This window comes from Leptopilina heterotoma, unplaced genomic scaffold (genome assembly GCF_015476425.1).
Source record: "Leptopilina heterotoma isolate Lh14 unplaced genomic scaffold, ASM1547642v1 Lhet_191, whole genome shotgun sequence".
NCBI classification, from domain to species: Eukaryota; Metazoa; Arthropoda; class Insecta; order Hymenoptera; family Figitidae; genus Leptopilina; species Leptopilina heterotoma.
Genome location: NW_025110910.1, coordinates 283,344 through 427,522, shown reverse-complemented (window position 1 = coordinate 427,522; position 144,179 = coordinate 283,344). Strand labels below are relative to the sequence as shown.

Here is a 144,179-nt window from a genome sequence, read left to right as displayed (position 1 = left end):
CCAAGTGGATGTACTTGAAGATACGGATTCCTTTTCCACTGAGAGTGAAGGAACTGGCACAACTTACTAGGTTGATACCCTGAAGGGCGTTCATTTGGATCTTGTTGTATATTGTTCGGTTAGTGAGACCTACGTTTCGGTTCTTGATGCAACTCAACTTGTCCCAGTTTGTCTGATTCGAGAACTCGTAAATAAGGGAGAAATTCGTGATTTCCGAGAGGACTTCGATTGCCTTTATGTCTGGACCAGTGACTGAATGGATCTGGCCATTTGAATCGAGTTTGACATTCACGTAAGGGGGGTAATTAAAGATACCAACAATCAGAGGAAATTTGTTCAAATCTCCAAGTTTGCTGGGAAATAATTCGCAACTTTTCCTAGATTTGCAATCATTCTTCAAATTCTGATCGGTATCAACTTTGTTGGTCCGAAAATATTTTTTAGTAAAGGGATTGTAGTAGTGAATTACAATTTTCGTCATGGTTTTCGAGGATAGAAAGTACTCCACTCTTTTTGAAAATAGTTCCACGATTGTAACATCAAGGAATTGATCGGACCACAAATTTCTGAAGAATTGGAGATATTGTTCATCATTACTGTAATTTTTATCATCATCATCATCACTATCATTCAAACTAGAGCTTCTATTACTATTATTATTATTAGTTAATTTGTGCCGAAGAATCAGAATTTTTGAACGTGGATTCGATTGACAGAGATCGAGAATAAATTTTACTGTTCCAGATACTTGATCATCTAAATTTGAAACTGAATCTGCAAATAGGACGAATATGGTGGACCGAGTTTCGTACAAAGGTGGCATAAATTTCGGTTTCATTCCTTTTTTATCAATCAGAAAAGTGGGAAAGTTCTTTTCAACTTCTTTGGTGAATTTCAAAAAACTCTCAGTTTCCACATTCCCATCATCGACAATTTGGATGATTTGATAAGTTTCCCCACCATTTGTCACGTATCTTAGGAAATTTTTGGACAGTTCCTGAATCTTTGTGTTGTTCTCTCCACAAGGCGAATAAAGAAGGTAGAAGAAGCAAAATTTCCACGGAAACCAAAAGTGATTTAATTTTAGAACCATTTTTGTATTTTTGAATAACTATCTTATCAAAAACATGATATAGGGAAAAGTACAACACCAAAAAAAATAATTGTAAAGTTTGCGAGATGTTCGAAAAAAATAATTGTCGGAAATGCACTAAACGAACTGAAATATTTTTTATTCCTTGATCCATACTTAGGATATTGATATTATTTCGTGTACATGTGATTAGAGTGATTCAATAAGTAAACACAATTATCTTGATGTTATCAAACAGATTATTTACCTTTCCCTCAAAGTTTCAATAACTGACTATAATTTTTTTTAATTCTGCAAACAAACGTAATTTTTTTTTTTATCAAAAGCCGTTGTTGTTATTTAGGACTATAAAGTTTCGAAAGTATTTTTAGTTTTTTGGTTCAGATTTCAAAAATTCAAAATGAAGTCACTGATTATGAATTTGATGCCAGTTTTTCAAAATTCAAAATGGCGACAACAAAAAATTAAAAATTGAACGGATTGAATGGACTCAAATAAATTTTTCCTCTTTTATTTTCATATTTCCATATAATTATATTATTTCAAAACTTATTTTACCTGAACTCTTGCTTCAGTGAGTTGAATCCTGAGTGCAAGTTCTTCTCTGAAGAATACATCCGGATAATGAGTTTTATGAAAGGCACGTTCCAGTTCCTCGAGTTGAAAATTCGTAAAAGTCGTTCGATATCTTCGCTGCTTTCTTTTTCCAACAGCGCCAGGAGTTTGACGCTCTTCACTTATCGGACTTTGTGAAAAATCGTATGCTGCAAAGTTTTAATGCGTCGATTTTTAAAATTATCATATTTTAAATTTTATGCAATGAACTTTATAATGTCAGAAGTATTCTAAAAGTGGATTTTTAAAAAGTTAATAACTCAAGAGGTAGAGAATTTCTATATTTATTGAACTTTAAAAATTGAAGATATTAATTTAAAATTAAACTTTTGAAAAAAGAAAAAAAAGATGTTAAATTTTTATTTTTAGGGAAAGAAACGTCATTTTATATGCGCTAGACAAATATATTGAATATTGATTCTATAAGCGAAAGAATCACTATAAAGTCTAACTTTAGAAGCTCTAATACTTTCATCTGATTGATGTTCTTTTTCCAAATCTCGACACTCAAAATTATCATAAAAAATCATTGTATTCAAAATTGTTTATGGCCCGACTAAAAGCTCCTATTTCTGTTTTTTTTAATTTTTTAAATTTTCGCTAATACTAGAAATCAGAAAACTATTCTCAAAAATTATAATCAAATTCTTTAAAACTATTCAATTAATTTAAAAAAATATTCGAAATTCAATTATATATTCAATATCTAGTATTTTCATGAAATTTCACAATAAAAGAATTCAATTATAAAAAAAATTGATAAAATTTATCCAAAATTCAATTATTTTCATAAATAATAAAATTTCCACAGGAATTCAATTAACGTAGAATATCATTTTCAAAAAAAAAAAATCGAAAAAATGAAACTAATCAATCATTAAACAAAATTTTTATACAATTCTTCACAATAATTCAATTACTTTCACTAATAATAACATTTTTCATGGAAATTCAATTTCTTTGAAGAATTTCAATTATTTTTAATATACTATTTTAAATTAATCTGAAATTCAATTATTTTCACAAATAAAATCTTTCACAAGAATTCAATTATTTAAAATAACATTTTCATATTATATTTCGAAAAAATTAATTATTTAAAACAATGTTTATAAAATTATTATGAAGAATTCAATTATTTTTAGGCATTTTAATAAAATTCATTGCAAATTTCAATTATTTTCATAAATAACAATATTCATCACAAGAATTCAATTATTAATAAATAATAAATTAATAAATAAATAGTAATAAATTTCTTCTTGAAAATTCAATTATTTTTAAAAATTTTAATAAAATCTTTCGCGAAAATTCTATAATTTTAAGAAATATCAAAATTTTTCACAGAAATTCAATTCTTTTTAAACACTTTAATAAAATTTTTCGCAATAATTTAATAATTTTCATAAATAATAAAATTCTTCGCAGGATTTCAATTATTTTTAATACATTTTACAGGAATTGATCAAAAAATGTAATTATTCTTAAAAATTTAATTTCAATTCCTCGAAAAAATCAATTAAAAAAAAATGTTTTTTTTTAATTTTTTGAAAAAATTCAATTATTCACAAAAATATTAGAATTTTTTACAGGAATTCAATTATTTTCAAATATTTTAATAAAATTGTTAGAAAGAAATCAATTAATTTAAATACAATTTTAATTAATTTTTCTTGAAATAATTATAAACTATTCTTTTAGATTTTAATAAAATTCATCCCAAGAATTCAAATATTTACATAAATCATTCTTCGAAAGAATTCAATTATTTTTAAAAATAACAAAAATTATATACAGAAATTCAATTATTTTCATAAATTTTAATAAAATTCTTTGCAAAATTCGATTATTTTCTAAAATATATAACAATATTCATTACAAGAATTAAACAATTTTTAAAAATAATAAATTTCTTCTTGGAAATTCAATTATTTTAAACAATTCTAATAAAATCGTTCGCAAGAATTCAATTATTTTTAACAGTAATAAATTTCTTCTTTAAATTCAATATTATTGTAAAAAATTCTAATAAAATCGTTCGCAAGAATTTAATTCTTTTCATAAATAATAAAATACTTTTTAGGAATTCAATTATTTTCAAAAAAAAAATTATTCCCGAAAAAGTCAATTATTTTGATGTATTTTAATAAAATTTTTTGCAAAATTCAATTATTTTCATGAATAACATTATTCATTACAAGAATTCAATTATTTTTAAATGTAATAAAGTTCTTCTTGGAAATTCAATTATTTTTAAAAATTCTAATAAAATCGTTTGTAATAGAATTCATAATTCTTTTCATAAATAATAAAATGCTTTTTAGAAATTCAATGATTTTCTAAAAAAAAATGTAATAAAATGCCACACAGACATTCAATTATTGGCAACAATTTTAATAGAATTCTTTGTAAAATTTAATTATTTTAAAAAAATTTTAAAAATTTCTCAGGAATTCGATTGTTTAAATTAGAAAAATTACTTTCTTACTACTTTCTTTGGTTTGAAAGCTACTTTTTGACATTTTTTTAAAAATTAATTATCGAGTGCGAAGTCTAAACGGTTTTTTACTTTTTAAAAAAATATTTCTTCCCGAATGCGAATGGTGGTCAGGGTGGTCCAAAAATTGTTTCCAGATTAAAATATGAAATTAAGCAAAAAAAATAAGTACATTTTGGATAAAATCAAGATTTTTGATTGAAGAAAGAAGAAGAAGAAGAAGAAGAAGAAGAAATAAGAACGGAAGTAGAAATAAGAAAGTTTGGGAAAATGAGAAGATGATGAAGATTGGAAAAGTGAGGATTGAGAGTGGGAAATTGAGGATTGAAAGTAGTGATTGATGAACGATGATTGCAATTGAAATTGATATTCCAGTTTGGGGTATGTAAAAGAGAAGGTGTAAAGAGGTTCATAACTCCTGAGCTGATTAGCGCTAACTTTGTTTAAAAAGGGACGGACTCGGAGCTTAATGCATTTAGCAATAATTTAATTGAGCTCAACCCCAAGTTAGAGGAGAGCCTCGAGAAAGAGAGCTTCTCTCTAATTAAATCAGAACCCTGGGTGCACTTACTGAATTTCGCTGGGAAGCAAACGGAGGAAGATTGCGCTCCCATTAGACCGGCGAGAGCGCTCGACTGGAGATCACCAGGACTGATTTCTTCGGCACCGGTTGCAACAATTGCCCCCGTCGACACCAATGGATCACGAGGACTTCCAACCAGGAACATTTGCCTCTCAGTACCATTCTCATCCTCCACCTTCAGCTCCATAATTATAAACAAGAACAAAATTTTTCTTATTTCTTCAACCCCCTTTATTGTCGCGCTTCTTTTCTTCACTGGGACATTTGGAGCTTTTTTTTCTCCACACCTCGGATGGAGCTTTAAGTAAATCCACGGACTTTTCTAATGCCAATCGAAAGCGGCTTGACAACTACCTTGGACTCAACAACTCGGCCGTTTCTTTCCTCTCTTTTCTTTTTTTTTCTTACACCTGCGAGAGACCCGAGAGTAGGGGATCGCGTATTCAAGAGGGGTTGCGGAAGCCGCAAAAATGTATTGCTTCTGCACCACGAATCAATAACACAAGAAACTACGATTGCAAAAAAAAAACAGGGGTATATAAATATCTTATTATTTTTCCTTATTTATGATTTTGTAATAGAGGGGATAATTTTTGAAAAATCCTTCGGGAGAGGCGTTGAGGAGTGGCGATTGGCGACGATTCATTCCCTTTCCCTTTGGGCTTCGTTTCCGCGCTAACTACGCGATTTTCAGTCTTCTTTGATGGCACTAAATTGTATCATTGCTCTTTTTCTAATTTTCAAAATATTAATTTAACATAAAAAGCATTTCACATTAATTTCATTTGACAAAAAATTCATTTGCAATTAATAATATTTTATGTAAAATTTATTTGATAACATAAAATTTATATGGTATAAATGTTATTTAACATAAATGTTATTTAACATAAATGTTATTTAACATAAATTTTATTTAACATAAATGTTATTTAACATAAATTTTATTTAACATAAAATTCATTTAACATAAAATTTATCTAACATAATTTTCATTTTACATAATTTTAACATAATTTTATTTTAAAAAACTCGTTTACTAATTTACTATGTATAACTTCCATTTGACGTAAAATTCACTTTATACAAAAAAAGACGTAGAATTCGTTTAACTTAAATTTCAATTAACATAAGTTTAATTTTTTACGTTTCATTTGACGTAGAATTTGTTTAACATAAATTTGAATTAACATAAGTTTCATTTGACATAAAATTAATTTAATAAAAAATAACATTTAACATCCAATTCATTTAACATATAAAATTTATTTGACATAAAACTTGTTTAACATAAACTTTATTTTACATAAAGAAAGATATTTTTAAACAAAAAAAAATTATTATCTTAACTTTTTTTAAATTTTGAATAACATTTTTTTTTACTTACCTTTCGTAGAGCATAAAACATTCTTATAAAGCTCTAATAAAAAAAATCCGTCAATTAAAAAAAGAGTTTTAAAAATTTAAATAAATTTTTATTTGCAGTATTTTTTTTTAATTATGTTAATTTTTCTAAATTTTGACTTTTTTACTCGTCTTTGGTAGGGAAATATTTTTACATTAATTTCCAATAAATTATTATTATATAAAAAATTTTCGAATTTTCAAATACAGTAATAATTGTTTAAAATTCATAAAAAAAAATTTGATCTTTTTTTAAAGAAACTAAGACACAATTTACTGTAATATTAATTTATTACCTTTATTTCTGTAACGAAAAAACATTTTTATAATTATTATTATTTATTAAACATTAAATTATTATTATTATTTAAAATTATCACGAATTAACGTGACAAAAAATAAATCGTTATTTTCAGTAAAGAAGTTTATTTAACCAGATTAAAAATCGTAAACGATTCACGAAAGTTAGACAAAAATAATAAAGTCAAACATATTTTTTAAATATAATCGAATTTAAATGATGAAGAAAACATTTAATATTACAAATTTGATTGTAAAGTGTGTATGTATATATAATGTACTTTCAAAAGTTTATTAAATTCAAGTCTTCAACGCTTAAAAATTCAGCGAAAAATTGATAATTTGAAAAGTGTTTTTTTTTCAAACTTTCGCTTTTTCTGTCATTTGAAGTCAAAATATTATTTCCTTTTTCATTTCAAAATTCGTTGTCGACTGTTTTTTTTATATATATATACAAAATAAATAATCTCATAAATCTAAATTCCTAACTTAAATTTACATGGATAATTAAAACTAACCGTAAATTAATCATTGATTTCTAAAATTAATTTTTGTAATTACAAAACTTAATTTATTTCTTCTATCTAAGTAAATTCAAACCTTCAATATTCTAAAAATAATTTTTATAACGTTTTCATTAAATAAATTAAATTTCAATTTAGTTTTTCAGTATTATTAATTTTTAATAAAAAAAAGAAATTTTAGAAATCAATGGATAATTTTTTTGGTAAAGGAATCACATTCTTATTATATAGTAACTTTTGCATTATTTTTGCACTTTTTTCATAAACAAATGCAATTCTTTTATAAATATATGTGTGTGTGCGATTCATTTTCCATAACAATTATCTCGTTCGATACATTTATTATTAAATGCTTAATTGAAATTTGGTGCTGTTGTGAAGAAACTAGAATTTTAAAAAAAAATCCATTATTTCAGTGCGTTTTTGTTTTAGTTTACTATAAATTTGGTCCCAGGATTCGTTTTTCTGGATTCCAGCGATTTTAGGACCAATTTTTATTATACATAAAAAAGTCGAACTTTACTCGTTGATACTAAAAGTTCGTCGTCAAAGAATTTCGTTTCAATTACTACATTGCCACTGTAAAAGAAAAATAAAATTAATATTTAAAGAATAAATTTTTGTTTTTTAATTTTTGTTTAAGCCAAAAAAAGTTTTTTTTTTACAGCAAAAAAATTGTGAAAAAGAAAGATTATTATTTTTAAAGTACTTTAGAACGTTTGCTGGCATCATTTGACTTTCCGGTGCGGCTTGTATTAAACTTTGCCATGTATTTGTGCTGTTTGGAATGACAAATCCAAATTCAAAAAACCATTCCTCTAAACATCGTCCTTTAAAGAGAACTTTTTGCTCCAAACGAAACCTCTCCATTGGCTCCACTGAACTGAAATTTATTTCCCTCGAAACTGCTCGACATCGGAGAATTTTTTTCGGTACTCGAGCCTCATGCTCCATTTCCGGTACGGATCTTCAATAAAAAACAAACAAAAGTTATTAAGAGTTTTTCATATTTTTAAAAAACTAAAAAAGCCTATTTGTCCTTTTTTTAATTTTTTAATTTCTTATTTTAGAAAATTAAATTTTTCTGAATATTAAAAACTTAAAAAAGCCATTATTTTTAATTTATACTTACAAATCATCATTTCCCTGCCAGAGAATTTTTCCCGTATCAGCATCTCGTAAATTCATCCAATTTCTATAGAAAAATTTTTTTAAGGAAAAAGCAAATGTTATTCTATAATAAAATAATAAATCAATCCCTTTGTCTTTATTGTCAATAATTCATAGAATTTTTCAACCCCCCTTAATTTAATTATTAACTCTCAAAATGCACTTTTGGTAATATTTTCTTTTTTAAATTTTAAAATATATTTGTAATATTTTCTATACATAAAAATTATCATAAAGTATTAAATAGTTTATCATAAAGTATTAAAAAATAAAAACCAAAATTTTAAAAAAGATTAATTATGAAATTTAAAAGGAGAAAAGAATATTTGTTTACAACACATAACCTACAAACTGAGAACTTTTCATCTACTTTGAATGGAATTAAAATTTTTTATTAAAGGATACACTTGAAATCCTTTGAGGATTTCATCCCCGCGTGGTGGCATTTTATTAATTTCCTATTATTTCACTGTTTTTCACGAAAATATTAGGCACTCGATATCACAAACATGACAATATTGGATTCTATTGATGCTATTGATTGTTTTGAGTGGCCATTCATCAAATGAATTGTGCGCATGCGTCAACCAATTGTTGCGATTTACTGAGCGGGAAATTAAAAATTTTTAACTTCTTTTTCTTTTTCCCTAAAATTTTTTCTTTTTCACTTTGCTAAGAATGTGTAATTTCTTTCAAAAAAATTTAATGTATTAAAAATTTTTAATGTAACAATTGAATATTTAAGGCGGAAAAAATTGCTTTAGACGTTTAAAAATTCAAAAAAAAGGCCTAAAAGTCGTTTATTTTATTCAGTATTGACAACAATTTCATTTTGTACTTCCCTGACTTTTTTCGCAGGATGTTAAATTTTTTTGAATTTCAAATTATTCAAACGATCTGAAATTTAATAGTTTTCAACAATTAAAACTGCAATGCTTTCAAAATTATTCCAAAATTCAATTACTTTTAAGAAATTTAAAAAAAGGCTTCGATAATATAATTAAATTTAAAAAATATAAAAATAAATATTCTTGAAATTAGTTTTTAAAAAATATTTCTAAATCATTTTTGAATAATAATGTATTTTTTATCTATATATCTATATGCAAATATAACATTAAAAGATTTCCAAATACTTGAAATTTAGTAAAAAAAATTTGACAATAATAATTGATTTTTTTAAAAGAATTTTTGGAAAATATTAAAAAATAAAAAAAATTTTCAGAAATTTTAATAAAAAATATGAAAATGCATGATTTTTAAAAAATTTTAATGATAAATAATATAATAAAGTACATTTATTATTTGAATTGTAATTAACTTTTATTATTTAACATTTTTATATATTTATTTTATATATTTATTTAACATTTTTTGATATTATTTTTTGATAACATTTTTTGAATTTTTATTTTAATTATAATAATTAATAATTTTTATCAAATAATATTTAACGCCTACAATAATATAGTAGTTATATACAAAAATTAAACTTTTAAAGCTTATGTAATATTATCGACAAGTAAAAAATTTTTTCTCTAAAAGAAATAAAACGAAGAGAAATAACTGAAAAGAATTCCGAGGCAAAAATATGCATTAAAAGAAAAGGCAACTCTTTGTATTTCAGCCAACCAAATATAAAATAGAATACGAGGGCTGAGAGAAGGTGACAAAATATTTCCCTAGAGTCCGTATTGTATGATTCTATTTATGTTTATATTATAATATTTTATATTATTTATTTTATTTATTTTATTTATTTAAATCTTATAAATATTTAAATATAATAAATATATAAATAAACTTCATTTAAATATTTTTTGTGGATTAATTTTTTTTTTTCTTGAAAGCACTTTTAATGAATATTCATGTCTGTTGTCGAACCCCTTGATGTGAATCTAGGTCATTACCCTTTGTATAATGAATATTAGTGATTATTTTTATTATTATTTTACTTTTAATAGAAAGTTTATTTTATAGAATATTATATTTTTTATATTATTATATTTATTATATTTATTATATTTTATTATAATTATTTTTCCTTCTGGCGAAGTCACTATTTGTTCGCATTTATACATGTTTTCCACGTCGTATTTATAAATATTTACGAATAAGTAGTAAAATTATATTTATAAATAAATAGTAAAATTATATTTGTAAATAAATAGAAAAAATAATATTAAACAATTGATAATTAATTTAAAAATATAAATAACTATTACCATACAGAACATTTATTTTTAGGATTCATTTTCGTGCCTGATGGACATTGAAAATCTTTTGCAAATTCTGGCTGGTTGGTAATAGAACCAACAACTCTAAATTCTTTAGGACTATGAAAACTAGATAAAATCGCATGATTTAGTCCCTTTTCTGTAGTTTTAAAGCAATACGTTTGGGCAAAACTAATCCAAAAAAGCTGACGCTGCGAAAAATCCAAACCAGGTAACAATAACTCAGGAGAATGGGTTTTCATATACTCTTCATAAGCCATATATGCAAGTTTAATTCCTCCATTATCGGCAATATTTTCACTTTGCGTTCTCTCACCTTTAATCTTTAAAAAATTCCACTTTCAATATTTATCAATTGCATTGAAATAAATTTCAGCTACTGTAAAAAATTACAAAAAATTAAAATTACAAAATTTTTAGAACTTACATTCTGGTTAACTTCTTTAACTGTATAGTTTCCATACTGATGACTTATGCATTCAGTTCTTAAAAGAAATTCTTTATCGCTCTCTGGCTCCCACCAATTAATCAGATTTCCTGATTTATCAAAATTTCTACCATTATTATAAAAAGAATGAGTCAATTCGTGTCCAATTATAGAACCCAGAGATCCGAAGTTCATATACTGAGGTCTGCTTTCATTGAGAAAAATTCCTTGAAGAATTGCTGGTGACAGGACTAAAATTATTACGGAAACAGTTAATTAGTCGAAACTTCGTTAATCCATTAAAAATAAAACTATTTTTAAAAGAAGGTTTGAGTAAAATCAAAAAATATACTCATGCTATTATTGTAGACCAAATTCTTAGCATTCACTGTTATAGGATTCAATTGTTGTGTCCAACTGGAAAAGTTCAGAGGTTTTTTGAACTCGTATTTTTCTTGATATTTATTAAACTTCGTAATGTTTAGAAATGATTGTAAAAAATCTCCCGGCGTTATTTCCAAATTTGCAAAGTATTCGTCAATCTCGTCATCAGTATAAGATTCGAATATACTTGGATGTACAATGGACATTGATCTCAGTTTTTCGAACGCCTTACCCTTCGTCTTTGAGTCCATCCAATCAGCCTGAAATAAATGAAGTGAATAAAAATAATAAATAAATTGAATCTAATTCTTGGTTCTTGTTCTTACTTGTCCTAGAATTTTATTAAACTGTTCAAGAATATTTGACATCATTTCATCCGTAACGTTGGCGATAGATTTTGCATTGAAGTGTTTTCTTATATACAACATACCAAAACTATTACCGAACATATCATATACATGATCGTAACACTTTTTCGATTTTTCTTTTTTATTTTCGATGGATCCAACATAATTATTGAGGAAACCTTCGACTACTTTCCAAATAAGATAGTTAGCCTGATCTCTTTTTGAAAATTGTTTAATAAGATTGTTTAATTGTTTAAAATAGCTGGCATCCGCAATCAATACAATATCATCATCTTTAATTGTATTAAATGGCTTTAAAAATGTATTAAAGTATTCCTTCCACAAAATATTAGAATAATTTTCAATTAGCTCTTTCACCGTGAACCTGATACGAGACTTACTTTTTTCTTCCTTAGGCACAGATATCTGTAAAATTTTAAATGTTAAACATCATTATTGTTTCGTTCTAAAAGGTGCGACTTACATTTAAATATACTTACGTTAAAAAGCCGTTTTTCTATGTCCACAATTCGTTTTATGTCCTTTTTATATTTAAACTTATCAGCTCCAAAAAGTTTGACAGTGGATTCTATTAAATTAACGTAGTTAGAAGAGGTATTAAAGCTCTTAGGTTGTTTAATCTAAAATACAATTGTTATTTAATATTTAATAAATTGTTGCAAGGTTCACTATGGTCCTATATACTCTACTAAACTTACCAGTAAGACTAAGTTTGAATTATTTTTCGTGTCTTGTCGAAAGGTTGTAAAAATAAACCCATTTTTCAAAAAGACGACGTTTTTCAGTTCAGATCCAAATTTTTCCCACTGGAAATTTTCATAACTGGAAGAATTAGTTTCTTCTAAAAGAGGCCAACCACCGATTGTATTCAATAAATCCGATATTAATTTTATATTTTCTTTACCAGCTGTAATGTAAAAGAAAATTAGTCAATTAAAAATGATTAATTTTATGAATTGTTAACTAATGTTAAATAATGAAAAGTAGAAAGAATAAAAAACTATGTAGTACATTAGACTTACTTGTTTGCATGCACGTTTGATAAAAAGTTTTTATTAATTTTGCATATCTTGGTTCAGTGGATGTACATTCCTCCTCTAGAATCATCGTCATTTCTTTTTGAACTTTATTCCTAATTATTGTAAATTGATCTACTTTATTGGATTCATTACTTGGAAATTCCACAAACTGTGGAAACTGACCACAAGCAAATTTGTAAAAATCATCGCATGGATCAATACTTCGGTCCATATACTTCAGTACTCTCATTGCTGGAAAAGAAAAATTTGATTCATACTTCACATAATTAAAAAAATAGTTGAATTAATAATTATAAAAATTATATACATATACCTGTATCAATGCATTCAGATGTGAGACAATCATCATTTTTATAGTTTAAATCTGCGAGTGCAATTTCGCTACGTCGATCTCGATTCCGTAGAATAAAATCTAAATGAATGAATAAAAGTTATAAACGAATTTAATTTCAATAACAAATTTTGATTATAAAAATTAGTTTCTATTGATGTGAATATTCTTTAATCTGATTGTGTATAAAAAAACGAAAATGATTTTACATTTTGCATTCTAAATGTTGATAAAATAAAAAGAATCAGACTAATATCAATTGGTAAAAAAATTTCCAAAATGTTAAAAGACAAATTAGCAATGATAACAGATTTTTTGTACTTCAATCATTAACGAAGAGTCAAATTCTTAGTAAGAAAAAATTGTCCTATAAAGTACTTACCATTATCAGAAATGAAATGTCCTTCTGATAGAGTCACAAATATTGCAAAAAATAGCATTGTTAGTCCACATTTCAAATCTAATCTTCTACTCAATATTTTACGAAATTGAAAATGTATACACATTGTTAGGTCTTTTCTTGACGAACTCTGAGGACTAAATGTAGTTTTCTTCTTCTATATTTAATTTATATGTACATAAAATAGAAGAGCCTACCTAGTTAGAACTATTCATAAAGTAAACTTCACTACTTTCATTCGCATTCATTGCGTGACCTTTCTATTTATTTTATTGAGATCTTGCTCTGAATTTTATCAATGAATGATTTAAAGAAGGTTTAAGATTTAAGAAGGTGTTAAATATTACGGTAAAATTTATCTAAGTTAAATATTGTCTTATCATGTCTAAAAATGTTCAAACAAAGTTTCTACAAAAAATGATTGAAAGAACTTGTGAATTGTCACACAGTTTTTTTTACAATTATTACGAAGAGGATAATAAAATAAATCTAGGAAGTCAGCCTACTTCTTGATGTATTAAATTTTCTTTTTAATAAATATTACTTTAAAATGATTATTTATTAATTTCATAGTTCTATTAATAAAAAATATTATCAAAATTATTCAGTATCGTTACTTTTCTTAGTGTTATAACTATAGTCTCAGGAATTATGGAATAAAGTTATTCACTATAAATATTTGCCGAATGAAAAATCATATTATACTTATTAATTCCATTGTTTATTTTAAATACTTTTACCATACAGTGCATTTATTTTCAGGATTCATTTTCGTGTCTGATATATCACCTACAACACTGATTTTACAGAATTGTAAAAAAAATTGAAAAATAAAATAGAAAAGAAATAATTAATTAAATTAATAAATTTAAATCAATTTATGTAATCAATGACAAAAAGTATTTTTTTATGCTTTAAATGTTTATTTAAAATACTTTTACCATACAGAGCATTTATTTTTAGGATTCATATTCGTACCTTTTGCACATTGAAAATCTCTTGAAAATTCTGGTCGATTGACAATAGAACCAATTACTCTAAATTCATTAGGACTGTGAAAATCATTTAAAATCGTATTATTCAGTCCCTTTTCAGTAGTTTTCACGCAATATGTTTGAGCAAAACTAATCCAAAAAAGTTGACGTTGCGATAAATCCACACCAGGTAACAGTAAGTCGGGATCGTGAGTTTTCATATACTCTTCATAAGCTAAATATGCAAGTTTAACTCCTCCATTATCTGCAATATTTTCGCCTTGTGTACTCTCACCATTAACCTGGAAAAAAATTCCTTTAAATATTTTACAACTTCATTAAAAAAAAATTTCAGCTACTGCAGTTAGATTAAACAATTAATTAATTAACAATTAATTAAACAATTAGGTTACATTTTAGAACTTACATTCTGGTTTACTTCTTTGACTGTGTAGTTTCCATATTGATGAATTATGCACTTTGTTTTTGAAAAAAATTCTTTATCGCTCTCTGGCTCCCACCAATTGACCAGATTTCCGAATTTATCATAATTTTTACCATTGTTGTCAAAAGTATGAGTATATTCATGTCCAATTATAATTCCCATAGATCCGTAGTTCATGTATCGAGGTCTGTTTTCATTGACAAAAATTCCTTGAAGAATAGCTGGTGACAGGACTAAAATTATTGTATAAAAAGTTTATTAGTAAAAGCGGCAAAGAATTTTGAATTATTAGATTCAAAAAAAATTTGAAAGTTAAGTAGTAGATGAAAAATTAAAAAATGAAACCAATTGAATTGAAATACATACTCAGGCTATTATTGAACATATAGTTCATTGCATTCACAGTTATAGGATTCAATTGACTTCTCCAACTGGAAAAGTTCACAGGCTTTCTGAACTCATGTTTATTGTGATATTTTTCAAATTTCGTAATTTTTATAAATGATTGAAGAAAATCTCCCGGCGTTATTTCCAAATTCGCAAAGTATTCGTCAATCTCGTCATCAGTATAAGATTCGAATATACTTGGATGTACAATGGACATTGATCTCAGCTTTTCGAACGCCTTTCCCTTCGTCTTTGAGTCCATCCAATCAGTCTGAAATAAAGAAATAAATAAAGTGAATAAAAATAAGATAAAAATTGAATCTATTACAAAGTGGTTCTTGTTCTTACTTGTCCTAGAATTTTATTAAACTGTTCAAAAATATTTGACTCCATTTCATCCGTAACGCTGGTGATGGATTTTGCATCGAAGTGTTTTCTTATGTACAGCATACCAAAACTATTACCGAACAGATCATATACATGATTGTAACACATTTTCGATTTTTCTTTTTTATTTTCGATGGATCCAACGTAATTATTGAGGAAACCTTCGACTACTTTCCAAATAAGATAGTTAGCCTGGTCTCTTTTTGAAAAATGTTTAATAAGTTTGTTAAAATGTTTGAAATAGTTGGCATGGTTAATCAATATAATATCATCATCTTTAATTGTATTAAATGGCTTTAAAAATGTATTAAAGTAATCCTTCCACAAAATATTAGAATAATTTCCGATTAGCTCTTTAACAGTCATTCTATCACGAAAATCAGTTCTTTCTGCATAAGGCACAGATATCTGTAAAGAATGAAATGTTTAATAAATAATTTTAAATATTCCTCCAATTTTAATTAACTTAATAGAACTATTTTTCGGTACTGTAAAAGTGATTGCAACTAAAAATTGTAACAATGCCTATTTTTTGTGGTTTGCCCAAAGATTTTTAATACTTACATTAAAAAGACGTTTTTCTATGTCTACAATTTGGGTTATGTCCTTAATTTTTACTTCATCAGCTCCAAAAAGTTTTACAGTGGCTTCTACTAAATTCAAATAACCAGAAGATGTATCAAACGATTCGGGCTGTTCAATCTGAAATAATTATTTAATATTAAATAAATTGTATTTAAGGAAAAATTCTTATTTTATATCACTTAACATACTTGTATGACTGTGTTTGAATTATTCATTGTGTCTTGTCGAAAGGTTGAAATGATAAAACTATTTTTCAAAAAGACAACTTTTTTCATTTTGGATCCAAATTTTTCCCACTGGAAATTTTTATAACTGGAAGAAGTTTTTTCTAAAAGGGGCCATCCACCGATTGTATTCAATAAATCCGATATTAACTTTATATTTTCTTTATTTATATCAGCTGGAAAAACAGTAATCAATTAAAAATAAATTTTATGAATTTTCAACTTATGTGAAATAATGAAAAGTAAGAAAGAATAAAAAACTATGTAGTACATTAGACTTACTTGTTTTCATGCACGTTTGATAAAAAGTTTTTATTAATTTTGCATATCTTGATTCAGTGGATGTATATTCCTCCTCTAGAATACTTGTCATTTCTTTTTTAACTTTATCCTCAATTATTGAAAATTCATCGAGTTTATTGGATTCACTATTTGGAAATTCCACAAAGTATGGATATTGACCACAAGCAAATTTATAAAAATCATCGCATGGGTCAACATTTTTGTCCATATACATCAGTACTCTTATTGCTAAAAAAGAATAATTTAATTCATGTTTAATATAATTTTGCATCTCAAAAAATATTTTTACTTCATCTAAATAAAAATTTATCCATACACAGAAATTCTTTAATTTTCAAACGTATACCAAATAGTGTGTTTGTTTAAGTGGTTTTGTTTGATTAGCATAGAAATGTTCAGATTTAGTAGTAATCGAGGTAGTAACTAAATATTTTCTATACGACAATAATTGCATAATATTATTTCTGTATTATTTATCATAATTCACCTTTACAGTATTTGCAAAAGTTGAATTAATAATAAATTATACAGAAGTTAAGTAAAAATTATTTATTTTTTAGAAAATCATATACCTGTATCAATGCATTCAGGTGTGAAACAATCATCATTTCTATTGTTTGTTTCCAGTGAATCCGTGAATAAAATTTCCCTACGATGATTTCGATCTCGATTCCGTAGAAGAATAAAATCTAAAGGCAGTAATGAAAAGTTGTGAATTAATTTAAAGTTTATCAATCAATTTAATTTAAATATCATGCTTCGATAGTGTAAAAATCAGTTTCTGGTTGTTATTGATGCAAATATAGTTTTTTAATCTGATTGTATAAAAAAACAAAAATGGTTTTACATTTTTCGTCCTATGTTTGATAAATAAAAAGAATAAGACTAATGAATCAATTGGTGAAAAAGTTTCCAAAATGTTAAAAGACAAATTATCAAAGAAAAACAAATTTTTTGTACTTCAATCATTAACGAAGAGTCAAATTTTTAGTAAGAAAAAATTGTCTTATAAAGTACTTACCATTATCAGGAATGAAATGCCCTTCTGACAGAGTCACAAATATTGCAAGACACAACATTGTTAGTCCACATTTTAAATTTAATCTCCTTCTCCTAGAGCATCTTTTTAAAAAATGTTTTCTTATTAATTATTCCTGTATTTGTTTCAAATAAAAATTTTGTTCATTTTAATAATTAAAATCCATTTCCAAATATTTGAGGATAAGATAGATATTTTGAAATCCATACGTAATTTTGTAGAAAATATGTTTTTGTATCCATAGAAAAATTGCCGAATGAAAAATTAATATTTACAAAAATATTTAAATTTAAAAAAAATAGTATTTAAAAAAATAGCATTTAAAAAAAATAGTTTTCATGTTTTTCATATAATGTTCTAACCGTTAATTACTTTCATATATTAATAAATTCAATTAAAATAATTAACTTACCTATTAATAAATTCTTCCTTCATATTAAACGTGTTGATAGGTCCAAAAAAAGTTCTGATACACTTTACCAAAAAACTACAATATTTCTCGAAATTTGAAAATAAATAGATATTCTATAGGTCTTAACTTGACAAAATCTGAGGACTTAATGAAATTTTCTTATTCTATGTTAAATTTTTATACGTAAAATAAAAGGGCCCACCTCGTTAAAATCTCATAACGTAAAACGTCACCACCTTCATTAGTGCGTTCATTGTTGTGTGGCATGACTAATTATTTTATTGGGCTCTTACTTTGAATTTTAACAGTGAATAAGTTTAAAGTTTGAAAAGGTGTTAAATATTATGGTAACATTTATCTAAGATAAATAATGTCTTGTGTATAAATTTTCTTCGTATAATCTCAATTTATATCTTTATTATTACAAATTTTAAACTAAGCATCATTCATATTATTATTTTGAATGAATCATATATAATAAAATATCTAATACGAATAGTAATAATAATACGAATCTAAAATTCGTAGAAACAAATATTGTTTATACTTGATTATTAACACAGTAAAAAATGAAAAAAAGAATTGAATTTTTTTTCTGGAAATTCATTATATAATCAATTTCGAAAATTAAGGAAAAAATAATCATTTCCATAATTTTTGTTATATTTCGTAAAAATTAGTTAAAATTTCCATCAATATTTATTTATTTATTATATAATTAATTTAATTAGGTAATTTATTTGTATTACACCGAAAAAAAATGCCTAGGACCCGTATACCAGGAATATTGACTTGGTTTCCTAGTTACGAGAGGAGCCAACTATAGAATCCTGGTCAAAGTAATAAAATTCAAGCATAGTTAAAGTGACCAGGAAAATTAGTCGATGTAATCAGGAAAAAATAGTCAAATTGACTAGGAGAATAATATTAGATTTACACTGTGTATCATAATTATTTGAAATTGCTAATCAAATTCTTATTATCAAATAAAAGAAAAAAACTATTTAAAAGAAAAAAATTAATTATTGTATTTGAACATATTTTTATTTGACTTTGTATTTATATACCTTAGAATTAATTTAAACTTATGAAATAAATATTTGACGCAGGGGGGACGCGAACACCTGAACCTAAAGAATACGCACTTTGAAACCTGGAACGATAACCACTATATACACTAAACACGACTTGGTATTTTAATTTTTTAATAGACACTAGATTTTTGAGTCAAAATCAGATGATGTTTTATATGTTTTATGTACACAATTTTATCTACTTGCTAAAAATTATTAATTTTTAATTATTTATGCCATTTAAATGAAAATAAATTTAAATACACAAATTATTACAAAGGTAAATTTTCAAACACACTGCGCTATTGAAATAGTAAAAATGTTGTCACCACGTGCGTAAAAATTTCGACGATTTATATTGAAACCAAACCAAAAAAGTCTGATATGATAAACAATCGTTTTACTAAATCACGATAAATGACGCGATTGATATAGAGGTAAACACTCAAAACAGAAGCAGACACACGTGCGCATTATGGAAATAGGCAAAATAACTAAAATCCTAGTCAATTTGACTAGGATTTGCAGGGTTGTTTTTGCCAGGCTTTGATTTGTTGAATCAACCTAGCGATCCTAATCGTAATGATTAGGAATCCTTATTACTTTTACTAGGTTAAGATTAACTATATAGGGTCATAGTTAATAATACCATCGAGATTTTTTTCGGTGTACATATGTCATTACTTTCGATAAGATTGACAATTTACCAAACAGAACATTTATTTTCAGGATTCATTTCAGTGCCTAGTGCACATTGAAAATCCCTTGCAAATTCTGGTCGATTAGAAAGAGAACCCAAAACTCGAAATTCTTGAGGACTGTGCACGTCGTATTGCATTAAGAACGACAGTACATTAGAACTTATTCTCTCGCAATAAGTTTGAGCAAAACTGATCCAAAAAAGTTGACGTTGTGTATAATTCACACCTGGCAACACTAACTCAGGTCCATGGGTTTTCACATACCTTTCATAAGCTAAATATGCAACTTTAATTCCTCCATTATCAGCAATATTTTCATTTTGTGTTTTGTTTCCTCTAATCTGTAAGAAATAATTTAATTTTAATTATTTTTTTTCGAACCAATTGATTACCATTCGCGACAATTAGTTTCTAATACAATTTCTTCTGTTTACAACTTACCTTTGAGTCAACTTCTGGTACTGTGTAGTCTTCGTATTGGTGATTAAAACATTCCGCTTTGGAAAGAAAGTTTTCGCTACTTTCTGCTTCCCACCAATCGACAAGATTTCCGAGTTTATCATAATTTCTTCCGTTGTTGTCAAAAGCGTGAGTTATTTCATGTCCAATTATATAACCCAGAGATCCGTAGTTCATGTAACGAGGTCTGTTTTCATTGAAAAAAATCCCTCGAAGTAATGCCGGGGATATCGCTAAAAGTATATTTTAATAATTATTTGAAATTCCTATTACATTCCTGAAAGCAAAAAAAATACGAACCAATACTGTTATTTGTGAAAATGTGCTTTGCATTCACATTTGATGGATTGAGTTGATTTCTCCAACTTGTCTTATTTTTAGCTTTTCCGAATAAATTATTTTCATTATATTTATTGAACAATTTTACGTTTATCATCGATTGGAGATAATCATCATTATAAGTTTCTTCCAAGTTTGAATAAAATTCATCAAGTTCCTCATCAGTGTAAAAATTGTAAATATTTGGATTTACGACAAACATTGATGCCAGTTTTTCAAGAGCTCTTTCCTTTGTTTTATCGTCCAGCCAATCGGTCTAAACAATTGAATTAATTATTAATTTATAATTTATTATGATTTATAAAAAAAAATTTATTAGCTTTTTTATTTAAGACTTTTCTTACATTTGTCAGAGTTGCATTGAATTCCTCCAGAATATTACTGATCATTTCGATGAGTCCATCGGTCCTGATAAAACCATCATCAAAAATGTTTCTGAAATACAAAAATCCAAAAGCATGAAAATTATCTCCCACGTTATTATAACACTTTTTCCATTCATTATTTTCCACTTCTTTTGGGTCTAAATAATTCGTGATATAATCGTAGACTGCTTTCCATGTAAGATAGTTTGCCTGATCTCTTTTTGAAATCTGATTAATAAGTAAATTGAGTCCCTTGAAGTAGTTACTATCGCCAACTAATATGATATCATCGTCTTTAATTGTAGCCACTGGCATTAAAAATGTATTAAAATAATCCTTCCACAAAATATTGGAATAATTTCCCTCAAGCTCTTTTAGAGTCATTCTATCGAAAGAATCATTTCTTTCTGAATTTGGTACAGTTATCTGTGAGAAAATTAATATATTTATTAAGATCCAAATAATTGATGTCATTCGTTAACTTTTTTTTTACTAAAAAAGTAGCATTTTTGAAAACTGTTTTCTTACATTAAAAATCTTTTTCTCTACTTTGAGGATTTGTTGTATGTCATGTTCCTTATTATATTCTTCAGCTCTAAAAAGTTTTGTAGTAATTGCGATTAAATTGTAATAGTCCGGCGATTTGTAAAAATTCGACGGTTGCTTAATCTGGAGTAAAAAAAATGTTAAACTTAAATTTAAATAAAATGAAATAAATCGAAGAATTTAATTATAGAATAGAATAATTTTACCTCCAGAACCATATTGGAACTGTTTTTCACATCCTCTCGAATTTTCGAAAAAATAAAATGATTTTCTAAACTAATCTCATTTATCAATTGGGTGCCAAACTTTTCCCATTGAAAATTGTCATCTTTCCAGGAATTTCCGATCAAAAGGGGCCAACCACCAATTTTGTTTAACAAATACGAAAGAGAATAAAAATTACGGTACTGCATATCGGCTACGCGGTTTTTAAAATGAAGACATTTAAAAATCAACAAGTATTTAAAAACAAATTTCTAATTTATTTTTACAACAGAATTTATACTTGAAAAGTGTATAACTTTCCAAGGTGTCAAAAGTGTCAACTTCGGAAGTGCTTACTTGCTTTCATGCAGTTTTGATAAAATGTTTTCATCAATCTCGAATATTTTGGTTCAGTATAGTCCACCTCCCTTTCTAGAATAGACTTAATAAATAACTGAATATTCTCATTAGCCTTAATAAAATGATCTTTCTTAAATGCAATTTTGTCTGAAGTCCATTGTTCTTTTATAAATCCACCACAAGCAAATTTATAAAAATTGTCACAAGGATTAATACTTGTTTCTATATATTTCAAAACTCTTGATGCTGTATGAAATAAATATTTTCAATTAAGTAAAATAAATATAATTCTATTGCTCATTTTTTATTTACTAACCTGTATGAACACACTCAGGGGTTAGACAAAAATCAATCTCATCTGAATCTGAAACTTAAATTTTTTTTGTTAATGTTAATTAAGAATTAATTTTTTGTTACGTATCAGATAAATCTGAAAACAAAAATATTAAATGTTACAATGTGGCTTAAAGATAAATTAAAAATTAATTATATGAAATAATGACTTAATTATGAGTAACCCATAAAAGTCAGAGAGAAGAGCCTACAGTTTAAGCTAAGCTACTATACATCTATAAAATAAAATTTTCAAAAGGTCACATTATTTTCTACACGTGCAAAAATCGTAAATTTGTTTCAGTGGTGAATAAACTAAACTTTGGTATTAAAAAAATCATAATAGTAAATGAACGATAAAAAATAGACTTCAAAGTATACTTACGAATATTTGGAGTTATATTTTCCCCTCTTGCTAATGTTCGAAAAGCTAAAAGACAGACACTGAAAAAAAGTTTAAATTTTATATTCTTAATAAGATTATAATATTAATTAGACCCATATTTAGATTTTACTTATTTTATTTGTTATATTTAAATAATTACAGAAGAAATGCCTTTTTTTGTCTTATGTAGATATTTACTCACAGTATGTCGAAATGGATGAAGAATAACCATTTTGCCATTTTGAATACAACCTTTTTTGATTTAATATATTTCTTATATTACATTCGTCCAATATTATACTCGACGATCTTGAACAGTTAAAAATTGAAAAATGCACGACTTAAAATATATTTTTTATTTTAAGAACATCAAACTTATACAAACTGTTTTACACGTTTTTCGAAAACTATTTAACCAGTTGTTTTTGGTCGTATTTTATTTGACTGCTTCTAATCTACAATTTTTTTTATTAAATTATTACAAAACATATTTATCTAAGTCAATATAGAATTTCAAAAGAAAAAAAAAAAATTTTATTAAAAAATAAAACATCCGTGATGGGCCCCAGAATAATTATAAATTTCCTTTGTACCATAAATAACCTTGACAAATTGATCAGACCATGACGTTTTAGGTACCTTACTTTAAAACATATTTTTCAGGAAAAAATGCAACTGATTTTTTAAAAAAGGAGGGACTTCTTAAAAAAAATGAGGAACATTATTACTAAACGTTATCAATTTTTTATTTCTTATTGTTGATAATGTCAATAATGTCTTAATAATATAAAATTAGCACAATTACATCATTATATTAATTTTAGTGAGTTCTAAATAAAATTGTCAATTAGTGCAGCATTTATATGCGAAAAATTACCAGACGGTACATTTATTTTCAGGATTCATTTTAGTGCCCAGTGCACATTGAAAGTCACTTGCAAATTCTGGACTGTTAGCAAGAGAACCTAAAACTCGAAATTTACTTGGACTATGAGTACCGGATTGATATATTTTTAAATGATTATTATAACTTGCTTCCTCGCAAAATGCTTGAGCATAACTGATCCAAAAAAGTTGACGTTGAGAAAAATTCACTCCAGGTAATAATAAATCAGGTTCGTGAGTTCTCATATACTTTTCATAAGTCGAATATGCAACTTTAACCCCTACATTGTCTGCAACATTTTCTTCACTCGATATAACACTTCTAACCTGAAAAATATTTTCTATTTAAAATTTAATTTTTCTATATTATTAGTTTTCGATAAAACGTATATTATTTCAAAATATAACATCTTATCCAACTGAACATAGTTCTGAATATTCAAATAATGATTTCTTATTCTTTTATAAAAAGAATTAAGAATTATTACCTTTAAGTCAAGTTCTGTAATTCTAAAGTTGCCATATTGATGAACCATGCATCTTCTTCTTGAGTGATATTGATAAGAAGTCTCAAATTTCCACCAATTGACGTAATTTTTTAATTTATCGAAATATCTTCCTTTTTGGTCGAAAGCATGAACAAATTCATGTGCAATTATAAAACCCATTGTTCCATAATTCATGTACTGAGGTCTATTTTCATTGAAGAAAACTCCTCGTAGAATGGAGGGTGTTATGGCTATAAATGTACTCAAAGTTATACTTTAAAAATTTTTATTGTCCGACAAAAAATGGAGAAAATTGAAAAAAATTAAAATACATACCAATAGTATTATTTCTTAAAATATACTTTGCAGTCACTGACATTGGATTAAGTTGATTTATCCAACTTGTCTTATCTTCAGAAGATTCATTATGATTCTTTTTAAAATTTGTAATATTCATCATCGTCTGAGAATAATTCCCCGGCGTTATTTCCAAGTCAGCATAAAATTTATCAATTTCATCGTCTTGATATTTGAAAAAATTTTGATCTACAAAGAAAATTGAAGCAAGCTTTTCAAGTGCTTTATCCTTTGTCACTTGGTCCATCCAATCAGCCTTTATAAAAATAAATAATTATTTGGTGAAAATATGAAGAAGAAGAAGAAGAAATCTTATTGATGTTTCTTAATGAAATTATTTTTAAGAGTCCTTCTTACACTTTCAAGCGTTATTTTGAATTGTTGGGAAATATTAGCAACCATTTGATTGAAAAGCTCTTTTTGGGTAAATCCATCCTTATAATATTTTTGAAAGTAAAGGGCCCCAAAACTATTTTTGAAATTTGCTTGTACGTATAAATAACATGTTTGCCATTTGTATGATTGCATTTTATTGAATAGAAAATCGTTGATTGCCCTCCATATAAGATAGTTTGTTTGTTCGCTTTTTGAAATCTGATTAATAAGCAAATTAAATTCCTCGAGGTAATTGCTATCACCAATTAATGACAAATAATCGTTAACCAGAGATTCAAAATCTTCCCAATGCGAACTGACATCTTCCCAAGAATCACCTTTCAAAGAAGCCCAGTCACCAATTTGGTTCAAAAAATCCGAATTTAAAGTCAAATTTTCCTCCTGTTTATTAACTATATAATTTATAAAATTCACAAAATTTGTAATTTTTAAAATTAATTTCGTTTTTAGAACAATAACTTGAAAATTTATATCAGTATCTAGATACTTTGTCTTACTTGCATTAATACAGTTTTGATAAGTAATTTTTATTAATCGTGCATATCTTGGTTCGGTAGGAAGAGTTTTTTCCTCTAAAATATCCTTCATGCTATGCAAAATTTTAGTGCGAATACTTTGAATATTATTAACAATAAAATTATTTATGTCTAAAGCTACTGGTTTTTTAAAATATCGACCACAGGAAAATTCGTAAAAATCCTCACATGGATCAACATTTGTATCAATGTTTCTCAGAATATTTGAGGCTAGGAAAAAATTTGATTAAAATCGAGATTAAAATTAATAACATACAAATATTTTCTGTTGATATAGCATTAAAAGGAATTCCTTCATAATTGCCAAACAAAAACATTGTCAACATTGTATAGATTAAAAAATACCAACCTGTATGAATACATTCTGGTGTGAGGCAATAATCACTTTTCTTCTTCGGCGCCACCGATTCTGTAACTATCATCATCATTATCTTTATTATCTTGTGAATATTAACAATGTGATTGTGAATAAAATAAAATTTCAAGTTCATCATTAAAAAAAAAAAAAAAAAAAAAAAATGTAATATATGCGGCAAAATTCTCTAACTTTCCAGGTCAAATACATTATTTTAAATAAAGAAAATGTGCTAATTAATTATTCCATTGTTCAAGTCAATAACTTTTACGTTACAATTTTTAAAAATTGTCGGTACTTACTAAAACTCGAAAATGTATCTTGTGCCTTCGATAATGTTAAAACACTTGAAAGACATACACTGAAAAAAATTTCTATGTATGAATGGGATGTTTGAGATGATATAAAAATTTAAAAAGTACCTGTATACTTACAGTGTCTTGAAAATCATTATGTAACACTTAATTTTTTCCATTATCACCAGAACGACGAAATTTTTTTTTAAAACTTTTGGTTAAATTTTTGTTAAAATGTTCTTAAAGAATTTTTCTTAAAATTTTGTTAAAAATTTTTGTTAAATATTTTTGTTAAATATTTTTGTTAAAAATGTTTGTTAAAATTTTGTTAAAAATTTTTGTTAAAATTTTGTTAAAAATTTTTGTTAAATATTTTTGTTAAAAATTTTTGTTAAAAATTTTTGTTAAAAATTTTTGTTAAAATTTTGTTAAAAATTTTTGTTTAATATTTTTGTTAAAAAATTTTGTTAAACATTTTTGTTAAACATTTGTGTTAAACATTTTTGTTGAAATGTTGCTAAAAATTTTTTAAAATTATAAGTAAAGAACATGTGGATATTTAACAATCTTCTTCTTTATTGAAGAAAACTGTGTGAGTTTTTTCGTATTCTTATCGAAAATGAATTGATAACATTTAAAAAAAAAAATAATTTATTCCAATAAAATTTAGAATAAGTTTTGAAATAGTTGTAAAATAAATTCAATGAAATATTTAAGTCACCTTGAAATAATAATAGAAAAAAATGACAAATTTCGTTACAGTTTTGTTTTTTTGGAAAAATATTTATTCAGCTGTTATCTTATTGCGCCTATTCGCTCTTGTATCATAATTATTTTAAATAAATAGTGTCACATTAAGAATAGTTTTTCATAAATTTATTAATTTTATTAAGTAATGCAAATAATTTCCACGAAAAAAAATATCACCAAAAGTAATATTTCTTTTTAGGATTCATTCTTGTATATTTTAAATAAATAGTATCACAATAAGAATAGTTTGTCATGAATATTTATTATTTTATTTGTTAATACAAACAATTTTTTCCAAAATAATGGAAATTGTTACCAAAAGTGACATTTCTTTTTAGGATTCATTCTTGTGCCTGGGGCACATTGGAAATCTCTTGCGAATCTCCGACTATTAATAAGGGAACCGATAATTCGAAATTTGTGAAGAGCATGCTCATCGTTTTCAATTAAATCCTTTAGTTCATCAGGTGTCTTTTTTGCACACCATAATTGAGCAAAACTGATCCAAAAAAGTTGACGTTGTGTATAATTGACACCAGGCAACAATGGCTCGAGACCATGGGTTTTCATATACTTTTCATAAGCTAAATATGCAACTTTAATTCCTTCATTATCTGCAATATTTTCATTTTGTGTTTTGTTTCCTTTTATCTGTAATATTCAAAATTTATGTAGTTTGGGTTTTTCTTAATATAGATTTCTGCTACTGGTCAAAAAGATTTTTTACTCTAGAGATTACGAAAAGTAGTATTTATTTGTTTGAATAGTCATTGTAAATTCATATTTTAGAAAACTTACATTTAAGCTAATTTCTTCGACTGTAAAGTTGTTATACTGATCAATTATGCATTGAGCTTTGTCAAGAAATTTTCCATCACTTTTTGGCTCCCACCAATTAATCAGATTTCCTGCTTCATCATATTTTCTACCTTGATTGTCAAAAGCATGAGTAAATTCATGTCCAATTACAGATCCTATTGCTCCATAATTCATGTACTGGGGTCTATTTGCATTAAAAATGTCTCCTTGCAAATAGGCCGGTGATACGACTGTTATAAACGTATTTTCATTAATTTTGACTATAGAATAAAAATTCAAAGGAGCAAAGATTTTTTTTAATAATAATAAAATTTTAATATCAGCCAAGCATATACAAACCAATTTTATTTTGTGGATGCACATTATTTGCATTCACTGTTTTTGCGCTAAGTATCTCTGTCCAACTGCCCTTATTCACTGGTCTTCTGAATACCTCTACATTTTGTTTGTATACTTGAAATTTTGTAATGTTTATCAACGACTGAAGATAATCGCCTGGTGTAATTTCCAAGTCTTTGTAATATTCATCAATTTCATTGTCATCACGAAGAAGATATTGAGTTGGACGTACAATAAACATCGATCTCAGCTTTTCTAACGCTCTAAGCTTCGTTCCATTTTCCATCCATTGACTCTGAAAAAATTAAAAATTGATAGCAAAGCCTTCGTCTATCCTTTCTAATACATAAAAAAATAATCATCTGACCTTTCTTAGAATAGAATTAAACTGATCATAAATATTATCAACCATTTCATCCACATTTTTCAGACTCGAGGATCTATTGAAAACATTTCTAAAATACAAAGCACCAAGACTTTCATGAAAAATATTATCTATAGATTCATAACAAATTCCTTCTTTGTCTTCAACATCAGTTGATATAATGAAATCTTCTAAAATTGTGTAAATTGCTCTGTATATAAGATAGTTTGCCTGATCACTTTTTGAAATATTTTTAATAAGTTCGTTAAATTTATTAAAGTAGCCGATATCGTCAACAAGTATAACATCATCATCAGAAATAGTATTTGGCTTTAAAAACGTATTAAACAATTCCTTCCACAAAATATTTGAATATTTTTCCATTAGTTGCTTTACAGTCATTCTTTCATACGGATTAATATTTATATCTTTCTTTTCAACGGTTATCTGTAAATAATTTTATGAATATGATGGTTTTCATAATTCTATAAATTTTCATGAATTTTCATCAATTTTCATCAATTTCATCAATACTTACATTAAACAGTTTTTTGTCCACTTCGAGGAATTGTATCAAATCCTTTTCAATATCTTCATCTATGTTTACTTTAAACCATTCAACAGTTTTAAATATTTTAGGGTAGTCGTCAGGAAATGTAAAAAATTTTGACGGTTGCTCTATCTGTGTATTTAATATCAAATTACTAATTCAAAAAATAGGTTTTTTTTATCTCTAAAATTTATTTATCATTTTATAATTACCACCAATACTTTGTATTGACTATTTATAGTGTCTTCTCGAAAATTAATTGATATGAAATAATTTTCCAAAATGGTAATATTTTCGTCTTGGGAACCAAATTTTTCCCATTGGAAATTTTCATCTGTCCAAGATTCACCATTTATAAAAGGCCATCCACCGATTTTATTTACTAAATCCCCAACTCGATTTAAATTTATCTTTTCTAAGTTATAAACTGCAAAAAAAGTGATTAATTAAAAAATTGTTATATATAAAAGTTTGTTATTGTTTTATATTGCGAAATTCTACATGCATAGTCTCTCACATCCATCAATGCAGCTGTTATAAAATGTTTTGATTAATTTGGCATATCTTGGTTCAGTGGGTGAAATTTCTTTCTGTAGATAATTTTGCATCTCTTTAAAAATTTCCTTTTCAATCATTGAAATCTGATCTATTGTCTTGTATGCACGAGTTGTTCTCGAGTTGTCATATTGACCACAAGCGAATTTGTAAAAATTCTCGCATGGATCATAAGTTATGTCCATATATTCCAGTATTCTTGATGCTATAAGAGGAATATCATATGTTTTTTAATCTGCTTTTTCTAAAAAAATTTTTTAAAAAAAAATTTTTTTTTTTTAAAAATAGCTAATTTTTTAGAGCAATCGACATTTTAATTATTTCTTTGAATCTTAATTTCCAACCTGTATGAATACATTCTGGTTTAATGCAATAAAATTTTTCGTCTTTTGATGACATTAAATCTGTAACTATAATTTTTTATATATGTAAATTTATAATCCTTGGGTTAAAAAAGAGTACCAAATATATATTTACTTGTTTTGGATCATTTAATTTTAACATTACATTTCTTACCTTTCAAGCAATATTTAAACTTTAAAACAAAAATTTTTTAAAAAGAAAATATATTATTATTAATAAAACATATTTTTCTTGTCCCTTTTATATACTTACGAACGTTCGACCCAATAATTCGTGCTATTGATAAGATTGGAAATGTTGAAAGACATAAACTAAAGAAAAATTTTTCAAGTGTAAATAAAAATTATAACCACCCAGGTGCATTTTTATGGCAGAATTTAATTTTTTTTTTTAAATTCAATTTATAAATTTATAAAGTTTTTCTATTTTTCTTGTTTTAAATTAACTTGAAATGAACAAATGAACTTGCGCATTGATTATTATTTTAATGCGTTATGAAGAAAACATAAAAATCAAAATTACCTCTATTTTTGAATAAGTAAAATTTCATTTCAATATTAGAGAAAAATAAATTATTTTTAAATATTAATATTATTTTCTACTTACAGTATTTCCAAAAAAAAGAAGGTATAACAAATTGTCTTCATTTTTTATTTTAACTTTCTGTTAAAGCGCATACACTTTGATAAACACAATGTTCTACAAATTTAAAGGGTTAACAAATTTGTGAGTTGGCACGATTTGAAAATTTATTTATCTTTGTCGAAAGTCGTGGTTCAGGTGGGATTTTATATTTCTTATGAACCAATGACTTAGAATTACAAGAAGGGGTTACTAATTATTTTACTCTTAATACATAATATTCAGTTTATCACAATAGCAGGAAACATTTTTGATAGAGTAAAATTGTCTTTGGACAGAAAGTAGAAATTTTTACTGTTTTAAAATTCAAAACAATTTTTTTTTAAAATCATATAACATTCAAATGGGTCAGAATTATTGAATTTTATGAAATTTAAAAAATTTTTAAATCCAATGGTCTAGGAAAACTGGAAAGGATTAATAACAAATTAGCAAAATTTTGTCTCACTCTAAAACATTTATTGTTTAAATATAATTATAAAACATGATTTAAATTACTACAGTATTTACTATATTTAGTTCAAATATTAGGTAAAAATTTGCCATTTTTGACATAATAATTAAAAATAATTGAAAATTAACGAGATTATAATTTTTTTTTTTAAATTACCATACAGAACATTTATTTTCAGGATTCATTTTTGTGCCCAGTGCACATTGAAAATCACTTGCAAATTCTGGACGATTAGAAAGAGAACCCAAAACTCGAAATTCATTAGGACTATGGGTGTCATCATTCAGAAATTCAAACATTTCATCATGAGTGTGTGTTTCGCAATACATTTGTGCAAAACTGATCCAAAAAAGCTGACGTTGTGTATAATTGACACCAGGCAACAATGGCTCAACACCATGGGTTCTCATATACTTTTCATAAGCTAAATATGCAATTTTAATTCCTTCATTATCTGCAATATTTTCTTGTTGCGTTTGCTCACCATTTATCTGTGAAATATATCAGAATGGGTTTAAAAAATGTTTGTAAAGATTTCTGCTACTGCATCTGGTTATTTTTTTTTCATGTACACTAAAAGGGAAGGTCAATGATTTATATTTTTAGAAACTTACATTTAAACCAACTTCTTCGACTGTATAGTTATTATACTGATTAATTATACATTGAGCTTTGGAAAGAAATTCTTGAAAACTTTCTGGATTCCACCAATTTTCTTTAAATCCTTCTTTATCATATTTTCTTCCGTTGTTGTCAAAATTATGTAACATTTCATGTCCAATTCCAGAACCCACAGCTCCGTAATTCATGTACTGAGGTCGTTTTTCATTGAAGAAAATTCCTTGAAAAATGGCCGGTGGTGTAACTGAAAATATTTTCTTTAGTTTCGAGTAGGATAACGTAAACTTACAGCAAAAGTAACATTTAAGTTTGTCCATCGAACAATTTTAATATTTAATACATACCAAAACGATTTAGTTCCATAATAGCTTGTCCATTCACTATTGTCGCGCTTGGTAATTCTAACCAACTCCTTATTTTTAATGGTTTTCTAAAAATATCCACATTCATTGTGTATTTAACAGATTTTTTAATGTTTATCAACGACTGAAAATAATCGCCTGGTGTAATTTCCAAATTTTTGTAAAATTCATCAATTTCACTGTCATTATGAGAGAAATAATCAGTTGGACGTACAATAAACATTGATTCAAGCTTTTCTAACGCTTTAAGCTTCGTTACATTGTCCATCCAATTATTCTAGAAAAATTAAAAATAGATAAACCTCTTCATTTTATATAAGCAATTTTCATATACATTGAGAATAATTTCTTAAAGAGAAAATCATTCTTACATTATATAGAGTATTATTAAACTGCTCATAAATATTATCAAACATTTCATCAACATTTTCCAGATTCGAGTTTACTTTGAAAAATTTTTTAAAATACAAAGCACCAAAACTTTTTTCGAAAATAGTTTTCACAGAATCATAACATATTTCTGATGGGTTTGATGATGAAAGTGATTTAGCATAATTTTCTAAAATTATGTAAGTTGCTCTCCACATTAGATAGTTGGCCTGATCTTTTTTTGTAATATTTTTAATAAGTTCATTAAACTCATTAAAGAAGGCGATATCCCTAACAAGTATAACATCATCATCAGAAATAGTATTTGGCTTTAAAAACGTATTGAAAAATTCCTTCCACAAAATATTTGAATATTTCTCCATTAGTTGCTTTACAGTCATTTTTTCAAACGTAGAACTTCTATCTTTTTTCTTCACTGATATCTGTATATATAAATAATTTTATGAAGAAAAAAATTTTTAGTTTTTAATACTTAATTACTTACGTTAAATAATTTTTGATCAACTTTGTTGATTTCTTTAAAAATATTCTTAGCAACATCTTCTTGTACCCCCAACAGTTGAGCAGTCTGGATTATTCTATAGTAGGCCTCATATGATGTATAAAATAATGTCGGTTGTTGAATCTGTGTTTATAAATTTTTAAGTATTTAAGGTTTTGCTTCTTCAAAGAAGTACACTAAAAAATTTTGTGGTGAAAATTCCCCAAAATATTATATTTATAATATAAATTGACAATTTACTTTTAAAATTCTGTTCGAACTGTATTTTGGATCATCAAAAAGTATTGTCGTTAAAAATGTATTTTCCAAAATGGTAATGTTGTCCATTTGGGAGCCAAATTTTTCCCACTGGAAATTCTCATCTTCCAAAGAATTATTTTTTAAAAGAGGCCATCCACCGGCTTTATTTATTAATTCCAGAATTGAATTGAAATCAGTTTCGTTTTCGCTATTTACTGCAAAAATTATTAGAAGATTAAAAATTGACGTATTTATCACTAATTCATAATTAGTTATATAAACAAGTAGAGAATATTAGAATTAAAATCAGAAATTTTCTATTTGGTCAAGTAAAAAAATTCGACATTGCGACAATAATTTGATATCTGAAATTACAGATTTTGGACTCACATTCATTAATGCAATTGTTATAAAATGTTTTAATTAATCTGGCATATCTTGGTTCGTCTGGTAAAGTTTCTTTCCGTAGATAATTTTTCATTATATTGTCAATATTTTGTTGAATTATTATAGAATGATCGTGTGAGTATCCATGTTTATTATTTTCGTTTATGAATTGACCACAAGAAAATTTGTAAAAATCATCACAAGGATTAATACTTGTGTCCATATCTCTCAACACTCTTGATGCTATAAAAGGAATATAATATATTTTATTTATATTTATTCTGAAATTTTTTTTTTTTTTTTTTTTTTTTTTTTTTAATAGAAAAAGTGTCAAACTTCTCAATTCTCCTTTAGCCTTAAGTAAACTGTATGTAATTACTCAACCTGTATGTATACATTCTGGTGTGAAGCAATAATCTTTCATGTCCCATGATGATGGCATTAAATCTGAATCTATAATTATATATAATTTTATCGTATGAATATAGATTTTCTATTTTTTTCATTGAATATATATTTTTTTTAAACAAACAGTTTGAAAATTATCTTGTTCTCTAATACTTACGAATTGTGGTATCACTAATTTCTGCTCTTGTTAAGATTGGAAACGTAGCGAGCCATAAACTAAAAGAAAATTTCAAATAAAGTCAACTTTGAAACAATTTGGTTGCCATATTGGATCCGCCATTTTGAATTTTGAAAATCTGACATGAGATTCGTAGTCAGCTATCCCGAAAACCCCCGAGAAATGAATTTTGCTCGAAAACGCATCAATTTAAAAAAAATTATCCACCATATTGGATCCGCCATTTTTAATTTTGAAAAACTGACCCCAAATTCGAATTCAGCGATCCCAAAAACCTTACATATGATGAAATTACATTTTTTTGTGGAAACTTTTTTTTCGGACCGTTTTAGGCCCCACAAGCGATTTTTAATTGGACTGCAAAGGGGTTAATATTATTTTATACTCTACTTACAAGATTTCAAAAAGCGGTAATATACAATGAATTTTCTTCATTTTTGATAGTTAAACACTACCAATCCAAATGTTAAAAAGTTGTGAGTCGTAACGATTTGAAAATTTATTTACAGTCTCGGAAGTATAGGTTTAAAATTTTTCTTGTTCCTTTTATACTTGCGAGTACTAGAGTCAATAATTCGTGCTATTGATAAGATAAAAATTTAGAAAGACATAAAATAATAAAATATGAATAATATAATAATTATACAGTTGTGTAAATAAAAATGGTAAGTACCCAGAATTATTTTTTTTCTACTCTTTAAATATTCTAGAATTAATAATCATTACTTATTTTTTTTAATGTTTATTTAAATAACTTTACCATACAGAGCATTTATTTTAAGGATTCATTTTGGTGCCTAATGCACATTGAAAATCTCTTGCAAATTCTGCTCGGTTGGCAACAGAACCAATTACTCTAAATTCACTAGGACTATGTAAATCTTTGGAAATTTGATATTCCAGTCCAGCTTCATCAATTTGGGTACAAAACTTTTGAGCAAAACTAATCCAAAAAAGTTGACGTTGCGTAAAATTTTGCACCAGGTAACAGTAAGTCAGGTGAATGGGTTTTCATATACTCTTCATAAGCTAAATATGCAACTTTAACTTCTCCATTATCTGCAATATTTTCACTTAGCGTTTTCTCTCCTTTTATCTGTAAGGTGAAAATTTATTTAAAATTAATGCTGCACTGTGTAAGTACACAACAGCATCGTGTTCAGCAACTTTTCCACGAGTTTTTGGATTTGGTACTTACATTTTTTTTGACTTCTTCAACTGTGTAGTTCCCATATTGATGTACTAGACATTCTGATTTTGAAAGAAATTCTTTATCTGCTTCTGGTTCCCACCAATCCATCAAGTATCCTTCTCCATCATATTTTCTACTGTCGTTGTCAAAAGCGTGAGTTAATTCATGTCCAATTATAAATCCAAATGATCCGTAGTTCATGTACTGAGGTCTAGTTTGATTGACAAAAATACCTTGCATAATGGTTATGGTGTCAACCAACCTCCCTGTCCATACACTTCAGTACTCTTGTTGCTGAAAAGAAATAATTTGTTGTTATTAAATCTACGACACACCAAAACAATATTGACTGCATTAATAACTAATTACAAAAGTATTAGAAAATCATACAGACCTGTATCATTACATTCTGATGTGAGACAATAATTATTTTCATAGTTTGGTTCTACTGAATTCATGGGTGCAATTTCCATCGGTTGGTCTTCATTCTGCAGACTAATAGAATCTAAAAATCGTAGTATGAAGTTATTTTAATATTCATCATTCTATAATTCATAAAAAGTACCTACCATTATATGGAATGCAATATCCTTTTGATGATGTCACACATATTGTAAGACATAATATTGTCAGTCCACATTTTAAATCAAATCTCCTATTCCATCTGGTACACCTTTTTAAAAGTTACTTTTCGATTAATAAATCAAGTACAAGACTAGTAGCATTTTGTTTGATTAATTAATAATTAATTAATTTCAATTATAATAATTAAAACTATTACTCATTGACGTATTCCTTCTTCTTGTTTAACATTTTAATATTCTTGAAAAATTCTGTTCGACTTCCTTAAAAAACACTTCAGTATCTTATAAAATTGATGATATATTTTTATTCCCTCATTCACAGGTCTTTACTTAACGAAATCTGAGGACTTAATGTAATTTTATTCTTCTTTTCTAAATTTATGTACATAATATAGAAGAGCTTAAAATTTTTTTTGTGAAAATTTTAAAACGCAAAAGAATCATATTTAAGGACAATAGGTTATTCTCCATATTTTTTACTATGATATAGTAATGAATCACAGATGACCTTAAACTTGATGAATAGGGTTCACGGACTACTGATTTTTTGTCCCCCAAATAATAATCAGAATGTAATATTTAAAATAGTTTAATGAGCAACAGGGGAACAAAGGTTTTATTTCACTTGACGTAAGTTCTATGTTTACATAAACATTTCTAAGTAGTCAACTTGTAATTTAGAGTTTAGATCGACGCATTCACCTTATAAACCAGAAGAGTAAAATTTCTTTCTCTGATGCTATTATTGATTGTACTAAATTTGTATTTAACAACACATATTTTTCTCTTGATGGAAAATTCTATATAGACATATTTATGGTACACCAATTTCGACTATTCGTCTCAGATATTGTCATGGATGATCTCGAAACTGATTGTTTAAAAAAATTAAAAGAAAAATACAATTGTGTTCCTCTGTTCTACTTTATATATTATGTGGATGACAGAATGTTAGCTGTAAAAAAAGAACATGTCAATCTTGTTATTAATACATTTAACTTTTATAATAAAAAAATTTACCATAGATAGGAAAGATACTGAAACTCAATTAATTTTCTGGATTTAACGCTTTGAATCACGCAATTTATAAAATGTCGAAATATTAAAAAAAGTAGGGTATACTACGTTTTCGGGGTCGCTGATTACGAATCTGATGTCAGATTTTCAAAATTCAAAATGGCGGATCCAATATGGCAGATGACTTTTTCAAATATTGGTCCAATTTCTTTGGAAATTTGTACTCGGGGGTTTTCGAGGTCGCTGATTACGAATCCGATGTCAGATTTTCAAAATTCAAAATGGCGGATCCAATATGGCGGACGACTTTTTCAAATATTGGTCCAATTTCTTTGGAAATTTGTACTCGGGGGTTTTCGAGGTCGCTGATTACGAATCTGGTGTTAGTTTTTCAAAATTCAAAATGGTGGATCAGATTTCTTTTTTCTTACTTGCTAATCTACTGTGAAAATATATTTTTTTCCTTGTTATATTTTCTCCTAAAAAATCGATCATGAATTTCAATCCGCAGTAATTGGTGCATTTCCGCTCTTTATTAGAAAGTTTAAATGTAATTTTGGCCAAGAATTGGCCAAAAGAATACAAACACCGTGTGTGTGATGTAAATGAACTCAAGGAAAAGGGTGCGGAAATGAATGAGAGAGAGAGAGAGAGAGAGAGAGAGAGTTCGCGCGCAATGTGCTCACCGCGGAGAAGTGTGTGGAGGAGAGGATTGTAAACTTATTGTATACCGAGCAACGCTTTTGGGGGTTGAAGGGAATTGAGGGGTGGTTCATGGGAGGGCAGCGTCCCAGTCGTGGTCGTTATCGCAACGTCAGAATGACGACGAGCCGTTAAGAGAGCGCTGGAGGTTTTCTGCGCGCGAGGAGTCAGTGGACCGTCAGTGGCGGGGTTCGAAACTTCCTTATCTCAGTGGTGCAGTTGTTCGACGCCCCTCGCTAGGGTTGTCAGAAAATTTTTTTTTTATTTTTCGGTAATTGATCTTTGACGACAATTATTTGATTAAGTGACCGTATTTATAGAGAGTAGGTCGTCGTTTTTTTTTGGTGCTTTTATTTCTTGTTTTGATACGCGGACAATTATTCTGTCTCGCATTCGACAGAAAGAGAGAAAAAAAAAAACGATGGCCAATTCCGGTTCGGTCGCCACCGACGGGGTTATCGGCGAGAATGACGCTCCCTCCACTGGGATATCGAGCCCGAGGAATCCCCTTATTTGCGGCATATGCCACGACTACTACAGGGAACCATGTCTACTATCTTGCTTCCACACCTTCTGCGCCCGTTGTCTACGCGGACAGAATATGGACAGCAAAATTTCCTGTCCGATATGCGCGTGAGTTCCTAGGAATTGACCGTTATTATCGTCCCAGAGTACACGCCTCTTCTTTTTCAAAAAAACGCATGTTTGTTTACAATGGATCCCACAATTTCATGCATTTTGTCAATTTTTCAGAAATTTATACTATATTTTTAAACTTTCTTAAAAAAAGAACAAAATTTAAAAACTGAATTACAAAAAAAAAATAATTGCAGATAAAATAAATTCTCGATTGATTAGTCGAAGGACTCAATCGAAAGATAAAATAGAAAATATTAAAATCGTCACCAATTGCAGACGAAATAAATTACTGACTAATTTAAGAACAGAAATTGAAAACTAAAATGTCGAAGTAGGTATTTCAATCAATTGCAGGCAAAATAAATTCATTATTTAAAGAAAAGAATTTAAAAAGTAAAATAAAAAAAAAATTCAGTCAATTGCGGACGAAATCAATTTTTAAGTTAACAGCAGAGAAAACAATAATTCTCTGCACAGCATCTAAATTTTAGCAATTTTTTTTTTTTTTAATAATAATCTTTAATAGACTTTAACTGGATATTGAAAAATAAATTTTAACTTATATCAACAAATAACATCTAGATATTTTAATATTTAGTCTCAAATTCCATATCTAGCTATGTTTTTCTGTTAAAAGAAAAATACTTTAAAACATCGAAATATTTTCGACATTCAGTTATCTTAAGCTTAACAGTAATCGAGGGATGCACCTATAAACGTCGCGCGCAGCTACAACAGCTGATTTTGACAGAATGAAAAATACTTAACAAATCAAAAATATCTTTAATCTAGAAGAGGTATATTTATTAAAACTAGCACAAATAACGCGCGCGTGAAGTTTCTTATTTCACTTTTAACATATATAACAATAATGTAATTTTTACATTACATGTCACATGAGAATAAGACTTAAATTTTTATTCCGTTAAGCATGTTATATTTTAAGGTTGACTATTGTTCATAGAAAAGCGTGATTGCCAATGAGACGATAATGGAAGATATATGTTTATTACAGTATTTTTGACTTATTAATTATAAAAAAAAAAGTTACATTTAATTACAATTAATTACTTATTATTTTGTTTCTAATAGTTTTCTAGTCAAAATTAAATAATATTATTTTCATGTCATTAACATTAAAAAATTCCATTATTCAGAAGAATTCTACACAAAATCACTACTTATTTTTCTAAATTTATTCAGGAAAATTAGAAAAAAGCCAGAGAATTTTGTCAAAAGTGCTGGAATAATATTCAATTTCAAGAATTCATAAGAAAATTCTGAATGTTATTCTTCAGCGTTGAAAAGATTTTATTTATTTCAAACTTTTCCTATTTTTAACAATAATTAGACTTTACAGATTTAAAATTGATTTTTTTAAAATAATTTAATTATTGAAAAACTGTCGAGAAAAAATTATTTTTTATGAATTATTTTGGAATAATTTTTTATTTAAAAATTAAAGAAATAATTGAATTTTATGAAATTTGTATTTAAAATTTTTTTACTAAGTAATATAAATAAGTAGCAACTGTCACGCCCGCCAAATGAAGTATTTAATTTATTATTATTATTACTCAAAAGAAATAAAATTATCTTTACAAAATTTCAATAAAAAATTCTTCGAAAAATTTATGAAAAATAACAAAAATGTTGTCTTTTTAAATTATTGTAGGTGTAACAGCTAAACAAACGCGCAGTTTCTCTTAGTGTCAATAGATAATTTATAATAATGCGTATAAAAAATAAAAACAGGATTACACATGTGTTGTTGACTCGGGGTGAAGAAATGAATTAGTTAAAGTTTTTTAAAATGTTACTTCAGTAATTTACGACAAATTCCTGTTACAAATAACAAAAAAACTTAAAGAAATTGTGAGCAAAAATTTTGAATGCTTTACTAACTTTGCACAAAATTCATTTTTATTTTTTAAGCCTCCCAAAAATAAATTGAATTTTTGAAAATTGATCACTGATTGCATAAATGCAATTATTTTCAAAAGTAATAAAATTTTTCGCAGAAATTCAATTATGTTCAAGAATTTTTTAATATTCTCGTCAAAATGTCAATTATTTTTAAAAAATTTAATAAGAAATCTATTATTTACAATATTTTTATGAATTTCTTCGCAATAATTTAATTATTTTTATAAATAATAAAATTTCTTTTAGGAATTCAATTATTTTCATAAATAAAACTCATGGCAGAGTTTAAATTATTTTTAATACAATTTTAATCAAATTTATCGAAAAATGTAATTGTTCTTAAAAATTTTATGAAAAATCGTTAAAAGAAATCAATGATTTAAAAATGTTTTGATAAAATTCTTTATGAGACTTCAATTTTAAGAAATTTTAAATATTAAATAAATTATTTATTTTTGTATTTAAATTATTGAATTATCTAATAAAAATTTAGCATGAATTTTAAGAAATAATTAAATTTTAAAATGGTTTCAAATCAAATTCTTTAAAAATTTGTATTTTTCATACTTATAACTAACAATTCTGTAGAATTAATTATATTAAAAAAGTTTAATTGAATTTTATCCTGAAATTATTTGAAGTGTTTATTTTTTAATTCGTATTTAATTGAAGAATTTCTGTATAATTTAAATTTCGTAAAATTGATTTGTAAACAAATGGATTTTAAAATTCTCAAAGAACTTTTTTCAAAAATTATTAAGAATAATTTATTCCTGTGAGAAAATAATAATGATTAAAATTTATTTAGAGAAGAAGTTATTGATGTTTTGAAATAATTTCAGAAATTGGTAAATAAATGTAATAGAACATTTTTTGAGTGTCTAATCATTTTTAGAGTGTATATCAGAATTTTCTTTAGGGTTAGGGAAGAAGTCAAAATTTTGTCAAGTAATTAAGTTTTTCATATAAAAAAAAAGAAAATATTTTGCAGGATTTATTTTTTAGAAACAAAGGAAATAATGAATAATTATTATAATAACAATTATAATTTTTTTAAATTAATAAAAATATTTTTGAATTATTTGAGAAATAAAAATAATATTATTAAATTAAATAATTAGTGAAAAAATAATGACGTATAATATTATCTATCAGAATATATCAAAAAAACAAAAGCATGCACAATAGTCTAACTTCAAGTGTTGACAGACTGGACAGAATGGACAGAATACGACGATTATTATAGTTAATTAATAATACCTGCTTTTCTGATTTCTTACTAAAAAAAAATGAAAATTAAGTTCTGAACTAAAAAAATCAAATTATTTCCAGATCTCGAATAATATGACTATTATTATGTAATTTAATTTTTACTTTGACTTTTAATTTTCACTTTCATTTTGAATTTCATGTTGATAATTTATTTTTCATTTTTACTTTTACTTTTCTTTTCACTTTTACTTTCACAGAAAGTGAAAATAAAAATCTATCAAATTGAAAATAAAGAAGAAAATAAAAATGTGTCAAAGTAAAAGTAAAAATAAACATAAACTTTTTTAAAATTTCAATTCCGGTAATATTTATTAATAATATTTAAATACTTATTTAAAAAAATTATAAAAATTTTCTAATATATTTAGTTAAAAATTCTAGAAAAAAAATTCTTATCTAGAAATATTTTTGTGATTGTTAGAAACAATAATATTTTTATTATAGACATAAATTTTATGTTCTAAAAAGTTTTATCACAGTTTGTTAAAAAAGAATCGTGTTTTTTAGAGACACATGTTAAAAAATATGAAATATTTAAAAATTATTTAAAAATAATCAAATTTTACAAAAACATAGAATTGATGGAATTAATAAAAATATGTAGATTTATTTAAAACTCCTATATTGGATAAGACAGAAAGTTAGGAACTTTTCTGAAAATCAGGAAAAAGTCAGAGAAATAGAAAATCAAATTTCTGTGACAATTTTAAATAAAATAAATTTCTTTTACAAAAAGTTACTGTAAAAATCAATTCTACTTAAATAATTATAAAAAATTGTTAAGGGGATTTGAACCATTGTGACGTCACAGTTAGTGCAAAGCATGTATTTCAAAGCTGTGACGTCATAATGGTTCAAATACCCTTAACACAAATTAATTTTTTAAATTACTAAAATAAATCTTGTAATTAAATGTGGTCAATAAATTAAGAATGGAATCTGTTCTACAAAAAAGATAAGATCTTATCTTTTTTTATTATGTCAGTTGCTAATTGATGTAATTTCATTAATGCTTCTTTTTCGAATTATCTAAAGATTTATATATTTTGTTACATTTTCTGATTTTCTACTCATGAATAACAAAGAAAGTAATATGTATAAAAAAATTAGATGCTTTTAATCCAAAATGTATTTCCGAAGATTTTTAAGTATAAACTTTAAAAAAAATTAAAAACCAAAAGTATCTACAGTATGCTCAAGAATAAACCATTACTCTGTAATTTTTATTTTAAATTAATTCTCCATCTCCCTTCAAGTAATAGTCATTTTGAATTAAGCTTGTGGTCTGAACTATGAATATCGACATTACAATTATACATATTCTGTTGGTACGGGAAATGGAGAATCTATTTTTTGCGGTTACACTACTTAAGTATTATTACATTGACCTTGTTGTTGAACTGGTAATAATTGTTACGTAATTATTATAAATAATTATGAATAGCCTATTTCGAAATTTACTTTTCAGATTATGTTTGCTTTTTAAAAAATCAATTTTTTCCCTAAAAATTTTGTTCCACATAAATTAGGGAAAAAATTTGTGGAGAAGTTGAAAATCGGTTTAGAATGTCTAAAAAGTAGTTTAAAATATTTTGTGAAATAAAATTCCTTTCGCTTTAAATCGCAGGCAAGTAACGATGCTGAAGGAAGGAACTCAGCTTCCACCTGCGGACCAGCTAATGCGGCATTTGGTGGAGCTAGCAAATTCGGAGAATCCTCCTTGTGCCAACTGCGATAAGAGAGACAAGTCTACCATGTTCTTCTGCACGACTTGCGGTGCGTCCTGAATTTCTTATTCGATAATCGATAAAAAAATGTCTACATAAATATAAAGTTCGAATTCTGACTCAATGAATTATTAAACGCGACTAGACAAGAAGAACCTTCCATTTTTTTCTGTTCTACTTTATTAATTTTCTATTTCCCGGTTCAAACATTTCGATATGTTTTTAAGGAATTACATCCAGTTAGACAGTCAAAGATAGTCGATACTTTAGGAATTTTTCTGAGAAAGCTATTTAGTATTTCAATTTTGTAAATGTAGTTTGAATTTTATTTTGATGTATTTTATTTATGAAAATAATTTTTTTTAAACTTCTATAAAGCATTTGCGAGAGTTCCGGCGAATATTGGTTTAGATTTACTCATCAAGACAACTATTTCGGAAAATTGGTTTAGATTTACTCATCAAGACAACTATTTGTGGTCTGCTCTGTCGATAGGCATCTTGGGGTGAGCAGGACATTTCTGGACTGGATCATCTGAAATGAAAAAAACAAAAAATTTGCGTTAATATAATAGATTTACAAAACCCTGGATGTAATCCCTTAATTCTGATTTCAATTGTGAGAATACTGTTATTAAATAAAAAACAAGTTATAATGAATTAAACAAACTATTTGAATAAAGATACTTAGGTACAGTGTAAAAGAACAAGAGGTTTCTGGATTGAATTTTCTTGAAAAGAAATTACAATTCCTAATGACGTTTAATTTGATGAAGAAATAAAATTCCAGGTCAAGCCCTATGCAACCACTGTCGAGAACACACTCACCGTGCAAAGATGTTTTCAACTCACGAAGTGGTGCACATGAGTAAGTGTGCAAAGGACACCCAACGCCGGTGTCCCACCCACGGGGAGCAGTACATAATGTATAGTCAAAGTGCGAAGTGCATGCTTTGTGCCACTTGCATCCGAGAAACACCACCAGACTCCCGCCTCCACTGTGTTGATATCGACCTAGCCTGGCAACAAGCTTCCAAAAAGATAGAACGAGCCGCCAACTCCATTTGCGAGATTCAAGTTGGAGTGAAGGACGGGCTTTTAGCTTTGAAGTCTCAATTGGACGAGTTGCGCCACAGTCTCGAGTCAGAGAAACGAAGTCTCAACGCCTACTGTCAAGGAATGCAGGACGTTATTAACAAGAGTCACAATTCCGTTTTAGCCGATTTACAACGTCAATACGAGTCGAAGGAGCGAATGGTTAGGGCACAACTACTTTCACTTGGTAGTGCACTTCCGGTTCTTCAGATGCACTTGATGCTGTGTACGGCATTCACCACCGGAGCGACGCGTTATCAGTTTCTCGAGTTGGCTCATCATATGCTCGAGAGGCTCGGGAAGGTGGCACAATTAGGTCATCCGAATAAACCCCCAATGTTGAGTGCGCATTTGAAGATTAATTACAGAAGCGAGATCATTAGGGCGCTACAGCCCTACATGAGTCAGACCCAGCCGCTGAAGGACTCCGTTTATGATCTGACGCACACCATTGCTCACGAGTCGCAGTTCATTCAGGTATTTATCAAAACCCTAAACTTTATTAGGTTTTCGCTATCAAAACTTAGAGTTTAGAATACTTTATTGAATGTGGATTCCAAATTGTTGATGTGCATCCAGGAGTACTCGCATTTGCCTGGATCATCAGTCTATACTTGATGAACTATGTTTTCCCTCAAACCCTAAATTCTACTTTTCAGAATATCAAACCTTCGAAACTGCAACAGCCGACGAAGCCGCCTTCAGATTCCGGGCCCTTTTCGAATCACTGCCGAACATTCGACTCCCAATTAAAGGAACTGAGCCAACAGTTAATAACAGTGAAGGAACGATTGGGAGAGCTGCATCGGGACGTGGCTCTTCTTCGTCGGGCTAACACACCACCAGTGGGGTCTAGATACGAACATATCGCTAGGGATTGTCGCTTCCTGGAGCAACAACTAGATCATCATCAAACGGAATTGGAGCGTTTGCGGGGCATCTTCGATACACTTTGGGAGGAGCAGCTTTGTAGGATTCACTTCGAAAAGGAGATCTTCCATTCACAGGTGAAGGATTTATTGAATATCTAATCTACTTGCTATCAAAAGTCGTTACTTAATCCGTTACCTCTATGGATTTTTTTTCAGATGAACGATATCCTCTCGCTGAGAAGTGAAGTGAAACAAATTCTAACAATGGCACAACAGCTGGAACCGTTTGTCAAGTCCTTCTCGTCGGGAATGACTGCAGGTGAGATATCAGCAGCCGCTTCAGACGCCGCAGGTCACCAACATCTTCAGGTCCTTCTGGACCATTTGGCTCGACTCCAAATGCAAGAACCACCACAGCCTCAGGGTCCAGCTCCCACAAAAGAGTGTCGACATCCTAGAGGTTCTGCTCCCACAGCTGATAATGCCCTTTACATGAAAGGTTTCTTTCTTGAGTCCCCTACCATCGTAAGCATTCCACATGATCCAGTCTTCAAGTGTTTCCAATTTTCCAGAATCGAAGGAAGCTACACCACGATGTCGAACTCCGTCTGGTGGAATGGGAGCGATTCTGGACTCAAGTGGAAATATTGTCGTCTATGGATCCGCGCCTGCAAAACCAGACGGCAAACGGGGTGTGCTGAGTCAGTTGATCGACAAGGCGAGAACGAAGGAGGATAGAAAAAAATCCCCAGGCAGGGAGGAGGGTAGAGATCGAAGTCAGACTCGCCACTCGAGGAAGTCGCCGGAAAATCAAAAACCGAAGACACCGCCAGGTCACTCGAAGGTTCGGTCTTTTTATCGATCCCTGAAAGGAAGTACCGGGGATAATTCAGCCGAAGGACTTGATCAACCGGAACGTGGTGACAAAGGGGGTGACCAACAGCAAAATCAGCAATGCGGTAATTATTTCGATAAATCTCTTTCGATTTCAACAAGAACCGAAAACTAAATATCTTTTCACAGACGACTGTGAATATCAAAGAATTTCCGAGGCCTCAACTCTAGGCGAGGCTAAAAAGCGAGTCCAAGCTCAAGTACATCCAGTGCCTCCAGACGAAAAGAAAAGTTCCCGAAAGAGTCCGAAAGTATATCCAGTGAGCGATTCCGAGGAGCTTTTCTACTCCAGGGAAGACTGTAATTCAAGAAGAAGACGACGCGCTAGTTGCGATAGTCTCAGTATCACAGGGTCCGAAACAAGTATCGTCGAGGCTTCGGTAAGTTTACAAAATCAATTCCTTACGGTGAAATTCTTCATCCACACGAAAACTGTTAACACTTGATACAAAATACACAATGTTGCTTGCTGAGATAAATTTTCCTTTGCGGTCAAAATTTTTGATTTCAAAATACAATGGAAAACAAATTTTTCCTTCGGATGAAGAGTTTCGCTAAAAGTTCTGCGCTCTGACCTCTTCAGGTGGGTCGAGCGGCGCAGGACCCGAGGAAAACTCTGGTACTCTTGGTTGGACGGAGATCAACTCCATCTCTGGTGCAGAAGCAGCGTTCGTGGGAGACATTTCCTGGGCCGAAGAAAAGAAGCGGCAGTGAGGGCAGCGCTTTGGGTCAATTGAAGAAGGCTGATAGTTTCGAGGGTCATGAGGAGGCTGTTCGTACATTGGTCGCTGCGGTCCAAGAGACGCGGTCCCAACTGCGACAGCATCATCTCCATCATCACCGTCATCACCGCAAGAGCAAAACTAATTAACGAAAAAGGAATCTTTTTTTAAAGTAATTTTTCCTTCTTTCATTCCAGGAAATCCCCATCTCGATCCCTATTCATGATAGTCCGACAAAAAAAATTGCTTCTCTTTTTTTGTCTCTTTTTCAATTAGTTGTCTCAGGAATAATGCAACTAATTTCACATGCTTAAAGAGGACAATAATGCTAAACTTTTTTTGAAAAGTGATATTTACGTTAAACCTCGACCTCATTTATTCCAACGATATTTGAGATACTGCCGATTAATAAATTTCTTAAAAGTAGAATAGAAGTTGAGTAAAGTCTAAAGGAAACGAGTTATCGTGAGACAATTATCTTCAAAGGAAAAACATTTCCAAAATGAAAGTCGTAGGTAAAATAGAAAATTAAATTATCAAATCAGTTGCGATGCAAAATTAAAATTTGAATTTGACAAGAAGAAACTTTTGTCGGTCTGTATAATGAAAACACTTTTTAGGAAAGGACATTTTTACATGCCATTTTTACATGATGTCAATTTTTACTTTTTATTTTGAGAAAAACTTTTAAGAAGCTTTTTAAGAGAGTTGGATAATCCTGCGAGAAGCATTAATAAGTGAAACTTTATTAGCATTGAATAAAAAAAAGTCAAGTTCAAGAAGACAGGCAGGGCTATTTTTAGATACAAATTCCTGCACCGACATTTATCGACTCTTTTTAGCCCAGACTCAAACCGGCTTGTTAACTGAATTTCTTAGAATTTTTTTTTGAAATTCGTAAAACAACACATCGGTAAATGTCTAATTTTTCGTCACCAATCAATTTGTAGTTGCGAAAGAAAAACATGTTTTTTTATGTTCAACATTTTTGAAAAAATTCATTATCATTTTTGCGCAATTTCTTTTTTTATGAAAAATATTCCCTCCTTATCCAAAAATGTGCCTTTTTTACGAAAAACCTTCCTACAATCAAAACTTTTAAACTTTTTTTTGGACCTCTTTTGTAAAAATTTTCTTTTTCTTATCTTTAACGTAAAATGTGAAAAGGTCCATTTAATTAAAAAACGCACAAAATATTTTTCAGTTCATTTAATAAAAAAATGATTAAAAATCACACGTCACGTTATTTGTTTTAAAAATAGGGTATACGATTCTTTTTTAGAGAAATTTTTTATCCTAAAAGGTGAAAAATAAATTTTAAATCTCGTGGGAGAGAAAAAAAAATTTGTAATCCAATTTTTCATTTGATAAAATGTATTTAATACAAGATTCATTTTTTTTAAAAATGAATTTAATCCACATTACTGACGCTAGTTGGTAATTTTTTGATGATGATATTAAATTGGAGTTTTAACATCCACGGCTTCTATTAAAAATAGAGATAAGAGTAAATACGCTTAATTTAAAGCACCAATTCGTTTTCAACGCGATAGGAAAATAATCGTTGACTAAAAGTTTACACCAAAAAGAGGGAGAGGGGAAAACTAATTTTCTACTTTGAAAAATTCGATCATTTTCGAATTTGAAAATTTAAAAAAGACTAGAAAGGTTTTTTTATTTAAATATTTTCAATTAAATTTTTATCGCACTTATAGAAATTTAATATTTTTTTATACTCTCCCTCTTTTGTAAATCTAGTCATTTAGAATAAATACCGTAAAGTAAGGAAACAAAAACTGGATAGTTACTTATCAATTTTTGATAACATTTTTTTTAAACACGCTTTCATAATAAAATTTTGTAAAAATTGTGTTTAAAAAAAAATATTTCGAAATTGATTTGAAAACAAATTTTGTTTCCTTATTTCACAAAAAAATAATAAAATAAACTCGAATTATAATAGTTAGAAAACTTAATTAGTCCTAAAGACAGGGATTTAAAAATTTATAATATAGATAGATAAATAAAACACTGCCAGCCACCTGGTAAATTATACGAATTTAAACGCGGTTATCAAATTATTATTCTATTTGAAATCCGTATCCGTATTTAAAATACGAAAATGTGGGAGATTAAAGTATTAAAATTAATAAAGTTTAATCGTAGATTTTGTAAAATAGTTAGAATTACTTTTTCAGGTAGAAAAATTTTAGAAATTGGACAATTTTAAATCCATCGAAATTGAAAGAATGATTAAGTGTAGTTTGATGTTCATTAACAACAGATTCAATTTTTTAAAATATTAAACTCGTTTATTTAAATTATATGCGGTGGATAATAATTAATTTAACGTAAATTAGAAGAAAAGTGGAAGAAATTTAATTATTTATATTTAGAGACGTCTATTTAGTTTAAATAAATTATTTTTGGTCTTTCTAACAATTTTACAAGTCTACTTTTGAAGAAATTAAAAAGTATTAATAAATATTGTACTAGAAATAAAAAGGAAGATTTAATCTCATTAAACGACGCAGATACGTAAGCGCAATCGAGTTCTAGCCGCAGAACTGAAATAAATTTGAATTAGGAAATATACTATGTATGAAAAAATATGTGAAAATATGAAGAATTATAAAAATATATACACGAATTAAAATACCCGTAAATTTGTTTTCTTTAATTTTCAGATTCTCAATATTTACTACAGTCTTAGAGACTTCGCACCAAATAATTAAATCCAATTAATACCTGTGTCACCAAAAAAAAAAAATTTAATTCACAATATAATAAAAATTAACCACAGCTGATAATCAGCAGAAGATAAAAATTATTTTTTAGCGAATTTATCTTTTGCTTACCGACAATTGTTTGTCAAATTATTCTTATTATCTTATTAGAATATTTTTTAATTCGTTCCAAATATATGCAAATAGACGACAAAGTTCTTTAGGAAATTTCATACTTGCAGCTTCAGCAAGCAATTATCCAATTCGTTTTTTCATCTACTTTCAAATTTTTAGTTACGTTATGTAAAGTACGCTTTATATCCTCATGATTCTCTTCAATAGTGAATGAAATACTTACTTCAAAAATCGATTTTTCCTTCTATAATTCAGGAAAAATAAAAAAGAATCAGTTAAGAAAAAAAACTTGTATATATTATACAAACACATCACGTTCAATAAACATTTCAACAGCAATTCACTGAACATTCGAAACGTTCATAACTCTCCTTTCTTTTTAGTCTCATAATAAAAAAAAACTCTTCACGAATTTCTTCTCAACAGACACACGAAGGTATTCATTAAATCTGTGAACACATTTTTCTTTGTTAAAAAAAATGTTCATTAATCAAATATTTATATATGTACATTTTCTACAACGATCGTCCTGACAATCAGTGAAAAAAATTCACCTCATCAATTGGCGGCAAATTGAAAATTTGTATCATTCGTTGATCCACTGATTTTCATAATTTCCAATACATTCGGAGGACCTTTTCTAGATTTCTTTGTTTTTTTAGTTGTAGTCTTATCCTGTTGATTAGTTTTAAGAAGTCCTATAATTCCCCAGTGTTCACTGTTTGATGAATTTTCTGTCTCATTTTCCAATAACCACAATGCCTCTCGGCAGTAATAACGAATTCTATCGATTTGTTTGAAGGAAACGTTTCGACTTACGTTCAAAGTTGGTTCCAAGGGATTCTTTATAAATAATGCAATGTAAATATCTTTTCCCGTTAACATTCCACTTTGCAGACAAATTCCATGTGTCTTGTAATTAAACGTGGAGTAAAATTCAAAAAATCCTTTGAGAAGAGTGAAACAATCGACATTTGGGGTCTTTGGAATTTTTATACTGTATAAGTTTCGAGCAAATGTACAATCTACGCCTGTTTCCGTTACCCTCTTATCATCCTTCGCTGAAAATAAATACAGTGTTATTTTTGTTTTTATTTTATTTTAATTTTATTAATTATTATTTATTTTTAATTTTATTTAATTTATTCAAACTTACTAGCTGCTTTTCTTAATTCCTGCAAAGAGGGGAGTATTTTTTTATTTTGTAAGTAGAAAAGAATGAGAAGAGTGAGGGAAAAATTGGTGATATGATCCCCAGGAGATTCGCATGTAATTTCTTTCACTTGCGCCCATTTTCTAAGGGTGAATATTATGGGCCTTACTCTTCGGTCAATTTCACCGTAAAGATACAAAAGTTCCGACATATACAAAGCTGACCTGAAAGTATAATTATTTTTTAAAAATTCGTAATAATTTTGAAAATTTACTTCAAATAAAAATATATTTTATACTTGAAAAATAAAATTACAAAAAAAATATGTTACTTTTTTCATTTTTAATTTAGAAAACAAATCTCACATATTCGATAGACTGAGATCACATTGAATTCCAGTGTAGCTATTGTTAAATTTAATAATTGGAACTCGGGCGTGTAATATTTTGACAACATTCGTAACTCCAGGAACAAAATTTTTCATAATCTCACCAATTGTTTCCAATAGTTTTATATTCTGATGATATTTTCCATTAAGTTCCGAAGGTTTTGTTTGAAAAACTAATCTCTGCACACTGTCTTCCTAATAAATAGAAAAAATTTAAATTTAAAAATTAAAAAATTTCCATTAAAGTAACCTCGCAGAAAATACATTAGTTTTGGGTGCCAATCGAATTTTAACTTTGAATTCAGTTAAAAAAATTTATAGAAAAATCTGGAAAATTTATTTTCTGCGAGATCTTCTAAAAGGAGGGAAATAATTTCTATACAGACTTTTTTTACTCTGTCTAAAGTGACGAACATATCTAAGTCACAGCCCATTCTACCAAAACCATTAACCGTAGAACCAAAAGGCAGAACTTCAACATTTGGAAATAATCCAAGAAAACAACGTTCAATTTCCTGTGACATTTGAAATCTTAATCTTAATTCAATGTCGTCTAATTTTAAAATCGAGTAACAATTTTCTATTTGCTCTGAAACCTGTAAAGAAAAATTCTCTTTATTAACCGCATTTAAATTTTAAGAAATTAAAGTTTTATTTTTATTTTAATTAAGTAAAATTAAGTGTTTTATTACCGTCTTTGCTTCTGATAATTGTTTAAATAATTGCGACATCTTGAGAATTGGTTTACCAAGAATTAATGGAAGTTTCTCACCAGAAGTTGATTTAAATGTGGCTTTAGTTCGTCGGAAATAGAAATTTGTTGACCTTACCGGAATTACTGAATTGTAATCTCTGTGTACTGCAGATTCCAGGGCTAATTTTACAGAAATTTCCGAATTAAATTCTATTAAACAGTGATGCTGCAAACAAAAAGTCAGATGAATGAAAAAAAGGTAATTTTTTATTACAAAAAAATGTGTATCACTTTTCGAAGAATATTATAAGTTTATACTCATAATATTCTTCTAAAAGTGATATTTTTGATGTCTTGATTAATTTTTAAAAAATCCATACGTACAATTATATAAAATTATAATTTTGTAATTTTTGTCGAACTTCAGTAAAATTTTAAATTATTAAGTACATTATTATGTAATAATTTTGATACCTACCGTATCATCGGCAAGAGAATAATAAAAAATAGATTTTATTTTGCCAAATGACGAACAATAGTTATGTAAAAAAGGAATTGAACGATCATTCTGTATTTCAACCAAAATACTCCGTTTCGCTTGATTTTTCTTCTCGTTTATAAAATCATCGAAATTTACAAATTCCCTTAAAGTCGTAATCCTCTTTTTATCTGAAAAAAGAACAAGAAAAATTAATAATTTCCAAAATTTTTGAAATCAAATAAATTTAAAATATATATTTATTTTAAAAAAATCCCTTCTCAAAATAAATATTTTCTTTTTTTTGAATTTAACGCCGAAGAAACATAAAATCAAATAAACATTTTTTCTTAACGATTTTACATTTTTTAAACTACGAAAAAATAGTAAAAATTTAATTAAACTTTATTTTAGTCGTTTATTAAAATTTTGTCTCTAATTTTTAATATACGAAAAAATACATATTATAGGTTATGTTATTTTTTGTCCCCTACTTTATTTTTTATATACAATGACAAATTAAGATAAAAATACTTTTTACCGTAAATAATAGAAATAAAGGGAAAACAAATAATTTTTGTTAAGAAATGAACTTTAAAGGAAGGACAAAATATTTATGAAATTTAAAAAATTTTTTGAGGTTAGTTTAAAATAAATACCTGGCTCAGTTGAATATCGTCGAAAAATAAAATATCCACAAAAGGTAAATTGTGAGGGTGGATTCGAACATTTTAATGATGTTCTAAATGTTGAAATCAACTTTGAACAATGTCTATTACTAATAATAAAAATGCTCGTTGCACGACCGAACAGAGCCATTTTTAAAGAAACAGAAACATTAAAGAACATGCGGTATTTAGCAGGACACACGTTTGCTCTTTGCTAGTAGAAAAAAGAAAGAAATGATTTTAGTTTTAATGCTACGAACATGGTGAAGAAATTATCAATTAGAGAAAAAATAGTAACGGAATTTAAACGATTAAAAAAAAGATATGATATTAAAAATATTTATTTACTTTTAATAAATTGAAATTTTAGTTGATAGAGTAGAGAATCTTTTTAGTAATTACTACAATCAAGTAAAGTGGGAATTTTTTTATAGTCGGAAGGAAACTTTTCATAGGTTGATAAAACAGAGAAGTTGGTTACAGAGGTTATTGGCAGAGGGTGCAGTGATCTTTTTCTTAGTGTATGTTTAAAAATATTTCTTTTTCCTTTAACAGTTTTTTCTGGTTTTGGCAATAAATTATATAGCTCGTAATATTACAGCAACGTTACAGTAATGTTACAAATTTTTTTTTACAAAATTTTGTGTTGGAAGAATTTTATAAACTTTATTTTGTGTAACATTATTGTTACATTACTGTAACATTATTGCAATATTATTGTAACGTTAGACGTAATATTACGAGTTAATATTAGGTAATATTAAGTAATATTACAGTAACTACATTCTGAATAATATTGCCATCAAGATTTCGGCTTTTTTCAGGCAAAACTGTATATTTTAAACATTAAGATCATGTTATTCAGTGTGACGTTTTTCCATAGTAAAGTATATAAGGCACGTGACCATTGAACCTTTTTAAGATCATATTATTCAGTGTGACGTTTTTCCATAGTAAAGTATATAAGGCACGTGACCATTGAAATGTGACGTTTTTCCATAGTAAAGTATATGAGGCACGTGACTATATTTCCGGGGTAAATTTTACTACACATTCGAAGTATATTTTGTTAATTTATCCAAAAATTTATTTCGATAAAGTAAAATTTACCCCGGAAATAATTGATTGACCATCAAGACGCCAAAATAATTACTGTCAGCTTAGGCTCTACTATAATAAAACTAACAAAAGTTGTAAAGAGCACAGCGATCGACACCCACTATTAAAAAATAATAAATATAAACAATAAAACAATTAAAATATAGTCAGAAAAATTAGTAAATTACAAAATGCAATATCTGGAAGTTAAAATAGCAGCAATATTTTCTTTCTATTTTCGATAACATTTTAGTTCGTATGAAAAGAACACAAAAATTATATTTTTTGACGTTATCTTTCTCCGTAAAATAAAATGTTATGTATATCGAAAATGTAAACAAATTAAATATTGCAGCTACTTCAATAGCTTCCAAATATTGTATTTTATTATAATACTAATATTGACAAATACTTTCTACACTTTTTTATAATGAAAAGTCACTCGACTACGCTCACTATATACGATTGTTCATCATAAACTATGCAAAATATGGAGGGGCTCGTTAATAAAAGGAGAGCGGTTTTAGGGTGCGATCACACCAAAAGCAGGGTTAATTAACTAAATACCGTAAATACAAACTCACACTGGTTTAATTATTATAAACAATTTCAGAGGCTATTAAACAAAACAGATATTTTTTTAACAAATAATAATAATAATAATAGAATAGTAAAATAAATAACAATAATAGTAATAATAACTAAATAATAATAATATTAATAATATCATTAATTTAAAAAATATTATGAGGTTTTCTGGGTAAATAAGAATTTTTCAATTATAGAATTAAAAGAAAAATAATCATTAACTCGCGCATATAAACCACTTTTAATTGGCTGATAAAGATAAACTACCAAGTTGAAAATATTTTTGTGTCTGTAAAATAAAAAAAGATTTCTGAGCTTGTTGATTCTAAATCATCCTTTTCACGGACATATAACACCTTATCCTTGAAACTGACAACGATAGAGTGTTGCCAATTGAGTCGATGACGTTACCATCCACTCCCTTTCATTCTCATGTTCTTTATCTCTTTTCTCCTCAACATTTTCAATCCTTTTCTCCTCCTCTCCTTTCATCTTATTATTATTATTATTATTATTACTCTATATTTACATATGCCTATAGATTACGATAAATTTTTTTTTTTGAAAATATAGCTTTAACCTCCCAATGCTTTTTTTAAAAATTTTAATATTCTATTAGGGGGCTATTCAATAATGAAACAAAATACGTTACGCAAGCCCACAGATTAAAAATTATTTTTTAATTTTTTATTAAAAATTTTTTTCATCTAATATTCTAACGTAGGATGTAATAAGTTAAACGAAATTAACATAATAAGTTTGCAAGATGAATAAACTTTAACTGAATTAAGAAATTACTTAATCTACTATTAAAGTGTCTTTCGAAAAGTCGAATTTACAAGAGCGAATAAAAATAATTCCTATTTCGGTTTTCAAAAAAGTTGAGAATAATTTTGACATCGAAAAAATGAGTTGGACTTGGAGTCTTTTATAATATACATAATGTGAAGGTGAATTTATACTAGACGCCTAAATATGCAAATAAATGACAAAGGTCATTTATTAGAATTTTTCGGTGGTATCTCTAAATCTGAATTGATTAAAAATAACTAATTGTTATAGTAAAACCTATTGTTTGACTCTTTGTTTCAGCATTGCAGTAATGATAATTATATAAATACTAATTAGGAAAAAAATAACTAATTAGTGTAGTTGCAAATAATTAATTTGTATCGGAAGGAGTCTAATTTATTTATTTATTTACAGTTTTACTGATTAACAGTCAGCAGGGTTGGGCAGCTGGCATTCGAAAATTTCTGCATGCAAATGTTTCTATTTTTCGGGGGTTCCCCCATTTGTTTGCAAAATGTTTATGGTACCTTTTAACATTTGACACTTTTAGCAAAGAGTTACTTACAAATTTTTTTTATTCTTTTTAATTATTTTATTGTTATTGAAAAGGAAATTTTAACTATTACTTTACTGATTTATTAAATTTCTACTAATTAGAAAAAAATAACTAATTAGTGTAGTAGAAAATAATTAATTTGTAGCGAAAAAATTTTATAGTTTTCTGCCTGCTTATCAGCTAGCAGGGTTGGGCAGCTAGAGTTCGAAAATCCCTGCATGCAATTATTTCTAATTTTTGGTGGTTCCCCTAGTTTTTTTGCAACAATATGTTTCATCACTAATATATAATAATCTATAATAAATTTTACAAATTCTGTCAATAATAAAATTCTTCTTCGAAATTCAATTATTTTCAAAAAATTATTTTTAATTTTTTAATGAAGTTTCTGGAAAGAATTCAAATATATTCAGAGAATTGAAAAAAATAGTTCTAAGAAATTCAATTATTTCAAAAAATTGTAATAAAATCGTTCCCAAGAATTCAATTATTTTCATAAATAATAAAAGTCATCGAAGAATTTCAATTATTATCAGCAAATTAATTAATAGAAAAATTCAATTATTTTTACAAATAAAATTTCCACAAGAATTCAATTATTTAAAAAAAAATGTTAATAGCATTCTTTATCAAGAATTCAATTATTTTCATAAATAACCAAATTTATCATAGAATTTAAATTATTTTTTATACAATTTTAAATAAAATGATAAAAAATTGCACTGATTCTTAATATTTTTTTGGAAAAATTCGCCAAAAGAATTCAATTATATTTAAAAATTTTGATAAAATTCTTCAAAAAATTCAAATTTTAAGAAATATTTAATTATTTAATGAATTATTTATTTTTGTATTTAAATAATTGAATTCTCGTTAAATTTTCTAATAAAAATTGATTTAAAAATGAATTTCAGTTAAAATTTCAGATAATTGAATATTAAAAGCATTATAGCGTGAATTTTTAGAAATAATAAAATTGAATTTTGAAGAGGGTTCAAATTAAAATCTTTGAAAATTTGAATTTATAGTTACAAGATTCTTATGATCCTATAAAATAATGATTTAGTTCATATAACCCAAATTGTTTCTTATTGACTAAAAATTTCAATATTAAAATATTCAATAAAAAAAATAATATTAAAAATAAAAATTCTTTTTAAAAATTCTATTAAAAAATTCTGTTTAAAAATTCTATTCAAAAATTCTTTTTAAAAATTCTATTCAAAAATTCTTTTTAAAATTTCTATTTAAAAATTCTATCTTTAAAAATTCCAGCAATAAGTTTGTTGAATAAAAATTCTACTGAATTAAAATTCGGCTAAATAAAAAATTTGTTTTTATTTTTTTTTTTAAATTTGTTTTTTTTTTGTTTTGTTTTTTTTGTTTTATAATTTGTTTTTAAATTTGTTTAAATTTGTTTTGTTTTATTTTGAAATAAAAATTTTCGTAAACTAAAATTTAATGCTTTAAATGTTCAATAGAATAAAAATATAAAATTTTTCGATTTGAAAATGAAAAAAAAAAGTAAATAAAAAATACAAAATAAAATAAAATTATAATAAAAATAAAAAAATAAATAAAATAACTAAGAAAGTGATTTATAATAAAAAAAAAAGGTATAAAGTAATGTACAATAATTACAATAATTTATAATAAAAATTAATTTAAATATTTATCAGAAAAAAATTGATAAATTTCAAAGATGAATGAAAGCTGATTAGAAAACAGACAGGAATCAAATATATATTTTGACATAATATATACAACTGGGTGTCGTCCCAATGTGTGTGTTTTTTTCAAATCCACAGGTGTCTTTACTCGTTCCTGTCATGTCTCTCTCAACGCAATGTTCTTTCTCCCTCTGTTTCCTTTGCAGGTAAATTCTCAAACTGCTGAGTCTCTCCTTGTGCTGTGTCAGTCTCGAGCTTCGCGCCGTCTCGAATGGACTCGGTAAACGAGTCTTTGCTCGATTTTTAAACTTCGCTTATCGCCAGTGAGTGTAGTGTGCAGTGCCAATTAAAAACAAACCCCACCCACCGATCCCCAAAAAATTTTTAATTCAAATTTCCCGCCAAAAAAAATTATTTTCCCCTCACATTAAAAAAAAAAAATTCCCTGCAAATTTTTTGCCAAAAAAAAAATTCAAAAAAGGATTTATTTCAACCACTAAGTTAAGATTTGAAAAAAGTTTATTATCAACAATAAATATTTCTCAAAATTAAATTTTTTTTTTGAAAATTGACGCAAATTTTTTGGGGAAAAAGAACCAAAATTTGCGGAAAGAAAGTTGAAGAAAAGTGACCAGAAGTAAAAAAAACCGGGGAATTCCCTTCAAAAATGAAGGGATGAAGATTGGATTTTTCAACGAGGGATTTTCATGTGTCAGGAAAAATTTCAAGGTCGCGCGATGATGTTTCGCGACTTCCGGCACAGCAAAGGCGACGGAAATCGTCAAAATTGTCACCGATGAGAAGAATTTTCAAATCCAAAAAGAAAAGATAAATTTCACTTGAAAAGAAAATCGAAAGATCGAAATTTAGGGGAATACCCAAAAATCATGTGATTACCGGACAAAATTTTGTTTTCATTCTCCAGAAGGGAAAGTTTTCTATAAATAAAAGGGGAAATAAATAAATAAAATATAGGAAGGGAAAATTCGATTTACAGAGTCACTCTCGAGAGTATTGTATATGTAATTTGATATAATAGAGTTATGTGTATGAGGGTGCAATAAGAAAATAAGAGAAAAGTGTTGCGGAATTCTACTTTAATAAAGCGCGAAAATAACGCCTGCCCCCACTTTTGAGATTGAAGAATATAATCGAAAATTGCTTATAAGATTTGAAATCACAGTTATTGGAGAGGTCCGTCGATCAAAGTTTTGAATCCGTAAATATACTCACCATCGACCACGTGGAGTTGCAGATGCGTGACGAGTACTTGCACTTCTCATAATTTCTATTTTGTGTCTTCACAATTTATTTTCCTTCGTTTTAAAAAAAAGTGAAATTTTGTTTGCAATTATTTTTTGACAGTGCCTTTTGTTTTGCAAAAAAAAAAAAATGGAGTGGATACGTTATTGTTTTCAATTTCCCAACGGAAAAATCACTCGAAAATCCACAGGTGAGTTTAAGTTTTTAATTTTTAAATTTTCCTCATAGAAATTTAAAAAAAATTTATGATTTTCCATTAATATTTCTTAATTTAAAAAATTAAGTAACTTAATTAAAAACTAAACTTAATTTAACGTTAAAAAATTTTCCTCGTGGGAACCCAAAAAAATTTATGATTTTCCATTAACATTTCTTAATAGAATTTTCACATATGGGAAAATTATTAAATTTATGTGATTCATAATTATTAATTTATGCTTATTTTTTTACTATTACATATACTACAATTATAATAGTAGTAATAGTAAAAAAAACTTCAACTTGAAATAATAAAAATTATCGTTAAAGTAACAATAATAAGGAAAATAACGAAAACAAGATTGAAAATAGCTCTTTGCTAAAAATGACAAATGTGTAAAAGTACCATAAACACTATGCGAAAAAAACTGGGGGAGTCACAGAAAACTAAAAATATTTGCACGCAGATTTCCAAAATTTAGCTGCCCAACCCTGTGACTCCTAGTAATCAGCAGAATCACTTGAGAACTATTTTTTAGAATAAATATATTTTAGCATGAGAAACGAAAAGTTTGTTTAGATTATATTATTCATTGAAACTTAGAAAGAAAATAGAATTAGGGAACATTAGAAATTTAAAAAAAAACTATATTTGTAAGTTAAAAATTGGGAGCTATTCATTTTTTGTTGTGAACTATTTGTCAAATAATAAAATTGTAATTAGTGTATATAAATTTTAGGTTATGTACTTTATAACAAAGAAATAACTTCATAAACATAAAATTGGAATTATAAGGAATGAAAAAACCTGAAAATATTTAAAAATAATATAAAAAAATTAAATAAGAATATTTTTTAAATAATTGAATACTGTTTGAAATTGTTATAAAAATAGTAGGTATTGAAAATCATTCAATTGCGAAAAGTTTTCAAAAATAATTGAATTTTACGAAGAATGCAATTAAAATTTTTGAGAATAATTGAATGTCTGTGTGACATTTTATTAAATTTTTTTGAAAATATAATTTAATTTCTAAGAAGCATTTTATTATTTATCAAAATAATTGAATTCTTGCGAACGATTATATTCAAATTTTTTTAAATCATTGAATTTCCAAGAAAAAATTTATTAATTTTAAAAATAATTGAATTCTTGTCATGAATATTGTTATTTATGAAAATAATTGAATTTTGCAAATAATTTTATTAAAATTGTATTAACAATAATGGAAATTCTGCAATGAGTTTTATTTATGAAAATAATTGAATAGTTTTTAAGAATTTTATTAAAATTTTCAAAAATAATTGAATTCCTGAGAAGAATTTTATTATTTATAAAAATAATTGAATTTTTGATGAATTTTATCAATTTTTTGCTTTAAATAATTGAATTCTTTTGCCAAATTTGATGAAAATACTAGATATTGAAATAATTGAATTTCGAATATTTTTTGAAAGTCATTTAATCGTTTTAAAGAATTGAATTATAATTTTTGAGAATAGTTTTTTTATTTCTAGTATTAGTATGAATGTAAAGTAGTGGAAATTCTCAAAAAAAAAAAAACAAAAATAGTATAGCTTGTAGTGGGAAAATAGCTTTTCTTAAAAAAAATAATCAAAAAATTTCCTTTTATTAGTAACAAAAACAAAGTAAAAAGTAAAAAAATAATAAAAATTGTAATAATTCTTAATTAAGGAACAATTAAGGTTCACTTGAAAAAAGAGAGTTCAATGGACTTCCCCACAGTATCAATTCATTATAAAATTTATTTTGTATCCAACAAATTAAATTCAAACGTTTCAAATCACTGAATCATCGAGAAAATGTATTATTCAGTGTATATACATATATATGATTATTATTACAGGAAATTAGTGCTCCGTAGTTTGCTTTTAAAAGGCTAATTTAATCGCGCACACAAACTTACTCAACAACGTGATAGGCGCATAAGATGTTTATATTTATGTATTTGTGTTTATATGTATACGTATGACGCCCAGCAAAACAAAGTCAACTTCACCGAGAGAATATATATATATATATATATAGGTGTAACAGGTGAAGTTCTTTTAAACGAGTCTAGAAGACAAGATTCATGAGCGCATTTTAAGTTTTCTTTTTATTTTCGCATTTTATTTTTTTCATTAACTCCCGTTGCCTTTTTATTAACCATTTTTCTCGAAACTATAGAGTCAGTGTGGTTCTGCGAAATCAATTAAAATTTCATTATTGCCGTGATTCAAAAGTGCGCACTTGAAGCGAGGAAATTGAAGTCTTCAAATAATCTCCTCAAGGAGTTTAATTAAAATTAGAAAAAAATCTCTACTGTTTGCTATTATCTTATTTTTTTCCTCCTTTGTATATTGTATAGTTATTGTTGTGATTGTTATGATTATTTGAAATTGAAGTTCATTGTTGATTATTTATTATTCTTTATTCGATACTTTTTACATTTTTCTGTACTTTTCTTTACTTTTCTGTATTTTTATGCATTTTTCTTTATTTTTCTGCATTTTCTGTATTTTTCTGCACTTTTTTGTATATTTCTGCACTTTTCTGTACTTTTCTGTATTTTTTTGCACTTTTATTTACTTTTCTGCATTTTCTGTACTTTTCTGTATTTTTCTACACTTTCATGTATATTTCTGCATTTTTCTTTACTTTTCTGCACTTTTCTGTACTTTTTTGTATTTTTTTTGCACTTTTCTGCATTTTTTTGTACTTTTCTGCATTTTTTGTACTTTTCTGTATTTTTCTGTACTTTTTTGTACTTAACTGTATTTTTTTGGACTTTTCTGCATTTTTCTTTACTTTTCTGCACTTTTATGTATATTTCTGTACTTTTTTGTATTTTTTTTGCACTTTTCTGCATTTTTCTGTACTTTTCTGCATTTTTTGTATTTTTCTGTACTTTTTTGTATTTAACTGTATTTTTTTGGACTTTTCTGCATTTTTCTTTACTTTTCTGCACTTTTATGTATATTTCTGCACTTTTCTGTACTTTTTTGTATTTTTTTTGCACTTTTCTGCATTTTTCTGTACTTTTCTGCATTTTTTGTACTTTTCTGTACTTTTTTGTACTTAACTGTATTTTTTTTGGACTTTTCTGTATTTTTCTTTACTTTTCTGCACTTTTATGTATATTTCTGCACTTTTCTGTACTTTTTTGTATTTTTTTTTGCACTTTTCTGTATTTTTCTGTACTTTTCAGTACTTTCCTGTACTTTTCTGCATTTTTTGTACTTTTCTGTATTTTTCTGTATTTTTCTGTACTTTTTTGTACTTTTCTGTACTTTTCTGTACTTTTTGGTATTTTTTGGTATTTTTTGTACTTTTCTGAATTTTTCTGTAATTTTCTGTATTTTTCTGTGTCTTCTGAATGTTTCCGTATTTTTAAGTATTTTTCTATATTTTCTGTTTTTTTATTTCTATCATAAAAAAATCTTATCGTTTTCTTGAGGAAAATATTTATTTTCTCCGTCTAATGGTTTTCTCGTCTTTTGAAGATATCTCCTCGTATGTTTGATTACTCAATCTGTTTTTGTTGTTTGTTTTGGTTCTTTTTTTCATTCTAGTTTTTTTTTGCGGCATTTTCAATACCCTTGGGATCTTTTTTTCCAGGGTTTCTCCAGTTACTAATGACTCTTCACTACATTTCCTCAACATTTCTATTTCGTTCTTCCCTTCTAATCTGTATCGAATTTTTTCTCTACGTTTTTTCTTCTAATTTTTTATATTTTACCTTTTTTTGTGTTTCCTTGTTTTTTCTGTGGAATTTTTATTCATCCTTTCAAATTGATTTCCGCTAATCAGCTTTAAACTTAAAACTTAAAATTAAATTGAAAGATGAAGGAAAAGAAACTTAGAATAATATTATAAACAAAAAATATTTAATAATTTAAATTTAAGTTATTTTTAAGATAATAAGTTTTATTTTTTTAAGTTATTCTTAAATTTTTGAAGTTTTTATACTTAAAAAACTTAAGAATTGCTTAAAACACTTGAAACTAAAAAATTAGAAATAACACTTAAAATGAAAAAGAAAGAATAGCAAACACGCAGAGCAGTACAATATAGAAACGAGTTTAATTTCTTTTTAACATTCTCATTTTATTTCACGTTCCTCTTGAGTGCAGTTTAAAAAAGAAGAAGAAGCTACTAAGCCATATATTGCAAAGAAAAAAAATATATCATGAAATTTAGTAATAGAGAGATTCTTGAAATCCTTGTTTAACGTTGCATTAAACAAAAACATCTTGAGACACTCCTCTTTGATCCTTGAGAGAATATATATTTGGTCAGGTTATTATCCCACACGTATTTTTCGTCCCTCCCTCATCCTCCTCCTAAGTGCCTTCTGGATGAAGCGCAGCTACCGATTATTATTTAAAAAACGTCATCTTTCTCTCTCTCACTCGAGGGAGGAGGTGGGACCTTGGGCCCATTTTCATTGCATAATCCTAACGCTATTAGACTCACTATTAAATCGACATTAACCATCCGGCTCTTGTTCCCTATTCAATGCGCAATGTGCCGCCTTGTCGTTAATTCTACTCCTACGCTTAACCGCACAATGCCTACGCCCTGGTTCGCCGCACAAGTCCATCTCCATTTGACAATTATCCAGTCATTCATCACGATTCAAAATCTAAACTCTGACGGACGTTGAGGTTCCTCTTGAAAATAATATCCTCAAACACTCGAGAAAATCTCATATATCATACACTTTATATACGATGAATTATTCAAAATCTCTTTTAATTAGCTCCATTTTTTCGAGAGGATCAATTTTTTTTTTTAAATTTATGTATACGTTTACACCCAGGGGAACTATTTTTGTTGACTGAAAATAAAATATCATCTTCATAACCACGTGTAGGTGTTTAAAATACTTTAAAATACTTCAAACTACTTTAAGATATTTTAAAATACTTTAAAAAATTGTTTATAGTGATGCCTATGATTCCATAAAAATCGTATTTTTAGAAAATTTTGCAAGTCTTACAATCTTACAAAATTGTTTCGAATTATTACTTAACAGAAAAGATTCATTTCGAATTATGATTTATACTCGAATTTATTTTTTGTGAATTCACTAATTGTCGACTTTTTCGCAAAATTAATATATTGCGTTCGTTTTTAACTTTTGCTTAACGTTTAAAAATCGTTTTTATAGAAAAAAAATATTGCAAACAATATTTTACTAACAATGAGAAAAGTGTAGAAGGACCATAAACACTATGCGAAAAAAACCGGGGGGAATCACCGAAAATTAGAAATATTTGCAATGCGGACTTTCGAAATTCAGCTGCCCAACCCTGATAGCTAGTAATCAACTCTTGTCAGAATATAACCGAAATCTGAAAACTATTTTTTAGAATTATATTTCAAATTCTATAAATAATATTTAGACCGAAGAGAAATAGAAAACATTTAAGTAAACAAATTCTAAAAAAATTGTACACTTGTAATAATTAAGAATTATTTTTCAAAAATTTTTTAATGTTCGGAAAAAAGTACAAAACTTTCGCTGATGATTTTTATTAAAAATCATCTTATTTAAATATTAATATATAAATTAATCGATGGAATTTAATTTAATGTTTGATTTCAACAAGGAACTGAATTCGGAGATTGTGTTAAAATTAAAACCACCTTTCGATTTCAAGTATATATAGATATTCTTGTGAAAGTTAATGCGGAGCAAAAACGAGTTTGTGACAAACATTTGCGTGTGATTTAATAGAAACGAGATTTTGCGCAAGCCTGATATTGAAATTTAATTTTGATGCCATTTATTGCATAGCTTATTAAAAGTAAATAAAATTATATATGTACACGTTTGTCTAGTGCGCGAGACATTTTGTATATATGTATATGTATTGAAAAAGAAACTAAAATTCTAGAATTACAAGTTGCGTATGAAATTTTACATATGAATATAATTATATTTATTAATTCAAATCATTTTTTAGTTATTTTAATATTTTTTTTTGTTATTTTAAATTGTTTTCAGTTATTTAAAATTGTTTTCAGTATTTTTTTGTTATTTCGAAGTATGTTTAGTTGCTTTTAGTTATTTAAGTATATTTGCATTTTATTTTAAATATTGTTGGTTATTTTGAACTATTTTTACTTATTTTTACAAATTTCATGCGTTAATATTTTTCTTTTTAGTATTTTTTAGTTATTTTTAGTTATTATCAGTTATTTTAAGAATTTTTTTTTGTAATTTTAATTTATATTTAGTTTTCTTTTTAGTATTTTTTAGTTATTTTTAGTTATTATCAGTTATTTTAAGAATTTTTTTTTGTAATTTTAATTTATATTTAGTTTTTTTTAGTAATTTTTAGTTATTTTAAATTATTTTTCAGTTATTTCTAGTTATTTGGAATTATTTTCAGCTTTTTTGAAATATTTTTTAGTTATTTTAACATTTTTGTCAATTATTTTGAATTATTTATTTAATCATCAATTATTTTGAGATATTTTGATATTTTTTAATCTATTTTGATTTATTTGATTTATTTTCAGTTATTTTAACAATTTTTTGGTAATTTTGATTTATATGTTTTTTTAGTAATTTTTAGTTATTTAATTTCTAGTTATTTGGAATTATGTTCAGTTATTTTTAATTACTTTTAGATACTTTCAATTATTGTTATTTATTTTAAATTAATTATAGTTAATTATTTTTAAATTAATTATAGTTAATTATTTTTAATTAATTATAGTTAATTGATTTTAATTAATTACATAAAGATTTCTTTCTTTCTTTTTTTTTAATTAATTACAGTTAATTATTTTAAAATAATTATACCTATAGTTAATTATTTAATAATTATAATTTGTTCTAATATTAATATATTCCATTTATAAATGATTAAATGAAGAAAAACTATATTTACAAATATTTAAAAATGTACAGATTAAATTATTATCAATTCATTATAATCAATGTATTCATTAATATTAACGATTACGATAAGTAGAAATGCTAATTAGTCTATGTTAAATAATTATTATTGTGTGTCATTATTAGTTCAATGCACTAAAGTATCTATACAGTGTCTACAGGTTTAAAAATAATTTTTGTTATTTTTAAAAATAATTTTTGTTATTTTAAAAATTAGTACATTATTTGTTTTTTTTTGAGTTGACTTTCAAGGCGTTAGAAAACTCATCGAAACACCGAATATTTACGTTTTAGTGAACACCATTAAATATTGACCTTGAATTTTCATTATGACGATTTTATTTTCCGCTTGGGTTGATTTTCGTTGGGCCCCCCCTTAAACTTAACGAAACACCTGCTTCCGGTGTCGAAAAATTTGTTATCCACTGAATAACTGTATGTATTTGCGTGCAAATGCTCTTTTCTTTTAATCAATTTTGCATTTTTTTTTATTTTGTCTTTTTACATTCATACATGTGTGACGTGATTGCTCGCATATTTATTAAATTTCAATTTAGAAAGATTAATTTTATTTTAATGAACTTTCACTCTTTCATAAGTTGCATTTGGTGAGCAATATTTCCCGCCAATTTAAAAAAAAACCGGTTTTTGACTAAATGCTGTCGATTCCGATTGGAAAAATAAATAATTTTTAGTTAACGTTTTATTTCCGGTCATTTTTACTTCCTTTAAATATCATTTTAGAAATTCTTTCGATTGGTTTGGTAATTTTTTTTTAGGTTAAGTGTATAAGCAGAACGAAAGCAATATTGTAATTTTTACGTGAGAGAGAAAAGGATAGGAATGTCTTTTGTCCTTTTCGAGAAAAAGGCAAACGATATTGTTGTCCTTTTCTCTCTCAGGTAAGATCTACGATAAAGGTTTGTTCACACCGCCTCGTTCATTAACGAGAACTAGAAAAAGGCAAACGATATTTTTGTCCTTTTCTCTCTCACGTGAAAATTACAATAAAGGCTGGTTTACACTGCCTCGTTCATTAACGTGAATAATGAGATAGAAAAGGACAACCAAAACAAAAAAGGAAATTTGAGTCAGACTACTGGAGTTTAAAAAAATTTATTGATTCTATTTTGATTAAATTCTTCTTGGGGAAAAATAAAAAAAAAGAAACGTAATGAATAAGAAATTTAGAAATGCGAAAAATTTATTGAAAGCATTTTTGCGAGGAGAGAAAGGGTTTAGGATCTGGAAAGTAGACAGCCGTCCCTGAACAATCCCGGTCATTTCCTTTGCTCCTTTCTCGTGCCTAGAAGGCAGAACCTCGTGAGATGTCGGTCCCGGTGCAGTTGGTCTCGGATCATGCGCCTTAAACTTCTCATAAAATCGCGTCGTCGCGTTCATTAATAGAAAAAAACCGATTTTTTTCTTTATTTAAAAAAAAAGTTGGTGGAAAAAAAACAGGAAATGCCGGTAATACGTCGTGGCGATCTCGTTCCGGTCCAGAGGTCAACACACCATCAACTGTCTCATCAAAGAAGTGAACGTGAATGCGTATCCTCATTCTTTTATGTGCAATCGCTTTCCCAACTTATTGTCTCAATTGAAAACTTATTCTTGGGCCGGAAGTGGACATCAAAAATCATCAGTTGACCACATATTTTTCTTCAACTTCCGGCCCCCTAAGGTTTTTTTCTTCCCCATTCCCTGGCACACAACGAAATTTTGTATCAAACAAATTCCCACGTTCCTGCGTCTCCGGCCGCCATCTTGGAGAACTATTCTTTATACTGAGGCACGAGTTTGATAAAGTGACTTTCGGGACTCTTTCAATTATTTTTTCTATGAGGAAAAATTCGTAAAATTATCATGATTTTCGTGACTTTTTTTATTTTGTAATAATTTTCATTGTTGTTGTTTTTTTTAAGTGAAATGTTGCAATGAAATGAAAGAATTTACCGGAACAATATAATGTGCGGTTGATAATAAAAATTGTCATTTGAAGCAGTAAAAGGACAATAATTGAAATCGTTATAATTGAAGCAATGAAAGTTGTTTTCAGTGAAGGAATTGTAGAACTGAGATTATTGCTGAAGGTATGACGAGAAAATTTAATATTTACTTAGACTCGTGATTTATTAAATTATAGTAGTTTAAATAAAACATACGAAATAAAAAAAAACACGAGTAGTAAACATAAAAAGGTGATTTAAATTCTTAAAAGTCAATTTTTTCACAAAATTAATAAATTGTATTCATTGTTTAACTTTTGTTGATGTTTACAAACTGTTTTTGTAGAAAAAAAAAATTGCAACCAACTTTTTGATAAACATGTGAAAAGTGTAAACGGACCTTAAACACTATGCGAAAAAACCGGGGGGAATCACCGAAAATTAGAAATATTTGCAAATACGGACTTTCGAAATTCGGCTACCCAACCCTGAAAGCTAGTAATCATCTGTTGTCAGAATATGTTTTCTGTTTTTATATTTTTTCGAATTATATTTTAGAATTAAGCTTAGATTGTATTATTAAATCATATTTCGAAAAAAGAGAAATAGAAAAAATTAGCTATAAACAAATTCTAAAAAATTATACACTTGTAAATAAGGAACTCTTTTTAGCAGTTTTTAGGTTATATTTACGATCGAGCTTTTTTTGTATTTTATGAAAACATTGAAAACCAAAAGTATTGGATTAAATTATTGAAATATTTAAATTAAAAATTACTGATTATTTTCGATCTAAAAAAATTTAAATATTAGTTCGAATATTGAATAAAAACGATAGAAATTATTATGTCATAAAAGCATTTACTGTAAATAAATTTGATGGACAAGAATAATAAAATGGCAAATAGTATTTAGCGTCATAATAAATTTAAGGTTATATTGGACTTTCGGATTAATAAAAATTATTAGCAACTCTGATAAAATAAGAGAAAAATGTAAACGGACCATAAACATTATGCGAATAATCCCGGGGGAATCACCAAAAATTAGAAATATTTGCATGCAGACTCTCGAAATTCGGCTGCCCAACCCTGATGGCTAGTAATTAACTGGTCCATGTCAGAATCATATTAAATGAAAGGAGGTTAAAAAAGGGTCGCTTTTTGCCCTAGAAGTAAAAAGTAAATAAGAAGCCAGGCCTAAAAAATTTCTCTCTCAAAATACCCGAATTTTGATGTAATTATAAAACAATTTCCAGCATAACATAATCTATAATTATACAAAATTGTTATAAGGATCACAATTTAATCCAAATTACGTATTTTTAAACAATAGAAAGTAAAAAAAAAACAATTACACATGAGAAAGAAATTAGAAATTAGAAAAAATTACCATTTCCTGATATACTTGAAACGATTTAAGAAAGAAAAAAAAAGAAACATCATTTTATGGGAAGAGATCAAGTGAAAGGGATATTTCGGCAGTTTCATGTGTTGTGTATTTGTTTTTTTTAACGAGGGGGGAAGAACCTTCACAACTAGTGTGAAATGATGTATGTGCAGACTATCTTACCGCGGGCATTTCGACCCAGTTATTAATAAGGACTTTCTCTTTTATTTTAGCCATGGACTGGCGGGGGGCCACGCTGACGATTCTCTTGGTAAGTGATTCCTCTTTTTTTCTTAACTTTAATTTCACTTTTTGACACTTTCATAAATATTTCCATTTTACTAAAAGCGCTATTCAATTATTGAATTCTTAATTTTCTTCTACATTTTTGTTTTATTTTATTTTCCTTTTTCTCAAATTTCTCTCTGTCTCTCTCTTTTTTGTAAAAAAATTGGGAATTGAAATAAAAAATCGACTGTAAAAAAAACTGAAAAATTTGGCAAAGATATTTAATAGTGAGAACAAAATGATATCTTCAAGAAAAATATGTTAATTTTGGGAAAATAATACCCTCGCAGTTTGAATGTTAAAATAACCGTAAAATATTTGATTATATATATTATTTTTCCATTTTCCTCCACATGAAAGAAACACTATCCATTTCATATATATCTATTTCATACATTATTTCAATTACCATAAAAACTATTTCTAGAGAGAATTTTAATTTTCTTAAATGCGATTAAATATTTTTTTGCTATAATTAAAAAAAAGTAAGAAATTCATGTATAAATGTTGTTGAACTATTAATTTCCGGGCAATGAAATAACAAGTCTCCCGATGTCTAACAGTCTAATGAAGGAAATAATCATTTATAAAGAGGGGAAATAGAAAGGAAACTAATTGTAATGAAACCAGCTGTTTCTCTCGCGTTTATTATTATAAAGTTAAGGTTATAAGGAACGTTCTCGAGACCACGTGATCACGTAATTTTATCTCCTGGCTTTTATATATTTACTATTAAAAGGCTCATTGTGCATCATGATATTTATATGTGTACTATAATGGAAATTCTACATTCAATTCTATTTTTTTTCAACTTGAACAAAAGAGATAAAATTTGAGGTTAGGATTAAGCGTTTTTTTTAAATTCAAGAGTTGATGGAGGAAAATTTATTATTGTCGATCACGAAATAAGACGTGTGGGTGTGTCTCTCTCTCTGAAAATAAAGTGTTCCATTTCTTGAGATTGCGGCATGTTTTGCACTTTCTCTATTCGCGATAGGGCTCATGTGATAAAACGTACGTGCGTGTCCTGGGGTATACAATGCATAAAAGTGTTAGTGATATTTAATGTGTGCTTTTTAATGTGAATGTTGTTTCAGGAATGTCATGGTTATGCAAGTATCTTTTGTTGGTATAATATGGATGAATCCGCACCTTTTATGTATAGTGGCGAGACCATATTATTCGAAACTGGTCGCGTGCCGTGTGTCAATCGCTGGGTCACGATGACCGAATGTCGAGCTGCTTCTCTAACTCAAAAACAAGTTTTTATCTCCTGAAACCTTTCTACCTGTTAGTGTGAACTAATTAGAATAAATGATGGACAAACAGTGACTTTCCATATTATAGTGAAAAAAGTGGTTTTTTAATAAAGATAAATCGTAAAAATTCAACATCTGGTTACCATTTGAAGGCGAAAACAAAGTTTTTGACAATAATAGGCCTACAAGTAATAAATAATGTTTGTCAGTTGGCAAAAATATTTGAACTCGCAATTGAGATGTTACCCTAATCTTGGTTTGAAACCGAACGACCCATCCCTGGTGGTTAGGTATTTAATTACCAAACCTCACTTTTCGGAGTATTCCGCAGTGCTCGCAAAAACGAAAAATTGCCAAGTGAATCCGGTGTCCATCTGTTATCAATTGGAATAAATGATAAACAGTGACATTCCACCTTAGTTATTATAAAAAATTGTTTTTTAATAAAGATAAATCGTAAAAAATTCAACATCTTTTTGAGCAGTTTTCTAGTGTCCAATGAAAACAAAAACCCATCTTCCAATCATTACTTAAAAGTACTTTTTGTACAAAAGAGCTTGTCCCGTTAATTATAAATAAATTATTTTAAGAAAATTTAAATTTATTAACAAGAAAAATTTACTCTAAAAATCATTTTGGTATGTAAAACCTATAAAAAAAATCCCATGTGTTTTTTTGATTCAAATTTTCTCTATTTATCACTTCCTATTTGAATAAATAATAATTAATGACAATTTAAAACTAAATGATTATTAAAAACTGAAAAATCAATTTTGTAAAATGTAAATTTTGTAAAATTGAGTTATTATCATTAAACACTTGTTAAAGGCACAGGATCATTTTCATATTCAACATGAGCCAATCAAGATTCAAATTGTCCTCTGCATGAATGTCAACTAATTTAACGACGCTATAATAGCTAATTGCTAAACGTGTCCGTGACGTAATTTCCAGTATACAGCAGAAACTTGAAAGTTTACACGAGAAAATGAAAACTAATTTTAATTACTTTCCCTTGAAAATTAACGGCTCTGCTGTGATTAAAGATATCTGTTCACTAATTGTTTAATTTGAAATTTAAATTTTTAATTTGAAAATTGAATTTAAAAATAAAGGAAATAAATTTTTTTGTAGTGTATTTATTTATCTTGTGGTTTTTATCGAATTTTCTCTTTTTGGTATATGGTAGTTTTTTTTTTTTTGCGACTCATGGTGACTTGTCGAATCTATGTTTATATCACTATAAGAGTTCGGGTTAGCACAACTTGGTAGCCACGCCCACTTTTACTTTGTATTCTTTTAAATAATCGCCCGGATCTGTACCACGCTCATTTCACAAACATTCAACACTCGCCAATCCCTTCATATTCTATTGCTGTAAATTTAGAGACAATGTAACTAAAAATTTAGAGCAAATTTTTTTTCTTGATTTTTTTGTTACTTTTGGGTTCAAAAATTGCTTTTTAGCCATTTTTGAACCAAAAGCAACAGAAAAAAACATTTTTGGTTGCTTTTAGTTCAAAAATTTCTTTTTAGTAATTTTTCGGTTTTTTTGGTTCAAAAATATAACTTTTTGTGACATCTTGGTTACTTTAGGTTCGAAAATTACTTTTTAGTGGCTTCTTAATTGCTTTTGGTTCAAAAATTACTTTTTAGTGGTTTTTTGGTTACTTTTGGTTCAAAAATATACCTTTTAATATTTTTATTGGTTCAAAAATTACTTTTTTGTGTCTTTTGGTTCAAAAAATTACTTTTTAGTGTTTTTTTAAAAATCCTTTTATCAAAAGGAAGCGTAGCGAAAAAGCAGCAAATATTTGAAACAAAAGTAACGGCGCGCATCTCACCAAAAAAGGTGGAAATATAAAACGGGTGTTTGTCGGCATAGCGGCTCTTGTATAAGGTGTGAGAGAGGTTCCTTAAACATACAAAGTCACATAAAAGCGCTATGCTATTTTCCTTTCAAAAGACAATTTATTCTCAAAGTCAACGCACTCTACTTTGTCTGATTCTTATATAGAAATGGTGACTCATTATTTCACAGAAAAAAAAGGAGAAAAAAAACTCGAAATATAATTTACAAAAAAAAGAGAAATAAAAAATAAAGTATGTTAATATTTTCATAATGATAGTAATATTTTTCTAGAATGCTTGTTAAATAATTGATTTTACTTGTTACCTTCCTCGGGTTATATACTTTGTAACAAAAATTTTTACCTCATTTTTCTATTATCTTTAAGTCTTTCTCGTCTTTAATGTATTCTCAAACCAGTTCCACAGATTAAAGTGTCGATGGCTAATCTAAATTATACTCGTCGGTAATATAATTCTATTACGAAATTGAATAAATTTGTCTCTCGGATAAAAATTTATTTCTTGTGAACAAAATTTGTGTTGAACAAAGAAATTTTTCATCAAAATTTATAGAAAAACCACCAAGAGAAAAAACTATTTCTCCAGAAATGATAGAACATTCAAATTGTAGAGATCTTAAAAATTTGATTTTGTATTTTCCCGATTTCCGTAATTTTTCCCTATTTCGTGATTTCTGTGTAAAATTTATTGTAGCGGACCAAAAATCAAAGTTAAGGGCTCGAATTGTTTTTTAATTTGTAGAAATAAAATTCAATTGTAAGAGACACTTTCTCGATGGTTTGACATACTATGATATGACGTCAGGAGAATAAATTTTCTCTCTGATTTTGCAATAAATTGACCATATCGAAAGAGATTCACGCTAGTGTTTCATAACAATCGATCGACAATCAATCTTATTAAACAACCTGTCGCTATTAAAAGAGGAAAATAATGGGAATATTATTGACCATTCGTCGATTATTCGCTCGAGTTAATTTCGCTACCTAATGATTGCTTTACAGATTAAATTACTCGTAAATTAAAATTGTAATTTTTGATTCTTTCCTTTTTGGCAATTCACTTAACTTTCATGTTGCGACAAATGGTATAAGTATTTAGATTAGCTAATCTTTTAAAAAAAACTTAAAGATCAGCAAAATTTACCTCAGTCTCATGTTGAGATAAATTCGACTATTTAGATCATTAAATCTGTTGAGAAGCATAAAGATCTGCTGAAAAAATTAGAGATGTTTAAAATTTACTCGCAAAGCAATTTGGAATTTGACTTTTGATTAATGTAGAATGTAGAGCGCAGCAGCAGCAGTGGTAATAGTAGTAGAAGCAGTAGTTATTGTTGTAGTAGTTGTAGCAGCAACAAAAGTACAGCAATGATTAACATTCTCGTCAAATACAGCTGTAATGATGTTCACATATTTAGAAAACAAATAGAACTCAAACTTTTCCACCTAAAGACTTTTCACTAGGTTACGTAATTATTTACTCGACTTCTGTCTACCAGAGGACGCAAACTAGGTCAGACCACTGGTGGAGTAGACCGCAAAAGCGACATTTGTAATTCTATTAAACATTAATAATATTCTTTTGGTAACCAAGTTGTGTGTGAGTAAAGTCGTTTATCACCTCTTTTCTGCCCACGTCTAACTAGGTCGGTTTTATTGATGTCTGTTCCATTGTTGACGCACACCCAGCGCATACCTGGAATGACTCTGATACTCTTCTCAATGTTACTGAAGTGTGTCCCTCTCACAAGGTCCTCTAATTTATTATTTTTTTCCTTTCGACAAATTATTAAGCTTATTAGCCACAGGTGATGTCAGTTTAGAAAAATTGTATTCAATTTCCAATATGATAAATTGGTTCATTCAAAAAAAAAAAAAAAAAAAAATCCAAGTCTTCTATTTCACTTTTCCTTTTTAGCATCTTTTTTTTATACAATTGTAATAATCGTGTGGGGTTTTTTTTTCTTCTTTGCCTTTTGAAGGAAAATGAGTCATTGGTCACCGAAGAAACCAAATGTGAACTGACGAGTATAAAACATGTTGTGGATTACGTCAAATATGTCGCGCCTACGCACCTTATATGGTTTGATTCAACCTCTTTCTCGACACAACTCTTCAATGATGTCTTGCAGTTTGTTTATAAATTCACTTTAGAAAAATTAAATACACCAGAATTTTACTATAACAAAAACCTAAAAATTTCGACCCGTTTGAGATTCGAATGCCTTCGAGACTCGAGTGCCCTCGAGTGCCCTAATTATTATTTTTCAGAGAACTTAAAAAGTTCTTTAGAGAAACAATTACTCCCCTCATGCGGGATTTTCAATCGAAACCCCGTTTCTAAAAAAAAAACCCATCATATAATTAATTCCCAATGATGATCTACTCATCCATAAAGTTTGTTTTATGAATTAACGGATTGATTGACAATCCGTTATAGATATTACGTTCGGCTTCCCATTTTACCATCAAGCATTTATCGGAAAATCATATATGAAGATATTATCAATGACCTCCAACTTGGGAATCCAATTTAAAATACAAATCGATCTCGGGAGTTGTATTCTTATTTGTAATGCCTCTCTTGGACCCCTGGGTCCTTTCACGGGCAAGATCACCACCAGTAGGATGGCTGCTGCCACTGCTGCCGTCCAAGACTTGTTAGACCACTTTCAACTCACACACACACACACATACGATTATACCTACTGTGTTGTGGAAAGTAATAATATATGTGTATTTACACTCCCACTATTGAAAACAAGTTTGCCAATTATAAGCAACTTAGAAAGAGACTTGATTCCTAAATCGGAGACGATTGAAGATAAAAGTGGGATTCATCGACGAGTAGGATGTTGTCCTTGCCTTGAGCATCGCTATAAAGAATCTCGTTGCATTTGCAATCGCGGCCCAGTTTCTGAGAATAAGATTCTGGGACAGGAATTTTTTTTTTTCAAGGGGAGTTTTTATTTTGAAAGGAAGGGGTAATTATTATTTGAAGGTGAATGTTATTCAGGGGGGAGGGAGATAAGGTCTTTCTTAGCCATAGGCTGATCTAAACCTTGGATGCTTTGGATGCTTGGAGACCCTCACTTGTCATAGTTGAGAGTATATTATTTTTCTAACTACTGATTTTTTTCTTTTTCTTCTGACCCAGGTGGAAAAGTTAATGTTAGCCTAAGGTTAGCCTAACATTAGGCTAATGTTAACTAACCTTAAGCTAAAGTTAGACTAACGTTAGGTTAACTTTACTAACCTTAGGCTAACCTTAACTAACCTTAGGCTAACGTTAGGCTAACGTTAACTAACCTTAGAATAAAGTTAGGCTAACGTTATAATCTGACATTAGTGACCAAAAAATGTCGTTGGACTAACGTTAACTTTTCCACATGGGTATGGGTTCGATTTCGAAAATGTTAAAAATTCCAGTTTTCAGAAATTGGTAAAGGAAGAGATTTCTCCTGCCATCTTTTTATATTATAATATAAAGTTTGTCAGTTTACCGCATAAATTACTATCTCCAGTTTACAACTTCATTACTTGCATACCGAGTTACTTCGGACAGTATCTTACTACTTGTATACTATTATCCATTATTACTAACCTGCGACATCTCATTTTGTCGGTAACTTGAAATTATCAGTAAAGAAGGTCAAGAGAATTAAATGCCAAGAGTCTTTCTACATTTTATATTTATGCAGTAAATCCGAGATGGAATAACTGCCTCCAATCAATCATACTTTTAACTTTATCTCGTCATATTATTCTTTTCATTAATCCTGTAGCATTAGAAGGGTTTCTTAATGTCAAGAGGTATAAAAAGAAGTGTTTTCAAAACAAAAAAGGCAAATATAGAGTTGTTGGGTATTAATGGGTACTTTATTGCCCTAGGGTATTAATGGGTACTTTATTGCCCTAGGGTATTAATAGGTACTTTATTGCCCTAGGGTAATAATGGGTACTTTATTGACCTGTAAACGGTCAAAAAACTGCACTTTATTGCCCTAGGGAAATAATGAGCACTTTATTACTCAATTAACATAATATCGCCCTTTTTTGTAATATTATTCAGAATTTTTATAAACTAAGTGCCTTATTTTTTTAAAGAATCGATTATATTTTGCAAAACTTGTCGTATACATATACGATACTTGAAAATCGTTCTCACAGGTTTCTTTCCACATGATTAAGTCATACGCGAACGACTGGTTCGTTGCGTTGGCGAAGTGGTTCTCTTGAGTTGTTGATTGACGTGTTGAAGTTGCTTTTATTTTGCTCAATTTTTTTTTTTTTTTTTGCTCTCTTTCGGAATCGATTCGGGTTTCTCATAAATGATTCGTTATCTTTCTGTTTTAGATCACAATGGCGAGGCACAGCACTACACAAGCAGCACAAATACCTTCGCTACCTCCGACGTGTAAGTATCCACTTTCTAATCTCCCCGTCATTTCAGTTAGCAAATCTTCAACAAGACCGAACTTATTTTTTTTTCTTAAATACAACTATTCATTAAAATATCGGAACAAATTTTTTTTTTCATTTTCATTTACATTCATAAATGTCAAATCTATTTTTATTGTTGACAATATCGTGGACAATTTTCGAAAATTACAAAATTTTATTAAACATTTTAAAACTTTTTTTTTTTTTAAACATTTCAAAATTTAATTAAAAATTTTGCAGCAACAAAAATTTTAATAAAAAAAAACTGAAAATTTATGAAGAAAACTTATTAATTTTTTTAAAAATGCGATAAGTTTTTTACTATGAAAGCGGTTAATAAATTATAAAAGCATTGATTTTATAAAAAAAAAAAAAAAATTTTTTTTAAAGTAAACAATCACCCAAATATTGTTGAGTAATTAATTAATGAAAATTAATTGAATTTTTCAATTTTACAGTATTATACAGTTATTATATTGGAGAGAATGAAATATATTTATAATGACTATTCGTATATCAAAGTTTCTGACAAGTTGCTTTCGCCCCAGAGCAAGGTTCTCGATTACGTTTGGTTTTACTCTTCCTTTCCACTTATCATGAGTGCAGGTGCCTGTGTCTCGGGTATCACATTCACGGAGGAGTGATAAAAAAAAAAAAAAAAAAAAAATTTCGACCACACGCGTTACACTCCCTGAGCTCTGCGATCCAGACACTCGTGCCTAGTAATCTTAACGACTTGCGCAATTCTGAAATTATATACCCATACACCCTTTAAATTGTCAAGCTAGTGTCTCCAATTCTTGAAATTAATAAACATCTTAATTTAATTAACAACCTAATAATTAGCCCTGACTAATTAATTTCCTTTTTTACCGTTTGTTCTTTCTTAATAAACTCCGATCTTTAATAATTTCTATTTTTAGTATTCTCGTCTTTAATTTTTTTAATTTTTAAATTTTTTTAAATTTTTAAATTAAAAATTTTTTTTTAATTTTTAATATTCCCATTTTTAATAATTTCTCCTTAACATTTTTAAATTCATACAAAATAAGAAGAAATATTATAATAATTTCCATTTTTAATACCCCCCCTTTAAAATTTTTTTTTTTTTTTTTTTTTTTTTTTTTTAATTTGCAAAACAATTTTTAATTCTTTTCTGAAATATTTTTCGGTTTCGACTATAATAACAATAATGGAGAAAAGATAAAAAAAAATTACCCCCGGGTGGTTTCGAACGTGCAACGCGAACTGCAATAGCAAGCGCCTTAACGACTGTGACCAATTTGGCAATAATTTTTTCAAATTACTCCCATTACGTTGCGAATGAAATTTCTAAAGGTCAGTAGTGTATGAAATGCGGTTTTTTTTATTATTTCCTATTTCGGAATAAATGTGGAATTATGAAAAGTGAACTTCTGAGGTAAAAGGGAGTTGGTAGTAGAAAAAAATAAAAAAAAAAATTTCTCGTTGGTGCGGACGACCTTCCAAGTGAAGACATTGCAGCTCGATAGAAGGTGAACGCAGTCGTGCGACCCAGATTTTCATATATATATATATATGCATGCAATAAGAGGAAAAGAGAGCGTCAGAATTGAAGGAGGAAATGAATTGAACTGAGATGATACAAAGTGAGATGGAGTAATGATTCTTTAACGATCTCAGCGCGTTTGCAGACCCACAAAAAAGAAAGTCTTTTATAAAACCACCCAAGCACTCTCCGCACTTCATTATTTCGCGCATACAATTTGCATCGTCCCAAAAATTTCACTTTTCGCTGAACTTATTATTTTTTACTCTCGCTGAATAAAACACTTTTTTTTTTTGAAAAAAATTTATCGACATGAAAATTAATGGGTAGGAATTAATGATGAAAAAAAAATTTATTTAAATATTCAATTACTTGTTTATTATTAAATAAATATTTACTTGAGGCAAATAAATATTTACTTGAATCAAATAAATATTTACTTGAATCAAATAAACATTTCCTTGAATCAAAAAATTATTTACTTGAATCAAATAAACATTTACTTAAAGTAAATAAACATTTCCTTGAATCAAATAAATTTTTTTCAGGGTCAGGAACTTAAAATTACAAAATTTAAGTTTTAACGTTAAATCCATCATTTTCTCTGTGTGAATTTTTATTTAAATTTTACATTCATTTATTCTGAATAAAAAATAATTTGAAACGAAATGACACTTTTTAAAAAGAAGTGAAAAATAATTAATAATTAAATTAATTACTAAAAATTAAAAAATAATAAAAAAATAATTATTTAATTGCATAATAGTAGAGTAATAATTAATAATTAATATTCCTTTTTAAAGAAAATGATGCACGATTATCGTTCGACTTAAGAGTCACTTTACACGTAATTATTATTTATAGTAAATAATTATTGTTATTGAACAATTCTGCAAATGAATAATAATTGTTGTCAATTAACTTAAATTGAGTGTCTTTTCTTTCTAAAACGGTTTTTCACTCAGAAATGAATTTAGAATGTAAAAAATTTATTTAATTTTTCATTTGATAATGAAAAACATTTTTTTTAAAACTTTTTCATTGTTTTTAAAATTTAAAATTCTTAAAATTAAAAATTTTGTTTAAAGTTTATAATTGTTTTTAAAATTGTAAAATTTCAAATTTGGTTTTAAAATGTAAAATTCCGTTTAAAATTTAAAAATTCTATTTAAAGTTTTAACTAGATCCTCAAAAATGGTTTTGCAATTAATTTTCATTTTATTCTCCGCATGATGTTAAAAAATTTTTTCCTTTTGTTTCGAGGTTATGTTATACGGTTACGATCCTCTTCTTCAAAGAATAAAATTTATGTTTTTCTTTGAAAATTTTAAAGCAAAATAAATAAAATAAATCTTTTAGTTTCGACCCAATTGAGATGTCATTATTTCTCTTCTCTTGCAATATATATGTACTTCCAGATTGAAAGCTGATAATGCTTCCCATAAAATAAGAAAGTGGTTTCGAGTTAAAATTTTATGAACTTGTTACTCTCATGCAGGACAACAATTTAATAAAGTTTCAAAGCGTTTTAAAAAATTTTTTAGTGCGTTTTTAAAAAAAAACATTGAAAAATGAAACTTGTTTCTAAATTTTTGAATAATTATCAAAATTTAAGATTATTTTTGAGTAAAAAAATCTTTATCTGTAGAATAATTCTGTAGAAGAAATCTTGAAACAGTTATTATTAGGGTCTTGGGATTTTCATCAATGAATCTATTTTTCTTATCATTCGAGTTAAAATTTAAATTTGGAAATCGGTTGTTTTGAATTTCACTTTAAAAAATAATAAAAAATTCCAGTAGTTTTAAGATTCTTTTTTATGACCTTTTCGTCCACTTTAAAAGAGGCTTTTTCCTTTATTTCAAAGTTTAAAAAGAGTTCCAAAAGAAAAATTTTTTTAAGAAGGTAAATTTTATATTTTTAAAAAAGTTTAATCTTCAAAGATTAAAAATTATGTTTTAGAGTAAAAAAAAATAAAAAAAAAGTCAAAGTTTTAAATAAAAAAAACTCTTTAGACTTTAAAAAATTGAAAAAATTTACGATAAGTAACTATTTCTAAAGACGGAAAAATTAAGGACTTAAAAATATCGTGAAATATATAATATTTTCAAATAATAGTAATTGTTCTATTATTAGGGCAGAAATTCTTTAGAGAAACAAATTTTATTCAATTATATCCAATAGTTGAGGCGATTGGCAAGTACACATAAATATAGCACTTTCAAAGTGAATTGCAGTTTTTTTTCTAACGACTTTTGCAAGACTGTTAATTTCTATACATATATATATACTTTACTATAGTATGACCATTAAACCAAGACGAAAAAGTAGATAATATTTTTTAATAATCAAATGCGACTAGTGAGTCGTTAGGAAAAAGTAGTTTTGTTCTTAACTTCATTAACTTCATTAACATAATTATATATGCAAAAGTCTACAATTATTTCGAAATTCCACAATATTTTTTCCTTAAAAGTGCATTAAAAAAATTTTCATGAACAATTAATTAATTATTTTAGTAGGAATAATAAAATGCTGCGGGAAATATTTGTAATTAATGGTAATAAAAATTAAAAATTTCGAAACCGTTGTCTTTTACAATTTTGGACCTTATCGACTAAAATTTGGCACAAATGTGTATTTTTAATTGTCGATTTCAGGAAAAATAGTTTTAAAAAATAAAATTAAAATGAAAAAAAAAGTTTTGAATTTAGTTTCTTTAAAAATGATTTTTAGAAAAAAATAGGGGATCCACTCGGACCACTGATTAACTTTTACAATTTTTGACCCAGTCGACTGAAATTTGGCACAAATGTTTATTTTCAAGTGTAGATTTCAGGAAAAATAGCCCAAAAAAAAATATAAAATAAAGAATAAAACAAAAAAAAAAATTATTTTCTACTATCAGTTTTTTTTGGGAATTAATTTTAGAAAAAAATAGAGTCCGCTGACTGATTAATTTACAATTTTCGACTTTGTCGACTGAAATTTTTGGCTAAAATGTGTTTCACTTTATAAATAATATTAAAATGTTTGCTCGAGAGAAAAAAAAAACTCGTAACAAAAAACTATTAACTGTGCAATTCTGTAACCGCAAATTCCGTTTTAATTTCTTTCTGACTCGTCTGGTCTCTTCCTCATCGTCTCTTTCCTCTCAAGGTCACCGAACTTTGAAGGTCCAACGAACTCGGACCTCCCTCACGCTCTTCAAGTCTATATACATACTGTGATTAGCGTGTCCAGTCAAGGATTGCCTACTATCGCTACCGGCATTTTCCTAGTCATTTTCACCGAAAAAAAAAATTCCTCTCAATAACAATAATCCAAACTTTAATTCCATTAATTCAAGAAAACACTTTTATATTCGAGTCTAGTTTTTAACGTTTTTTTTTTTGCCCGTTCGGTTTTTTTCGGTCTTTTTATTACTGAAACGTTTCAATTTTAAAAAAAATTTTTTTTGTTTTAGTTTTTAACGTTTTTTTTTTTTTGTCTTTTTATTATTGAAACGTTTCAATTCTTTCGTTTTACAGCAATAAGAGGAAAAAAATTAAGGGGTCGAAAGGGAAATAAAGAAAAAACGGAAATGAGGCCCAATTATTGAATATGTTCGTTAATGGAATTCACTTTAGAATTTTTTTTCCTTAAGTAGAGTTACGAAATTATTATAAAACTATTATATAGTTCATATTTTTTTATTGTACTAATAAATACTCGTATTAAAAAAAATCGGTCAAGAGAATTGAAATCTACGGTTCGGGTACAGGAAACGAACTAATGTAAGAAAAAAAAAATTGTAGGGTTTTTTTTATAAATTTTTCATTTTTTTTTATAAAAAGGAAATTTAATTTGACATTGTATTTGTAAATTCATTTTTATTAAAATTTGCAAAAATATATTATGTATATTATATGTTACATATTATTATGAAATTATATATGATATTTTTTTTAATAGTTTAGAATATTATATTATTATTATATTGTTATTTTTTAGAAATTGCATAATATTCAGTGCATAGAAGATGTCGAAAATTTAATGGGGCCTTGTTATAATTTCAATTTTTCATCTAACGGTCAAAAAAATTAAATAAAGCATCAAAATATAAGATTTTTATCTAAAAATCATTAAAATGATGAAAATTGAAAAGAAAATTCAATTTATCAAAATATTTTGTATGTGTTAGAGAAGATTTATTTTAAATATATATATATGAAGTGAAAAATCCGTTTTAGAGATGAAGAGGAAGAGATATAAACTTTTTATGACTCTTGAGATTTCCGTTTACGATTTAAACTTTTTGTGAGGTCCCTAAATCCTATACAAGCATGTTTTTGAAAGTAGATAATAAACTTTTCATTTTTAAAAATGGAATACAAAATATAGTATAGTAAAATTTAATATATTAGATAATAATTACTAATTTTAAAACTGTTGTAAGTAAGTAATAAAAAAAGTATTCAGGAAGTTTCCGACAAACATTCGGACTCATTTTTTTTTTAAATCTGAATTTTATTTAATATTATTTATTTCTGAATTATATTTAATTTTGTAATTTTCATTTTTTAATATAAATAAATAATTGAGAAATAAATAAATACAAATATAAAGTATTTTAAGGTTATGTTTGTGCTATTTTTACTTTAATTAAAATTTTTTTTTTAATTGTTTAAAACTAAAAACAGTTTTTATTGATTATTTTTTATATAATGAAGACGTGGACATCAGTGATTTACATTGAGAGTAGATTCCTTTTGTTTTTTTTTCATTTCAGAAATTACAAACATAACCTCAAATTTTTTGCTTCTTGGGTACCTTTCTTCAGTGTGCGTCACAAATGAAGTAACATAAATATTATAAATATTTAACGAAACAAAATAAATATTTAATGTAATATAAACAAATATAAGTAGAAAAATAAAGTTAATTACACAAAAAGTTAGTAAATAAATAAAATAAACAATATAAAATAATTTTTATTTTTAGCGAAGAAGAAAAAATAATATTACAAAAAATAGAAATTGATTTTAAATATTGTGCTTAGAGTTGTCGTAGGTCAGAATTTGTGGTTGTCACGAGATGTGAAACGCCATCAGTTGTCCCTCTCAAACCAAGAGAAACTGCCTCTCAAAGGAAAGTGTTTTTCACATGCGAGCTCGTCTCACACTTTACTCTCCCACACGTGCTTTTGATCCCTAGAAACTATATAAAATATAAAAAAAATAAAACTATAGAAAATATATTTTTTTTATTATTTATATACATACACATACAATATAATACTTTTCTTTTCTTTTTCCAAAACTAATAAGCCACAAACATATCTTATGGATACTAAAAAAAAAATATTTACATTTCAGTCTCGAAAAAAAGGGCACCTTTAGAAACACGCTCTCAATGTGTGAAATCTTTTTATCAAATGCAAATATTACTGGGAAAAAAAAATTCACTCTCAAACAATCCACTCGTTTTTCATTATGTAATTCTAGGATATTCTCTTGGAAAAAACAAACGGAAAGTTTGTATTTTAATTTTAAAAAGTGAAATTATCTTATGTTATATGTTAGGGGGGGAACACAATATTATAAAAGAAAAATATATTCGTTTCTCATTATCATGTAAATTATAATAACGAAAATTTCACATATTTTGGACCTTATCTCATCGTAATTCCTTGAAAAAAAAATCATCTTCATCATCATTGTCATTATCATCATGTTAATTATAACTTGAATTTGTATACACATTAAATGTTAAATATTAAAAAAAAATTTTAGTTTTGTGGGAAAGAAAGAATTTTCGGGGGCCTTACGGATATTCCTTACGGGACTCAATTGTTTTATAATTTCTATTAAATTTTATTAATTTCTCTATTTATAATTTTGAACAATTGAAAGTTAATTTTTGTGTGAATCGCATTTAGGAAATTAAAAATCTGAATATTTAAAAATTTTAATTGTATAATAGGTATAATTCAAAATTCAAAACGAATAAAGTAACTTTTACTATATTACAAAACTGATTTATTTTACATATAAAAAATATAAAAAACATAAAAATTTTAGAATAAAAAAAGTAAATATAAAAAATCTTCATTGTAAATTTTTTTATTTTTCGTTTTTATGTTTTAAGAAGTCATTTTTTTTCACTTATAGTGTTAGAACAGGTGTCAAAGCAGGTGGTTATTTTTTTTTCCTAGAAAACACAGGTTTAATCGCTTTTTTCATGCAACCGAGCTGAATTATTATCCCAAACAATGCGTACTATTGTAAGAGGCAAAATTGTCACTAAAAACCAGTTTAAGGTCATGAGAAAATTTGTTTACCTAACATAAATTAAAAAATTTTAATATTTTATAAAAATATCCGAAAATTTAAAAATAAAATAATAATTATTATAAAATAATAATAATCATTTGTGACATTAATAATAATTATTATTATTATTATAATATTAATATAACAATGATAATAAATAAATATTATTTGGAATATTAAACTTTTTTATTTTAATATTTATTTATTATTTATAATATAACATGATTTATTATTTATATTTAATAAAGAAATATTATTATTTTACAGATGTAAACAATTTTATTAAACTGTGACTGACTGTGACATTATAGAAAATTAATAGCTGTTCATTAAAATTATAATAGGTGTTCATTAATAATAATTGTTTAGAAAAAAATTATTGGCTTTAATAATTATTAAATAAAATACTATATTTGCCGTGTTTATTAAAAGGCAATGGTTCATTAACATTGTCTGAAAGTGTCTAAAGGTACACCGAGTCGTTAAAAAATAATAAAGCGAAAGGAGACTGGAAAAGTCTTTGTGAAAATTAGAGCGGAAAATCATGAATGTTTGGAATTCGCTGAAAAAAATGAAACTTCCCTAAAAATGAGAGTCATTAAACATGCTTTTTTCACGTTTCTCTTTTGTTTAGGCAAATTTCTTAACATTATTGTCACATTATTTTTTTTGCAACAATTAAAAAAAAAACTTTATATTTATTTTTATAATTTTATTTTTCTATTTTATTCTTATTTTTATTTTGTTTTTATTTTATTTTTCTATTTTATTCTTATTCTTATTTTTATTTTGCTTTTATTTTATTTTTTTTTAATTTCATTTTCATTTCCATTAATTATTTTTTATTTTTTTTCTAATAACTGAAAATGTTAGCAAGACAAATAAATAAAAAAAAAGTGAATAAAAAAATAAATACATATTATAACATATATTTTGTTTGTATAATATAAAAAAGAGTTTTACAAACATAAATGAAAATGTTAAAAGAAAAAATTCTGATTGTTTTCTATAGACTATTATTCAATTCAATGAATACGGAGATTAATCTTGAATGCAATACAAGTTTACTGGTAATTAAAAGGATGAAAACTAAATTGTATGTATTCTTGTGAATAGAATATCTTTTTTTTTTTCTTAATCCTCTCTTGGTATAGATATTTTGAAATTGAGTCGAAGAAAAAGGAAGGAAGGCGTGACTCTTAATCTTAATGTTTGACGCGGAGAGAGAGAAATCAGCCACTTCTTGATGTGATCAGTAATTTGTTCAAAGAATGAACGGTTAACAGACAACAATAAAGTCTGATCGTCAAGGATGACTATGAAAAAAAAAATTTTTAAGTCACCGCTCACTGATGCTGGATTAGATTATATTATAAGAATACATTTTCATTCAATTTCCGTTCTTACGTCAGGAAAACGTCATGCACGCGTATAATGCCGATAGTTTTTCTTATTATTTAATGCTGTATAGGGATTTGTTATTTTAAATCTTTGACATTTTTTTAGAATATACAATAAAATACAATAAGAAGTAATAGGAAACAATAAAATACAATACAAAACAATAAAATACAATAAAATACAATTAAAAAAAAACAATAAAAAACTATGAAAAAATAAAAAAAACCATAAAATACCAAACATTACAATAAAATACCAAAAAATACAATAAGGTACAATAAAATATAAAAAATACAATGAAATACAATGAAAAACAATAAGAAAAAAATAAAAAGCAATAAAAACAATAAAGAAACAATAAAATACAATTGAAAAAACAATAAAAAAAATGAAAAAAAACAATAAAATACCAAACACTACAATAAAATACCAAAAAATAGTTAAAAAGAATACAATAGAATAATAAAAATTACAATAAAATACAAAAAAAAACAATAAAGTACAATAAAATATAAATACCGAAATAAAATAAGAAGAAATAAAAATTAAATACAATAAAATACAAAAAATACAATAAACTATTAAAAAAACAATAAAATACAATGAAATACAATGAAAAACAATAAGAAAACAATAAAAAAAACAATAAAATACAATAAAAAAACCAAACATTACAATAAAATACAATATAAAAAAACATAAAATGCAATAAACAATTACAAAACAATGGAAAACAATAAAAAATAGGTACTAAATAAACAATAAAAAACTATAAAATCCAATAAAATACCAAACATTACAATAAAATACCAAAAAATACAATAACATACAATAAAATTTCTAAAAATGCAATAAAATACCAAAAAATACAATACAATAAAATACAACAGAAGAAAATTTAAATATTTAAAAATATTTCAATTTCGGAAAATCTATTCATTAAAATCATTATACTTTATAGTTTTATTTGAAATGATTTATAAAATTAAAACTTTGCCAAATTTGATATTGCAACTTTTGAATAAAATTTTATTAAAAACTAAAAACAATTAATTTTTAAAAAAAAATTTAATTCAATTTTTTTTAAAGGTAATTGATTTCCTGGAAATAAGATTAATTAAAATTTCAAATATTTCGAATTTCGTAAATTTCAATTAAAAAGAATCTAAAATGTTTATTAAAAAAATCTAATAATAAATTGAATTTTACAAAAGTTGCAAAATAAAAATTTTTTACATTACATTTGAAGAGATAAAAATTAAAAAAATTTTGCCCAAAAAATAATACAAGATTATGAAGAATTCAGCATTTTGAGAAATAAAATACTTTTGCTTTTCTTCTTTTTTTTCGTAATCATCATTTATTTCCATAAAAGATGATTTCGAAAAAAAAACTTGTTGACATATTAGAAAACATCTTAATGAGTTATATAATAGAAAAAATATTAGGAAAAATCTTGTTAGACGTTTAAATATAGACAGACGCTTATATATAGTGGAATGTGATTGTTATGCAACTGTATTTTACTCGAACCCAGTGGACCTAAAAAAAAAAGAATTAACTTGATTATCTATAATCATAGGTTAACTAATTAGACAAACAACGTTTATTTAAATCAACTATACACTTTTTGTTGGCTTTTTTTTACTTTTTCTAATATATATATATATTATAAAATTTAGTATTTGGCTATAAACGACCATTGCATCACTGCTTACAAATACAGACCTGAATTTTTTTTTTTCGATCACAGAAAAAAATGAAAGTCAATGAGTTATAATTTTTATTTTTTACATATGTAAAAAAGTTAAAATTCTTTAAATTTTCTCGTCAGGATCAACACAAGGGAAAAAAAATTCAAAACTCTTGTAAATTTTAATCCTACAGTGTCTATAATAGATACTTTAGACCCTTGTGTATTTTTTCTTCAGTTGCATTTTTTTTAAAGTCACCAAAGTAATTTTTCCTTATAAAAATACATCCAGAGTGGATTCGGTCAATATTTCAGCTCCTAATGTTAAAAAATAGAGAAATTATTAATTTTTTTATATAAAATATTCATTTTTTTTTCAATCTTAAATTCTGATCTTAAATTCGGTTCGGTTCTTAAATCCGAACTGCAATTGAAAAATCCGTAAAATATAGAAAAAATCAACAATAGTAAAGAGAAATTTTGAGATGTTTTAAGAAATATGACGAAAAATGAACATTTTATAATATGGAAAATAAAATTTTTTTTCTCACACTCGTCAAAACCTTGATTTTTAATTACTTTTTAAATGTTACTTCCTGGGTACAGTCAACACTATTTTCAATTAATTGCATCATATACTGTAAGAATTATTTAAAGTGAGAGTTTCAAATTATTCTCTTCAAACTGGGTCCTCATTATCTTGACATTTTGGGCCTTACGACAGACTGACTTTCACATAATATAGTCTTTAAAGTTTAATAACTGAATCTTGTTTTGGGAAAATGAAATAAGAATTATAAAAGAATGTCAAGTATATGAGAATGAACTTGGAATTTAAACACAGTAGTGGTATGGAATTTTAATGTCTAGGTAAGGGCCTTAAACACTGAAGAATGTACGAACATGACCAACGATTCACTGCTTTTTTTTACGATATACGTTACTATTAGGATACTCTTTCTAGATTTTTGACATTTCACACTAAAACTTACGCGTGTCCCAAAAAGTATATAAAATTTATATTTTTTACAATTTTTTTTTTTATTTTTTTTTTTTACTAAGTGAACATTTCATCAGGAATTTCAAGACTTATTTCAAACTAAAAGGAATGAAAAATGAGGGGAATCCAGGAAGGCGGAACAGTTCAAGAAAACTTTTAAAAGGCGCACTTTCTTGTTGCCTTTTAAAATGACAAGAGACAAAAAGAGGGATGAAGAGAGGGGAAAAACAAGAAAACCAAGAAGAGAGGTCCGCATGTAAAGAACAAACATACTCCACAGAATCAATTAGATTAACGGAACCGCTACAAGACAAACATCGCACAGGCTATTTAATGATCCCCAAGGATCATTAACTCACGATCATTTGCGTTCACCTTTTCATTTCCTGTTTTCAAAATTTTTATTCTCTTTCTTGTCCGCCTCAACGTTATATTCTCTATACGCGAAAACTGAGAGAGGTTAATCTTAATCGTCCTCATGAGAGTCATAAATCTCCCTCCTGATTTATTTACTTGGACGACACTTGAACGTAATTTATGAAAATTAGTCTTCGTTCGCTCTTTCATTGCACTAATACATCTAAAAGTCTATTCAAATAAATTTACTCACTTTTAGAATTTTTATTTATTTATTTTTTTTATTATTGTTAAATGAAAAATTTTTACTATAAAAAGAAAGAAATTTTAACCGGTTTTCACGATGATAGCATTAACTTAAACGGTTACTAGTTTATATTAAAATATATGATAATTCGCGCTTCATCCTTTCATGTATATCCTGATTTTATCGTTGATATAAATTTCATTCAGTTCATTTGAATAATAATTTATTTTGAATTATGTTTACAATATACAAAGTACTAAATAATAATAAATTTCAAGAATATTGCGTTTTTTCTAACTTATTTAAATTTCATAAGTGTGAGAGAGAAAAGGATGGAAGTATCTTTCGTTCTCTTCTAGAAAAAGACGAACGATAATTCTATCCTTTTCCCTCTCATAGGTAAAAATAACGATTTTTAATTTTGAGGTTACTTTCTGATTTTGGGCCTTTTTACAATTCAGCCAATGCACAATTTACGCGAATAGAACTTATTAAGGCATGCCCTTATTAACTATAGTTAATAAGTTCAATTCGCTTTAATTCTATTCGCGTATTAGTTTTATACGCGATTTGACAGTTAACTTTTAATAAAAAAAAATTATAATATGAAAAAAGGAATTTTTCACATGATCGACTTTACGGTACTGTGCTTGGCATGTAACATGTAAACATGAACTAACGATAGTGCAGATAAGATAATAGTTGCATTCTAAACGTCACACACTGAGCGGCAATCAATTTTCTCTCTCTCTTTACGCAAAGTATAGTTCGTGGCCCGGCGCGGAATCGTTAAATGGCTCCATATTGGAAATACCGTTATTGGAAACGGTCGAATGCAGCGCCAACTCCCGCGAATCAAATCGAACGGTATTTTCAAGGTGCTAATCGTCCAACGATCTTTTTCTGCTACCGGAACTCACCACTTGAATCTCTTTTTCTTTATCAACATCATCATCATCATTATCATCCTCACCTCTCTTTCTCCACCTTTTCAACAATGAAAGATTTCCCCCTTCTGATACTAAATTGATTTCCAACAAGGTATCGATTCTTAAATACCCAGCTTTACAATCGAGGGAATAACATTCTTGGGGTACATTCATACCCCTTGTTTTATAGGAAGAATACTTATCGATCATAATAATCTGATTGTAAAATCGAATTGTTTTCATTAAGTCTGTTGTGAATAGAATGAAACTTGTAAATTGTGTTGTTTTTTAGATAAGAGGGAAAAGGATAGAGATATCTTTTTGTCCTTTTCTAGAAAAAGGCGAACTGTATTTCTATCCTTTTCTCTCTCATTTCCTCGTATCAGATATTTAAAGGCCGGTTCACACTGACGCGTTAGTTTACGTTTGTTAACGAATAATGAAATAGAAAAGGAGAGATACATTTGTCCTTTTCTAGAAAAAGGCGAACGATATTTCTATCCTTTTCTCTCTCATTTCCTTCTACTCTTGATATGTAATGGCTGATCCACACTACCTCGTTCATTAACGAATAATAAAATAATAAAATAGAAAAGAATAGAGATAAAAAGAAATACAAAAGAAGGAAACTTCTAAACAAAAGTACAGACTTTTTTCTTTAAGACTAAGACCCGATATATCGTCACTAGGTTCGTGTAATTCGCCTCTGTCCCCGGGCTACATTCGAACGGCTCGTTAAGTTCCGTAAGTATAAAGATCGTTTTGGCGGTTACATATACCGCTACTACTACTGATATTTTTTTTCTCTTCTTCCACCTCAGGACTCAGGTAAATCTAAGTAAGTCTTTCATTCTGACGTTGTTATACCGCTAGTAAACAGTTCACGAATGTGATTGACCGATGTTTTACGTTTCAACAACAAAGTGAACGCTACAAACTTGGAAAACAAATTTATCTGTCGGGGAATCCTTCGTGCACTTCCTTGAGAAGTGCGTCAATAATGATGGCGCAAAAGAAAATGGCAACGGTACATGCGTACATAACGAAATGATAGCAAAGAAAATTACAGTCATCATAAGAGAGTGAAATTGTGTATATATGTAGTAAAAAAACTGGAAGCAATGTCGATTCAATAAGTGGAGATAGAGAAAAAAAATTACCTTGTTAGAATCAACGAATTGCGGTATATTTGAAATTAGAGGTTATTCTTTATGGATTCTTGGAAATTGGAATCGAGCAGGGTTGGGTCTCGTGGAGCAGAATTTGTAACAGGTCTTTTTTGATTGGTCGGTAATATTTCCGGTCAATCAGAAGCATTTCGCAATTCGGATGTTGTACACTAATGATTAAGGGGAGTTAAAAAAGTTTATTGTGGACACAGCCTTATGCTACAGGTAACTGCTTCTAAGCTTTCTATGCCAATGAGAAGCATTTCGCATTTCGGATGTTGTACACTAATCACTAAGGGGCCTTAAAAAAGATTCTATTGTGGACGCGGCCTTATGCTACAGGTAACTGCTTATATGCTGCCCCTTCCGATATTTACCCTTTTTTGGGAAAACCCTGGGCAATTCTATCACAATCTTGTTAGTTCGTGACTAAGACGACAAATATGAAAGCGAAAAGGCCACAAAAATCTTTTGTTCTTGTTTACGACTTGTTTTGTAAACAAACTTTGGGAGAACCTTCTTTTAACGTTTACAATACGAAACAATAATAACAAACAAAGAGTATCGACAAGAGTATTAATTTTCCAAAAGTGTTAATTAAATCCAGATTAGTTATTGCTCCCAGTGCCATATATGCACTGCGTCGCCACGTACGACTGCCCGAGAAATGGAGACAAAGGGGGTATTTTATCGGGATTGGCATCGACTGACTTTTTCTTGTTCGAATGCGAGATCCGCTTTCCAGGTTGGTTGCTTCTACTCTGTATAGCCTTGGCTCGACACGCTTGCTTGAGTTCACTCGTGTTCTTTATTCCCTTATCCACCTCTAATCTATTATTCATTACGCACTTAACACCCTCTTTGTTTTTTGCTGATTTCGGGGAAAAATTTATCATTTCCACGACATTTTCACTTTTTGTCTGTATTTTTTAAGGCTGACGCAGAATAATCTTTAGAATATCGTTTTCGGTGCATGAACTACGATAGAAAAGGAAACTTGTATCTCTTTGTCCTTTTCTAACTCATGCTTTGCTTTCGGGAACTTTTCTAACCTTTAAAAGTCGACAAGGTGGGAAAACAAACAAGGTTGGTTCGTACCGAATGTTTACATTCGTTCCCGGAAATATTACGGACCAATCAGAAACATTTGGGTCCGAAAAGGTCAAGATACAAGTAACTGCATATATGCTTTCCTCCCGTAGCATTTCTATCATTAAGCTGCTTCTACAATAAATTTTTTTATCGACACGAACGTGAAAACTATTTTGCATGGTTTTAACAGTGCGTCCTGTTCATGTCGATAAAAAAAAGTTGTTGTAGAAGCAGCTTTATTTTATTTTAGCTACGAACTAAAATTATAGTAGAAATGACGCGGTTTTCAAAAGGGACAACATATATGCAGTTGCCTGTATTAACAGAGCGTCAAAGTTAATAGTATTTAATGAAAGAAGGGATGGCAAAGATGCAGTAAATAATTCTCCAACGTAATTAAGAATGTTTTCAGTGAATTAAAAGATCGTTTTCTCAAATCTAATTAGGTGCGGGGTCTGGTGGACTTTTTGCTGTTGTCAGTTTTTTCTAAGGAGATGATTAGCACGACAACTCTCTTTGTCTTGCACTCATGGTTACTTAGACATTGCCGCACGTTAATTACAATCTGACAAGCCTTAATTAGGGAAGGTCGAGTTTCGAAAGCAAGTCTTCGTCTCTTTTTCACCAATTGAAGGTCGCCGAACCGCAAACAGAAAAACTAATCAACTAAAGACACGAAACATGATACTATATGTTGAGTAACAATGTCTCCCTTTTCGATTACCTCATTTCCGGAAAACTTGTAATTTTTTCCCGTTATTTTGATCTTAAAATGCTGTGGAAGTTCTTTTTTTCCATTTTGCTTGAAATCAAAGTGATTTCAAACTCTAAGAAATCAAAATTGAGGATAAAGGGAAGAAATTTTTTTTGCCCCGATGGACCGGAAGAATTGGTGGCAGAAAAAAAACTGGTATTTCTAGAAAGAAATTCTTTAGTTTAATTATGATGGCGTAACGGTTTCTACAAATCGGTGCGAACTTGCTTACAAGTTACGGTAATCCGAGAGAGTAATTGACGTTGCTTCCCCCATCAAGTTAAGAGTGCGTCTCTAACCATAAAACTCGATCACGATTATCCCCAATCACCTCTTTTCTCCTCTCTCTACATCTAAAGATTCTAAAGATTCTAAAGTACACTGCGTGAGTGTTCGAAATATTTTACGATCGCCGCCAATTCAAAATTCCATAAAGATATCACTACGGTAACACGTACTCCAATCCTAGTAACTGTTTCGTTGCTGTAAATTTATCTCTATCCTTTGACTGAAGAAGAAAATTTCTTTCATAAATCTAAACATCACAACTTCCTGCTGTGATTTTTCTTTTTGCAAATCCGAGTGGGCTTTTAATAATAACTTGAAATTGTAGAACGACCATAAGTCTGAAACAACGAAAGGGGAAGTCCAGTACTAAATATTCGAACTTGGAATTGTAGAACGACCGTAGGACTAAAACAGCGATAGGGGAAGTCCAGATCGACCGAATCAAAATGGATGCAATACTTTTTTGCCCTTGGGAAAAAAGGAACTCGAACCCATTTTTATCTCCGTTGGATAAAAAAATATAGAAAAACAATGTTTGCTCATACGGTTGAAGAATAAACTTTCGAAAAGTGTAAATTTACAATTTTTTCCCCCCTAACTCTTATTTTTTGTTGTCTGTGTGTGTGTATGCTGTTTGCCTTTTATCAGAAAGCGTGAATCTGAGATCCTTGATCTCGGGATGTTTACCCCCGGAGACTACGCGACAGACCTTCTCCGATTGGCGTTCAACTCACGTTCCACCTTATGTAACTGGAACCGTAATCTCGTTTCAGGAGGTGGACGCCTCTCGCGTACACACACTTTTACATTCTAGAATCTAGACAATCTAGAACTCGGAATTATTCACCAACAAGAGTCACTCCGACAGTTTAATAACCAGTCCCTAACCTCCGGATTCCAGAAGTCGCAATAAAATGCGGCAAAAATTCTCTTATTATCGCAGAGCCTGTAATAATAATTGTTTCAATAAAAATACATTGTAGAAAAAATTTAATTATACACTATTCGTTTAAATTAATCGCGTAAGAAATATTACGGGGTATTATGAAATTTTCCGCTGCGTCATGTGGGATATTGTAATTTGACAATTCGGAAGGGAAAGCATATAAGCAGTTACCTGTAACTTCAACGAAATGCCATTTGTAAACTCAGCCTAAAGTTAGAGAAAGACAGAAATACATTTGTGTCCCTTTCTATCCCCAGGATCACATTAGCGAATCTATTGTGCGCTGGCCTTAATTTTCCGCGATTCCGCCATCTTGAAAATTCTAGAAACTAACCGATTCATTTGAATAATAGTAAAAATTACCAAATATACAGTAAAGACAGTAAAAAAAATAGCCAAATTAGTAAAAATGGTAAAACTATCAAAGATTTACAGTTTCCTATAATTGCAGATTTGGAAAATTTTATTTTTTTAAGAAAATATATGTATGTAGGTGACTAAGATTGTACAGACATAAGAGACGGTTGACAGTTTAATAACTAGTCCTGAACGTCCGGATGCCAGCAAAAGTCAACGGGACAAGACAACTGTAATAATTATTATTTTAATAAAATTCCAATGTCAAAATGTGAGGTTATGTTCTAAATAGAATCTGCGCTTTAATCTTACGATGATTCCAGTAATTAAATTGAGGTTATGTCATTGGAAAAATTACACGCGCGTGACGCAATATCTAAAAGAATTACTTTTGATTGATGGCTATATAACCTCTTGTTTTTATTATAAATATAGAGTGTGGCGCATGTAATACAGAAATATTTCAATATTTTTCTTGTCTTTAAATACTTAAAAGTATTCAACGAAACGAATTTTCGTTTCTTAATTTTAATGTATTGACCATTATAATTTGATAATAATAATTTAATAATAATAATTTAATCAGTTTAGTTAATATCAATTTTTATTAATTAGTTTCTGTTATTTATTCGGTTATAAAGAAAGAAGCACAAGAGGCGAACGATGTATACGAACGCAATGAGTTAGAAAAGGACAGCGATATATTTGTGTCTTTTTCTATCTCAGTTGCGTTCGCAAACACATAACAAATTATAATTATAGATAACAAAAATTGTAATAACATTTTCCACCTGCGATCTAATGGATGAATCAAACAAATGTTCATACGAACAATATAAGCTCAAAACTTTGAGGTTAGAAAAGAAATTTTCCTTGTAGGAAAAAAATTTCTCTCTAGGTAATGCCTGCAATCGGATAGATCTGGGGAATTTTGACATTGATTCGATGGGGATACCGGAAAGCGTTAACATTTTTATATCGACTATGCCCATTCTGCAATAATAATTACGTAAGCAATCTCCGTTCAAGGACTAAGGACAACGAATTACACTTTGAATTTATTATTATATTGTCACGGAGGTTTCTCTTCTCGTAACGGAAACTGCTGTTCGTTTAGTACAGACCGGAAGTCTGGTCACTTGACTTGGCGCACCTCACGTCCAACATACATCCCTCCTCGGTTTATTTTTACGATTCACATACTCCGTACAGGTGCACCAACACGTGACAGCGAAAAAAAAAATTCTTTCCTAGACAATTCCACAATGGTAATAATTAAGAAATTCAACCCTCTTGCGTTCTTTAAAAAAAAAAATTGTAGAATAACTTTTTAAATTATTTATAAAATCGGTGGGGAATCCCATATGCGCTTTTTGACAATATTTATATTTTGACGAATATTTTTCGTGTGTTCTTTAAAAGAAAAATTGTAGAACAACTTTTAAAATTATTTGTAAAATCAGTGGGGAATCCCATATGAGCTTTTTGACAATATTTATATTTTGACGAATATTTTTCGTGTGTTCTTTAAAAGAAAAATTGTAGAACAACTTTTTAAAATTATTTATAAAATCGGTGGGGAATCCCCTAGTGGGATGACGTTCACTATTATTTCTCTTAGGTTTTCCCCCACATGTAGAATTCATTTTTTTTACTAAAGAAATTATATTGATGAAGAAAATTCATTAAATTCGGTTTTTTAAATATTTTGCTCTTGATAATATTTTATAAAATGACAGTCACTGGTCGGCTAACAATAAAGGTTAAGATCGTTTATTCCAAATATTTACGTATAGCTAATAAATGACAAAGGTAGGGTCCATTTAGGGTCTAAGTGATTTTTCGAAAACTTGAAAAGTGTTTTGACAGGTTTCTAATCTTTTGTTGGACAGTAGTTCTCACTTTAGGTATAAAGGGTCTCAGTGGGGGTTCAGGTCATTATGGCTTAACTTCATTTTTATTATTATTACTCTTTTATTCTTTTTATAGTTATTATAAAAAATTTCTATTATTGTTATTGTTATTATTAATATTTTTATTATTATTTTTATTATTATTATTAACTTTGTAATAAAAGGCCTAAAAACCGTCAGAAGGTCTTTATTACATAATAATTTAAATAACGGTATTAATAAGTAGCAAATATTATTATTAATAATAATTTTGTAATAAAAGGCCTAAAACCGAAAGTTAGGCCTTTTATTATAAAATAATTTAAAAAATGGTTCCAAAACAAATAACAAATATTAAGTATTAAAATAATAATTAATAATATTAAAATTTCATTTAAAAAATTATTATTAAAAATTACATAACTTATTATTCCTCTATTATTTTAATTTTTCTTTCTTTTTAATAGAAATATTTTTAATGATAGTTAATTGTCAACCAACTATTAAATTGGACCGCATTATTTATGAAATATAACAGTGAAGAAAAAAGAAATGTCGCAAAGATCTAGATTAAAAGAACCTTGAAAATGAAATTTTCATCGAGCATGAAAATTTCTTTTGTTTTTCTGCATTGTTTGTCTCTCTTTTAATTTTTTGAAGTTGAATTATTGGGAAACCTTTGTGTGGTTTTGTATATATATATAGATATATAAACGAGTTTCTGAAATGCACATTGCAGAAACAGTGATTTCACTGGAATCGAGATAAACTCCTCGGACCGATGACCTTGACGGATTTTATCTGCTTATAAGTACGTGAAAAAGTAGCTTGTCGCGCTCGGCTTCTCTTAAAAGAAAAAAAAAAGAGAATATATAGTAAAATAAAAGAAGAAAAAAACAAGGACGAGACGAAGATGCACCGAGAAGACTTTTGAAATTTAATGAGCGTTACGACCATGACTATCGAAATTCTTATATGTGTTCGTATATAATTTTTTTCTCACATGCGATTTTGTTTTTTAATAAACAAGAAAATAATAAGGCAATGAGAGAGACGACACTCTCTTGTTATTTATATTGATTGCTAATGATTTCTAAATTTATCGCTCAATATATCGCTAAAAAGAGATTATTTTTCTTGTATTTATTTATTTATTTTTTTTTAATTTATTTATACAGTAGACTTGAAAATATTTTTTCGAGAAACGAGAAATGCTAATAATAATAGTTATTTATTTTTTGCTGATCAATGTCAAGAGTTGAAAAGTCCGCCTTTTAAGAATTGAATATTTTTTCGAATTTTTATTTTTACACCATTTCGTTTAAATTTCGAGCATTTTTTCTATTTAATTTTTTTAAAAGTTATGAATCTTTTTAAAATTTTGAAACGTTTTGAATATTATGAAACTTTTTTAAGTTTATAAAACTTTATTAAATTTATAACACTTATAAATTTATAAAACTTTTTAAAATTTATAAAACATTTTAAAATTTATAAAATTTTCATAAAATTTATAAAATATTTATTAAATTTATTAAAATTGAAGAAATAAAAGTTAGAGCTTTTGAAAGAACTGAAAATTTATAAATGTTAAAAGACGCTTAAGAAGCTTAAAGTAAACATTTACCTGAAGCTATTAAAAAAAAAAAAAAAAAAAAAAAATACAAAGCCTTGGGTCAGAAAAATAGCCTCATTTTGGAATTAACAGTCGATTACGAAATAAAATTATTTATAGCCAAATAAATTGAAAAAAAAACCCTTTTTGCAATGAAATTGTTCTGCAAAGGAGAATTTGGACAATGAGATTTCTTCATTAAGGCCATTCGAAGTGCCTATATAGAACACTAATCTAAATTTAAAATCTCCCTCTTTTGTTTCGATTACATTTCTAATCTCGCACATCAATCTCTCTCTCTGAATTCTTTTTCGATGATGGTCAGTGTAAATTAACATCAATTTCGCATATGGTTACCTCATCAGAATATAAAAAGATTACTCAATACTCGCACTAAATCGTAAATTGCCTATTTTGCCTACTATATAATACAAAAAGTATTAAAACGAACGAAAAAGGAGATTTTTTAAAGAAATTAAATAAAATTTATTCTATCTATAAATTTTACTAATTAATTAAATTTTTTTATTTTTTATTTTATAATTATTTTTTACTTTTTATTTTAAATTTTGCTACTTTTCTAAAACAAAAGTTTTGAGTGTAAAAAAGTGTTTTTAATTGAAAATTTGTTTTAAAATGAAATTGCAAATAGTTTATAAACTTTAATTTTTAATAAAACATTAATTTGTGTCGAATAAAATTTTATATAAAAAAATGAAGTAAATAAAAAAAAGAAATTTTTAAATTGTTAAAAATTAAATAAGTAGAAACGTTTTGAGTGTAAAAAAGTGTTCTTAATTAAAAATTTGTTTTAAAATGAAACCCAATATATTTTATAAACTTTAATTTTTTATAAAACTTTAAGTATGGAATAAAATTATATTTAAATATAATTAAAAAATTTTTTTTTTAAATTGCTAAAAATTGAATAAATAAATAAAATATAAAATTTATTGGAAACAAAATAAAGTCTAGTTGGCTCTGAGTAAAACATATCATTTATTTACATTTTATTTTTGAAAAACAAATTGAAGCAGAACTGCTTTAAAAAGTTTTTTTTCAAAAATAAAAATTTCCTACGTACTTAAAATAACTATATGATTGAAATAAAAGATTTGTAAATGAGATAAATAAGAAATCGTTGGGAGAGGAAGCTTCTCAATTGCATGGATGAGCAGTTATGTCGTGTCTCTTGGCATTTTTTTTTTTTTTTTTTTTTTCTTTAAGTATTCCAAGTGCGTTGGCGTGTCGAGTAATGGCACGGTCACACCTCGGCTGCCTGCCTGCCTGCGCAGGCAGCCGCCACGAGAGTAAGAGAGAGGAGACGAATAATTTAAATTGTCTGACTCTCTTACTCTTATGTATTGCCATGACGACCTGCAGGCAGGCAGGCAGGCAGCCGAGCTGTGACCGTACCATAACAACGAGTGGACGTCAAGCCACGCATTGAAATCTCAGGCACGGAAGCGACTTGCATAACTGTGCGTCCTCTCCTTGTCTCTACTTGCATTGAACTCGTTGAGTTTTGCTCTTCTTGGTGACTTCAACTCACACTCTACATTTATTTTCTGATGTGCTATTTTCGAATCTAACGGCCGAACATTCAATTATAATTTATTCACGAAAAGAAAAATTATTTTTATACCCTCTGTGTCTTGAAGTTCTCTAACTGTAAGTTGCCCATGTTTTTGAAAAGAAATTTTTAAAAAATTTAGAAAATTAAGAAGAATTGTAGAACGACCTTTATAATTATTTGCGAAATCGGTGGGGAATCCCCTAGTGAAATGGCGTCCATTTTACTTCTCTCGCATGTTTTTCCCCAAGTGTCTTAATTATTGTGCGACTAAAAAATTAAAAAGTTAAGGTCACGTCGCTCCCTTTGAACTCTCTCTATTGTTAAAGAAACAAGAATTTAAGAAAAACGTTTTCTTTGTGTAATCTAATGAACAAAAATTTTTCTCTCAAATTTTTTCTTGCTTAGAAAAATATTAGCGACGATTTTTACGATTTTTCGCTATTTCTCCCGCGCAAAGCGCAGTAATTGCGCCGTTATTTTCTCAATATTTCGATCGGAAGTCAAGGGGTCAAGATGACCTCGGCCATTGACCCTCGATTCTCGTGCAAAAGGGATTCGTTCGAGGGATTTTCCACTGTGACCTCTGATGAACTTGAATCCGATTGGCTCGAGATGCGCCTCTTGTGAGATCACCTTGCGGTATTTCGCGTGTCGTTAATTGGCTCTCCTATACCAATATAATATAGAGAGAGTAAGAGATGGATCCGCAGAAGCTGCTCGAGGCAATAACTTTTCTCCTCTCCTCAAATCTGATAACGATAATACGATTGTAATTGCTTCATTTGTGACCTCTTCTTATATGGACAATTGTAAAACAATAGATCGAAACAATCATTTCAAAAAGAACAATTTCATTATTTAATTCTATTTAATTTTATTTTTTGTCCTTGATTCTTTTTTATTTAGTGCGTTGAAATTAATTACTGATGAAAATTGTATATTTTTCTTCATTTTTGCATTTTTTAAAAAAAGATTTTCTGCGAAATGAATCCGCCATTTTGAATTTTGCAATTCTGAAAAAACTGATTTTAGGCTTCGATTCAATTATTTTCAATATCTTGTATATAATTTTCATAAAATTTCGTAATAAAAATTCAATTCTTTTTAAAAAATTGATAAAATTCATCCAAAATTCAATTATTATCATAAATAATAAAATTTCTACAGGGATTCAATTAATTTATTTTCAAAAAAAATTAAATTAATCAATCATTTAACAAAATTTATACAATTCTTCACAATAATTCAATTACTTTCAGTAATAATAACATTTTGTCTGGAAATTCAATTATTTAACAAAATGTTTGATAAAATTCTAAGCAAGAATCTAATTATTTTCATACATAATAAAACTCATCGAAGAATAAGAATTTAATTATTTACAAAAAATTTTTATAATATTTATTATATTTCGAAAAAGTTAATTATTTAAAACAATGTTTATAAAATTCTTACAAAGAATTCAATTATTTTAAAAAATAACCAAATTTTTCTCAAAAATTCAATTATTTACATAAATAATTCTTCGAAAGAATTCAATTATTGCAGATAAATGACAAAATTATTCCTGAAAATTCACTTATTTTGAGGCATTTTAATAAAATTCTTTGCAAAATTCAATTATTTTCAAAAAAATAACAATATTCATCACGCAAGAATTCAATTATTTTTAAAAGTAATAAATTTTTTCTTGTAAATTCAATTAATACAAAAAAATTCACATCAAATCATTCGTAAGAATTCAATTATTATCGTAAATAATAAAATGCTTTTTATCAATTCAATTATTTTCAAAAATAACGAAATTTTTCACAAAAATTTAATTCTGTTTAAACATTTTAATAAAATTTTTCGAAATAATTCAATTATTTTCATGAATAGTAAAATTTATCTCAGAAAATCAATTATTTTTGAAAATTTTAATAAAATTCTTAGCAACTATTCAATTATTTTCATTAATAATAAAATTTATCGTAGGATTTCAATTATTTTTAAAACATTTTTACAGGAATTGCTCAAAAAATGTAATTATTCTTAAAAATTTAACTTCAATTCCTCGAAAAAATCAATTATTTAAAAAAATGTTTTCTTAAAATTCTTTCGAAGAATTCAATAATTTACAAAAAATATTAGAATTTTTCAAAGGAATTTAATTGTTTTCAAATACTTTATAATAAAATTTGTTACAAAGAAAATTATTTTAAATACAATTTTAACGAAATTTTTTTGAAATAATTCAATTATTTTTTTAGATTTTAATAAAATTCTTCCCAAGAATTCAACTATTTACTCTTAAATAATTCTTTGAAAGAATTCAATTATTAAAGATAAATAACAAAATTATTTCCGAAAATTTAATTACTTTGAGGCATTTTAATAAAATTCTTTGCAAAATTCAATTATTTTAAAAAAATAACAATATTCATCACAAGAATTCAATTATTTTTTTAAAAGTAATAAATTTCCTCTTGGAAATTTAATTATTTTAAAAAATTCTAATAAAATCTTTCGCAAGAATTCAATTATTGTCAAAAATTTTAATAGAATTCGTTGTGAAATTTAATTATTTTTAAAATTTTCTATTTTCATAGAATTTCCAAACAGAATTCAATTATTTATAAGAATTTTTCTAAAAATCTTCGTAAGAATTCAATTATTTTCATATGAATAATAAAAATTTCTCAGGAATTCAATTAATTAAATTAGAATTTGCATAAAATTAGTAGAAAGAAATCAATTATTTAGAAATTTTTATAAAATTCTTCTGAAGAATTAAATTATTTAAAAATTTTTTTAGAATTCTTTCATGAATAATAAAATTTGTTGCAGGAATTCAATTTATTAGCAAAGCATAAGAAAGAAGTAAATATTTTTTTTTTGGGAAAATTATGAAAACGTTGGGAAAATAAGAAATAGAATGGAATTTTTGTCAGTTTTGTGAAGTGTCTAAAACGATTTTTTTTAGTCATCAAGTTTAATTTTTAGATAGCTACTTTTTTACAACTTTTTATTTAAATTTTACATCTACTTTTTATCATTTTTCTTAAAATTAGTTATCGAGTGCGAAGTCTGTAATTTTTTTTTAATTTTTAAAGCATTACATTTTTTTTTTTTTTTTTTTTTTTTTTTTTTTTTTTTTTTTTTTTTTTTTTAATATAGCTTGTGATTATCCGAAAGATTTCGAAAAAATAGATAAACTTGTCTGGTGGATGCAATGAGGCTCAAAAATAAATGAACGTTCTATACTGATAAGTAAAATTTAGAATTGAGATGAAAATAATTTTCTTCATCAGATGTCAAATTATATTGAAAAGGCTAATAAATTGCAATGAATCTTACGTAAAAGCCAATTTGAATTATGAATATTGAGACCCTCTCTCTTTCTCTCTCTTTCTCTCTCCCATCTTCTCGTTACGAATAATGAGGCCTATTTATAAAACTGATGAATGAGAAAATGTATAAAGAACAATTTTCAGTCATCAGGTTAATAAACCCCGGAAGAAGTTGGTCATAAATTACCGTTGGAGCGACGCAATTGGCTCTCGTATAAGCGATTCAGAAGAATTAGTCTCGCCTCGAATGTGCTTGCCATTCAATTTTGCCCTTGGTATATATATACGTATATATATATATTTATTTGCAATGCTCACGCGTACATCCATTTCATGCCAAAAGCAAAGCGGTTTCGTAACCCGTTGCATGTATTGTATACAATATATAGTCCTCTGACTATTAAAATCGTGCGATTACAGAAAACCGTTATCATTCCCCTCCCAAAAATATTCTTGCCATGCAAATAAATCCTGTCAGTTGTAAATATTTTACTATACAATCCCTCATTTTACGTGGGAAATTTAAAAATTGTCCTACAACCTGTCCTGAACCTGCATCAAAATTTAAAAAAAAATAATTTTGTTATGGTAATCATTGCCGCGTAATCTAACGGCCCCCATGGGGTTTGTTAGAGCCTCGCTGAAAAACAAGGCTTTGGAGATAAAATTGAATTGAACTAATAATTATATTTAAATTTTTTTTAATTATAAAAGTCGAGATCAAAATTATTAGATAGAAAGACACTGCATTAGCATAAGGCTTTTACTTAAAAAATTATATATTAAAAAATTATAACTTTCTACAAGTTTTAATTATATTCGTATACTGTCACTTTCTGTATCAATTGTGCGCGACAAAATGATGATGATAATAATGACTATGACGACATTTGACGACGACGACGACGACTACAATAACGAAGGACGAATGAACAAAAATAAAAAGAAAAACCACCGGAAGCGAAAAAGGTATTTGACCGTAGAATCCTTTTTATATTTCTTTTCATCGAAATGACTCATGGATAACGTCTTTATAATGAAGGCTTTACTACTCGTCGTTGACTCTTGAAAATAAATAGGCGTTAAATATCTATTTTTTAGAATGACCAAAGATTCATTATATATTGTATTTTGACAAAAGTAAATCTCATCGCCGAGTGAAACATTTTGATTTCATTTCTCTTCTCCTTTTTCTGATTGAAAAACAAAATTAGTCATCCTTTTTTTCGTCCGAAAATCCTAACAATTAAATTTTTCTTTTTCGAATGTTAAAAGTGTTTCGCATAAAAAAAAAAAAAAAAAAAAAAAAAAAAAATTGTCATTAGACGATTGAACATTAATTTTTATTCTTAAATTAAGAAATTAATGAAGTAACATAACAAATTAATTAATTAATTTCAAATTTTAAAAATGTTTCGCATTAAAATAAAAAAAAAAAAAAATTTGTCATTTGACGATTGAACATTAATTTTTATTTTCAAATTAAGTAATTAATTAATTAATATAAAAAAATAAATAACGTATGACATTAATTGATACAAAATAATTAACATTTATAAATTAAAAAATTAATCAACTGATAAATTAATTATTAATAGTTGATAATAAATTAATTTTTTAGAGTTCAAATTTTGTAATGATAAATTAATATTATTTCCCTGGCAGCAATAATTTCTTAAATTACAATTAATGTAAAATAATTAAAAATTTCTTTTATACGCGAATAATGATAATTTATCCCCTTTTTCCACGATTCATTAACATCACAAAAGAAATCTATGTATAAATAAATTGCAGCTGCATTGACTGGCGCGATTTACAATCGACACGCGCCAAGTCTCACTTCCGTCGATCATTATTATTATAAAGCGTCGTCACCGGCATCACACACAATCCTGAGAAATTGATTAAAGAGGATGTAAATTCTAATCTTGATTGTTAGTAACTTCTTTTTTTTATTAGCATTTTTTTCTCTCCTTTTTTTTCTCATCGAGAGTATAAATAATAAATTGTAGAAACTTTAAAAAGCTAAATGCAATTATAGTAATAAAAGAAGGATTTCAATAAAAAAAATAAATTTCAATAAAAAAATAAATTAAAAAAAATACATTTCAATAAAAAAAAAAAAAAAATGGTAATTTAAAAAAAAAAATGAAATGGAAAAAACAAAGTCATTAATCTTGCGTATTTAAAATGATTTCACTCTCTAGCGTGAAATAAATAATAATTTTATATTCTATATTTAATTTTAAATTACGAGCAATTATTTACAAATGAAATAATTAACATTTGTGTATATTATTATTACGTAAAAATCGTTATGAAAAAATATGAAAAGTTTAATGTATATTAGATATTTCTAAACACCTGATAAACATAAAATTTGATTTAGAGAAGAAAGAAGAAATTAATTTCCTTTTATTGCTTAGATCTTGTTTGAAAAATTATTACTGCTTCTATTTACAATTATCTATGGAAATTTTTTTTTTATCGTAATGTGCGAAACAGTAAAAAAATGAAAATATTAATTAAAACAACTTCTTTTATAAATAAATATTTATTTAATTAAATTAAAAAAATTTTTTTTGCATTTTGTTAAAAATTTATTTAAAAAAAAATTTTTGTTTTAAAAAATTTAAAAAAAAAAATTTTTTTTTTTAAATTTTGAATTTCTATTAATTTTAAAATTGCTGATTTTATTTAAGAAAAGTAAGAAGTTATCCCTACGCGAATTGTTGCCAGTTGATAATTATTATTGAAAGAAGAAAAATAATAATAAATGCAGAAGACAGATAATAAAAATGAAGACAATTAAAATGTCATCAAGGTTGAGGAGAGACAATGATGAGAGAATCGTGAACTTGAAAGAAACAAGTCACGACGGAATATTTCTCTAGGAGCGGACACACCAGTGTTGTTGTTGCTGTTGTTGTCGTTGTTGTTCGATCGCAAACGAACAAGAAAATCTCAAGTCTAGGTTATCACGAGCAACATCTTTGAAAAACGGTATACGTTTCAAGATTTCCAAAGAAGATGATCAAACTAAGAATCGCAAAAAAATTCTCTTTAACATTCCTATTCATCATCATATAACACAAAATTATCTGCTATTGAAATTTTTTTTCATTCTTTTTTGAAAATTACTTTTATACAAAAATGCCTGATCTATTATTACGAGACATTAAATAGAGAGAAAGTAATATGAGTTTGGTTTTGAATGAAGAAATAAAAAAATTTCAATGCCAATGTGAAGGTTGCTTACATTCCAAAGACACAACCATTTAATGTGGGAGTGGCTTTGAACCAAGGTGTAATTTTGTCTCCAACCCTCATTTACATTTTAAGAGGCATTTTCATGCCTTCTTTGTATTTATTTTTTAATTCACTTAACACTCCTCTTAGTTGATAGTTTTCAACTCTAAAAATTAAAAAAAAAAAATTTAAGAAAAGTTTGTTTTAGTTTCTTGTATTTATGCAACAAAAAATCTGGTTTACTTAATATTAATAAATAATCCTATTTTTCTCTTCTTAATGTTGATATTTTTTAACTCTAAAAAAAAAAAAAAAAAAAAAAAAAAGTTTTCAAGAACATTTTGTTTTAATTTTTTACACTTTTGCAACGAAAAAATCTGGTCCACTTAATATTAATAATCCTATTTTTATGATTCAATTAGGTCGAATTTTTATATTAAAAAAAAAAAATTTTTAATTCTTTACATTTTTGCAGAAAATATTTTCTTATTCGTATTTCGTAATTTTGTTTCCACTGTTCGAAATTAATTAGAGAATTTTTATTATAGACAAAATATTAAAATCATTGTGTTCACGACCGAATAGAAAAGAGTCGTAAAAATTTTTTTTGCCAGGAGTAAAACAACATAAATAACGAGCGAAAGTGATTTGGAAGTCAAAAGTATCAAGATACAGATGAATAATAAAAATTGTTAAGAATATACGAGATATTATTTTTAACTACCAGTCATTGAGTGGAAAAATAATTAGCAAATAATTTCTTTTCACTTATTATAATAAATAAAATAATTTTATTGATAATTTCTTATATAATTAATTATAGATTTACAATTATTTTGCCAATAAAACAGAAGTTTAATCGACCACAAATATATGTTTATACAAAGTTATGATCCACTCGATTTATTCCAATCTTTATTATTATTATCCATCGCTGTATTATTGCTTTTACTGTGTGAAATATTTCCCATAAATTATTTACGCCAATAGAATGCAATAATTCTTCCCTCGTTCACAAAAGTGAAACATTTTTATTATTTTATAAAAAAAACTGTAGGTTTTTTTTTTTTTTTTTTTTTTTAATATTAAACAAGTAAATTGAATTCGGAAAAAGTTTTTAAATATTTCATACTTATTTTTTAATCATTATAGCCTGTTTTTTATTTTTAAGAAATTCTGATAGAAAAATATTTTTTTGCTTTGGGTGTGAAAAGTAAAAAATGCTAATAATGTGAGATCATTTCTTTTATAGAAAAAGAGAAGGTGACGTAACGCAAACTAATTGTCCGTTATTTATATGGTATACCTAAGAGATATAGAGACATGAATATTAATGAGATTGTTTTTTTTTCATTTTAAATACGAGTGTATTATTTTCACTCCCAACTGCTGTTTTATAAACTGTAACGAATTAATAAAATAACGTAAAATTATTCGCGTAAAAAGAGAAATTCATGATTTTATTGCACGAAACGTAATACACACACTAGTTTTAATAAGATTACGAAGAAAAGTAATTATTACCACTCAGATTTTTAATTATTTTAAATTGTATTTTAAACTTCATTTATATTTACTTTATTATTAATATTAACATTTTTACTTATTATTACTTAATTAAAGGATAAATTTCAATGTCCCCCCTATGGATTTGATAAGGCAAGAAAAAAATCCCTTTTCTGTTACTTTTATCCAACAATTGAATGAGCGTGGCTATTGTAAAAGTTTTAAAATGACAATTTATCCGCCATGAATGTGACACTAACAGCCAATTGTTTTCTCTGTTACAGCGACAGTGGCAATAGCAAACACAGTGCAAATCGAATGTGCGAGCGAGTCGATAATCGTCCACATATCAACTGAGGGTAATACTGATTTTCATGGTCTGGTTTATCCCAGGGGGTTGTCTAAAAATAGCTCCTGTCTACAGGAGTACAGAAATCAACCAGTACCCATTACCTATAACTTGCCTCTCAGATCCTGCAACACCATGCCCACCGAACTGGTAAGTTGATATTTTTTTTCATTTTCTATTTCCATTGCACATTTGGTCATTTGCATTCTCGAGTGGAGTTTATCATACGGGTTTATTGCTCGATGAAAGTCGTCGTCGTCGTCGTCTTGGAGACAGAAAAAATTAAGCAAAATGTATAAAAAAGGGTAAAAATGATTACGAGAAATATTAAATGTTTAATTTTATATTCTAGGTGAGGTATAAAATTGAAAAAGATGATAAGTTTGTTTGTTTAGTAGCTAACTGGGATAAAAGACAGTTTTATAGGAGGTATTTTTAATGATGAGGGTAAATGGTGGAAATGTAGGTCTAGTGCGCAATTATAAATGGCAGACAGATTTACTGCGCATGTTTACTAGCTACTGGGTGCTACTGCGCATGTATACTAGCTACTGGGTGCTACTGCGCATGTCTACTATCAACTGGTTGCTACTGCGCATGTCTGCTATCTATTGGTAGTTACTGCGCATGTCTGCTACCTATTAGTAGTTACTGCGCATGTCTACTACCTACTGGTTGCTACTGCGCATGTCTGCTACCTATTAGTAGTTACTGCGCATGTCTACAGTCTATTGGTTGCTACTGCGCATGTCCAGAGCCATCTAGTCTCTACTGCGCATATTTACTACCTACTGGTAGTTATTGCGCAGCCTTAAGTTGCCACAGAGCTAGAAAAAAATCGATTACAATTCGTTAAGATTAAGAAAAACTAATACCGATAATTGCCGGTAAAAGATTCCTGTAATAGTCTCCAACCGTTTTACGAAAAAACCAGAAAAGAATCGAGTATAATTCGTCAAAATTAAGAAAATCTAATGCCGGTAACTGCCGGTAGAAGATTCCTGTAATCTACTCCAACTTTTTGACGAAAAAACCCAGAAAGGAATCGATTATAATTCGTTAAAATTAAGAAAAACCAATGTCGGTAATTGCCGGTAGAAGATTCCTGTAATCGTTTTCAATCGTTTTTGCGAAAAAACCAGCAAAGAAAAGAATCGAATTTGAATTGTAAACGTATAAGAACAGTGAGAGGGAGATATTTCTGCAAAGTTTGAAAGATTTGTCAAAGTTGCGAGTTTAGTTTAGACGTTACGATCTAAATGATTCATGTTGGGGGAAAAACAATTTTCGTTGTTTGAACAAACACAGAGAGAGAGAGGTTGGATGTGGTGAAAGCAATATGGTAATCGTTGGTGCACACTTTGGCGTGACTAGCTCCGCTTATACTATCATCCAGCAATGAGATCGTGTTCAACATAAATAATCTAGACGTATTACACGTCACCATAGTGTCTCAAGGTTCGAGAAATCCTAATCGTCTCTTCATGAAACAATGAGAAATTGAGAGATTTACAAGGCGGATAGCCTCCAGGAAGTGGAGCGTTCTCGCTCGACAGCGGCGGCGGTACTTTGCAATATATAGTTGCGGAGAAAAATCTATCAGCGATAATATAGAAGCCATGCCTCCAACGGAAAAACCAGATTTGCAAATAACTGTTTTCTAATCTGTCGCATTTGATATCGGTAAAGTCCTAACGTTATTTTATGAATAGAAGATAATTTTTTGAATAACAATATTTCAAAAACTTGTTCACCTAAAAATCTAATATCTCTCATGAAAAGGAACGGAAATTAAATTTCAGGAGAAGAATCGAAAAAGTATAGGAGAAAAAAAGAAGGGAAACCAATTTGAGCAATACTGATTTCATTCGGACCTGAAGAATCAGGAGGGCAATGCACTGAAGAATGGGAAAAAGTCTTGTAATGGGTGACGGAAAAGATATGGAAACAAGAAGAAAGATTAGAATTGTGAGAATAGCTCCCACACCATCAGGAAGTGAGATCTAAGACACAGACAATATCCCAATTTTTAGGGAGAGATGCGTCCCTAACAAGAGATTCTAATCAAAAAACTTGGAAAGCACATCCATTGGGGGGAATCTGAGTCCTTATTCTTATCTCACACTTGGCGCCTCCGTTAGCTCCATTACGAGCGAATGAGGGAGATAAGATGCTAAGTGATACCGCCTCTGCAATAACGTAACGCCATGTAACCATCTTCACCGATACTTGCAGTCTCATATTCCCTATACAGTAATCACCCATTGGGGTGCTGTAAATACGTCGATGTGAAGATAGGAGTATGGTGTGAATACATGCCCGAGTGTGTGAAAATGAATAGTATTATGTGTTGAAATTAACTACGTGTTGTGATGCAGAGTGCTTTGCTTCCATATAACTGGACCGTTATGTGACCGGACTTATAAACTTGACTTATAGTCGCAAGTATCTCCGGAGGACATTTAGAGTCGTTCGTCCTTAACGGACATGACTCCAGTTTCTAATCGACAGATTTTTGATGATTCCCGATAAGCTGGAGATAATTTTCGGTAAAGACTGAATTATTTCCTTAATGTCCGAACACCAGAAATACGATCATACCTTTCGATCAAAATTGTCAAGTTCGGATAATAATTGCCATTGTTCCTTTACCGTTAGTCCCTTTCCATTATTCATTATTCATGACATTAAGAGATTCATTTCTTGTTATTGTCTCTCCATTGTCGAGGAATGTTTTCAAAGTCTGCTTTATATTCCTTTTAATTAAATGTTCGCAATTTCCATTCCTGCCTTCGAAAACCTGATCTTGAACATCTCCTTAAGCTGCAACTTTTATATTTAGTTACAAGTTTCCAACGTCCCCGCTATACTTGTTATTCCGCATCTTTAACATCTTCAGCTTCTTGATGAAAACACGACTTTACACTTCGCAGACATACCCAGAACATTCGTCGTCCATACTCCTTTACATGCTAATCCCTTTTCTACACTCAAAACATTGTTAATAGCCATTACACGATAAACCTGTTTATGGAATCATTAACTAATGATTACACCCCAATGGTAAACAGATTAATAAGGAATGTGAAGATACTATCCGCAAAAACAAAGATACTAATTTGCTAATTAAAATTGATAATTTTGTTTTGGAAAGATAGATTGGCAAAGGGATGGACTTAGATGCGTTTCCTGTTGTCGACCCAGAGGCTGAGTAATAGTACGAGCAAAAGAAAGGATACAAAGGACATGTAGGAAGTGGAGGCATGAAATATGAGAGGAATTGAGCTGCAATAGCATAAGGGAACCTGTATAGTAGGTGGAATCGGATTGAAATAGGATACCTTTATTGTAATGGTAATGACAATTTTCGAGAAAAATTGCGATTTATCGCATAAGTTGGGAATAGATGCTTATTTATCTCACACAGCAGGTGTGAGTAATGGAGAGCTAGGGGCTCAAGGAAGAATATAAAGGAGCCGTAGGATAAGGAAGAGGGAACACTGGAGATAAATACAGGATTTAAAAGCTTGCGAGAAAACCCAGGCTGTGCGTAAAATAGTCAGAAACATATGGTAAATAAGTACATCAATTATATTCCTAAGGAAATACTAGAAATTGTTCCTAAAAATTGTTATTTGTTCAAACAACCATAACTTAAGTTACCTTAACGTTTGGGTTAATGATGAATTCCTTTGATGAATTTGGTCCACCTTAATGTTTGGACCAAACAAAACCCAAAGTTTCATTTGGTCCAAACATTAAAGCAGACCAAATTCTTCAAGGGAAAGGAATTCTGCTTGGTAGTAATTGTAGTAATTGATATTTACGAATTTATGGAATAAATTTATCATGATGAAAGGGGGCTTGGGAAAGGTGGTTGTGATAAATAACGTCCGCAGTACCTCCCCTATGTCATGTGCAAAGGGACATTTACCTTAGGCATACGAATTGCCTTCTCTCGAGGATACGAATTGTTCCGCGACTTTAGACGTAATGCGAGGTCACGCCGAAGTACCAGCAGAGTCTTTGGCCTCGCTGTATGGGCGATCCTGAGGTCACGGTGGGCGTTTCAAATGCCGTGGGCAGTTTTACCTTCGAGGATTGTTATTTACACATATTCTCCACGATGTGACTCTGCTGCTATACAACTGCAAAACCTTTAGAGTTATTTGTCAAGAGCTGACAACAATGCAGATATACGTAATTTCAGACAAATTATCAAGTTACTTACTTGGCACAAGTTACTTACTTGACCCAAGTTACTTCGTAACTCTTTCCTATTTTTTATGTCTGCAGTTCGTTCCGATTAAAAGCAAGAACCAAAGAAACTCAGGTAGCGAAGAGCGAACGAATCTTCTTTTTCTGCTACTTGAACGGATCAGATGTATCGTTTAATCTCTCTCATGGTATCCAATTAAAGCCTCCTTCCTGATATTCTCGGTTTTTTAACAACATTTATTTTCTTTTTGGGAAAAAAAGTAATTGGAGCGATAAAGAGAGATCTGATCTGAAAACATCAAACTGATTAGCAATTATAATCTTTTTTTTTCTGTTTTGAAACCAAAGGGAGAAATTGGGGGATGATGGCATTAATTCTTGAAATGTGAAATCTTCGCCGAAAGCCATGTTCACGAAGGCGCTGCATGAGTAAAAGCAAAGGGTGCTATTACCGGCGAAAGATGAACGGTTCTTAGGGCAGATTATTGCCAGCTAAAAGCCCGCTTCTTGGAACGAATTCTCTCACGCGCGGGCTACGATTAGCGAGGAATGGTTTAGTTACACTCTCTCTCTCTCTCTCTCTCCCTTTCTGCCGAGGCGAATCGAGAAGAAGTCTACTTACGTCCTAGGGACCGAGATTCGATCACTGAAAAATATTTTCCACAAAGAAGATACACTCCAATTATCTTTGATTGTGAATGCTTCTTTGTGTCAGACTGTCGAGGGGCTTCGTCATCTAAGCGAATACTAATCGAATTCAATCCTAATACTTGAGGGAAAGATTTGATCAGATTTTTCATCTGATTCTAAATTTGTTTTCCCTGATCTTCTGAAAATCCGGAACAATTCATACTGTAATTATCATTAGAAGAAAATTCAAGCCTACGCACTGGAAGTTGGGTACAGTTAGCTTATTAGAGCCTCGAGCTTAGCAGGAAGTGCAAATTTCATTTTCGCCGGCAAGCTGCTCTCCACTTCCGTTAACTTAATGTAAAAAAGTGAAGAGCATACAGACATTATTATCTTCTCTGCAATTTTTAAGTTCTTTTCTGTCAATGATAAATTGGATATTTAATTTATTAGTCAAAGATCTTATTTTAAAAAAAATGGTGGCAGCGGTGGGATTTGTTTTAAATTCTCATGTTTAACTAATTTGTTTAGCGAATGATTAAAACTTGGTCTTTGGTTCTTATTTTTAATAACTGAATTCTATTTTTAATTCCACTTTTGGTTGCCTATTTTAATTGTATAACATTTCCTCTCGCCAATGTCTTCCGCAAAGTCATAGGAAACATTTTCAACAGATTACAGATATGGAATTATCTCGTCGTATAATTTAGAGTATGAAGATTAAGTTTAATAGGATTTAGCAGTAATGTGGCTCGTTGCACGGGAGGATGCATTTATTATAAATGAATCATTAGGATTGAGAATAGTTAGCAGATAACAGAGTTTATGTAGCTGTCGGTGTGTGTACATGGGTGACATGAAATGTGAATGAATTATTCATTTCCATATGGGGATTTAGCCGAGTAGCTGCTGCAAGCATCTGAATTATTACAAACTTATCTCGCTGATAAATATTATTACGCAACTGGCTTCATAAATTCTAAAAAGCAAACGAGATCCTCTGATACTTGTTCGCAATTTTTTCCCCATGGAACATAAATGCTTTAGAATTTTTAATTTTCAATTTCTTTGCCTGTTTTTGGAGGTTCCTTTTTGGTTGGGATTTAATTTCCGGGATTAAATTTCTTTTGGTTTTGTTGAGTCAGTGTGTTTAAAATTCATCGAACAGTGGTCCACAGCTCTCGTTGTGGACTCTCGTAAAGTGAGTGGGCTGAAAACTTGTATGGTCAGTGACGTGAGCTTTGCCCACGCCCGGATCTCATAAAAGTAAAAGTTGGTTATGTATTTGCTCTCTTACGTGTTCTTTAAGCCACTTACGCACGTGTACAAGGCTACGTGTGCCAGGGAAATGAATTATACCCAATCAACATATGGAAGAAGAAGAAAGGCTCATAAATGAATTATCAGAAAATTGCCCTAGCATGTTTCATTCCCCCTCACGAGTTGCTAACTAAATGTCTATTATTTACTCCTTGTTCATTATCTTCTTTAACCGTTTCTTTTTAATTCCTTGACTTTTTGCATTTTTTCCACTAGTTCCCTTTCGTATTTGACCATTAATCTTTTTTCTGCTCCCTTCATATGGAAAGTTCGAGGCTGACACATATGACGTCGATTTCATAACACTTTTGAAATTGCAAACTTTCTCCCTCGCAGATGCGCACTTGGGAAAGGATTTTTTGCTCGACACCTTGATATCGCCAAAGAAGGTCCGATCCGGAATTTGGTCGCCTAAAACGGTAACCTGACTCATTCTCTATTGCGCAAAGATTTTTTTTGTTTTTTTTCCCTCTGCTAATTGAAAATCCATATTGGATGGTGGCATTTCAGAAAATTATCGTGACGCAAGGGGGAAAAGCAGATGTACTCAAGAAGGAATTATTTTTACATTTTCGTTATCACTGAGGGAGCTTCACCTTTGGGAGTCGGAGCTTGCGTTCAGGATTTCGACAATTGCCACTACTGGAATGTAAAGTCAAAATTTGTTGAAACAAGAGGAAGATTCTCGTATGCAAATGAAACGATAAATCGTGTTACGAGCCTGCAGCTGTTAGCGAATCGTTTAAAATATAACGAACGCCTCGTTTACTGCGTTTACTAACGCTCTAAAGTCTACTTCTAACGGCCGAGTGCCGAGTAGACTGTCCTTGGTCTGGCCTTGTACGTAAAGCCGCCATATACACCCATTACGCGCCACTCGACTTCTATAACTCCAAAGTTACTCGATCTGTGATTTGTAATTCGATTCGAAATCGATTTTCCATCCTTCACGTCTCTCACAATCAGAATTCAATTTTCTAATTCTAATTCTCAAAAGAGAATATTAAAAAAGAGGGAATTTCAGTTTTCAGTAAATAGTTTCGTAACTTGAATTTTTCTTTTCATCTATCTTCTCTATTTTCTCGAGTATGTTATTTTCGCTGAGGAATTCTTTTCCCTCTATATCGTTTACTATATTTAATTTCTACCTGGGGTGTATTTTGAAAATTTGCATTCACATATTCCTGGACGGATTTCATCGAAATAGCGCTGGACCAATGTTAGTGGTTTGCTTATTGTTGATGGGGTAATGGAGTCAGGAACTGATTTTACGACGTAATTGGACTTCCTCGGACCTATAGGTGAAGTTGTAGTTAGTTATTACTAGGAAGATATTACTCGAGATATTTTAGTCGAGATGAGCGGCTCCATTTGGTCGTTAATACTCGAACTGGTGTAGTTAAACCACTTGTACTTGTTGTTACTCTGGAGACAGTGATTCTAGACGAAATCATATAAAATATTTAAAATTCAAGACTCATTAAAGTGGTGACTTAAAATTATGATCGCGTCCTTTTTAAGCACATCGAAAGTAGTCAAATGCAATTTTTTAGAAAATCCCAACTGCTCCCCTAAAATACAGTCCAGAATCTTATATTGTCTCAAAGGGTCCTTCCATAAATATGGTTTGTTTCAGAAAAAATAATTAGGCAAATAAAGAAATTAATTAAGTAATCCAATGTTTCGTTTACTATTTTGTCCTAATCCACATTCTCCTTTTCTCTTTTCATTCCGATCGTGAATCCCTATTTGGAAAGGAACTTTTTTCCTCCTCTCCCTTTCCTTTCTTGGTTTATGTGCCGATTGTCATGTTCCTGCATTAATTACGACTCTCCATTCCGCATAAATTATCATGGTTTTTATTGCTCTGAATTAATCCCAAGCGATCGGGATTGTAATTCAATGTTGGATCGAGTGTTTTTCTTCGGAAAGGAGATGAGGGGTAAAAAAAATTGTGTGTGGCTACCAGAAAATTGGATAGTTATCGATTTATTGAAATAAGAGGAAGGTCGCGGGATTCTAGGATATTATCAGCGAAAGCGAATTCCAACCGCGGTTACCTTCTCGAGTACACGCGACCTTGCTATAGACTCTCTCGCGATTGTTGAGTTACCCGCAAGATAATTACTCTCGAGGCTCTCGAACCTTTCCGAGCAGGTACAGGCAATTAGTAACGAATTTTTGCTCTCTCTCTCTCTCTCTCGAGACATGGCCTATCGTCATTTTTTCTTTTCAATGCTTTTCAACCGCGAGACTCGCTTACGTGACGGGCTTCACGTCATTAAACGCGCCCAAACACGCAATTCATCAAAAGAAAATAAAAGACTCACTTGTTGGGGGCAAAAATGCGTCTTCTTTGCCCGACTGCTTCTTTCTTAGATCGTTTGCTATGCAGTTGCACTACGATCAGTGGCAGGATCATTTATCTTCATCATTAATTAAACATATTAATTTACCCTCTCAATAAAAGGAGAGACCTAAATAAAAAACCACCATCAGATTTATATATTAAGATGAATTTTTGATTACGGGATATTTTTTGTTCGCATTTCGGAGGGCAAGTGTGCAGTGACCCTGGAATGGAGCCAGGGGGATCGTCTCCTGGTCTCGGCGCCAGCATTGTCCCTTCAGGTTAGCGAACAAAGCGAGACGCTTCATCTTGATCGGATGAGTGCAAGCAGGACGTTGTATACTTTAGCGGAGAAGAAATGGCGGGGACCGGTCTCTCCGGAGAGTTATGGCGTTATATCTTCGGAGAACAGGCTCCCTTCAAGCTAAGAGTCTTCTTTGACTTGAACTTTCAGGGCCGGTTTCCAATTCGCACACATCATTTTTTAAAACTAATCCTTTTCCCTGTAATTAATTTCCAAATATTCACTGACCCATAAAATCCTTATACGCGGTAGCAGCATATATCCAAATTCTGGATTTTGATAATGGTAATAATATCACGTATACCCCGGTTGTAAATTTAGTCACGTATGGGAATTTCCCCTCAATTGTGTAACGTGTAGGAATTAATTTACGAAACGAGTGGTCGGATTGTCCTTCAGCATTTCTAAAAGACCACTCATGAAAACATGATGATTCACTTCATACGAACTATTTCCTGTCGAAAATCACCTAAAAAAAATTTGCAGCAAAAATCCCGAAGTAAAATCCGAGTCTGGGCAAGGGATCTGTGATCTTTGGTCGTAAGGGTCAGTCGCCTTGGGTATCTCCAGTAATTTATTATTCAAACATCAAGATTTTCTTCTGATATTTCTAATTATTATCACTACCTTATAAGTTCCTAGGTAAGGGAATATTAAACACAACCAAGGAGCTATTTTGCAAAATAAGATCGATTTTTATTACACACATCCTGAATGAGAAAATAATGTAATGAATATTGAATTTCTGGATTTATATAATTAAAATTTAATGACGTCCATTAATGAAGAAGCACTTTTCTAGGTTACGGTAACTTGATATAGAGATGCAATGTAACGTTATATGAAAAACTATAACGACTAATTTATTCGTAATTCTGTATATACTTGACGGCCTTCTCTACGAAATTGCTTCCTAGACTCTATGTGTATACGTATGCTTATGAAAATGTAACGGCTCTGTAACGGAACGCTCATTAAAAGCATAATTCACCATGACATGACTGTATCGCAAAAAAAGACCGGGTGTATCAAAAAAGCTGTTAACTTATTTGCAACATATCTTTTTTTCAAAAACAAGTTTTAAAATATATAGAAATATAAAACAACATCGTCATCATCGGTCGACATTGCGGTTCATCAAAATGGCCTTGTTACTACCAACGAGATTAAGCCATTTAGTTTGCAATTACAGGTTATGTCGGCCACAATGAGTGTTAATTATAATTGAGCTATCTGGGTTCGACCTTCTGTTATTGTATTACACAAAGGGTGTTTGTATTTTTTATCCGGAAAATATTTGTAACAAAGTTTTGGGATTTAATTACAATTTTTTATCTGTGGCTAATTTTTTCTATTCATAAACTGGGTTTTTGTTTTGAATTGCAATGACGCTTCGGGTTTGGTATTTAATTACTATTTTTTGTCCGCGGCTATTAAAAAATAAAGTCTGTTTTACCGACAGACGGTAAAACAGATAGGTCGGTAACTTTCTGTTTTACCGTCAGTCGGTAATAAAAATTCGAAATTTGCCGATTTTACTTCATACTCTCTGAAAACAGCAGAAAAACTAAAATAATCCTCCTCCGGAAAAATGATTTTATAAGTGCTCGTTTTCTTACCACAGAAGATATAAAATGATTTCGAAAAGACAAAATTAAGTAATTATTACACAAGAAAAAAAGTTTTGCAACGTCAGGAGAAAAGAAAAGGTCGACAATAAAGTTGGCATGATAATTTCGTAGGTGTTTTGAGTGATTAATTATAATCTTCTTTAGTCCGAGTGAGTGCGTGGGTAGTTGAGTAACGATACAACTCTTGAGACCTCATAATATGTTTGAAATAAAACTCCGTTTTATGGGGTTTGAAATTTTATACACACAGTATCATGGTAATTCTCAAGTAAGAAGTCATAGTGACTAATCAAGGTCATTGTCGACAGTACAGATCGACCCAGGCCTTGCAATCGTCCTTCTCCTATATGGTAAATAAAACAAATGTAAATAAAAATTTTTATGTTGAGAATCGTGTTTAAGGCGAACACATAAGCAAAAGGAAGAATTCTCAATGATGCACTCATAGAGTGCATGCTTGTTTATGGGTTCTTATCACGAACTGAGACTTGTGATTCGACGATTAAATTATCGTTGAAGAGATCAGAACCAGCTTTTAATACCAGAGCTAAAAGACTAAATTCTTAGAAACTTCTTATATGAGGCTTGTAATCATCAAGTAAGGTAATGGGGTTTTAACATTCCCACACAAGAAGATTTTCAGTATGGAGATAATTGAGGTGCTTTATGAACATGTCACTCTTCGTTTATGTCAAAAGGGTTTATTTTAATTAAACACTTTATTGTTTCGGAGGGATCCTTTTTGTTTTTATTCACTGTCGAGGTTCAAGTAGGGGGAATCCACTGATCCCTTAATTATGTCATCATTTGGAAGACTTCCAGTGGGTTTATGGAGATTTTTCTTTGGAATATCCTTAGGACTCCTAAACATTGATCTCTTAATTTATTTGATGAATGTCAAGTAGGAGGACCCCACTGATTCTTAAATTATTTCATCAATTATTAGACTTCCAGTGGGTTTATGGAGATAGGTTTTCTTTGAAACATCCTTAGGACTCATTCGCTAACGAGTGTTAATATCAAGTAGGGGGACTCTACTGATTCTTTAATTATTTCATCAATTAAAAGACTTCCAGTGGGTTTATAGAGATAGGTTTTCTTTGGAACATCCTTAGGACTCATACCCTAACGATTGTTAAGGGGAAAGATGGATCTATAGCTGGAGTGTTGTTCAAAATTTCCAGGGAGTCATTCCACAAACTTATCCTTCAACACTTTCCATGTGGGGAATAGAAATTCTAATCGCTGTTGCTTTCTGGTTTTATTGTTTCGAATTCCCGCACGACATGCCTGTGGTCATTTATAACAGTGGATGATAAAACCTCCCCATCATGATGAACATAAAACAAAATCCAGAAATTGTTAACTATAAACTATTTCTGAATTTTAACTATCATAATTGAGGTTCCGCATTCCGTGTGTGGTTAACAGATGATGTTTTAGAGTTATAACCCCATATGGATTACGGCCCTTCAATTATTCGTCGAGATCACTTATTTTAATGATAAGGAACATAAATTAATGTAGTCGGTCTTTATACCGACACGCTTCCTTCATGTCCGGAATTACATCCCCTAATTAATGGAATTGACCTACGCTAAGTATTTAAAGCTTACAATAAATAATTATCGGGAAATTATAATTAAACCCTTAACTTTGAACTTTATTTTTACATATTTTGTTTATGAAAATAATTTTTTTAAACTTATATAAAGAATTTGTCAGAGTTCCGGCTAACTTTGGTTTAGACTTACTCATGAAGACAACTATTTCTGTCCTACTTTGTCGATAACATTGGTTTAGACTTACTCATCAAGACAACTATTTCTGCTCTACTCTGACGATAACATTGGTTTAGACTTACTCATCAAGACAACTTTTTCGGCTCCACTCTGTCGATAGGGAACGGTCCTTGTCCCACGATGATCGGAGTAGCATTGTCACCTCTCATCAGCGTCTGGGTAATTATCCCTCTGCTTGTCTTGACTTACCCACACTCTAAAGTTTTTAATTCTAATACCCATGTCCCCAATAGGGTACCGAATTATCGTTTTTCGCCGATGATGGTCAACTGTCGAGGGTTAAACAATCTAATGACTATCTTTACCATTTAGGATGACAATTTCATCAGAACTGTTAAATATCGATTCACGATTTCTTTGAGGACCCCTTGTGGAAAAATCAACACTTAATGACGGTTCGTGTTAACCATAAATAATGTTGGCGCTCTTGTTCGGTAATGATCTAATCGCTCTGTCATTAGTGTTGTGTTTTTAAACCGCGATTGAAGCATTGCTGCCGCCTTCTGGGATTGAAACATAATTCCCGACTGCATTTTATGGCACGGGGTATATATACGCGTTACAAATACTCAAGTTGGGGATAGACTTTAACGATCAGCAATTTTCCAGGATTGCCGGCTTGTGCGCGCTGGACTTTCGCCTCTTTTAGCAAAAGGGCTCCACATCCCCAAAGCGAGAAAAGGAGGATGAGGATGAAATGCCTCGGAGCAAACGCTTCTCGAAAGATTTACTGATGAAAAACTACGTTAAACCCGTCGACGGCACCTTAAAACCAGTCATAACATCACTAATGTTTACTATAAAATACATAATTATAATATACTGTAATTTAAGTAGACGCGGATTTGCATTTAATTACACAGTTCCGAGTTTTAATTGTTGAAATTATAAAATTTAATCATAGGAATTAAAACTGATTAGGGTGAATACAAAATTCAATTGCGGGAAATATTTGGCATTCCGAATATTATTTTTTTACCGACGGGGGAAAATACTACTATAGACGAAAACTAAGCAAAGGTTTTTGTTGGCAATGCAAGGTCGAAGAATTTTTGTAATCAATCGCTATTCCTACGATAGGTAGGATATGTAAAAATAGAAAAAAGAATATATACAGAAGTCTGATTACGAAAATTAAATAAGATACACCGATGATAAAAATCGATTAAGTACTGCGAATGCAGAACGAATAAATACCATTTGATAAAAAAAAGAAATACCATACTATGAAGAAAATAAAATACCATTGATGACTCATGTAAAAGGAAGAATTACGTTTAAAGATAAATGCTTCCTGGCATGTTATTGAATCACAAAGAGAAAAACATTTCCTGCGCAGGGGGACGGAATAAAAAATGAACAACTTGCCAGAGGGGAGGACCGCTTTGCCTCGCTGAATATCTGTAGATCCTCGATTCAAGCGAAATCCTTAGCATACTTACACCAGTGTGTATATATATATATATATATATCCACCTCTTATTTTGTAGTGTGCACCTTTAATATCTAGCATATCTAGTCCGCCCGCAGCCCCCACGATGGGAATGCAATAAACGAAAAGAGAAGTCATAATCTACGAGTGTATCGTCCATTTGTAACGATCAACTTCTTCGATATCACCGTTCGTCAATTTTTTTTTTCATTTCAAAAAGAAAAAAATCTTTTTATGTACCGCGCATACGTGCGCCGATAAGAGGTTTTATGCCATAAATGGATTCAAAATGGAGTCTCGAAGAGGGTAATAATAATCTATAGCATGTATTTTGCATTAGACGCAAGGCAGATACTAAATTCAATTCCACGCACCTGTAGCGAACATAAAATTTGTTTTAAATCACAAATTTCAATTCTGAATTTGAATTTTTTGCGCCATGGAATGCGGAATAATTTTTTAGGATGGATTACAAATTAAAATTTAGTGCGCGTCTTGTTAAGTACTTTTCCTCATTTTACGATTCTTTTTATCATTATTAAATGCAAATTGATGGTGTTATTCTTAGAATTACATTGTTGTACAAGTCGTTATTATAAATTTAAGGCTGTTTATTGAAAAACAGATGATTTCTGCCAATGTCGGTAATTGTCGGTAAGTGATTTCTGTAATGCTCCTATTAACTAATTCCCCAAGGAAGAAATGGGAATAATTATTAGAAAACGATTAATAATTGAATCAAAAACACTACAATTATCTGCAGTCGATAATTCCTGCTATGTTTGGAAAAAGCAAAAACTTCGATTCTTGGAAGTCCTGAACAAACTAAACTAATGTCGCTTAGATTACTGTCGGTAAATGATTCTTGCAATGTTTGGAATAAACAAAAACTTTGATCCTTGGAAGTCCTGATCAAATTAAGATAATGTCTTTTAGTCTGGTGTCGGTAATTGTTGGTAAACGATTTCTGCAATGTTTGAAATAAGTTAAAATTTCGATTCCTAACAGAAATAAACCAGAAAATTGATTTTTACCTCCCGAACAAAGAAGCAACTTGTTTGGAGAACTGGATCTTGACAAAGTGACATTGTGGGACACGGAGTCAAACAGAATCGGGAGAAAAAGGAAATTACGAGAAGCGGGCGAAGTGAATCTTATCTCGAGCAACAAGCGACTTGACGGGCGAATCGAAGCGAGGAATTCCAAAGTTCAAGATGGCGCGGTTTGAATTATCAAAGGACAGATGGTGAGGGTGGGGGGGGGGTAGGGTGATTGTTATTTTAGCTATTTCTGCACAGCTTCTTCTTCTTCTTCTTCTTCTTTCCACGGAGAGCAATCTTGAGACTGATCTCCGAGTAAATGTTCTGCTACCGTAAAACGCCAGAACGGAATGGCCTCGAGAGAGAGAGAGAAGAGAGCGATGCTTAAGAGCGGGGAACACGGAAGGTAAATGACGGGCGAAAAAGGACGCGCTCTAGGCAAGAAACGGGAAAGAACGTCCGAGAAACCGGAGCTTAAAGAAAGAATTCTGATTTAATGACGCGGGGACAGAAAACGAAGAGAACGAGAAATCTTATAGGCGACTGATCTCAAGATATACTTTTCCTGCTCCTGCTTCTGCTACTACTACTTCTTCGTTACTTTTTCACCTATACCAAACCCTTATTTCTTTTTGTCAATTTCCACGGTCGATAATTTCTTTTTTTTCCGCCTCTTTTTTCTTGAAAAAAAACGTTCGTTACACTTGTCGATTCAAAATAATCACCAACATGAAATTCTTATTCTCTTTTTACTATTTATTTTAGAGAAAAAATAATTAACCATGAATTACAAAAAAAATACACCATGTTGATGTTATGTTGGAAAATAATTTGGCGGGAAATTCAAGTAATCACGCAACTACTGTCTGTCAGTTAGCTGACAAGTGAAATTTACCTGAGGAATTATTTCTTTGAAAAGAAATTTCTTTGCGCGAAAAATAGAAATCCATACGTGCGTCTAAACTTAGCTCCAAGGTCTCATTCTTGGCAGATCGGGGCACCCTCGAAAACCGGATCTCTTGAGCCCTTCGCGTCATTTTTAACTCCACCTTTGCGCAGACATACAGGCCTCCTTTCTCCTCTTGTCCAAAACGAAATGTGTGTAAAACCACTCAAGGCCAAGTGACGATACTTCGCATTTATTTTTTAGACACGTGCTGCAATTTGAATAAATCACTGAAAATGAGAGAAATATTTTACTTGAGAATCTTTATTTTAACTTTATGTCACAATTTCATGTTTTACATTTCGGATCATATTTTGAATTCTTGTCATTCCCGACCCTGGAGGGAATTTTAATTCGGTACTGTGAATCAGGCTTTAGGAAAAAGGAGTGACATTTTTCAAACGATACTTGGAGGTGAAAATTGTAAACGTAATTGTAAATAAACGTAATTAAACGTAATTAAACGTAATTGTAAATTGTAATTTACATTGAAAATTGTAAACGGAGCGTAAGACCTGAAGTTTGAATCACTGTGAATTGGGCCCAACTTTGAAAATTGTAAACGGAGCGTAAGACAAAAATTTTACATGAAACTGAAAAGGAAAGAAGATGTGACTATCCTTTTCTCTCTCCCATGCGTTTTACAATTTTCGATCCGCGTCGACCCAATGGTAAAAAAAAACGCCAGAAATATTTTCTCGTTATTATAAATATCTATGCGGATTAAAAATATAAAAATAAATATGCAAAAAAAAAGAAAATTACGCGATGGATAAAATTAACGAAACCTTGAATTGCACGAACCGTTTATAAAATTGCATCTATTGATCTTCTGATCCTGGGAATGTTCTCATGATTCTTTTCCTGTATTCTAAGAGAGAGAAAATTCATATTCACTCACTTACGTCAGTATCCTCACAAGATTGTCCATCAGAAAACAATTCGTTCTATCGGGACTTGTAAATAAATAAAATTGCCACTGCCAATTAGTGCCAAGGCAACTTATCAATAAAAATCCAGAACAAATTCAGAAGAAACCGAAAAACGAACAGTAGTTGTGTATTCAACCTTGTCTCCGCCATTTTGATTCAAACGTCACTAAAATATCTTCTACTGTGTACTTAACTCTTTTACGATTAAATCCATTATCTCTTTCTTGAAGGAAAATAAAATTAAGTGCTTTTAAATGGTTTTCGCTCTTCACTTCGCGAGAACATCATGTACTATAATCTTCTCACAATATTTTTCCCTTCGAAAATGACAAATTTATTCAAATAAAAATTTTTTCTATTTAAATTATAATAAAATTGACATTTACATGGCTATGAAAAATGTAATCACGGTGTAGTTTCCATCTTTTTTTTTTTTTTGAATGATGAACGCATGCTGGAAGTTGAGAATTTTTAATATGTTGTTTTTCTTGAGTGAATAATTTATTTTTAGAGAATTTATTTACATCTTATGTGTCCATGCCCGTTTTTCATTATTGAATATCTAGACAGTTGTTCATAAATTCTTTATTTCTTTATTTTTTTTGCTTGTTTATCATCAGCACCTTGTCATTGAGAGTTTACTTTTTCGAATACGCTTCATTGCACAATACATTGAATATAATGCGAGACAGAGGCAAATAGAGGAAGAGAGAGAGGAGAATATTCCGAGCAAGAGTGCTTTCAATACGCATAATATAGAATAACATTTCAGAGAAATACACTCGACTTGCGGTTTCTTCTTTTTTTTCTGTGCACATTTCTTCAGCTTTCGATTTTTGACAACCATAGACTATAAGAAACTCTAGATATGAAATAAAAATTCTGACAACCATAGACTATAAAAAACTCTAGATATTAAAATAGTATTTTGAAATTTCCGCCAATAAAAGTCATAGAGTCCAAATTAGTATAGATGGGAAATCTACATGTGAAAACTGGAACAGACGAAAAATGTCAATATATTAAATATAAATAAAGTAACGATAAACTTCGATAATATAGAGAGTAGCTGACGCATTTAAGAAGTAGTAATTTCTATAATAATTCTCATCGACCAACTAGCGTCATCGAACAATAGCGAGAAAATTATAATTAAATACACAGCTATTATTAAAATACAGACTAGGAATAAATAATATTCTCGAGAGCTTCCGACAAATATGCAACAATATTTGCATTGCAAATGTAAAAATAGCAAAATGATGATTCCGTATGGACGGCAGGACGCTTCCTTTTTATGACAGAAATAACGATGCTTCTGTTGTTCCCATACTTGACCATAGATCAATATAATTCAAAGGAGACTCCTCAATGATGACTCATTATTCTATCGCGATGTAACATATCTGATAATTGTCTTAATGACACGAGACAAGAAAAATTATAATTCCTTACATAACTAGTCCCAGAGATGATGATGATATTTCAATTCATTCTGTCTTTTACAATAGAACTAATTTTGCTGAGAGATAAATCTCATACTCTCTGCTAATTGACGACAATCATCCATTAATTACTATATTTATTATAATCCATACAGTTCTTATAATAAAGTCTAATAATAAAAGTTTTATTACTAATCAACAATCAGTAGCGCTAACAATAATAGTTTTATTAGAAATTAATTACTGTGATCAATATTTTTTTATAGAAAATAATTTTTACCACGTCACAGAGACCAAAGGAGCAAAAATTTTTAGGTTATGTTTGTTATCCTTTAAGTGAATTAACTTTCAATTAAAAATAACAATTACCATTATTTTCTTATTACTATTTGTTAAATTCAATAAAAAATACAATATTGGTGAAAAGAAGATAAAATATATTTAGAAATAAGTTAATAAAATATATTTAGAAATATATTTTCTTCACTCTGGATAAAATGCTCGCTTAGTTGAAAGGAATTGCCAAAATCTTGAACATCGAAATCTGCTTCGTGTGGGCAAACCGGTTCTCCACCTACTGTGGATGCCCTCACGAACAAAGAATTCGGCAACAGTTTGAGATTATTGTATCAGTTTCGAGTCTATTGTCTGAAGAAATAAGAATAAAACCTTCTTTCCTTTTTTCCCTTTCAATTCTTTATTTATTTTTTTCTTTTTAATTTTTAAATAAATTTATAAAAAAATATTATTTTTATTAATAAGAATTTATTTACAACGCAGAATATTAATTTACCGTTGTTACTATTGCAGAAAGCAAGTAATAAATTTAAATTTTCCCGCTTCAATATATATCCAGAAGGTGAAGAATTGGAATTCCCGATTGTAATGGGGATCATTATATGTAAAGCTAATCTCAGATGGCAGCACCATAGCAAGATTTGTCTAGCGCTTAATTTTTGATTTCGCGAAAAGTCATATTTGTTTTATAAACAAATGGGCTAAGTAAATAAATACTTTTTTTGGAATTGTGAAAAGTTAAAAATTGAATTACTTGGGTGAGGAATTTGTGTCACAGGAAAAAAGACGGTTTTGCAAGTCACAGTATCGTAAAAGTATAGATAAAAAAAATTGAGGTTATGTTGCCTGTTATTAAAAATATTGTAAACACATTTTAATTTTGAATCTCCCAACATCTTTAAATAGTTTTCCGTACTTTATTATGAACAATATTTCTGATCTAATGATTTTATTCTTCATTTACATGAACAAAAACCATTTATATTGTTTAATTAATATTATGCAACAAATCACATTTAAAATTTTGCGCCATAAAATCTTATAGTAGTGCTGCACTCTACTGGTCAAGTTTGGCTGTGAGGATCCCCATTTCAAGAAATTCCCTTTGGCGCGAAATTCAAAAATTGAAAAAATGAATTTTTTGCCTTTTTAACGAACTGGAGAAGTAAAATTATTCCTTAACGAAATCGAACAAAATTAAACTGAAAAGTTACGAAACACAACAATTGATTTAATTTAAAATTTACTTTGAGAAAATTTTGTTTTATCATAAAATTAATAATTCACATACTTATAATTTTTTTTACATTAGAAGAATTTTTAATTTAAGGGCATTTTATTCATTGGAACACGTGACCAATAATTCACACGATCTTAATTAATATCTTCGTCTGAAATATAAAAATAAAATTTTATAAATCTGGGATTCCCACTCGTAATTTAAAGAAAAATGCCAATGGCGGGAAATTTGAAATTATACAAACAAAAATTATTCCCTTTTGCGTAGAAAATTTTTTTTTTCTTTACATTAATCATCCTAGGAATCTATGGAATCTAAGGGGTAACAATGTATTTTAATACATATTTTTACATTATTTTTAAATATTAAAATATTAAGACATTAGAAAAAAGAAAAAAATGTGATGATTTATTGAGATTAAAAAATTATTCCCGGAGATTGTATTATTAAATCCCTTTTTTTTACAATGATATCGCAATTCGCGATGTTGTCTTGGAAATTTGAATAATTAGAAGTGGCTGTTTATATATTGTATCGTGTTGAGAATTCTTTCATTAAAGTTTAAGAATTAATAATAGTTGAAGCACGGCGCAAAGATGCTCATTACGGTTGGAAAATGATGGTTACGGTTCTAGCGTTGTTGAAAGAGCGGAAGTGGCTCGCATCGGGGGAATTTCCGGGCCCATGATAGCAAGAGCAGCAACTGTAATGATCTCAGCAGCTCTTTGGGAGTTTGAAGAGCAGTGAAGAAAGATGGATGAGCTTTCTTCAGTGTTACTGCTTTCTTCAGTGTTAGAGCTTTCTTCAATGTTACATCTTTCTTCAGTATTATCTTTCTCTCTCCTCTATTTCTATTTTCTCTCTTTCTTTCTCTCTCGTTTTCTCTCTATTTTCATTTTTTTCTCTCTTGAATCCATGGCAAGGTCACAGACGAGCAACGAACCGACTATACGCTGGCACTCTGGAAAGGAAAACTCTAGTTATCGTGACCACGGGGTGTCCGCCTCTTCTCGGCAAGATGGAGCTAAAACTTCTGCTTTGCTGCTCAACTGACCGGCCGTCGAACCCAAGAAATGCACTGGCAGACCAGCAAAGATGTATCGTAATAAGTATACAAAGTGCCTCCGGGGTAGGGCAGAGCAGCCAACAGCTTCGAAGACAGCAACAGAGAGAGAGAGAGGACAAGCGACGGAGGGATCCAAGTCAGCTGTGCTCACAACAGGGCCGTAATCGCCCAGGAAAAGGAAATAATCCTGCAAAGATGTTTACTATAAACACCTGCTCAAGATCGAGTCCGATACCACACCGGAAAAATAGATCTCTCTCTTTTTCCAATGATCAACACTTCTTTTATTTATTTCCGTTCATTTTTTTCTTATTTTGCTTCATGATCCTTGAGATCAGTTTGATTTTGTATTTTTTTTCCTGTTATCTTTCAATGATCTTTAGGATCATCTTCATATGTTCATCCAACTATCTGTCCATCAAGCAACCAGCTATCGATCTATCAACCTTTCTTCTAGTGTGTCCACCTATCTTCTGGTGTGAAGCAGTTATTATATTCTTCACTTTATCCTCAGTTTATCATCCGAACTATGTATACGTCTTCATCATTCATGTTGAAGAATTTTATTAATTTTTACTTTTAGTAATAATATTATTATTATTGTTCTTGTTGTTGTTGCTATTCTTGTTGTTATTATTATTATTATTATTTGTTTACTTCAAGTAATCTAGAAATTTCATATTTGAAATTTAAATTTCCCGCCAAATTTTTACAATAGGCGCAGATAGGGACTTCCCTTTAAAATACATTAAGGTGCCACTGCATTAGGCCACCACTCTCTGAAGTAATTAATTGTCAATAAAATATTGGTTTATTGATTTCTTCAGTAAGAAAAATAATTCTGACAACCATAGACTATAAAAAACTCTAGTTATGAAAATAGTATAAAAATTCTGCCAACCATAGACTATAGGAAATTCTAGATATAAAAATAGTATAAAAATTCTTCTAACCATAGACTATAAGAAATCCTAGATATAAAAATAGTATAAAGATTAGATTTGCTTATGGAATTCCCCTTTGGCGGCAAATTTAAAAATCTAAAAATTATTTTTCATATTTAAAAACATAAACTTTCTGCAAATAAATCAAAATGTTAAGTAAATCAATTTACTTTACTAAAAACGACGATCAGGAAAAAATGAGACAAAAATAATTTCATGGTGCGAGAATTATTCAAAAGAAAAAATTCCGCATTTCCTGGAAGTGTAATCACAGATCATCAGCACTTGACGTATTAAAATCCATCATAATATTGTCTTCAGGTGTTGAATAAATGATTTTTAATTGAATCTCCATAATAATTATTATGCCAAGTCTATATTATTTTCCACTGATTTTAAAATTACCCCTTCTAGCATTTAATTTTTTTTTTGAAAATTTTTATCTCTCTTCTCTATTATTTTCAAAATAATCAATTTTCATGATGAGCTGAAAATTGGTATCCAGGCAAGGAGGATCGTCATATGTACGATCATTAAAGAATCGTCAATATTACTAAACATTGTCGGCTTCGCATTCATTTACTGTGATCTTTCTTCACTGATCACGTTATTGCCTCTATGTATTACTATTAAACTTCAATTACTCTTTCTGCTAGTTTTACGTCATCAGTATATGTCTGTGTATTCACTTTCAGTGTAATTACATTTCTCTGATTTCTTCTGTTCTAATTACGATTATTTAATGTGACGGCTACATTTCACCTGCGAAGTTGCTGTAGAATTGATTTTCAACTTATTTTTCCAGTCAACTTTATTTAATGTTTACATGAGCTTCCTTCAATGTTTACACGACCTTAATTTCATGTTTATGACCTTTATTACTATTTATCTTTATTTTATGTTAACATGATCTTCATTTATTTTTTTTTACTCTTTCTTCACTTATAGTTTACGTTATCATTATTTTCAGGTGACTTGACCTACAATTACTGTTTTTAATAATATTTATATATTTGATTATTATTTATTTATTACTATTATTATTATTTTATTATTTATTGGCAAATTTACTATTAATTAAATATTTGTTTATAGCTAAAAATAGAAATTGGAATCAACTTAAAAAGTCTATTTTTGAATTTCGCGCCTTTTTCTTAAAGGGACGTTCACAGTATATTCTAGGACTGAAAGTACCTGTGTGCTTGAATTCTTTATTCTTTTAACTCTAAATTCGAATTAGTTGGAAATAAATAATTTGTTTGTAATCAGTAATATTTCAAGTATTAAGAACAAATAGCCTTGTTAATAAAAATCAGTAAAAAAAAGAATAATATTAAAGTGATAATTTTAATTTTCCTTCCCTACTTTTAGAAATATGGGCCAAAGAAATAATATTCTCGAGTATTTTGTTGAACGAGTGTTATTACTTTGAATTTGTTTCCTGTTAAGGTCTTTATTCGTTGTTATATTATAGGGATACATGGCCTTAAGGCGAATGCAGAATTTACATTTGCATATCTCTTCGCGCAAGTACGTTTCTTCAGTCGTTCATTCTTTCCATCGTGCTTTCTTCTTTGTCCCTTCTTTAGAAATAAAGTATGTCCCGAAGTATATACACTATAAGATATAGGCAGGATCTTCATTAGCATGGAGAGAATCGCAGGAGGGGTCGAATGCATGACAAGAGGATCCAGATAATTATTTTTCTTCTCTCCCCCCTCTACCTTGCCATTACTCTCGAGTTTTCTATTTATATATATTTATTTATTTGCCCGAAGCGAAGATTCTGTTTTTCTTTCAAGTCAGTGATCTGTGAAGCGCATAGTTATTCACTCAACATGTTCATATTGCTTTCTGGAATAATAAATTTTCACCCTCTCTTTTCCTTTTTTTTCGAAAGAGAAATCAATCGAATTTTTATGAAAATCATTTCGTAGAATTATTTATTATAATTTTTCTTTTATTATTTCAAGGTAGAAACTTTATTTTCATTTTTTTCGATCATTCGGATTTCAGAATTATGTTAACTATGTTTAATATTTAAATTTACCGCCTTTTAAATTTTTCTTGCGTCAATAGGAATCCCCTAGAGCGGGAAATTTGAAACTCAATTACTAAAAGTTAAAGAAAAAATAGTTTTAATTCATTAAATTAGGGAATCCCCTGGAGGCGGGAAATTCAAAATTTCAAACAATTATTTTCTGTATTTTAAAAAGTTTTTATAGTATTTAGAATTTTTTTCCACTGAAAAAGGTGTAATTTATTATCATAATTTGAATATAATTAAAATTTTCTTTGCTTCTTAATTATTTCGAATATTTACGAAATCGCCTAAGGAAAATAAATTACTATTGTAATTTTTTTAGATTAGGAAGAAATTTCTGTTGAATAGTGAGAAAAGTTCGTCCTTTCCTTACTAATGTGATTTTTTAGTTAGTCCACATCCCACCAGAATGCTTGCTAAAGGATGAAAGTAAAATTCTAATAGTTCAATGGGAATCCCCCAGTGGCGGGAATTTCAAAATTGAAAAATTTCTTTAGTTCCGTATATAAATAAATAAATAAAAGTAAATAAGTAAAAAATTAATAAGAAAAAGAAAAAAAAGGAAAAAATTCATCTTTTAATAAAAAGAAAATAATTCTTATAAAAATAGGAAATAAAAAAATTTAATGACTAAAATTTTAATAAAAAAATTTTTTTTTCCTGTAATTCTTATATATGTATATTTTATTTGACACTGCAATGCGAGTATAACGTCTCGTGAGTTGCTAATAAACGTCCCTTTAACATCCCGAAGATGAAGGTATAAAGAGCCTGTAAAAGTTTTTCTTCCCAGTAAACTATGAAAATATGACTTTTATCCCTTTAGAAGCACCGAATTAAGGAGCGTGTGAGATGCTTTGTTTTATTTTACACTCTATGAAGTTTAACCTCCCAGTTTTGCGTACCTTATGTCAAGAATAGAATTTTCCCTGTGATGCCCAACGGTGTAAATGTATATAACGTGTGCGCATTGTGTATAAGCTATATACAGACATGGCGCCCTCAGGGCAATTCCCTTGTCTCAACTTCCTCGAGGATTTATCGAGCAGAGAATAACATTTTAAACGCGAATCTCGAATCTCCGCACGAAAAGATACTCAGGGAGCTGAGTCACGAGAACCGTGTTAAAGGAAAATTATTCTGTACAAATTATATATTTTTTTGCTTTTGTTTTTTTTTTTGTTGCGAATATTAAATAGTGTTTATCAAAAAAAAGTGGAGACGAGAATTTAATTTTTCGGAATAGCGCCAAAAATAAATTTTTAATCTTTGGGGGGAAAAATGGAAAATTTACTTTCGCTTCAAGTAACTGTACATTGATCTTCACTTTATGTTTGCTTTTTCTATTACTTATGTTTACCGTTAGAAAATTGTCGACACGGCTATTTTGAAAACCGTTTTCGAATCGTGTTAACATTTTTTATCGAGGAGAAATGAAAAATGTTAAAATTTTTGAAAAAATAAAGATAGAAATATAAGCGGAACGGAATTTTATCATTTTTTTTGTTTTTTGACCACTATATTTGCGCCGTAGCAAAATTTATACAATTTTTCGTAAAAATTTGAAACCGAAACGTTAGCTTTAATTCAAGACCAAAAATGTTTAAAAATCTCTACGCACTCTCGAGAAATTGGTGCAAATGTCCGAGTTAATTTTTTTGGTCCAAAATTTAATATTTTCAAACAGTGGCAAATTTTATAATTATAATTCAATTTTTATTTTTAATTTCCAAAAATTCAAAACAATTTTTTAGTGAAAATATCGTTGTTGTAATATACAAAAAAATTGATTTGAAAAATAAAAAGAATTCTGAAATAATATTAAAAAAGCAGTAAGAGACCAAGAAAGTTTTTAGTAAAAAAAGGCGTCGTAATAACATGGAAGAATTAATGTTTACAAAAAAAAAAAAAAAAAAAATTATTGAGTAGTGCAATAATGCGTAATTTATTGACTTAGACAAGGGTCAGTTATATACAGTCGAAAGGGGGAGGAAAAAAACCCCCCCTAGTAACTGACACGAATGCCGCAAATGCCTTGCGGTTTATAAAGGACTAGACACATCTTCAGAACGGATGGAATCTCATTTCTCGTTGCTCCTGTTTCTCTCATCTGCCCGACAGAATCTTAAATAAAAGACGATATCGCGCATAATTTCTGCCTCTCGAGAATCTGGAGCTCTTTTTTTTTTTTTTACTTATATAAATTCCATCTGCTCTCGATGCTTTATTGCGCCTCTGGCTTCAATCCACGATGACTAATTTCAACGACACGAAGAAATCTGACAAAAAAAGTATATTTATATATATATCGCTTGCTTCGAATCTTAAATCGATTTTAAAAAATTTTAATGTTGCGAGAAGTGATAAATTTTTTTTTTCTTTACTTGAGGTACAAATAAAAATACAATTATTTATGTAATTAAAAAATTTTTTTTCTCTTTTTGTAAAAGTCAACACATAAGTTTCTTAAAAAAAAAATGGAATATGTTAATTTGGATAAGAAAACGATTTTTCGAATTTTAAATTTGGCGCCAAAGGGGAATTCCAGTGTAATAAATCCTTGTTTTGACGATTAATCACAATTGTTCGTTTTTAAATCTCGTCAACCTTAACCAAAGAGGGTTAATTTATTTTAGTTTTAACGAAAATTGACGATTATGACCTTTTTTAATTTTTAAAGAATAATTATTGAAAATATTAAATTAAAAAAAAAATAATTAGAAATTTCAATAAATTTGAAAATTTTGAATTTGGCGCCGAAGGGGAATAACAGAAAAATAAGTCCTTTGACGATTACAAGACTAATTTATTTCCATTTTAACGAGTATTAAAATCTGCCTCTTATTTCAAATAATAGAAAATTTAAATAATTTAAAAATTTTGAATTTGGCGCCAAATGGGAATCCCAGTAATTTGAAATAAAAATAAATTTGTTTTTATTTAGTTTTAAATTGTTTTAACATATTTCCATTAATTAAAAAAAATTTTTTTTGTAGAAATTTGGTAAAGTTTGAAACAAATTTTAAAACAATTTCAAATTTCGCGCCAAATGTGATTCCCCATTTGCATATTTTTTTTCCAATAAAAATGTATAATTATTTCTTGCCGTCGCAATTTGAAAATAATTTTCTTTCGATGAAAATATTTTTCGAGAAAGTGTTTTCAAAGTTTTATAAATACTATATTGAAAGAATGGTATTTAAAATAATTGTGGAGTAAAACAATGGCGATTCAATGATTGCCCTTGGGCTAGAAAGCCAGAATTGATTTCAATTTCAAGAGCAGACTTTCAACATTGCTGGTCAGCAATTTTCGATTGAAGGGTGGAGCATCATTGAGACGAGAAATCTCTTTTGATCGAGAATCGATATTTCTACCTATTGATTATATAACATGGTATTGATTTAATTATCCTACTTTTATAGATGATCTCACGAAAAAAAAATTGAAAAATGCGAAAATTATCACAATTTCCCAAGATAGTTAAAAAATTTATTTTTTCTCTCATTTTATAATTATTTATTTATCCAATAATTACAATTACAAAATTTATTTTCATTTTTTCCAATAAATTAGAAAATTTATTTCTAATTATTGCGAAAAAATATGCAAATAAAAAAAATTTCCGTATCATCAATTTTGTTTTCCTTTTTAATTGGAAAAATTTTCTTATTAATTAAAAATTGCTTAACGATGAATACTTTTCTATTACGAGATATTATAATTTCATTGCAAGCGTTTTATTTTAAATAAGGGATCAAAATAAGAGAAAACTATAAGAAAAAGAAAAGAAAAAAAATCTGTTTATTTTATTGCAAATGAGATTTTTCATCAACTGGTATTAAGAATAATTTATTTATTGTTATTTAACTTTATTGCAGTTGGTATTTAGCATCTTTCCATTTAGAGAAAAATTTATTATCGATTTTTTGAGTGAAATGAATTTCAAGTAAGCAACCAGTCCAATGAAATCGAATCGTTAAAAGAAAAAGTATCCTTTCGTTAATGACGTCTGGCTTGAAGATTTGCGAAAGCCATCAAAGTTTATGATTTTGCGTGACTCGTTATTAAACTGGCCGTTTGACCTATAGAACAATTTTTTTTTCTTGCTCATCATTTCTAAATATATAATTATTTTTGTCGCGAAAATAAACAAATAATATTAAACTTTATTATATAATCATTTTTTTTTGTTTTTCAAACAAAATTATTAAAACAAACAGCAAACATAAAATAAAAATAAAAAATAAAATTTTAACAAAATTATTATTTAATAAAAAAAAATAAAAAAAAATTAATAGTAAAAAAATGTACTACTAATTTTTAAATTTATTAGAATTAAGAATAGAAAACAAAAAATTGATTAGAAAATATGACATTTTATGAAATATTATAGCCACCAAATAATGCAAGCAGTTAAAGTGTGAACGCACCCTAATGCTTGAGGGAAACTCCCGGCCTGCGCCGATTCAATAATTTGGCGGGAAATTTAAATTTCAAATATGAAATATATTTAGTATTTGAAGGAAACAAGTCGAGAATAGTAAATAATAAATAAACAGTAATAATAGTAGAAAAAAATAATGTTATTAATAATAGTAAAAAATATTATAATTTTAATTAAAAAAAAAAAAAAAAAAAAAAATTGTAATAGCAGAGGAATTTTCTTGTTAAGACACCGGGTATATGGAGCAGGCAACGACCTTCAACGAGTGCCGTCCGACCTCAGCAAGGATACCCGCAATCTTCAGTGCATCGGCCTGAGGCACATCGGATCGCTGACTTTACATTTCACACCCACCTTTAGAAACTGAGAAAACAGCTTTTATTTGGGCTTTCCTCCCCATTAATTCTCCTTCATCACAATTTATGTGCATCTCTCTCTCAGATCCGTTAAGACGTAATAATTATTATAATAACGTCTCTACCAATATGTACTATGTATCTCCTGAGGATTCAATTTTTTTTTTTTGCTTTTATGGCATCAAGTAATTTTTATTTAAATCGTATTGCTCGTTTTTAATAAACCCACTTGTGCAAAACGTTCATTAAACTGTCGTAAAATTAAAAAATCATTTTCAAAGGAAAAATTAAAAAAAAAGTACATGAGTTGTTAATTATTAAAAAAAAATAATTTTAATACTATTAAAATTAAAAATATTAAAATAATATCTGCTGTCAATAATATACAGGCAATAATATACAAAAAATAATATAAATAATAAAAGAAATAAATAATATTAATAATAATAATAAAAAAAAAAAAAAAAAAAAAAAAAAAAATTGTAAATATTTTTTTAAGACCAAAAAATCAAATTTCAGATGGGACAGAACTATTTTAATAACTTTATTTAAGAATTAATTCTTATTAACCATTTTTATCTATTCACAGTTAAATTATTTTTCTCGAAAGTGTCAACTACTTTTTTTATTTTCTGAATTTATGGACTTGTGAAAAATTGTCAATTACTGGCAAAATTTTTTTTTCTTTTCCTTATGGGAAAGGTTGAAATCAGCAAAATCTAATCAGACGGGAAAATTGCTTGGAACTTTAAAGAAGGCGCCTCTCAGAAGTTGTGATTTAATTCGTTTGCTCGCCTCGGTAATTGTTAACACTTCCAAGAGTATACGAGTTTTGTCGACACAAGGGACTTTCATGTTTGTCCTTGCACTCTGACAATAAAAAGTCTCCTTCTCTCCATTGCGATTTTCTCCTGTCCCTAGAATGGAATCGACAATTCAACAAAAGAGAACACACGACACGCCATAAAGTCGTTGACACTGAGATTTTTTCCCTCTTCTCAAATCATTAAATTAATTTTTTTTTGCTAAAAGTTATGTATTTTGAAAAAAAATATTAACAACTTTCAGAAATATTACAGTTTTCTAATATATTTTCTTTTGATTTAACGATTTTTCACAATATTTGCAAATTTGGATTTTAAATTTCCCGCTATTTTTGGGAATCCCATGGGGAGTGTGGGTTATATTTTCAAACAAGTTTTAGCGGGAAATTTGAATTTTTTTCGTAAATAATAAAAAAAGGGACTGGATTTTTTTAGATTTATCCGAGAGTTTATCATTTGGTGCGTGTGGAGATTTATTGATCGCCAAAACATTGTTTTTACACCACAAAACGATGGCCATTAGCGAGATAACGATCGACTCTAATGAACAGAATTGGCAATCAAAGCGTTTCCTCCCGTGGTTCCGCAACAATAAACTGTAATTACAGACATAACGATCCTCGTTCTAAAGACAACAAGACTTCGGTCAGTGTTTCATAAGACTCTCCTAATAAAGTTTTATTATGTAAAGAGTAAAAAAAAAAAAAAAAAAAAAAATTCTAAAATATTTTTTATTATTTTTTCTAAAATGTTACGACGAATGTTGTTATTTTATGACAAATGTATTTGTTCTAAAATGACTCTCCAAATAAAGTTTTATTATGTAAAGCAAAAAAATATTTAAAAAATAAAAAAAAAAATTTTTTCTAAAACATTTTTTATTATTTCTTCTAAAATATTATTTATTTAGTATTTTCTTTGAAATATTATTCACATTTTTTAGTTTTTTATAAAATATTTTTATATTTTCATTACCAAAAAAAAAAAAAAAAAAAAAAAAAATCGAAAAAATAATTACTTTTGAAAAATATGAAAACGAGTTTTGTAAACTTCATATATATTTCTGCTGTAATTTAATAAATTATCTAATTATCTACATTCAGTGTAATATATATTATTACAGTGGGATTCCAATTATTGGAGAGAAAATTATTGGGAATCAGTTTAATGCAGTAAATTGTCGGAAATGGCATGGTGTATATATATAATATTAAGAATAAAATAATAAAGCTATTTTTCGTAGCAATGCGGATACAATAAATAACACATCACGACCTTGCAACAATGTTGCAGCAGAAGATCCCCGCACAAAAGAGGCACGTTCACTTGATTGGTTATCATTATCTTACCCCCACTAAAATATTCACCATTATTTCTCCATAAAAAAGGGCCTTCCGGTTTTTCCACTCTTCAAACTTTTTAAATTTTTCTCTTTCTCTCTCTCAAAAAAAAAATATTTATTATTCATTTAAAAAAAAACTATTAAAAAATAAAAAATCTAACATTTTATTACATTAAAAGTAATAATAAAAATAAAAATAAAACAAAAAATATATTAAAGAAATATATATATTTATTTTCTTTACAAATTTTTTTTTATTATTATTATTATTTATATGTTTATTTATTTATATGCATATCTTTGATACATGTGTAGTAATAAAATGTTAAGGTGATATAAAAATATTAATAAAATAAAATAAAAATGGCTCAAATCGCAAAACTATTGGTGCAAATGATCCGTTACAACAATTACAAAAAGAAAAGGAAAAGATAAGTCGAGTTCCATGGAACGGTTACATTATCACAGGCAAAACCGGATTGTAATCGTTTAAACCGAAGAAATTTTATCGGAATTCTAATAACGCCTTAAAGTATTAGATGCAAAAAAACTTTTAAATTTCCCGCCAATCGGGTATTCCCCTCAGAGGACAAAATACGCATAAGGCATAAGGCGCAATTTAAATTTAATTAGAATTTAAATTTACTAACTTTTTTTTTCTTTTTATGTGTTTAAATATATAATATTTTTACTTATTTATATAAATAATATTCTTATTACAAAAAAAAAAAAAAAAATTCTAATATTTTTATTTATCCATATAAAATAAATTTATTATAATATCTATGAATAAAGAAATTTTCCTATAACAATGATCTACGTGAATTAATTATGTAAATATTCTTTTAAAATAAAAATTTTAAAACGATTTTTTAAATTTCCCGCCAAGAGGGTAATCCCCTAAAGGGAAATATTTCGCCTTCTTTGCAATGACAAATTTCTTGTATTTTTAAAAGTTTCAGAAATAAATAAATATTTGTTAAATTTGAATAATTATTTAAATAAGCGACTATATATAAAAAATAAAAAAAATTTTTCTTTCAGGACGACGGTGGAATCGAATACTTTAATACGATAGTGGTGCAACCGCACCTAAAACTTGTCACGAATCAGGGCAGAGGTTTCCACGTGAGATGTCGCTATCAGACTCGAGACAAAGTTATCACGAACGACCAAGCACAAACCGCCATGTTACAATCTTTGCCTCAGCAGGTAATTTATTTATATTTTTTCTTCAATAAAAATTATATTATTCAAATTTTTTTTAAATTTAATTATAAAAATACTCTTTTTTATAATTTAAATAATTTTATTTTAATTACCTGAAACTAAAATTTAAAAAAAAGTATTAAAAGTTTAACCCCTAATATTTTTTTTATTTAATATTGCATAATAATAAATTTAAAAGAAATTGTTTTTTTAAATTTCCCGCCAAGCGGGTAATCCCCTAGGGGACTATTTTTCCAAGAATTGCAAACATAACCTCAAATTTTTTCAGAAAGCGTCACATTTAAATGAAGAAGAATTTAGAGAAAAATTTATTGACAAAAATATGCTGAAAGATATTGAATAAGAGAGTAAATTTTTTTTTTACAGTCCATGACGCCAATGCCGGGCTGTACAATGAAGATTTTTAGCGGGGACCCAACGAGACATCGAGTCGCAGAGAATGTGAAAATTGGCGACCCTTTAACTCTAGTGATAAGCATTGACAAACAGGATTTATTTGGTCTCAAAATATCCGACTGTATAGTTCGAGACGGTCTCGGATGGGGCGAGCAACGTCTCATTAATGACCAAGGGTAAAAAACGATTCATTATTTCCCGCCTTTCTACTTTTCGCTAAAATTTTTTTGTATTTAAAAAAGCAGACGTTAATTTTTAACATTTTTTTACAATTAACTATGTGTAATAAATAAAATAAAATAAAAACAATAAAAAAATATAAAAAAGAAATAAAAAAAATAAAAAAAATAAAAGAAATAAAAAAGAAATAGAAAAAAATAAAAAAGAATAAAAAAAACTTTTCAAAGTGCCTTTGAGCCCGTGTAGATAAAAATTGAAGGAAATAATTCATGAAAAATATAAACAAAAAGACAAAACAGTTTTTAATAAAAATCGAAAAATAATTCTATTGTGGACATTTTCTATTTTTATTAATAAAGAGAATTTTTTTTAACGTTAAGAATAAGATGAAACAAAACTTTCACTAGTTATACGAGAAAACGATTTTTCACATGAATCATGAGTTGGAATTATATACAGGAAAGGTGGTTACAATGTAAATGAAAGAAAATGAAAAAAAAAATTGCCAGTTCAACATTTCTGATGCAAACGTCTTTTCTGATGTTAATTTTTGCACAAATAATGAAGAGACGTTTGTGCCCTTTCCAATATAATAACATATCCTCCAGATCTTTCTTCAGGCTGAAAGATATTTTCGAACCTTGACATTTTTTTATTCTTCTTGGAATATTTAAATACTTTTATACAATAATTATCGTATTATGACATTAAAAGCGAGAAAAAATTGAGAATTATTTAATAAGGAGAATAGTTAACAATTTAATAATATTTTAGGTGTAAATTATTCAATAAGGAGAATAGTTATTAATTTAATAATATTTTAGGTGAAAATTATTCAATAAGGAGAATAGTTATTAATTTAATAATATTTTAGGTGTCCTGTTGATGGTGAAATTATGGGTCAATTCACTTATAATGGAGACAAGACGGAGGCCAAAGTCAATTTTCAAGCTCACAAATTTCCTTACACAGCGAGCGTCTATTATCAATGTAACGTTCGTCTTTGTGTCAAAGATGGCGGCGGTTGCTCACATACGGTAATTATTTTCTAATTTCTCTGCTAATTTAAGCTGTTTTATTAAAATTTTCATAGTTTCGACTAAAACAGTTGTGAATTTAAATATTATTATTAAAACTATTATTTTTTCAAACTAAAAATTTATTAAAGAAAAAAAAAAAAAAAAAAAAAAACTTTTTAATTTTTTAATTTAAATAAATTTTACGTTAGGCATTTTTTATTCTCCTATTTTTCTTCTTTTCTTTTTATTTTTGTGTCTGAAACTTTTTTAAAAAATCGCTCTTTCTTCAATTTATTAAAATAAAATTAATAAAATAAAAAAATTTTTTTTTAATTTAATCTAATGATAATATGAAACAATTTCCGAGATTTAAAAAACAATAATAGAAGAAAGAGACTATTTAAAATTTTTTTTAATTAAATCCCCACGATTGAATTGAATCCCCCATAAATTTTCAAAAAAAGAGATTCTCAAGAAGAACGTTTTAAAATTGATGAGAATAAATCGACTTCTTTTGGTCCGTTGGTCGAGTGTATCACTGAAAGGTATTTATCTGTTTTTTTTCAGCCGCCATTGTGCAATGAAGTAAGAAGAAGACGCAGGGACTCGAGTGCTGAAGAAAAGAATAAGGCAGCAGCCGAGGGCTTGGATGGTGGCACGCCAGCCACGATAGAAGTTTACAGTGGACTTTACGTGAACGAGGCATCTGATCTTGCCTCAAGATCAGATTTTGCTGATGTCTTCAGAGAAAGAGTATGAAAGAAAATTTTTAAAAATAAAATAATTTTTCTCTGTTTTTAATATTTTAAAAAGGAAGAAAAAATAATAATAAATTTACAAACTTGTTTCTCGTCTAGTATCTTTAAATATTTCCTTTCACCGAAAATTGACCGAATTAAGCAAAATTTAACCGAATTTTCTTTTTTTCATTTTAAAAAATTACCAATTTCTAAAGTTTGTTTTTTTAATGTATATAATACAACACTAATGAAAAAAGACAGTAAAACATTTTAATTTAAGTATAAAAAACTAAATATTCCTTAAGGACATAAAATAACCGGTGTTAATTTTTTTTTTTTTAATTTTTCAGGCGTTCGATGATCCGAACAGTATCTGCATTTCGCCGAAGACATTCACGATCGCGGTGATAATAGCGAGTCTAATTTTGATGCTGTCCGTGGCGGCAGCGATTTTCCTCGTCATGGCAAAGAGGCGGCACAAGAGTGTCTCAACCACGGGCTCATCCATATATAGCGGCCCCTACACGAACACCGCCTACAGCCACAGCAGTTAAATCCACAATAATTCAGAATTCGCATTATTTATATTATTAAAAAAAACGAGCCTAAATAATTATTATACTATGTAATAATAATAATCAATTATTATAATTTTTATAATAATAATCATTCAAAAAAAAAAAAAAAAAAAACCGAATCCTCGAGATATTAAAAGTTCTGATTTCGATAGATTGTCGATTTTTCTCAGTGTTTGAGAAAAGGATATTTTAAAATTCATTTTTATAAAAATTTTTTTTCTTCTTCATATTTATTAAATTTTTCTAATAAATTTGTTTATAAAATATTTTCATAAAATTTGTTTATAACATTGTTTTATAAAATATTTTTATAACGTTTTGTTATAACATTGATTTATAAAATATTTTTGTAACGTTTTGTTATAACATTGATTTATAAAATATTTTTATAACATTATGTTATAACATTATTTTATAAAATATTTTTATAACATTTTTTTTTATAAAATTTGCTAAATAAAATAAAAATTCATTTTTACAAATTTTTTTTTTATTTTTCATTTTCATTAAATTTTTATAATAAACATTTTT

The 144,179-nt window shown here is 28.3% G+C and overlaps 11 protein-coding genes across 18 annotated transcripts in view; 2 read left to right on the top strand and 9 right to left on the bottom strand.

Moving 5' to 3' along the window:
• LOC122500870 (aristaless-related homeobox protein-like) overlaps window positions 1–5,165 on the bottom strand; it is a 7,522-nt gene extending 2,357 nt beyond the window's left edge. The window contains exons 1-2 of the mRNA XM_043610006.1: window positions 4,777–5,165; window positions 1,652–1,857 (exon numbers count right to left, since the gene is read on the bottom strand). Coding sequence (XP_043465941.1) covers window positions 1,652–1,857; window positions 4,777–4,975 — 405 coding nt within the window. The 5' untranslated portion in view covers window positions 4,976–5,165. The remainder of the gene's footprint in view (window positions 1–1,651; window positions 1,858–4,776) is intronic.
• Window positions 5,166–6,768: 1,603 nt separating this feature from the next.
• On the bottom strand, window positions 6,769–8,744 carry LOC122500869 (retinal rod rhodopsin-sensitive cGMP 3',5'-cyclic phosphodiesterase subunit delta). Its single transcript, XM_043610005.1, has 4 exons — window positions 8,592–8,744; window positions 8,149–8,211; window positions 7,726–7,983; window positions 6,769–7,595 (listed from the first exon to the last, which is right to left on the bottom strand). The coding sequence occupies exons 1-4, from the start codon at window positions 8,630–8,632 to the stop codon at window positions 7,514–7,516; spliced, it is 444 nt and encodes a 147-aa protein (XP_043465940.1). The 5' UTR covers window positions 8,633–8,744; the 3' UTR covers window positions 6,769–7,513.
• A 919-nt stretch (window positions 8,745–9,663) lies between these two features.
• Window positions 9,664–13,667, bottom strand: LOC122500868 (neprilysin-2-like). The gene is made up of 9 exons (XM_043610004.1): window positions 13,356–13,667; window positions 12,956–13,054; window positions 12,625–12,873; window positions 12,301–12,509; window positions 12,082–12,222; window positions 11,561–12,007; window positions 11,203–11,494; window positions 10,851–11,101; window positions 9,664–10,746 (listed from the first exon to the last, which is right to left on the bottom strand). Exons 1-9 carry the CDS (start codon window positions 13,477–13,479, stop codon window positions 10,408–10,410), a joined length of 2,151 nt encoding a protein of 716 aa, XP_043465939.1. The 5' UTR covers window positions 13,480–13,667; the 3' UTR covers window positions 9,664–10,407.
• Window positions 13,668–14,275: 608 nt separating this feature from the next.
• LOC122500867 (neprilysin-2-like) lies at window positions 14,276–18,507 on the bottom strand. The gene is made up of 10 exons (XM_043610003.1): window positions 18,130–18,507; window positions 17,700–17,800; window positions 17,251–17,367; window positions 16,658–16,906; window positions 16,340–16,551; window positions 16,131–16,268; window positions 15,528–15,974; window positions 15,159–15,450; window positions 14,775–15,025; window positions 14,276–14,649 (listed from the first exon to the last, which is right to left on the bottom strand). Exons 1-10 carry the CDS (start codon window positions 18,150–18,152, stop codon window positions 14,311–14,313), a joined length of 2,169 nt encoding a protein of 722 aa, XP_043465938.1. The 5' UTR covers window positions 18,153–18,507; the 3' UTR covers window positions 14,276–14,310.
• Window positions 18,508–19,252: 745 nt separating this feature from the next.
• On the bottom strand, window positions 19,253–26,461 carry LOC122500866 (neprilysin-2-like). 2 transcript variants are annotated; one of them, XM_043610002.1, is made up of 16 exons: window positions 26,346–26,461; window positions 26,214–26,272; window positions 25,906–25,971; window positions 25,518–25,766; window positions 24,982–25,412; window positions 24,604–24,880; window positions 24,268–24,518; window positions 23,782–24,106; window positions 22,493–22,540; window positions 22,174–22,422; window positions 21,819–21,976; window positions 21,595–21,735; window positions 21,046–21,492; window positions 20,663–20,957; window positions 20,345–20,595; window positions 19,253–20,244 (listed from the first exon to the last, which is right to left on the bottom strand). In XM_043610002.1, exons 1-16 carry the CDS (start codon window positions 26,384–26,386, stop codon window positions 19,906–19,908), a joined length of 3,627 nt encoding a protein of 1,208 aa, XP_043465937.1. In that variant the 5' UTR covers window positions 26,387–26,461; the 3' UTR covers window positions 19,253–19,905. The 2 variants fall into 2 exon arrangements, with proteins under 2 accessions (XP_043465937.1, XP_043465936.1); XM_043610001.1 differs by having other exon boundaries at window positions 21,819–22,030; window positions 26,346–26,459.
• A 737-nt stretch (window positions 26,462–27,198) lies between these two features.
• On the bottom strand, window positions 27,199–30,717 carry LOC122500865 (neprilysin-2-like). Of its 2 annotated transcripts, XM_043609999.1 has the most exons (10): window positions 30,554–30,717; window positions 30,200–30,258; window positions 29,929–29,994; window positions 29,547–29,789; window positions 29,242–29,456; window positions 29,018–29,161; window positions 28,483–28,926; window positions 28,116–28,410; window positions 27,756–28,006; window positions 27,199–27,608 (listed from the first exon to the last, which is right to left on the bottom strand). In XM_043609999.1, the coding sequence occupies exons 1-10, from the start codon at window positions 30,592–30,594 to the stop codon at window positions 27,270–27,272; spliced, it is 2,097 nt and encodes a 698-aa protein (XP_043465934.1). In that variant the 5' UTR covers window positions 30,595–30,717; the 3' UTR covers window positions 27,199–27,269. The 2 variants fall into 2 exon arrangements, with proteins under 2 accessions (XP_043465934.1, XP_043465935.1); XM_043610000.1 differs by lacking the exons at window positions 30,200–30,258; window positions 30,554–30,717 and adding an exon at window positions 30,101–30,145.
• A 309-nt stretch (window positions 30,718–31,026) lies between these two features.
• On the bottom strand, window positions 31,027–34,681 carry LOC122500864 (neprilysin-2-like). The gene is made up of 10 exons (XM_043609998.1): window positions 34,526–34,681; window positions 34,111–34,169; window positions 33,930–33,998; window positions 33,549–33,788; window positions 33,159–33,373; window positions 32,901–33,041; window positions 32,398–32,838; window positions 32,009–32,303; window positions 31,658–31,908; window positions 31,027–31,534 (listed from the first exon to the last, which is right to left on the bottom strand). Exons 1-10 carry the CDS (start codon window positions 34,564–34,566, stop codon window positions 31,196–31,198), a joined length of 2,091 nt encoding a protein of 696 aa, XP_043465933.1. The 5' UTR covers window positions 34,567–34,681; the 3' UTR covers window positions 31,027–31,195.
• A 209-nt stretch (window positions 34,682–34,890) lies between these two features.
• Window positions 34,891–36,404, bottom strand: LOC122500863 (neprilysin-2-like). Of its 2 annotated transcripts, XM_043609996.1 has the most exons (5): window positions 36,105–36,404; window positions 35,893–35,996; window positions 35,718–35,828; window positions 35,330–35,617; window positions 34,891–35,227 (listed from the first exon to the last, which is right to left on the bottom strand). In XM_043609996.1, exons 4-5 carry the CDS (start codon window positions 35,561–35,563, stop codon window positions 35,075–35,077), a joined length of 387 nt encoding a protein of 128 aa, XP_043465931.1. In that variant the 5' UTR covers window positions 35,564–35,617; window positions 35,718–35,828; window positions 35,893–35,996; window positions 36,105–36,404; the 3' UTR covers window positions 34,891–35,074. The 2 variants fall into 2 exon arrangements, with proteins under 2 accessions (XP_043465931.1, XP_043465932.1); XM_043609997.1 differs by lacking the exons at window positions 35,893–35,996; window positions 36,105–36,404 and having other exon boundaries at window positions 35,330–35,736.
• Window positions 36,405–37,617: 1,213 nt separating this feature from the next.
• Window positions 37,618–48,009, top strand: LOC122500862 (RING finger protein 207-like). 4 transcript variants are annotated; one of them, XM_043609993.1, is made up of 8 exons: window positions 37,618–38,259; window positions 43,091–43,239; window positions 43,980–44,761; window positions 44,944–45,291; window positions 45,373–45,616; window positions 45,729–46,115; window positions 46,180–46,430; window positions 46,634–48,009. In XM_043609993.1, exons 1-8 carry the CDS (start codon window positions 38,048–38,050, stop codon window positions 46,919–46,921), a joined length of 2,661 nt encoding a protein of 886 aa, XP_043465928.1. In that variant the 5' UTR covers window positions 37,618–38,047; the 3' UTR covers window positions 46,922–48,009. The 4 variants fall into 4 exon arrangements, with proteins under 4 accessions (XP_043465928.1, XP_043465927.1, XP_043465929.1 ...); XM_043609992.1 differs by having other exon boundaries at window positions 45,373–45,655; XM_043609994.1 differs by having other exon boundaries at window positions 37,619–38,259; window positions 45,373–45,655; window positions 46,712–48,009.
• Window positions 48,010–49,908: 1,899 nt separating this feature from the next.
• LOC122500861 (poly(A) RNA polymerase, mitochondrial-like) lies at window positions 49,909–53,353 on the bottom strand. Its single transcript, XM_043609991.1, has 7 exons — window positions 53,006–53,353; window positions 52,347–52,537; window positions 51,867–52,094; window positions 51,561–51,770; window positions 51,152–51,369; window positions 50,790–51,010; window positions 49,909–50,694 (listed from the first exon to the last, which is right to left on the bottom strand). Exons 1-7 carry the CDS (start codon window positions 53,193–53,195, stop codon window positions 50,192–50,194), a joined length of 1,761 nt encoding a protein of 586 aa, XP_043465926.1. The 5' UTR covers window positions 53,196–53,353; the 3' UTR covers window positions 49,909–50,191.
• Window positions 53,354–57,952: 4,599 nt separating this feature from the next.
• LOC122500860 lies at window positions 57,953–143,785 on the top strand. Of its 2 annotated transcripts, none has more exons than XM_043609989.1 (9): window positions 57,953–59,171; window positions 69,668–69,705; window positions 77,212–77,272; window positions 108,831–109,045; window positions 140,550–140,717; window positions 141,102–141,307; window positions 142,186–142,348; window positions 142,898–143,083; window positions 143,421–143,785. In XM_043609989.1, the coding sequence occupies exons 1-9, from the start codon at window positions 59,111–59,113 to the stop codon at window positions 143,622–143,624; spliced, it is 1,302 nt and encodes a 433-aa protein (XP_043465924.1). In that variant the 5' UTR covers window positions 57,953–59,110; the 3' UTR covers window positions 143,625–143,785. The 2 variants fall into 2 exon arrangements, with proteins under 2 accessions (XP_043465924.1, XP_043465925.1); XM_043609990.1 differs by lacking the exon at window positions 57,953–59,171 and adding an exon at window positions 67,419–68,189.
• Window positions 143,786–144,179: the final 394 nt, after the last annotated feature.

What these genes read in the sequence shown, in the direction of transcription:
- LOC122500861 (XM_043609991.1), bottom strand. Translation starts at nt 53,195, where the DNA reads ATGTTCTTTAATGTTTCTGTTTCTTTAAAAATGGCTCTGTTCGGTCGT. An exon ending in ACGATATTCAACTGAGCCAG is followed by an intron (nt 52,538 to 53,005) that starts GTATTTATTTTA and finishes TTCTTTTTTCAG; the next exon opens with ATAAAAAGAGGATTACGACT. An exon ending in ATTCTCTTGCCGATGATACG is followed by an intron (nt 52,095 to 52,346) that starts GTAGGTATCAAA and finishes TTTTGTTTGCAG; the next exon opens with CATCACTGTTTAATAGAATT.
- LOC122500866 (XM_043610001.1), bottom strand. Translation starts at nt 26,386, where the DNA reads ATGGAAAAAATTAAGTGTTACATAATGATTTTCAAGACACT. An exon ending in TAGAGAAAAAGATTTTTAAT is followed by an intron (nt 21,493 to 21,594) that starts GTAAGAAAACAG and finishes ATTTTCTCACAG; the next exon opens with ATAACTGTACCAAATTCAGA. An exon ending in TTTCACAAATAACAGTATTG is followed by an intron (nt 20,596 to 20,662) that starts GTTCGTATTTTT and finishes ATATACTTTTAG; the next exon opens with CGATATCCCCGGCATTACTT.
- LOC122500862 (XM_043609992.1), top strand. Translation starts at nt 38,048, where the DNA reads ATGGCCAATTCCGGTTCGGTCGCCACCGACGGGGTTATCGGCGAGAAT. An exon ending in GTTCTTCTGCACGACTTGCG is followed by an intron (nt 43,240 to 43,979) that starts GTGCGTCCTGAA and finishes ATAAAATTCCAG; the next exon opens with GTCAAGCCCTATGCAACCAC. An exon ending in ACAGCAAAATCAGCAATGCG is followed by an intron (nt 46,116 to 46,179) that starts GTAATTATTTCG and finishes ATCTTTTCACAG; the next exon opens with ACGACTGTGAATATCAAAGA.
- LOC122500860 (XM_043609989.1), top strand. Translation starts at nt 59,111, where the DNA reads ATGGAGTGGATACGTTATTGTTTTCAATTTCCCAACGGAAAAATCACT. An exon ending in ACACCATGCCCACCGAACTG is followed by an intron (nt 109,046 to 140,549) that starts GTAAGTTGATAT and finishes TTTTTCTTTCAG; the next exon opens with GACGACGGTGGAATCGAATA. An exon ending in CGTCTCATTAATGACCAAGG is followed by an intron (nt 141,308 to 142,185) that starts GTAAAAAACGAT and finishes ATAATATTTTAG; the next exon opens with GTGTCCTGTTGATGGTGAAA.
- LOC122500863 (XM_043609996.1), bottom strand. Translation starts at nt 35,563, where the DNA reads ATGCAAGGTATTTTTGTCAATCAAACTAGACCTCAGTACATGAACTAC. An exon ending in TTGAAGAAGTCAAAAAAAAT is followed by an intron (nt 35,228 to 35,329) that starts GTAAGTACCAAA and finishes TTCACCTTACAG; the next exon opens with ATAAAAGGAGAGAAAACGCT.
- LOC122500869 (XM_043610005.1), bottom strand. Translation starts at nt 8,632, where the DNA reads ATGCCACCACGCGGGGATGAAATCCTCAAAGGATTTCAAGT. An exon ending in ATCCTCAAAGGATTTCAAGT is followed by an intron (nt 8,212 to 8,591) that starts GTATCCTTTAAT and finishes ATTTTTCTATAG; the next exon opens with AAATTGGATGAATTTACGAG. An exon ending in TGGCAGGGAAATGATGATTT is followed by an intron (nt 7,984 to 8,148) that starts GTAAGTATAAAT and finishes TTTTTATTGAAG; the next exon opens with ATCCGTACCGGAAATGGAGC.
- LOC122500865 (XM_043609999.1), bottom strand. Translation starts at nt 30,594, where the DNA reads ATGAAGACAATTTGTTATACCTTCTTTTTTTTGGAAATACT. An exon ending in ACCAGAATGTATTCATACAG is followed by an intron (nt 29,790 to 29,928) that starts GTTGGAAATTAA and finishes TTCCTCTTATAG; the next exon opens with CATCAAGAATACTGGAATAT. An exon ending in GCATCCACAAAATAAAATTG is followed by an intron (nt 28,007 to 28,115) that starts GTTTGTATATGC and finishes CGTTTATAACAG; the next exon opens with TCGTATCACCGGCCTATTTG.
- LOC122500867 (XM_043610003.1), bottom strand. Translation starts at nt 18,152, where the DNA reads ATGAAGGAAGAATTTATTAATAG. An exon ending in GCATTTCATTCCTGATAATG is followed by an intron (nt 17,368 to 17,699) that starts GTAAGTACTTTA and finishes TACTGCCTTTAG; the next exon opens with ATTTTATTCTTCTACGGAAT. An exon ending in ACCTGAATGCATTGATACAG is followed by an intron (nt 16,907 to 17,250) that starts GTATATGATTTT and finishes ATTCTTTTTTAG; the next exon opens with CAATAAGAGTACTGATGTAT.
- LOC122500864 (XM_043609998.1), bottom strand. Translation starts at nt 34,566, where the DNA reads ATGAAGAAAATTCATTGTATATTACCGCTTTTTGAAATCTT. An exon ending in ACCAGAATGTATACATACAG is followed by an intron (nt 33,789 to 33,929) that starts GTTGAGTAATTA and finishes TTCCTTTTATAG; the next exon opens with CATCAAGAGTGTTGAGAGAT. An exon ending in TTAATAATACTCTATATAAT is followed by an intron (nt 32,304 to 32,397) that starts GTAAGAATGATT and finishes TAATTTTTCTAG; the next exon opens with AATAATTGGATGGACAATGT.
- LOC122500868 (XM_043610004.1), bottom strand. Translation starts at nt 13,479, where the DNA reads ATGTGTATACATTTTCAATTTCGTAAAATATTGAGTAGAAGATTAGAT. An exon ending in ATCTGAATGCATTGATACAG is followed by an intron (nt 12,874 to 12,955) that starts GTATATGTATAT and finishes TTTCTTTTCCAG; the next exon opens with CAATGAGAGTACTGAAGTAT. An exon ending in TTAAAGAAGTTAACCAGAAT is followed by an intron (nt 10,747 to 10,850) that starts GTAAGTTCTAAA and finishes AATTTTTTAAAG; the next exon opens with ATTAAAGGTGAGAGAACGCA.